The sequence below is a fragment of the Meles meles genome, chromosome 13, assembly GCF_922984935.1.
Source record: "Meles meles chromosome 13, mMelMel3.1 paternal haplotype, whole genome shotgun sequence".
Classification (NCBI taxonomy): domain Eukaryota; kingdom Metazoa; phylum Chordata; class Mammalia; order Carnivora; family Mustelidae; genus Meles; species Meles meles.
Genome location: NC_060078.1, coordinates 73,627,654 through 73,733,776, shown reverse-complemented (window position 1 = coordinate 73,733,776; position 106,123 = coordinate 73,627,654). Strand labels below are relative to the sequence as shown.

The 106,123-nt window shown below is 37.1% G+C and overlaps 1 protein-coding gene and 2 pseudogenes across 1 annotated transcript; 1 reads left to right on the top strand and 2 right to left on the bottom strand.

Annotated features, from left to right (window-relative positions):
* The first annotated feature begins 7,833 nt into the window (after nt 1-7,833).
* On the top strand, nt 7,834-25,536 carry LOC123955082 (annotated as a pseudogene).
* Nucleotides 25,537-49,657: 24,121 nt separating this feature from the next.
* CCDC172 (coiled-coil domain containing 172) lies at nt 49,658-101,032 on the bottom strand. The gene is made up of 8 exons (XM_046026461.1): nt 100,954-101,032; nt 100,707-100,792; nt 77,769-77,885; nt 76,209-76,374; nt 66,863-66,964; nt 66,414-66,516; nt 50,530-50,617; nt 49,658-49,693 (listed from the first exon to the last, which is right to left on the bottom strand). Exons 1-8 carry the CDS (start codon nt 101,030-101,032, stop codon nt 49,658-49,660), a joined length of 777 nt encoding a protein of 258 aa, XP_045882417.1.
* LOC123955810 lies at nt 67,048-67,146 on the bottom strand (annotated as a pseudogene).
* Nucleotides 101,033-106,123: the final 5,091 nt, after the last annotated feature.

Here is a 106,123-nt window from a genome sequence, read left to right as displayed (position 1 = left end):
GACAGATTGGAGAGTGAATCAAGAGCTCCAGCTCTGGATATGTAGCTTTTATGTGAATTAGACACATGGTGGTGATACCACAGAAACAGCTGGATCTGAGACGGGACTTCCCGGGAGAAGTTCAGCTGGAGACAGGAACTTGGAAGGCTTCAACATAAAGTTGGTATTTGACGTCATGAATATGGATAAGATCACCAAGGGAGTGATGACAGGTAAAGAAGAGGGATGATCTCAGGATAGAATCCAAAGACACTTCATCATCAAAACATCAGGAAGATGAGAGGCAACGAGCAAACAAGAGAAGTCATTGAAGAAGTAGAGGAAATCTGGAATGCGTGGCATTCTAGAAGCCAACTTAAAAACTTAAACACACACACACACACACACGCACGCATGCACGCACGCAAAACTAAAGCAACCCTGCCGCCAGGGGAGGGCCCAATCAAATACTGCCAGGTCTAAACAGATAAGGATGCAGAATTCACCATGGGCTTGTCAACCACTGAAGTGACTGGTGACCATGACAAGTATAGTTTCTGGGGTGAGAGCCTGACTGCAGTGAGTACAAGAAATAAGGGGAGGAGAAATAAGAAACCCTATGGACACACCTCCGAAGTGGGAGTTTGTGTCCTGCTGGGAATGTCCCAGAAGAGAGACAGGAGAAATAGAAGATCGTTGAGTAGGATCCTTGAGCACATGAGAAGAGACAGACTCTAAAACATATACAGGGGAAGGACTGGCCTTTGTTGGAGCAAAACAGCTTATCTCTTGTGTGAGAGAGAGAAGACGAGAATGTATGGGCAGGTGCACCCATGTAGCTGGTACTGGGAGCTCCGGGAAGGCCTCTTTGTTTCCATTTCCTTGCTGAAATAGGAATCCAGGCCATCAGCCGAGTGGGGGTGAGCAGGGAAGTGTTGGAGGTTTGAGTGGAGGGGAGAAGAATGAAACAACCCAGGAGCCCAGGCAAATGAATGGACGAGAGAAGAGGAATGAGATGGCCTGGCAGCCTTAGCGTCTGCTTCCGCGGTACCCACGAATTCGCAGCGAGACAAGCAGCGGGCTATGAGCTTTTCTCCGGGCACATTCAGCTGCACAAAGCAGATGAAGTATTGGATTTCACCAGGGTTGTGGTTAAGCCAAGTGAAGCAAGAGTTAATAGAGAGAAGTCCCATGTGCATGATAAGGAGTGATCGTGATGGACCATGGGATTTAAGCAAAGTAAAGAGGGAACCGAGGAGAGAGTTAGCTGCCAAACAAATTTTTAAAAAATAGGTAATTATATGAAATTTAGATTATTTAATATAAACATTGTATGTGTATATATACACATATATATTTATTTATTTCCATGGCACATATACATTCATTACAGAGATGCTATGATTTAAAATTTGACTCCCCATCGCATCTGTATTACTACCTATACTGGCATCTATTAAATTTGTAACAGGGTCCATTTGGGTTCAGCTCTCTGGTAGCTGCCATTTTACAATTTGTGATTAATTCGATGAGCCTTCAAACAGAAATCACTCCCTGCTGAGAAGCAAACATTTCTGACGTAGGGAAGCCTTGTCAATCACCGCTGCGTGCCCAGAGCTGAACCCAGTGCCCGGCACACAGCAGGTGACTGTGGTTTAAATAAAACAGATGAGCATCCTCGTCCCGAGAGGGTTTTGAGGGGTGGGCTGTGTGTAGAGATGGCAAAGAGGCTCTGAACTCTGGAAGGGGGAGACACCACCTGAGAAAAGAAGGTGGCAGATAAGGGAAAAGAGACCAGGGCTGACTTCTCTCACTCAGTTCTGCTTTGGAGCTCATCAGTCTAACGGCTTCTAACATTCAAATCAGGCCTGTTTCCTGCCCCTTCTTGGGACATCCTACAACAAACAATAGCTCCATCCACTTTTATCCCATAGTAAAGAGCTGGAGGGCAGGGACTAAAAACATTGAAATTCTTTGATTCTATTTTGGTTAAAACATATTGGCTAACTTTTGTTGTGCTTCAGGAGGTAAAAACAAACAAACAGGGGCACCTGGATGGCTCAGTGGGTTAAAGCCTCTGTCTTAGGCTCAGGTCAGGGTCCTGGGATGGAGCCCTGAGTCAGGCTCTCTGCTCAGCAGGGAGCCTGTTTCCTCCTCTCTCTGCCTGCCTCTCTGCCTACTTGTGATCTCTGTCTGTCAAATAAACAAATAAAATCTTTAAAAGAAAATTAAAACAAACAAACAAACAAAAATCCAAAACAAAGTAAAAGGAAGGAAAAAAGGAGAAAAACCAGATAGTACACAGGAGATTCGTAAGGACAGAAAAGGCACAAGACTTGAGTGTGGAGGTAGTGTGTAAGAAAATGTTCACAGACCAAAAGCCCTTCCCAAAATCATGACCCAAATACAAAAAAATCAACCTGGAAGTTCTCATCAGCATTAATTATGCACTCATTCATTCATTCATTCATTCAGCATCTACAGTGAATCAGGTACTGAAATTAAAAATATGAATATATTTTTTCATTCACTGCTCTATACCTATCTTAGAAGGGAAGAAATTAAGACTTTAACAGATAAGTTTCTCGACCAAGTCCATAAGGCTGGTAAGTGCAGAGCTGGGGGCCCAGTACGGGACCACCCAGAGACTTTTATCTTATTGGAAACAGATGCTTACATACTCAGCAGACTTAGTATTACTAAGTTGATGCATTTCCCTTATATATCAAAATCAAAATAAAAAGTGAATCAAAATATAAAGAAAGCCAGGATTTCAAAGCCCATGTCAGTCACATTTTGGATGTGACGATACTCCCTATTTTCAAGGAACTTATAAGTTGTGAGTCTTACCTGTTGATGCGCCGGAGAGTAAGAGGGCAGCAATCCAAAATGGGAGCATCTAAGTTGATTTTAAGAATCACATCAACTGTTCTTGAAGGTTTTTACTGATAAAGTCACTTCACTATAAAATATTAAGCAATTTTCTTCAAAGTGATACCTTTCAACATTTAAATTCTAGGTCCAGAAGGGCATGGAGCTCACACGACCTTTAATCCCTGTGTCCGGCAGAGAAACGTACCAGAGCCTACGCTCCTAACTCCACGTTGAGAGATTTAATGAGCAGGGCGTGCCTTCCATGAGGTGATTGCTAATTAAAACTTCTGAGGTTTTGCTGTTTCATCATTAGCAATATTTTGATTACGCACAAACTGAGTCACTCTTGAAAGTTATTTTAAGGCTTTGGGATGGTAGATAATATTTTAAAAAGGCATAATTTTTCCAAGTCAGGATTATGCACTTTGAGTATTCTTTCCCTAACCCATTTCTGAGGGCAAACATTGGTTTACTACAAATAGACCCTCGTAAAATATTATGAATTGAACAATGAACGTAGCTAGTAATGGCTAAGCTGCCCATTATAATGGGGCAATAAATCGTAACATTGTCATCTAGAGCCCAATCATCGGGGTTGCCCAAATTCTGGCTCTGCTACTTATTTGAGGTGACCTCGGGCTAATAAGCCTCAGCTGCACCTTTCCTCACTTGTAAAATGGGGATCATCGTGGTTCCTACCTCATAGGGTCACTGCGTGATCGAATTCCTTATTATATGAATAGCACCTGGTAGATAGTACTATATTAAGAGCTGATTTTATTAGTTATTTTTCCACTACGTTAATGGTTATGAGAAGAAATTTATGTCCACATATAGCTAAATACACCCTGATGTCATGGTACATAGGCTTCATAATGACATTTAATGTCATGAGAACCTGCCTTGTTGGTGACTACATTCACTTCAAGCGATTGAGTTCACAGATACCCTCAGTCAGTTTCTCCATTTTTAAATCCTCACAGATGATGGCTCAAAGTATTTCTTGCTTTTTCTTCATTTTTTTCCTCTCAGCATAACAACATTAAGATGTTCAAGTATTTATGAAGCAGTTAGCCCTTCCATATAAATTTTGTTTTACTATGATATGATATTCGTTGATAGAAAAAAGAAAAGTAGCATTAATTGTCGTTGATCTCACATCCTTTGAGGAAATTCTTACTCTAGAGAGAATATGATTCCAAGAGTGGAAGACTCATTACGCTTTAACAATTATATTTAACGACCATCAGATATTGGTGACCCCATAGCTGCTTGCCGTTCTGCCTGAAAAAAATGTTGCATAGAGCAGTTAACAATTGCTCTTAATAGTCCATCACGAAATCAAAGCCCCACTTATATGTGTCAGCACACCAAAATGAGGAAAAGCAGCAAATCTGTTGAGTTCTTGATTCAAGAATAGAGAATAATTTAATTAATTTTGTCCCTGACATGATAAATTATTTTTAGGATTTAGTATGGCAGAGAGCCTTTAAAGATGTCATGATGGATATTTCAATATTAATGTCAGAACCCCGAAGAATATGGCTGTAATTTAAAAAATCACTTTTTAGGCTCTTTTTTAATGCATGGCATTTTAAATCATCCAAGATTTCAAGGAGGCCAAGGATTTCGTCATGGCCGTTTTGGTGAGGCAAAGCAAGAGTGAAGTACAAAGACCAATACCCAAGTAATCTCAGCAAACCAAATTCTTGAGTGGCTACTACCTGCCCGGCACAATTTGAGTTTCCAGTGATACATCCATGAATAAAAGACAATAAAGACCCTGCCCTCTTGGATAGGACAATGGGGAAGGCAGCCAATAAACACAGTAAACAAGTAAACTATAGAGTATGGGGAAAGGTGGTTTAAGTACAATGGGGGGTGGGGAAAAGAAAGCGGAGTAAAGCAGATTGGGCAATCTGGGATTTGGTTAGAGGAGAGAGCTGCTATTAAGTCTGAATGGTAGTGAAAAGAAGGGCCATCTGTATCCCAGTGTTTATAGCAGCAATGGCCATGGTCGCCAAACTGTGGAAAGAACCAAGATGCCCTTCAACGGATGAATGGATAAGGAAGATGTGGTCCGTATACACGATGGAGTATTATGCCTCCATCAGAAAGGACGAATACCCAACTTTTGTAGCAACATGGACGGGACTGGAAGAGATGATGCTGAGCGAAGTAAGTCAAGCAGAGAGAGTCAAGTATCATATGGTTTCACTTATCTGTGGAGCATAACAAAGAACATGGAGAAGATGGGGAGACGGAGAGGAGAAGGGAATTGAGGGAAATTGGAAGGGGAGATGAACCATGAGAGACTGTGGACTCTGATTAGGGGCTGAGGGTTTTGAAGGGGCGGGGGGTGGGAGGTTGGGGGAACCAGGTGGTGGGTAATAGGGAGGGCACGTGTGTTGCATGGAGCACTGGGTGTGGTGCAAAAACAATAGATACTGTTATGCTGAAAAAATAAATAAATAAAAAGTAAAAAAAAAAAAGTCTGAATGGTCCAGGGAGGTCTCGCTGAGGAGGTGATGTTTGGGCAAAGACTACTGGCGGAGGTGAGGGAGGTAACGACGTGACTCTCCAGAGAGAGGGACAGGTGGTCCCTCCTGTCTTTGAGGAAGAGCAAAAAGGTCAGTGTGGCAGGAGCAGAGGAAGAGGAGTAGGGGATGAGGTCACAGGGACACTTACGGGCCAGAGTGGGTAAGGCTTTATTGGTCATTGTAACAACTTCAGATTTTCCTCTCAGGAAAACGGAAACCACTGAAGGGCCCAGAACAGAGGAGACCTGGTCTGACAACGTTTGGAACAAGGTCTTTCCGACTGCTCTCCTGCCAAGAGGCTGAAGTCGGGCAAAGGTAGAAGCACCTTCCCCTGCCTTTCTGTTCTTGTTCTTTGATTTCTGCAGTAAACTCTCTAGAGGTGCTGGTGGGAGGAGGGTCCTCCTGGGTGGGGGCTGGGGATGGGGTCATCTCACTGAGCTCCCTGTCCCAGAGGGCCCGTGGGGAGCGTGGGTCAGGACTGGTGCTGGCGCAAAGGGAGACACAGCTGCGCACACACACAGGTCACAGCATGGCGGTGTGGGCGGGCTGGAGAGGTGGGGGGCCGTGTTGTTGTGGGAGGGGGGCCAGGCTCCCAGCTAGGAGCCTATTTCAGGAATCCAGGTGACAGAGGGTGATGGTTTGGACCAAGAGGGTGCCAAGAGAGGTGGAGGGAAGTGGATCAACTCAGGCTACAGTCTGAAGGTAGAGCCAGTCGGGTTCCCTTTCTTACCATGTCTATTCTTTGACTTAGTTCTGGAAGGAGGCAATGGTACAGGAAGGTCCTCGGTGTGTTTTGCAGATCTACTCCATTTTCTTCCTGCTTTATTCTTGAATAACAGATTTTTCTCTCCTGAGTATCATCAGAGTAATTCTTATGATATTTGAAAGGACAAAAAATATTTTAATGAATTTGTTTAGCTTGATTGGTTTAACGAATGTAATTTTTCTGAAAAGTTTTAGAAATGTGCTTCTAAAAGAGATAATGCTTCTGGGGTGTATCTCTGTAGTAAGGCTTTATTTGTATGCACATTTTGTAGTAATACACCACTTGTAGGCAGACGTAAAACAAGCACCTCATAGAGCGCCTGGGTGGCTCAGTGAGTTAAAGCCTCTGCCTTCCGCTCAGGTCATGATCCCAGGGTCCTGGGATGGAGCCCCCCATCGGGCTCTCTGCTCAGCAGGGAGCCTGCTTCCCTTCCTCTCTATCTGCCTGCTTCTCTGCCTAGCTGTGATCTCTGTCTCACAAATAAATAAATAAAATCTTAAAAAAAAAAAAACCCTCATGTGAAAGAATAACCTCTACCAAGTAAATATTGTAAACTATTACTTTGTGAACTATAGACTGTAATTAGATAGTCATCACATACTTGTTAAATTATACACAGTAAAAATATACATTGCATCAACACAATTCATTATAATTACAAGTTATTCTAGAAAGCTACTTGAAGTCTCCAAGTACTACACTCTTCATAATAGTAATGTACTATCTTAGGATGTGTATTAAAATTACACCTGAAAAATTAAAATTAAAATTCTCCACATTCAGGAAAGAAACTGGAATATATAGAAAAAAAATATCACTCTCAAAGAGGCACGGGAAGGAGAGGATAGGAGGATTTATATTAGCAGTTCATGTCTGAGACTTCAGCACAGTTTGAAAAGGCCTGGATTCTAGAAGCGGACTCTCACCAAAGGAAGAGAGCAGCACGGTGAATTGGAGCCTAGACTTCAGAGCTGGATCTGGGTTCATGGCCAGCCAGGACCTGTTTAGCTGTGCGACTGCTTAACCTCTCTGAGCCTCAGATTGCCTGTGCAGATTGATTAAATCATTAAGTCCCATGAGCTTACCTGCACTAATTTTATTTTGAATATTAATAAGTTTGCCTTTTCTTTATCCAACTATTCATTTCTTTCTTTCCTGCCCCCCCCATTAATGTATAATTGACAAATAAAACCATATATGCTTAAAGTGTACAGTGTGATGATTTTCTGTACATTCATTGTGGAATGACTACCAACTCAAGGGATGTTGGAGTGTTGTTGGGAAGACGGAGTGAGCCCACGCACATAAAGATCTTGGCCTACACGACACGTCCACACAGAGCCGATGGCAGTTGTAACAACAATTACTATCTTCTTGGGTCCAACCCAGTCTCCTATTTTGGGTACGGTGGTATGTAATAAATGCTACCTGTCCAAACTAGCCCAGGAGAAAGGCAGGACTGGAAGGGAGGGTCATCCACGGGTAAGTCTTCCTTCCGTGGGTGTCTAGTGACAACAGAGAAATCTGTATGCAGACAGCTTGTATAATTGTGAAGGAACTGTGGGCCCAACAGCAATGAACTCAGGGAGAGAGAGAGTCATGGAAAACAGGCTCATTAGGAGGCGTGATGAAATAGCTAGATATGGTGAGGAGAGGGATGATGCTTGAGTGACGATGGCAGGAAGAGGAACAAGTATACCCAAGGACAAGGACGAGGAAGGTGACTTACAGGTTAGAGAGCAGAGGGAGGAGATGTGATTTGCTTTAGCAGGGACTGAATGTGCTCCTGGGACCATCTCGCTCCATGATCAACAGCATTCCTAACTTTGGTCGTTCTGGCATATGCTTCCACCCAGCACAAGGAAAACCAGAGCTTCAGTAGATTAGTGTTAATCCGGCCAAACGCGTTTTAAAACAACTCAAAGGCTCATCTGTGAAGGACTTACCGTGAGTTTCTGGGCTCCTTGCGAGTAGGACAGGTGCTCTCAGGGCCCCGGCAGGGGGAGTCATAGGTGTTTCACCTTGCTAAGTATTTAGACCCCATTGGTCTACCTCTCTTTCTACTCTGGCTCCCCTTCCATCAACCTTCCCCAGGCATGGGTGGTGCCGGAGTGGCTGTGGGCATTTTGGGGCCCAGCTAAGGGAGATTCAGGGAAATACTTTGTAAGGACCTGACTCTGCTGTTTGATGCTTGACTGTTGACAGCTTTCAAGCCTCACCCTAACCTCCTTCCTTTCTGCCCAGCGCCTGTTAATCTGGTAAGAAAGCCCGAGTCCTCCGTTTTTTTTTTTGCATGAGTGGGGAAGTTCAAACAGGGAATCCCCTGCGCATGCGTGTGGCAGCCCTCACCTCAGCCCCGCCTCCTAAGCTCCTCAAAACCCCCAAGCCAGCGTCCTCTCTCTGGTCGTTTTTAAAGCGTCATGGGTGTCTGTCCCACTTTCCCAGAGATGCATGAGGTAAGTAATATGAGCTCATTTTGTTCCCACAAGTACCCTACAAGGTTGATAATTTATTCCAGTTTCTACGCAGGTAAGAAAGTTAGAGGTTAAAAAAGTAAACCCCAAGATAATTGTGAAAATTGAACTGGGATTTGAATGCAGTAAAACCTCTAAACTTTGCACTGTTTCATAGTAGCCTCCCAAATGGTGGGTCCTCCCTGTCTTCTCTGCTATATTTCCTTCTTCCTGGCTCTGGAAACACACATCCCATATTCTAGGTCCCTGAAATAACCTGTTTTCCCACCTACCTTTGTGTATTCTCAGGTTCAATTTCTGGTGGCTTTTTCAATTTTTTTTTTCTTATTCTTCAAAAGCAATCATTCCCCAACATTCTTCTCCTTTCCTAACATCGTAGATTCCTAGATATTTCCACCTGTGGCAAAAGCCTTCCCTCCTATGACTTCACCTTTTGTCTCTAGGTGAGAAACTTCCCTCCATCCTCTTTCTAAAGCTTTTGGCAAGACCAGCTGTCTTCTGGACCTTTCTAGCTGGGCGTTTTAAGGAAATCATAAAGTCATCCCATTCAAATTCTAAGAAACTCTTCTCCCTGTGGAGCTTTTCCTCACGCCTTCCATGCTCCTGTTGTAGGAGCTTCTATTCTTTGAGTCGTGAGCCAGAAACACCCACGGCATCTCTGCAGCTCTCAAAGGCCCTCAAGAATATTGATTCTTTGGTGTCTCCTTTGTTCATTTCCTGTGAGACTCACTGCCATGATCGCCATCATGATCAGGACTTCATCTCTTGCCTGAAATATTGCTCCTCTTTCTCCAGCCATGTATCCTAGACGTTATTGATAGACCAACCATCTTGAACCATATCTCTGGTCATTCTCCCCAAATGTCTCTGTTGAATGAAGCTCAAATATTTAACTTGGATAAGGGACCTCCTCGTCCTCTCCTCAATTTACCTTCATACCCATTGCTCTTGTTGACTTGCTGAGGTTTTTGGTTCCCTCTGGTTCTTTCCCCTCAATGGCCCTTTCCCACCCTTCTCTACATGCTAAACTCTCCTTATAATTCAAGGCCCAGTTCAAGTATGAGGGTCTCATTCCTGAATACTTCTCCCGATTCCCCTCAGTCATTGAGGATTTCCTGTTTTTGAATACCCACTTAACTTGTATTATTTTTATTCTTCTTATAACTTTTAATTTTATTATTCCATTTTTAATTTTTTTTTCTTTTGTCTGTTCACCTTTGATCCCCCTTCACCCAGTTCTCCCATCCCCCACCCTCCACTTCTGGCAACCACCAGTCTGTTCTCGATATCCACAAACTTGATTTTTTTCTTGATTCCCCATATAAAAGAGATCATAAAGTATTTGTCTTTCTCTGACTCACGTCACTAAGCATAATGCCTCCATGGCCTATCCATGTTGTTGCAAATGGCAAGGTTTCATTCTTTTTTATGGCGTAAAAGTATGCCATCGTGTGTGTGCACAGGTGTGTATGACATGATTTCTCTATTCATTTATCCCGTGATGGATATTAGGTTGTTTCCATATCTTGGTTATTGCAAAAAATACAAATATTTTTATCCTTCGTATAATGTTTTTTAAAATTTAATTTAATCTGATTTTTTTCAGTGTTCCAAAATTCATTGTTTATGTACCATACCCAGTGCTCCATGCATTACGTGCCCTCCATAATACCCACCACCAGGCTCACCCAACACCCTACCCTCCTCCAGAACCTCATTTATTTTTTCACCCCCATGATTAAATTGTAATGAGCTACATTGCAATGTATTAAATTCAAGGCCAAAGATACATATTTGTATGCTTGTTATGGTACCTGATGAGCAGTTTTTCCCTAAAACACACATCTGATCACTTTATTCTTCTGCTTTGTCTATGGGATAAAGTCTGAACTCATCAGCATGTGATGCATGGCCTTCCTCACATCACCCCCTTGGGCTTTTCCCACCACTCCTCACTCAGTGCCCATCAGACAGAACCACTTACGGCATTAGAACAAACTCAAGCTCGCTGTGCCTATGCCTCTGTGCCTTCCTCTGAGCTATTTCTGCAACGTTATTCCGTTCCCTCCTCTACAGGGTAAAATCATAATCTTTCATCCAGATCCAACTCAGGTATTACCTACTCGGTGAAGTCATCCTCAACCTTTAAATTGGAAATTATCGTTTATTCTGGGCTCCCCCATACTTTACACACATCTCTAATTCTGATGCTGTTGCCTTATAACTCGTGACATGTTGGACTGTCTCACCTGACGCCTCCTTGAAATTAAGGAACTCAATGCCTCGTGGTTATCTTCGTGTTCCTCAGGACCAGGTAAGGGGTGTGTCACTTGGTGAACACTCAGGACTTCTAACACAGATACTTGAGTGAATAAATGAGTGAAAGAATGAAGGAAGGAAGGAAAGAAGTAATCTAAATGGATATTGAATGGACTCATCTTGATTTTGCTATACATACCAAAAAAATAGAATTCGTGTCATGGTCCAAATTTCTAATATAGCCTTCAACAACTTATTGGAAAGGAAGCAACTCTATGAGTTTATTCATTCCATTCTTCATGTTTTCTAGTACAGGTAGGTTCTTAAAAAAAAGTCAATTGCAGGTCTGGTTTCCATCCTCCAAAATCCAAGGATCACCGTTATGTATTGTTCTCTCTGATACACTAAAACAGGTAGATGTATCCTAATACAACAAATGTATATATTCCCACAACAAATAGTTCCAAGAATTCAACTTTGGTACTGACAATCATTTCTCTTTAATTGGGCTAAATCTTGACTACTTCATTAAATTGCTCAATATTATTTATGCTTCCGTATTTCCATAATGGCTGTTGCCGTCTTTATGTATTTAAATTTTCTGAGGAAAAGGTGACTTGGGGATAACTTGAAGACAATTAATTGAGTTTTCTCTTTTCACAAGAGACAGTATTTGGGCTGTTATAGACAGAATGGCATGGAGCTGTTTGAAGTTTATTGAATACATACCCTTAAGCTTCTTATGTGATAAATCACAGAACACATTTTAACCAAAGCACTTATTCCCCTCTGGAAGACTTTATATTTAAGCTTTACATGACAGTACGTGCTATAGAAAAGACAACTCAATTTGACATCTCAAGAAAGTTATTGAGGAGGCTCTCTGGACACAGAGGGATACGTAGAAATAAAAGGTCTTGGTCTCTACTTCTGTTATGGCCACTAGGTAGCTATGATCTAGGCCAATAGACACTTTCTGAGTTTAATCCCCTTGTCTATAGAATGAGGAATTTGGACTTCGTGATCTAAGGCCCTCTGCAGCTCTAAAGCAGTCTAAGCTTTGAATTTTAAGGAGCACATTCATAGATCCTTGAGTAAGCTCATCTTGTGAGGGGGGGGAAAAAAACCAACTTGACAAATTTGTCTTCCTCTCTCACAGTAATGCTTTGACCATAAAAACCATCCTAAAGTGTGATTATTTCTTGCCGTCTACACTGACTCAGTGTTTATCATCGTCAGGTGGTGTGACTTTTGGCACCACCCAGAAAGAAACTCCTCTCTTGGGGTAGGATATCATTAAGTAATTTTAAAGAATAAACAATGAATGGCTTGAATTTCAATTAAAAAAAAAAAACAAACCCAAAGACTCAGGATGTCTTGATGAATAAAGGGATTGATTTAGGTTCAGTCAAACCTGAGACCTTGCCGGTGGCATAAGGAAAAGTAACACCACTGGTATTTTAAAAGAACAGGAACTGAAATCAGTTTTTTCCCACGTTGTGGAAGAGGATAAGGGAAGCAATCACAAGGAGCCAAGTACTTATAAGCTCCACAGTAGGCGTGAAGCCCCACCCTTGTGCTGGGTCTCCAAAAGAAGAAACCAGCTGACAGAACAGAAAAGCTCAATGTCAGGGGGAATTTTCTAATAAGTAGAATGTCCCCAAGTAGAAACTCCTTAACTGGTCACTTCAATAATATATTCGAGACCCTTATTACAGGAAAAGCACTTGTTATAAACAGGGTATTAGGGATTTAAATATTGACTCTGCCCTCAAGGAGACTATAGTCTAGTAGAAATCATCTGACATGTACATAAAAAACCCTAGAACCAGACAGAAGGTAAAATTTATGAACTGAATAGAAAGGTAATAAATCCAATGTCAGTGGCAATGTTCAAGGAGAGGCTGCATGACTGTTTGGGTGACGTAAGAGAGATTTATACATCCGGTAGGAAGTTAAACTACATGACCTTCAAGATCCTTTCCAACAAATGCTTTGTGGTTTTATTAGACTGTCACTATAGTAAGGATTTTTTTAAAAAAACAGGATTGTCTGATTTTCTGTTCTGCTCACATCTCAGATGTTTTTCTTGTAGAAATGTATCTCTATTGTATAGTATCTTTTACCAACATTAGTATTAAAACAAAAATTGTTAATTAATTTACTTTATGTATATCTGAGAATTCAACTAGTTAGAAAAAGTCAATAGAGCATATTTAAAACAATTTCTATTTTACCTAATAATTAAGACTAATTTCTACTTTATCTAATTATCACATGGTTTCACTTACTTGTGGAGTATAAGGAATAACATGGAGGACATTAGGAGAAGGAAAGGAAAAGTGAATTGGAGGAAATTGGAGGGGGAGACGGACAAACCATGAGAGACTGTGGACTCTGAGAAATGAACTGAGGGTTTTGGAGGGGAGGGGAGTGGAGGGTTAGGTGAGCCTGGTAGTGGGTATTAAGGAGGGCACGTGTTACATGGAGCACTGGGTGTGGTGCATAAACAATGAGTCTTGGAACACTGAAAAAATAAAATATAATTTAGAAAGATAAAAGTGAAAAAAACTTTCTAAAAGGCAAATACATTTTTTTAATATAATCATGATGGATTTTTTAAAAGGAAAACTTATTTATTTTATATAATACAAACCAGGAAAATGGGACTAAAATAATAATCTTACAAACATTTATAATTTCCATTCACCCTTCATACTGCTTTAGCTTTAAGATTAATTGTTCAGAATCTTATTTCACAGTCACTCAACTTTTATTGACTTCGATATTGACAGACTTGGTACAAGTTATAAAGCCTTATGTGGCGTGATATATAATTAGAATACTTTGTCTCATAACTTATATTAATGGTTGCATGTCAGAGAATGCCAATTTGCCTCTGAGAAGAATGTAAACCTACGTTAATTCACTTATTGTGGAAAAGCCTATCAGGGCCATTAACCACTTTGTCTTGGCCTCACAGAGTGAAGCGCAAGCCGCTGCAGGGGTGGGTACGAGCTTTGCAGGCTCAGCCTACTGTTCCTTAACAGTGACTTCTGTTAATAGTAAATTCATATTCAACTCGCCTACTGGCGAATTTTTCAAAATGTAAAGGTGCTGGATCTGGATCAGCTTAAATGTTTTTTTTTAAAAAGCATTAGTAAAAGAGTGATTTGATTTCTAAATGGTTGTGGTAAGGAAGACTCTCACCGGCCTTCCTCAGACCTCATACATAAATTCAGTTGAATGGTACTGGATGCCGTCCAACCATTTTTAGAGCACCGAGTTATAAATAATTAAGCAGCAGGATTTGGTGTGTTGTTTATAGGTCAAGATACACAGACTCTGTTCTTATGCCCGAGGGTGATAAGGCTCTAGCAACTGATTTAGCTACCCAAACTGACAAGAGGCTGCTACGTAAACTGGAAAGCAAATTTATTAATGTGTAGGAGAAAAATTCACTTTTGAAGAGAAAAGATATTCTGGTGCCTTCGCTCTTTCCCGCAGGCCAGGTCAATAATGTGGCTCTTGCTTAGTGAGCACAACATCTGATCAAGGATAGGTAGCCGAATGATATTTATGGCTCCTGTTATCTATCTAGAAAAAGACCGGAGGTCTATCTCCACAGTAACAATATCTTTGAGGCCTCTGGTTGGGTACATGCTTCCCCTAGATAGCGCTGGACACACTCTGACAAATTCTTGCTATTTGGAATCTCTGTTTATAGATACCATAAATGTTATTTTCTTTAATATAGCTTTCCATCAAAGGATGATTGAGCATCATAGAGACGCTTAGGTCAAATGGGGGCGGGGCCGGGGGGGGCTCATTCAAATGACTTCAAGGGCCAGCTAGTCACAGAAACGAGTGAGGTTGATGAGATGTGAGAGAAGTGTTGGAAAATAACTAAATTTACTTTATTTTTCCTGAATATAGTCTGAACAGGTGTGTATGCCATTTTTAGAGATATTTGAAATTTTAAAATAAAAAACACTGAAAATAGAAATATTTCCTTACTTAGGTTCTCTTCCATAATTTGTTACGTCTGGACTTATCATGGAAACATAAGGTATCACCATCAGACCATGTAAACCTAAACCACAAATCCTTCAATTGGGTACAATAATTTGATTTACTCAGTTTCATACACAAAAATAGAGCTGAGAAACCCTGGTGCTCTTTAACACGTATAGACACTCTTTACATGGTGCTTGGGTTGGAGATGTCTTTGTGCAGTTCTGGCATCCCAATACCATTGCCCTTGACTTTCAGTTATTGCTTTGCAGTTCAATGGCCTCAGTTTGTAGCTCTTGTTTTCATATTATCAATCTCAAATTACAAAGGTAAACTTTCTGATGTTTCAATGTTACTTTATTTTCACAAAGTTTAAAATCAGAGAATTTTTTTGGAATCCCATTTTCAACTCCACAGCTTTGGTAATACAGTTCAAGCCATGACTTTCATTTCAGGAAAGTGATTTCAGTGCAGGATAATGGGCCGGATTATTCCTTGCCAAATTAGTTTCTTAAAAACACAATTTCACTTCAAGTGAGCAAATTGAATCATACATTTGTGTAGCTGATGAATGTGGTGAATGTCTTTGCAGAGAACTATTCAAAATCGATGGGTTCTTGCATCAAAAGACCAAAACCTTGATCCACTTTTCATTGTTAGAGATTGAGTGGCAAATGACATTAAAGCATCCGAAAATATTAGCACTTGGCCACGTAAGTCCATGTACTGCAACAGGCCACAATAGATCCATCTAATTTATAAAAAGAAGCCCTCGGATACCTGGATTTTATGCTATGCAACATTATCCAGTCCACAATATTAATTACAGCACATTCATGGTATGTTGCATTTTAAATTCTTTGGCACAAAGCAAGTCCTAGAAAATGATGTAATCAGGAGACCTAAATTCTATGACTTGGGAAATGTTTCCTTCCTAAATTTAAGTTTTCACATGAACACTGTCCATTGTAAGAGTTGAATCACACTGACTGATTTTGACCAACTGCCCTGCGTTTTGCAAATTTTCTTGCAGACAAAGATCAGTCATTTGCCAAGTCCAATCACAGCCTGTCATCTTCTGACCCATGAGCATTTTTGTCAATATCACCAATTCAGTGTAGCTGATGATGTGATATTATTTAAACCTGTGCTCTCATCATCTGCAGAAAAAAAAAAAACTGCTGCAACCAATTTAACCTTTTTTATACAACTTTTCTGCAAGGGCTAAGACATAACTTCAATATTCTGGTCCACAGTACTTCCAGTAAGATTCCCATTTACAAATGCTTGTTTCTGTGCAGAACACATAATTTCTGCTGTACTCTATGATCCTCTTTTATAAACTTGCAATCCTTTATAAAACCTCTTGCTGTCTGGGTAATTCTTTCAATTAATATATAACCCCACTTATAGGAGCATCAGATATTTTATTCATATTCAAAAACAATCATTGACATTTCAATCCTAGTCTCAGGTGAAGTTTTTCATTTCTCATCTTCTCCATATACCAGTCATAAATGTTGTGCTGGGCCCATACCAGTCATAAATGTTATGATTTGTTTCATGATGGTTTCTTTCATATTTCACAACCTCTTAAGTTGTGGTTCTTTCAATAGGGACATCTTTTATTTGCATGTTATATATGGAAGACTATTCTTCACTTCATCAAAGAAAGATGATCTTTTCCATTGAGTCTTAATCAAGCATTTTTTTCCTACATTCAGTGGAGATAGGCATATAGAGAGACACTTCTTTATTCTAGAAGAAACAAACACAAGCGGAAACTGAAATCAGCTTTAACATTAGAGAAACAATAGGGAGTGAGGGTGACTGTGGCTAATTAAAGACCAAATGTTCCACCTAAGGGAATAGTTGCTGCTACTCTATATTAAAAAAGTAATTAATTATCTTCATGCAAGAATGCAGATCTGGTATTGTCAAAATCCATTTTTTTCCAAAAGAAAAGCTGAAAATGATTGGCTCAATTAAAAAAAAAAGAAAGAAAGAAAGGAAATTATGGGTCAGCAGGCTAGACAGAAGAGGTCTGAAAGCCAAATCAGTCCCATAGGCAATCAGTATGCAATTTCTGTAATAAGGTATTAAGATATTTTCAAAAAATTTTACTTTTCTGAGATTATACCCACCACTATGATTGGAATGCTATATATTCCCCAACATCTCAAACACTCTGAAAAACAAAATTATAAATATTAGCTCATAGTGTGAATCTCTTATTTTCGTTATCCCAGCAGGTTCTTTCTGCTGGTAGGGATGTTGATCCCATGGACCTGCATCCCCTTCATCCACCATCGCTGAGAGGATGTCGTGTGGTACAGCCTAGCCACTGTTCTGAGTTTATGAATGGGCATGTGACCCAACCAGTCCAGTCAGAATCCTCTCTGGATTTTTATTTAAATGTTGATCTACTCGCTTTTCTTGGGGCACAGAGCCAGAAAGTATATGATGTCTAGAATTATTTATGGTCACTTTTGCCACAACACAAAAAGAGTCTACCTCAAAATGATGCTAACATGGAGAAAGATATCACAGCCAAAAACAAGAAGAAAAGAGATAAATAAACCCAGAATTTTCCTTGGTCTTTCTAGTTACATAAACCAGTATATTTTCTTTTTGGCACAGGCTGGTTCAAGGTGGGTTCTGTAACAAGCAAATAGTCCTGACTCCATCTGATTAGTATAGATAACTAATATTACCCATTATGTCTGAGTTGTTTGGCAAGCTATATGGTCCATATAATCCTAAATATTCTCCATTATAATATACTATACTTAATTGTAATCTCTTATTTAACATCAATTTTATGTATTAGATTTGGAAAACTTTATCTGTGAAGAGCAAGATAGTAAATATTTTAGACATTTTGGGCCAGATGTACTCTGTCACAAGTAACTTAACTCTGTCTTTTTGTGAAAAATCAGCCATAAATCGTCCATAAACAAATAAACCTAGTTATGTTACAGTAAAACTTTATCAATGGCACTGAAATGTGAATTTCATATAATTTTCACATGTCACGGAACATTACTCTTCTTTTGATTTTTTTTCAATCACTTAAAAATCATTCTTAGCTTGTGAGCCATATTTGGCCTGCAGGCTATGGACTGTTAACCTTGGAGTAGATCATAACGTCCATAAAGGGCAAGGAGGAAGCCTCATCATCATTGTGTCCCCAGCACTAAGGGGCAGTGCTCGCAAGTAGCAACATATCCCTAAATATTGAATATGGGTAAATGAGTACTCAAGGAAGATCAAGATTATGAAAAAATCAGTTTTCACAAAAAAACAGTAACACTAACCTCCTAGAAACTTACTAGAAATTATTAAAGACTGAAGGAACCCAAGGAAGGTCACCGCTTCTTCCAGTTCTCTGGCCCCGTCTTTGGCCTTTCCTCATCTCTTTACACCCTCCCTCCTGAATTGTCCCAGAAACCCCAACACTTGCTCCTTCTATTATGCAGACCAGCGTTTCTCTTTACAGCTACTATCCCCAATTTGATTGAAACCAATCAAAGTATTCAGGTGACTAGAGGAATCTACCTTACAGGTCAGGGAACAAACCTCCCAGTTCTATTCAAGACATCCTCAATACGTCATTGGTCTCAGGCACATGCTTAAAAACTGATCTTTTTCACACATAAAATGGAAACAAGGATCACATATGGAACCAACTGCATACATTTTCTTGAAAGTTCCACATGAATGAGTAACATATGGGATATATAGATTTTTTTTTAATTCCTAAAAAAATTTAACACATTATTGGTAAAAATTTTAGTACTTTTCATGATGATGAATGTTTATGAGGAATGTGATCCTGCCTGCTTAACAAAGCAAATTTGTTTTAAAGGGGCCATAATTATAATGAAATTTCTCATCTTAAAATAAAAATAAACTTTCATACAATCTTTTTTCTTAACTGGGAATCTTGTATTCAACTGATTGCAAATTATTAATACATGAAAAGGAAAAATGACAACATCTGCATCTTAATTATATAAAAAAATAAAAGAACTCAGCCAACCTAATCTCAAGAAAATATGCAAATTACACCTTTAGGATCCTATGCTCTAGAGAAATGTGGATCTTTCTAAACAGCTTTTAAAATGATATTTTTATTCTAGTGGAATCTTTTCTCTTTCATTAACCTGGAGGATAAACTTAGACTTTTGGTTAAAGTAACTATCAAATGAATAAAACAGCAGTGTATTATCAATATATAACACACTGATCTTAAATAATAGTATTCTAAAATTTTTTAGTCTTTCATACAATAATGAACAAATCTCTTTTCTTCAAAATCATCTTTAATGTGTTGTATAGCTACTGTTGCTAAGATTCTTTTCTTTCTCTTGAAAAAGAATATCATGTTACATAGCCTATGGGGTCCTCTTATCTTACCTTAACTTCTGCTATCATAACTACACAAAACTAAAAATCTACAGACATATCTTTGTTTTAAATAAGGAATGACACATGGAAGTGGTTAGATTTTAAATTGTTTTAAATATTCACATTATCTTTCAAACCATCAATTCTCACAAATGAAATTTTTGAGTTTCTAGTCCATATCACCCAGTTAATCTGTCCATGTTTCACTTATATTTGTTTATGAGATATGAGAGTAAATATAAAATACTAATTCCAAACAAATGTGCCTCCATCATTTAAGAACAGGATGAAAACATCTGGTTGCTTTAACACAAATTGTAATTGCTCTCACTGGTTATATCTCTTTGGTTGTACAAAATCAAGTGGACCTAGAATGGAGCATTCTTTCTCCTTCTCTATTACTCTAGCAAATAATATCATTTTCCACACCTGCCATTGAGGGACTTTTTCAAAAGGGATTTTACACTCATTTTCTTCCCTTGTGGGGGCGGTATGGGGAAAAGGACAGTAGAGGGAGGCAGGGAATTAAACCAAGTCCAGCCAATTTTCCAAAAAAAGATAATGTGTTCTCACCACTTATCAGTTGTAAGCTCCTAATCGGTAAAAGCCAAAGTTGTGCACAAGTTTAGCTTCCCCATTACAGTGTGAGTTCTTCAAGGACAGAACCCTATTTTACTCATGTTTTTACCCCCAGCACCTAGCATGCATGATACCAGAGATGTAGGAAGAGTTTAGCAGGAGTGCTGAAAGAATTAATGAATGGGTGAAAGGTCAATGATTAAGATTCTATGTGTAGCCACAGTCATAACTCCCTTTAAAAGACAAATATGTTGGTGGGAATGCAAGTTAGTGCAGCCACTTTGGAGAACAGTGTGGAGATTCCTGAAGAAATTAAGAATAGAGCTTCCCTATGACCCTGCAATTGCACTGCTGGGTATTTACCCCAAAGATACAGATGTAGTGAAAAGAAGGGCCATCTGTACCCCAATGTTTATTGCAGCAATGGCTACGGTCGCCAAACTGTGGAAAGAACCAAGATGCCCTTCAACGGATGAATGGATAAGGAAGATGTGGTCCATATACACGATGGAGTATTATGCCTCCATCAGAAAGGATGAATACCCAACTTTTGTAGCAACATGGACGGGACTGGAAGAGATTATGCTGAGTGAAATAAGTCAAGCAGAGAGAGTCAAGTATCATATGGTCTCACTTATTTGTGGAGCATAACAAATAACATGGAGGACGTGGGGAGATGGAGAGGAGATGGAGTTGAGGGAAACTGGAAGGGGAGATGAACCATGAGAGACTATGGACTCTGAAAAACAACCAGAGGGTTTTGAAGGGGCGGGGGGGGGGGGGGAGGTTGAGGAACAAAGTGGTGGGTAATAGGGAGGGCACGTACTACATGGAGCACTGGGTGTGATGCCAAAACAATGAACACTGTTATGCTGTAAATAAACAAATTTAAAAAAAAAAAGACAAATATAGACAATATCTCATTGGCTAGGACTGTAGGCTAAGCCCCACTAAAGAGTAAGAGTAATCATTGTTATTGTTTTAAATATAGAAAACAATTAGTGGAAGCCACTCAAAAATTCGCATCCATCTATTGAGATCTGAAAGGTTGGGTTGGTTTATGATTGATCACAGGGTAGTAGGAATGAAAGAAATACCATTGGATTAGAAACTATCAAAAATTTTTCATGTCCAAGACCATTTCAATCAATTGTTAGGATTTTTGTTCCTTTTGAATTCCTGTGTTACTTTTGACAATATTTCAGAATGAGGCAGGGTTAGAATTGCTTTTCACCCAGTAAAGAACTACATGGAAAAATTGGCTCATCTTCTATTTTCTAGAGACAAAGGTGAGATTCTATTGAAAAGAAACAGGATAAGAAAAAGCATAATTGGGGCGCCTGGGTGGCTCAGTGGGTTAAAGCCTCTGCCTTCCGCTCAGGTCATGATCTCAGGGTTCTGGGATTGAGCCCCACATCGGGCTCTCTGCTCAGCAGGGAACCTGGTCTTCCCTCTCTCTCTCTGCCTGCCTCTCTGCCTACTTGTGATCTCTTTCTCTATCAAATAAAAATAAAATATTTTAAAAAAACAAAGAAAAAGCATAATTAACTAACTCACTCTCAATATTCCTGGTCTCCTTCCTGTTACTCAAATGGATCTTTTGTTTTAAAATGAAGACTTGGGGACACACTGGTGAGTTTGACTTTGATCAGTATATGCCCCAAGATTTCCTTGATGGTTTTCCTTTGCATAAAAGAAATGGATGTCCCTGGGCAAGTCTGTGGAATCTGCTCCTGTATTCGAATAAGGCCTGCTATCATTACTGCTTCACTTAGAGTAATACTGCTGGTTATTACAGCCACAACATCCGACATTGCTCAGAGATTATCCCTTCAAAAGAAGAATCAAGAACTATGCTTATAGCAAAGACCAGTATGTCTACCTCACCATTAAAAATTTTTTTTAAAGATTTTATTTATTTATTTGACAGACAGAGATCACAAGTAGGCAGAGAGGCAGGCAGAGAGAGAGGGGGAAGCAGGCTCCCTGCCGAGCAGAGAGCCTGATGCGGGGCTCGATCCCAGGACCCTGAGACCATGACCTGAGCCAAAGGCAGAGGCTTAACCCACTGAGCCACCCAGGCGCCCCACCATTAAAATTTTTATTTCTTAGAAAACATAAGACAAAAATCTAATGTAGAATCACCAATAAAATCCTCCCAAGTTGATTTCTGACTGAACGGTACCCAACTAAAATCCCCAGCCAGTGAGACCACAGAACAAACACCACAGTGAGTAAAGAAACATAACCTGATACTAATGTTGTCCATATTACCCAGGCAGAAAGCTGTTGCCCACAGAATCAACAAGGTGCAGGAAATACATGTGTCCACACACATGTGTCAGAAGGCAAGGAGACAAGCCAAATCTGGATCTGACTAGTATCTAAAGCTTTCTCTGACAAATTCAAGGACATAGTGTGTACATCTCAGGAAGTGTGACTTCAAGTTAACCTGACCTTAACAAAGACTTAATAGTGTTATAATAAAGTCTCTATAACTGGATGTGCATATTCATGTGATCTCAACTATTCGAGGTTCCTACTCAGAGAGTCTCACTGGGGCCTAGACTTCGGGGCGGGGAAACATGAGCAGCCTTTAGAAATGGTCATGACTTGGTGATGTCCATTGTAGTTCGTGGGAGTCAATCATCAGTGAATACATCCTCACGTGGTCTGTTGCACTGATGAGGACTTTCTGATGGGCTCAGATACAGTGCAGAAAAGGGCAACAGCACCCCAGATAGGGTGACAGCTTACAAAAATGTCTTGGGAAAGAAGTGATTCACACCGTTAAAAATCCAGGCACAGTAAACCGATAATATGGCCTCAATTGTTGACCAATTTCCTAAAATATAATTTGGGACTTTATAGAAAGAAACTATATAATTCTTTCTGGAATCAGATATTACACCAATTCACTTAAAAACTAAAATATGGGAGTGTCTGGGTGGCTCAGTTGGCTAAGCACGTGCCTTTGGCTCAGGTTATGATCCCAGGGTCGTCCTGGGATCAAATTCTGCATCAGGCTCCCTGCTCAGCAGGGAGTCTTCTTCTCCTTTTCCCTTTGCCCCTCTCCCCTCTGGTGCACGCTCTTTCTCTCTCCCAAATAAATCAATAAAATCTAAAACAAAAACCAAAACCTAAAATGTGTATCGTTTGTTTTAAAAGGGAAAAACAAAATATAATTAAATTAAAGAAAAAAAAGGGGGGTTAGCAGACCAGTGAGACAACCCCAGTAGGCTATTCCAAGTCCCTACAAAAAGGTTTCAAACCTAAAGCTACAGGAACACTTTGAGAGCTCGCCAATGATCCATCGAGTAAGGACCAAAGCACCCATATTTAGTGCTTACAAGGCACTCAGTTTTTACCATATTTTTGTTTAATAAATGTGAATTACTGCAGAATTATTTTATAACCCACTAGAAAAATGTTGTTCCGTGATATTAAATTCACCAGCACATAGATGCTTTCTGGAATATCAAGCAGGCACCGAGTTCTGAATTTGTGCCGGAACATAACAAACACAAACCACAATTTCTTTGGCTTCCCATTAAGAAATCAGATGGTGCTCAGGGAGTACATAGGCATTCTGAAGGGACAATGTCCTCCAAATAAAAGAAGCCCTTGATCCTATCTCAGAGTCAAGAAGTTCTAGATTTATGTCTGCAATTATGTCTGCATAATTTACATTGATTACAAGCTATTTTCCGGGTTACAAGGAAGAAGCCTGGTGGGGGTAGGAAATGGGTGTTTGGATAAACAGGACTTGAACTTTCTGACAGGAATCACAAGGAGAATCTCAGCCTATTCACATGGGGTCAGGTGTCAGTGCCTTGCTGGAGAGGAGGTATCCAGAAGAGAACTCCCAGGCTCTGGGATATGTCCCGAAGTGGCCAGGAGAGTATTCAGTGATTTGGGGTTTTTTTGTTTGTTTTTCCAAATAGAAAGGAGCCCAGGAAGGCCGTATGAGAACAGAGCACTGAAGATTTACAGGGGGTAAAACCCAGCTAACAGAAATATGTTAGTATAACCCACCACAAAACTGAAGAGTTTGCATGAAAGCCTATAGAGAAGTCCGATCCAAAGACAGAAAAAAATAAAATAATTATCTTTGGCTCAGAGCCACCACCAACAAAACAGACCTTGATGCCACAATTATAGTGACTTGCAACTATAGACAGATCACTAGATAGGGTTCATTTCTGACTCAGAGTCTGAATGAATGAATCAGTTTGTCTGGTTGGTATTAGGCAGTCTGTGAACAAAGGGATTATTTGAACTGCCCTCATGGTTGCCTCCAGCAAATGGTCAGGTGGAAAGAATGATGTAGATAACGAAGATTATCACACTGAGGAAGACTGCCATTAAGACTCACTGGGTTTCACATCATGTGTTCCATATAAAAAATCAGAGCCTGTCCAGTGAAGACAAGGGGATGGTACCCCACCTGGCTTCAGCTGTCTCTGAATGATCTCTGAGAACTCACAACACAATCCTAAAGGCTGCTCTACCTGTTGTTCCTACCTTTCATTTTTTAACAAGTCTTTTTTTTAAAAAGTCAGTCTTTGTAAAGAACTGTGGAGTTACCAGGGTTGTTTTTTGCCATGGGTATTGAGGAATCCAATTTGAAATACACAGTACAGTGTGCTTATGGGCCAGCAGCTCTGGAATGGCCAACTGGAAAATGTTTTCCCCAAAGAGGTAAATGATACCAGAACCATTCAAGTGTTTCTCAGCCTTACTTGCTTGTTCAGTTTAGCTGAATTATTCCAAGAGATTTAAAGTCTTGGCATCACTTGGTTTGTTTATTCGTTTTGTTATTCAGCACTTTTTCTCTCTTTTAAAAATATTTTAAATTGAGGCATATTTCATGTGATTGGAAATGGGTGTAATATGGATTCTGTTAGATTTTGCTATCTTATGGCTGACAAGCTAGGCATTCATCCCAGCAGCTGCCATGGATGGATTTTGGGAGAACATGGCAACCCAAGCGTGGCTGTGTAGAGTGGAGGGAATGTGGCAGGCATTTCTCTCCAGGAACTGAATCCAGAAATGGGAAGACAATGACAGTGAAAATTGGAAGGAAGTGCCTAAGGTGGTGGTTGAACGTGCCTACAAAGTCATCAAGCTAAAAGGATACACCAGCTGGGCTACTGGATTAAGTGTGACTGATCTCATTGACTCCTTGTTGAAAAATCTACCCAGGATCCGTCCAGTGTCAATGATGGTGAAGGGACTGCATGGCATCAAGAATGAAATCTCCCCGGGGCGCCTGGGTGGCTCAGTGGATTAAGCCGCTGCCTTCGGCTCAGGTCATGATCTCAGGGTCCTGGGATCGAGCCCCGCATCGGTTCTCTGCTCCGCAGCGAGCCTGCTTCCTCCTCTCTCTCTCTGCCTGCCTCTCTACCTACTTGTGATCTCTCTCTGTCAAATAAATAAATAAAATCTTTAAAAAAAAAAAAAAAAAAAAAAAAAAAGAATGAAATCTCCCCAAGCCTTCTGTATATCCCAAACACTCAGGGATTAACCAGTGTGATCAACCAGAAGCTGAAAGATAATGAGGTTGCTCAGCTCAGGAGTTACCTAGTGGGACATCAGGAGAGACCGAAAACACCTGTGCCTTCTGGCTTCTAGGCTGTAGAAATTTAAAACTACAATGTGATTAACCATGAGCCTTCAGTTTTTCATCCATATACGTGGATCACAGTTTGCTTTTATCTTCCTAACTATGTGAATCTGGTCTCACAAAATCGAAGATACACTTGGTTTAATGTTGGCAATATGAGCCCTTAACAAGTAAAATTAAATATCATAAAAAAATAAATTGAGGATATTTAACATTCTATAAAATATACAGGTCTTAGGTATTCAGTGAGTTTTTCTTATTGTGAAGTGTCAATAACATAAAATTTACCATTTTAATCATTTTCAAGTACAGTGTGGTGGCATTAAATACATTCACACAGTTGTGTATCCATCACCCCCAACCATCCAAAGAACTCAATACCCCCCAAATAAAACCCTGTACCTAAACACTAACTCCTCGAGGGGTGCTTGGGTGCTGCAGTCAGCTGAGCAGCCAATTCTTGGTTTCCACTCAGACTGCCATCTCAGGGCCCTGGGATCAAGCCCCGCATGGAGCCCTGCGTCAGGCTCCGTGCTCAGTGTGGAGTCTGCCGAAGACTTTCTTTCCCTCTGCCCTTCACCACCACTCGCTCTCTCCTCTCTCTCAAATAAATAAATCTTTAAACACTGACTCTTCTAGGTAGTGAAGCATCTTTTTATACGCTTACTTGCCACCCGTATGTGGTCTTTTAGGTCTTCTTCTTTTAAGGTCTTTGGCCCATTTTTTTTATTTGGGTTGTTTTATTACTGTTGAGGTGTAAGAGTTCTTTGTATATTTTATATATTTAATAGATGTTTCTTTTGCAAATATTTCCTCACAGTCTGTGGCTTGTCTTCTCATTCTCTTGACATTGTCTTGCACAGAGCAGTTTGTAATTTTAATGAAGTCTAGCTTATCAATTTTTTTCTTGGTTCATTTCTGATATTAATTTACAGGATTCATTTTATATTCCAGATACAAGTTCTGTCAGAGTTATGAGCTAAAAGTATCTTTCCCAATCTGTAGCTTGCCTTTTTATTTTTTAAATAATACCTTTGATGACAGAAATGTTAATTTTAATTAATTTAAAATTTATATTCATATTTAAATTACATTATATTATATTTAATAATCAAATATTGATTAAACAATAAATTAAATAATTAAATTTTAATGTTGATGAAAACCAAATATTTTTAAATGGTTAGCAGTTTTTGTGGCCTATCCAAAATATTCTGCTTATCTCAAAGTGGCTAAGATATTCACCTATGTTTTCTTTCTACAAAGTTCCAGACTCTGGGTTTTACATTTCAGTCTATAATCCATTTCAAATTAAGTTGTGTGTGTAGAGAGAGAGGAGTTTTAAGTGTATTTTTTTCCATATGGACATCTAGTTTTCCCAGCAATATTTGTTTCAAAAGGCTTTCCTTTGTCCCACTGGATTGCCTTGGTACAGTGGCAAAAAAAAATCAATGATCATTTATACATATGACAACTTCTAGCCTCTCTATTCTGTTCTCTAGATCTGTATGTCTATCATTATACCAATACCACACTGTCTTGATCTAAGCTTCAAGGAGTAAGTCTTGAAATCAAGCAGTATAATTTTACCAATTGTGCTTTTTTTTTAAAGATAGTTTTGGATATTCTGGGTCCTTTGTATTTCTATGTAAATTTTAGAATCAGGTTGTGTATTTCTTCACAAAATCCTCCTGGTATTTTAGTAGGGATTTCATTGAGTGTAAGGACTTATTTGGAGAGAACTGACATCCAGATGTTAATGAGCCTTTCAATCTATGAGTGTATCTCTCCACTTATTTAGGCATTCTGTAATTTCTCTAAGTAACATTTCATACTTTTCAATGTAGAAGTCTTGTACATCTTTTGTAAGATATCCATAAGGTATTTTCCAAAGTACTTGATGTCTTTGATGCATTCATATTTAATGTCTTTTGCAATTTAATTTTAAATTGCTCATTGCTTGTATACAGAATAAAATTTTTGAATATTGCCTGTGTATCTTGTGTTCATGCTAATTTTACTTGTAAGTTCTACTATACTTTTGGATGATTCCGTAAAATTTTTTAAATACACACTGACGTTTTCTATGAATAATGAGGATTTTACTTTTTCCCAGTTCAGGTGTTTTTTGTTTCCTTTTCCTGCCTCAGTGCACCAGCAAGAACCTCTAGTACACCGTTGAATACAAACGGTGAAAGCAAACATCCTTGCCTTGTTTCCAATCTCAGAGGAAAGGATTTAACATCTCACCATTAAGTATGATGTGAGCTATATAGACTGTTTTGCAATGCCCTTTACCAGACTGAGGAGGCTGTCATCCTGGTTTGCTGAGAGATTTCATCATGACGGAGTATCAAACTTTGCCAAATGCTTTTTCTGCATCTATTGTGAGTTTTTTCCTTTATTCTGTTAAGTTGCATATTCCATTGGCTTGGTTTTCAAGTGTTAAATCAATCTTGTATTTGTGGAAAAAAACCAACTTCATCATGATAAATTATCCTTTGTGTATATTACCAGATTGTTACAATTTCTGTGTTATGTTCATAAGTTATTAATCTATAATTTACTTTTCTTGTAATATCATCATTAGGTCTCGGGGTTATTCTAGCCTTGTAAAATGAAAATAAGAGTGGCGCCTGGGTGGCTCAGTCATTAACTGTCTGCCTTCAGCTCAGGTCATGATCCCAGGATCCTGGGATCGAGCCCTGGATGGGAATCCCTGCTCAGCTGGAAACCTGTTTCTCCCTCTCCTGCTTCCCCTGCTTGTGTTCCCCCTCTGATTGTCTCTCTCTCTCTCTCTGCCAAATAAATAAATAAAATCTTACAAAAAAATAAAATGAAATAAGAAGTATTGTATTCTGGGGCACCTGGGTGGCTCAGTGGGTTAAAACCTCTGCCTTCAGCTCAGGTCATGATCCCAGGCTCCTGGGATCGAGCCCTGTGTCGGGCTCTCTGCTCAGCGGGGAGCCTGCTTATTTTCCTCTCTCTGCCTGCCTCTCTGTCTACTTGTGATCTCTGTCAAATAAATAAATAAAAATCTTAAAAAAAAAAAAGAAATATTGTATTCTATTTCACCTTACGAAAGAATTTATGTAGATTGGTTTCATTTCTTCCTCCAGTGTTTGGTAGAATTCACTAAGGAAGATATCTAGGGTGTAGTTTACTTTGTAGGAAGATTTATGATTACAAATTCTATTTATTTAATATATATGGTCTATTTGGATGCTCTATTATTATGTAAGTTTTGGTAATTTATGTATTTTAAGAAATTTGTCTATTTTATGTTGCAAAATTAATTGGCATAAAGAAGTTTGTAGTATTCACATTATACTTATAATGTCTACAGAATCTGTAGTGGGGTCCCCTTTTATATTCCAGATACCAGTAACTTGTGTTTCCTCTCTTTCTGGATTACATTTGTTGGGGTGTATCGATTCTACTTATCTTTCAAAGTATCACATTACAGGTTTTTAAAATGTTATTGTACTGTGTTGTCGAGATTGCTTTCTTTGCTTAACAATATATCATTGACATTTTCCAAAAGTAATAATATAAATATTCCTCAATTTTTAATGGTTGCATAACATGCCTTAATCCCATATTTGTCATTTCCAAATTTTTCAAAATTACAAACGACATTGTATTTTTGTTTACAAACATCACACAACCATGCTGGTACCTAGTAGTACCTGCTAGGTTATAAACCATGAAATTAAAATGTTGAGGGGCACCTGGGTGGTGCAGTGGGTTAAAGCCTCTGCCTTCAGCTCAGGTCATGATCCCAGGATCCTGGGGTCGAGCCCCACATCAGGCTCTCTGCTCAGCGGGGAGCCTGCTTCTCCCTCTCTCTCTGCCTGCTTGTGATCTCTGCCTGTCAAATAAATAAATAAATAAATAAAATCTTAAAATGTTGATAGAGTCTCCAAAAATATTGTAACAAGAGTATGCTTTTTCCACCTAATTTCACCAATACTGGCATCATCTTTTTGTTTAATTTTTGCCAACTTCCTAAAGAAATTTATCTTGTTTTTGTTTGCATTTAATTATAAATGAGTTTTAGCATCTTTTTGTATGAATAGCAGACTCTGTAGCTTTTTCTATTAATTATTGATATCCCTCACCCATTTTTCTCTTTTTATTAATTTTTTGAGGTTCTCGCTGCATTATTCATGTTAACACTCCACTTATCACCTGTTGCAAATTCATTCTCCCAGTTTTGTGTGTTCATGTGTGTTGGGTGTTTTATAAGTATCAGAAATAGATGAATGTTTATAAAGTGTTTGGCACAGGGAATAGCAGACATCCAATGCACAGAACGATTGTTATTAATCCTGTCACGTCAATGGTTGATGCTAGGAGCCTACCTTGTTGTCTGCACTACTAAAGGCCATTAGGAAGCTAAATGCTTCATTTTCTCTACACTTCTGACTTATATCAGACTTCTCCCCCACAGAACAATCATGGAGAACTACTGTTTTCCTATTCCCACATTCTGTAACAAACTAGCTAAATTTAAAACTTCTACAGGAAATTGAGTTTTAATTAATATACTCCAACTCACACTACAACATTGATACCATTTTGCATGACAAGCATCAGAAAATAATTTCAATTCTTATGACTCACCCTTGAGAACAAAATGTCCTCAGACAGAGGAACACAGGTGTGACAGGTGTCGTCAGCCTTGTAGTCTCCGTCTCATGCTCCCTGGATGAGAAATAACATACCCTGGATAAGAAATGAAGAAATGTTGATGTAATTTGCTGTATTCCCTGTGCACCTTCTGCCACAGGAAAAGATTTTAGTGGACTATCTTGCTCAGCTTGATCGGACAGGCTTCAGTGATATCAACAATTTCTGCAGGTGTTATTAGATAAGACGGACACTTTTAAAAAAAGAATCAGAGGCTCTATGTGAACCTAGATGAAAAATGTGGTGGTTTCCATGAGGAAATTGAGAGCGTGAGAACCGACAGTTAACTACATTTGGAAATAAGGCTTTTCAAGTGAGAGACTCTAATTACTGCTGTACGCTACTAAGAAGTCCTTTACTTAACATTGATATCTTCCTTTGGCCCAGATTAATTAAGCCCAAACCAGTTTTCTGTCACTGAGATCGTTCATCCACCAGGAAAAGTAGAAAGCTGGATTGAATATTAGCCTTACAATGATGTGTGTCATTAAATATTTTATCCCATCTTCAAGCAACCTCATCTAAATTTTTAACAAAAACTGTTCATCTGATGACCGATTTATTCAACAAACATCTAATAACCACCTATTAAAAGTGTTTTCCCGGGTGCCTGGGTGGCTCAGTTGATTAAGCGACTGCCTTCAGCTCAGGTCATGATCCCAGAGTTCTGGGATCGAGTCCTGCATCGGGCTGCAGTCCTGCTCCCATGGGGACTCTGCTCCCTCTGACCTTCTCCCCTCTCATGCTCTCTCTCACTGTCTCTCTCTCAAATAAATAAATAAAATCTTTTAAAAAAATAAATAAATACAAGTGTTTTCCCACTCTCCTAAGTTTTAGTACCTAGCACTGAGCCTGACATAATCAATTTTTTAAGACTTTTTGTTTATTCATTAGAGAGAGAGAGTGAGAGAAAGCGAGTGTGGACCCCACACTGAGCAGGGAGCCTGATGTGGGCCTCCATCCCAGGACCCTGGGATTATGACCTGAGCCAAAGGCAGAATCTTAACCAACTGAGCCACCCAGGCGCCCCAATCATTGATGTTTAATAAACATTTATTTGACAAATAAATTAATGAATGAAACCAGGTGTTGTGCTAGGCAGTATGGACATGTTTAAATCCCTACCCTTCTTGATAGCATTCGAAACAGTTGCCCATTCCTTCCTTCCTGGAAGCTCTGTTCCTACACTTCCTCAATGTCACAGTCACCTGTTTCTGCTCCTGCTTCTCTGGAAAGTCCTCACTCTCCTTTGCTGGTTCCTCCTCTACTTGTCCATTAACTTTTGGTAGTTCCTCCAGAGTCTGTCATAGGTCTTCTTCTGAGTCTGCTCACTCTCCCCGGGTCATTTTATTCATCTCCAAGACTTCAGTTATTGTTTGTAAATGGACAACAAATCTTTATTTCCAACTCAGGTCTCTCTCTTGAGTAACAGATGATAGATGTGATTGTCCCTGGGTTCCTCCCCTTAGATATCATACAGATACCTCATATTCATCGGCATCAAAGTGGAACTCATTTCCTCTTAACCTTCCTTCCACGTGCTTCTGCCCCACAACACATTATCTCAATAAGCAGCACTCCCATGTAACCTCGTGTTCAAGCTAGAAACCTAGAAGTCATTTCTGAGTCCTCTTTTTCCATTTTTTTCGACTTTGTTCTATGCAACCAGTCATGAAGTCCTTTAAATTCTAGGGCTTACCCCAAATCTGTCTCCTCCTCTCATTCTGCTCTACAGTGATTTTGGTCCAAGCTGCTATCAATTTTTAACTCTTCCTTCTACAACATTCTCCAGTCTCCCTGCCTTCAGTCTTGTTCCTCTTCAATTTCTTCCCCATACTGTAGTAGGAAAGAATGCCTCAATGTAAATAAGGTCATATTTTTATCCTTCTTGAAACTCTTTATCTATTGTCCTTAAAGTAATATCCAAACAGCTGAAACAGCTTAACAATGCATTCCAAGATCTGGCCTATGCTGTTTCTATACTATATGAGATTCAGTTCCTTGAACACTCACAGTATCTTCTTACCTCCAGGCCTTGTCACAGGTCCTTTCTTATTCCTGAAATAGTCACCTCCCATCTCCACATCACCCTTCATCATGTTAATTCTTTCATTCCCTCCATGTCTATTAACATGGTGCTTTTTACACTTGTATCACAAAATTTGACACGCACTTTGTAATTTTTTCCTTCACCATTAAAATAAGCTTTGTTAGTGCAGGGACAATGTGTATACTGACCTCTGCCATCCTGCTAGTCTTAGTGTCGTATCTGGTATACTCTATAAATATTTGCTGACTAACCAAATGAATAAATGGGATTCAAGCAAAAATAAAATATAGTCTCTGCCCTCAAAGAGCCTGGAGGAAAATGAAAGAAAATGATTAATTATAACTGAGCCAAAATTATGTTTCATAATGTAGGTACATGGAAAAGTTGAAGGAGAGTTAAAGGACTGATCATTGTTGCCTATATTGCGAAGGGCCCAGAAAGGCTTTATAGATAAAATGATGCCTGAACCAAACCTTGAAGAATAAGTGGACATTCAGAGTGCTCGCACGAGGGAAAGTACTCCGACCCGTAATGCCGAGCATTCACTCTTCCTCCTAGCAGTAACAATATTCCCACTTTCTTCTGGAGAAATATGCCTCTCTTTTCCTAGTGGTTCGCATTAGCTGACCTCATTCCTTGCCCCACCCCTCAGCCTGGCCCTGCCAATCAGAAATCAAAGAGAGTGGCTCAGGCACAGGGACCTTGTCCTTTCAGGCCAATGAGAACCAGTACAGAGACCAGACAGAACTAGCAGAGGAGAAGCACTCTTTCCATGGGTGATAGCTACACGATGACAAAAGCCTAAGCTGCTAGGAGCCATGTCTTACACCACGCAGGTAGAGTTTACCAGAAGATGAAGTTGGAAGACTGAAAAATGGACCTAGGGGTGGAGAAAGAGACTGGTCTGATTACTTTGTTAAAGCCCTTGGATCACCTGTACAAAAGGCCAATCGGGACTCCAGGACTTAACCACTTAAGCAAGACTATGCGCTCCTTCTTTGCTTTTTGGGTTGGCTCTCTGATCTTTTACAAGTAGAAGTGTCCCAGCTTATTCAGCACTCAACGAGTAACTACGAAAATGTGTACAAAATAACAGGCAGAAAACACAAGATAAGGTTTCAGGTCAAAGGAATAAATAGCATTAAGTGAAGGAGGAAATGAAGTTTTAGACAGCTTAATTTAACCTTTCTTAAAAATGGGGGAATATATATATGTTCTGTTCTCAGCAGCGTATAGATGCGAGATATTTCATGCTTCTTAAGGCACCTATCTGAAGGCTCCTCTTCACCTCTCAAATTGTCATACATAAGAATCATGGTACATAATAAAGGAGTGATTTGTCCAGTTTTGTTCAAAGAAGGTTATGTTCATGTTCTGAACAAAAAGATTCAAGGCAGTGTTACAGAACTCATTTATTCTATCTGTATTCAGCTATTAGAATCAATCCTTAAACCACTGATTATGATGTCATTCTACCTGACATGCACCAGGAAACAATTCCTATTCTTGATGTATAACCAGAAGATTTGCATAATCTGTAGTATATTCAAGCAACATACATTATGACTAGAGCGCTGCCAACTCATGATGACGTGACTTCACTACCTTTCCTGCATGATCAGATTACACATCTGTCCAAGCAGATCTTCTCAGCTCGTCTTGTGTAATTTGTATACACGAGAAACCTCCTTTTTTGTTTCCTAACATAACTCAAACATAGCTCTGCTTTAGACAGTCTTCTATCTGGCACACTTTTCCTTTTCTTAATTGGAAATCCAAAATTTATATGCTAAACAATTTATATAACAAAAATATTAATAGGGCACCAATAGGCTTTTGTAGCCCTATAACCTAGGTTCTATATTAACTTTAGCATTTGGTGAAGTGCTCTAATTGAAAGGGGTTTGTAGGTTTAATACTAGGGCTCAAAAGTTGTACCTGGAGATCCCACCAAATGTAAACATCATGCTCCCTATAATCTTAAGAAGGTAACTAAATATAATATAAGGGAAAAATATATGCCTCACTTTAACTGTAGCCTTGACTAAATTTCCTACAGTCATAGTACCCACTTCCCTAAAATAGTCCATATTGGGCATGAATGCTCTAACACAGTTAAAAATGAAAGAAAATTAAAGTAAGTTTTTGGCACTTATAAACTGGCTTGATATAGGAGACCTCATGGATTCCCAGTTAAATTAGTTAATTTGCTCCAATGTACATTACAACAGAGCTTTCAAAGACAGAAACTTATTATATAAAACCTAAATGATAAAGGGTTGATCATCTCACTGCTTCTCCACTTAATAGCCCCAAATTTTTGCCGGTTATTAAATTTTTTCTGGAAAAAAAAAAAAAAAAGGATATCCCTTAGTGGATTACTCTAGCCTGGATTCTATAGTCCTTCCATTAAGGCCCAAACCCAATAACCAATATTATTAAAATTACTGATTCCCTTCAGTTAATAACTATAAATGAAATTGTTCTATCCCTTGCATTGGGTAGAGATTTCCCTTTGTCAAAACTTATCAAAATCCACTTAAAATCTGTGCATTTTATTGCTTATGAATGACATCTCAAAAAGTGATTTAAATTTAAAGAAAAAATAACTTCAAAGAAAAACATGTTTTACATATTAACATTATACTTTTATGCAAGCCAGAGAGGACTTTTATCCTTTAAAAACAAAAACATGTACTTTGGTTGAAGTCATTAAAGACTGATTTATACCGCCTTGTATGAGTTGATTATTAAATTTTAGGAACTTTGTGAGCCAGCTGTTAAACTATTGTTATCTTAGAATTCGCCATGGTAGAAGACTTTACAACACATTACCAATCAGGGCTCCTTCCCGCGCTGCCTCAGTGAGCTGGCTTACTAGCACTCCACTGTACTTACGATTTATATCAAAATAAAGATCTACTTTGCATGTCGTGTTTAGAATTATGGTCAATAAACAGAGCAAACTTTCCAAAAATTATTTGTGTTAACATGGACTATCAATATCTCCATGCTTGTTCCCCTTTCCTTCCCATCACGTGTGCTCCCGAGTAATAATTTGAACTCTTTTGGCTGCTTATTTTTTAATGTGCCTTCATGTCACTAACATGCTGCTGTTGCCTATTTTTTCAGTTTTGGCACTATCTACTGACTTCCCACATGAGAGATATGAATTTCATCTTCTTTCTCACAAAATATTTGCCATTATCACAAACACACTTCTTCTCACTCCTATCCTTCCAACATTGTGTTACACTTTGTTAGATCAATAGTGTTTACACTAATACGATTATCAAAATACCCACAGCTGAGCTATCTAGTGTTATAATTAGTATTACTTATCCTTCCTTGAACAATATTCTTGCTTTTGTGGTTAATGATATTCTTGTAGTTTGTTTTATCTGCTTAGTTTTCTATGTACTTATCACTTACTGAAACTCTATCCAAATTGTTTTAAAATTCCTCTCAATATTTCCAACATATCAGGTTTTTGTAGCGATTCCGTTTTGGGAATACCTCTCTGGGGGCTATTTTCATTTGGACTGGTTACTCTCCAGGCCTGGTGCACAGCTATGATCCTGGGATTTGTCTTCCCCGTAAGATTCTCATTACCTCTCTTGGGAGTTGGTAAACCAATTGTCAGATTAGTCCTCTAAGTATTGCTGTTAGGTTCAAAGCACTCTGACTCCTGATCCCTTAGAGGTGACCTATTTTTCACTTTGCAGCTTCATAGGATCTTATCTTTGTCCTTCATATTCTGAAATTCTGTGATGATGTCAGCTGGACGGCGGGTTTAATGATTCCACGATGCCCCTTAATGTGTGCTTTCAACCTAAAAACTCAGGTCCTTTAATTCTTGAAAAATTTCTGTTTTTTCTGCTCTCTTTCCAAACTCCTATTATTCAGATATTGAACAAAATGAACTGATTCTTGACTCTTATCTTTCTTTCCTATTTGTCCTCCTTATGTGTGTGTGTGTGTGTGTGTGTGTGTGTGTGTGTGTGTGTATGCTTTAGTTTCTGGAAGACTTCCTCAACTTTATCTTTTCACTCTTAAAAAAAAAAAAAAACCCAAAACCAAAAAACTCCTGCTAACATTTTAAATTTAATTTATTTTGTGTCTTATAATGGGAAACATCTTCTCATATCTCTCCAAGGATATCAGTGACTTTTTTTAAAGCTTTCATCTCCCTGAATAATCTCTTCCAAGTTGTTTTTCCCCTATATGGATAGGCCCTCTTCTTCTTAAAAGGAATGTCTTATGAATAGTGACTGCTTCTATTTAAGAATGAGGCTGTAAAATGTTTTAAAATTTTTGGGGGGTGTCTGGTTGGCTCAGTCAGTTAAGTGTCTGACTCTTGATTTCAGCTTAGGTCATGATCTCAGAGTTGTGAGATCTAGGCTTGCTTTGAGCCTTGTGCTGGTCATGGAGCTTGCTTAGAATTCTTTCTCTCCTTCTCCCTCTGTTCCTTCCCCACCCCCACTTGCACCCGTACTCCCTCTCTCTTGAAAAAAAATTAAATTAAATTAAATTTCTGGACACATGGGTGGTATTTGTCAACTGTGAGTTTCACTCTAGGTCATCTGGCTGGACTGTTGCATTGACAATTTTTTCCTTAAGTCTTTTCTGTTGAACTTGTGAAATTCCTCAAAGAAGGATATTCTAATCTTTTGTTTGGAGTGGTATGGTTCTCAAACTTGAGTATACATCAGAATCACCTAGATATCTTGTTAAAACACAGATTGCTGGGCCCCACCTATAAAGTTTCTGAGATAGAGCCCTAAAATTTGCATTTCTAACAAGTTCCTAGATGATATTGATGCTGCTGGTCCTGGGACCACACATTGAGAATACTGGCTGGTCTAGAGGATGTACATTTCATTGCCCAAATCAAGTTCTGGTTTAGAGTAAAGTGTTAGGCTTACAACATTTAGAATGTAAGCTTTTCTTAATCCTTCTGTTTTCAGTAATTATATTCTATCCTCAAGAGTGCCTGGTACCTTCTGTCCAGAGACCGGTTTTATAGTTTCCAGAAAATAAGCCTAAAATCTTCTGCCATAGCCGGGAGGGGCTGTTCCTAGCCTGAATGAGGAATAGGACCTGAGGATCACAGTGTTTTCTAAACACACATCCAACGAATCCTTTTAGTTTCAATCCCACCTTCACTTCTGCTTCCAGAGGTACATACTACTGCTAGGTTCCAAGTGTTCTGGGAATTCTTTAGGTTTTCACCTTCCTTTCTGCCAGTTTGGGATCCACTTTCTCAAGTTGGTTAAGTCATCTTCCAATCATCCATCTACTTCCAGCTTCCAAAATCATACTACGATCAACTCTTCTACATCATTTTCTATTTGTCCTTTAGGCTTTCAAAAAAAAAAAAAAATCATTTTACTATCATATTGGTAGTGTTTGGGGGAAGAACCAGAGGTAAAAATCTGTGTCCAATCTGCCGCCCTCACCTGAAAGTTAGAAAAGTTTTCAGTATCTGACAAATGATATTCCCAGACTAACGATATCTCAGAATATAAAACAACAAAAGCAAATGGAACCATCCCCAAAAGTTCTGCTAGACCGGTCAGTGCAGTTATTTCAGACGTGGCAAAAGATGTAAACTGTGTTCGCATAGGACAATCTGTTTCGCAGCTTTAGACTGCACCTCTCCCACAAGTGTGTCATGGGTCTGGGATAGAAGCCACCCATATGAAATTCTGGTGACTCAAAGCAAGAAATCCAAGTATATGAACCAGAAAGTTCATCTTTGCATATAAAGAACAAACATTAAAAAACATTAATACCATGTTAAGGTACATTCTCTGTTCCATACTGTCTTCTGCCCAACAACAATTAAATGACTAGGATTCATATGCACCATGCTAGTTCCTTTTATGCTCTGTCTCATAGGATCTTTACAACAACCCGACACAATGCATAGTATTTTACTCCTTTATTACCGGTTAGGTAACTAAATTCTGAAAGAGTTATGTAACTTGCCCAAGGCCAAATAGGAAGGGCAGAGCCGGAATGGGATTCTAAAGCCACCGCATGACCGTTTTTGAAATTGGGTGAGTTAAAGCAAATAAAAATATTTATTTTGAACACGAAACCCAAGCTGATTTTTATTTCATAAGGCAACACAGTGTACTTGAATTTAAGTTGGGTTTTGTTTTGTTTTGTTTTTTTACAGATTTGGACCACATCTTATTTTGTGTGGGTGTGACACACACAGCACCCACCAGAGCAAAACTTGAAGAAACAGTCATTAAATTGAAGATGGTTATAGTATATTTAATAGCTCTATGAATAATACACAGAACAAGTCCATTCAAGATTACTATAGACATGTCTGGTAAGTCACTAGACAGATTTCTGCCAAGGGAAATCAATAGGACAGAAAACCCTTCAGAGACACACAGACTTTGTTCCTTATCATTACTTGGCAATATTTTCTGTCTTTTTAAATAAAAGCAGATTCTACACATTTGAACCAATAAAGTGGTTTTCCTGAAGGATACTTTGAGGATGGATATTTTAGCCTCAGTTGGGTCACTCTAAAGTTTTATGCTCTTTGGGGAGTCTTCCAAATGAAGATTTTTATCAGTAAAGATAGATTCAGCAAGGGGCCTAATGATCACATTTTAATATAAAAAAGGAGATGGAACTTCTTTTATTATCCATGAGTAAAAGGATCCCAGTAAAGCAGATAAATAAGAGAACAGTGGGCAACAAGAGTAGAAGCGGAAAATAAGAGGAAAAAATATAAAAATGTGTTTGGAAGAAACTCAGAAAGGAAAGGGAAAGATATTAACATTTAGGATGAGAAGGAGATGAAGGAGATAAAGAAAAAACTGCTTAGAACTCCCCTGGAACATCTTTGTTATAGGACTAGGGAACCCACTTTGCTGGGAGGGGGAGAAATCACTCAACTACATTATGTTTTCACTTTATTGCAGGCCAGGAGAAGGGCTACAGATTCGTAAAAAGCAAAATGTCATTAACTAATACTAAATTTTTCCTTCAATTTAGCTAGAAAACCAAACACAAAGTGTGCTGTACAACTGAGACAGCTGAGCCCGTCCTAGAGCGCCCCCCCCCAAAAATATTTCTTTGATGTGCTGGGCAGAGTAATAACCCCTTCCAAAGAGGTCCACATCCTAATCTCCAAAACCTGTGGATATGTAAGTTACGTGGCAAAGAGAAACTAAGGTTGTAGATGGAGTGGTCTGTTAATTAGCTGACCTTGAGATAGGGAGATAAGCATGGATGGTCCAAGTAGACCTCAAAATTACAAGGTCCTTATAAGTTGAAGAGGAGTGTCGAAGAGGGAGACCAGGGAGACTCAACATGAGAACGACCTGGCTCGATGGGCTGGCTGGAGTAAGATGCAGGAAGGGGGCACACGCCAAAGGATATAAGCAGCCCCGGGAAGCTAGAAAAGGCAAGAATCTACAGATTCTACCCTAGAGCCTCGGAAAGGAATGCGGCTCTGACGACATCTTACTTTCAGTCCAGGGAGACCCACATCCCACTTCTGAGCTCCAGAACTGTAAGATAACAAATGTGTGTTGTTTTAAGCCACCCAGTTTGTGGTAATTTGTCATCACAGCAATGGGAGACCAAAACAACTGACATGCCCATGTATGTAAACTCATCGTTAGTCTTATCTTACTAAAGCCAGCCAGTCAACCTTCATTTAACAGTGTGCTTGGCAAAAAGGAAACGGTCACCTTTTTTTGTTAGGACAAAAACTGACTCCGTTTTTCAGTTTCAAGTAAGTGTATTCCCAGTTAAGCTTAATTAATGAGGTTGTATGAAAACAGAAATCGGAACTGAATGGAACATGTGGAAGTGCCTGTTTCGCACATCGTCATCATTGCATCAAGCTGTTGTAGTATGGCCAACTCGACTGCTCTCTCCATGCGCAGGATGGATTAGCCAAATGTCCTTCCCTAAGAACTTCCTCCACTGGTTTGTATGTATACATTAATTCTTTAATTCTGATCGTCTATCACCAGCTATTTTTTTTTCTAGATGCTTCCTCCATTCCTTTTAAAACGTTCCCATGCTAGTGAGTATCCCCAACTTCCCTTTTAACAATATCAAGGTGTGACCATGAATGGCAAACAGTAATTGGTTGTACTGAGAGCAAATTTGAATTTTGAGGGTGGGGGAAAATCACCAGAATAAGAATTTGAGAAAGAAATAATTGTTAAGTATCTGTGCTCAAAAGTTAATACTAGGTTATTTGTTTTACATTTTTATTTAAATCCCAGTTACTTAACATATAGTGTCATATTGTTTCAGGAAAAGTAGGTGGTTTAAATCTTAGCAATTACCTTCTCTCACCAAGATTACTGAAGGTGATTGGGCTCCAGGCCAATCTATAAGGCTTAATCAACCCACTAAGTGTGTGAAGTGGAAGTTAATCATATACATCAAGTTTTCCACATTTACTGGGTACCTGCAACGTGCAAGGCTCTTTGACACGAGTTTGAAATGCAAAGATAAATGAAAATTCTTGCTCTCGTATAGTTCACAACCCAGAGGAGGCTAATAATCGCACCGTTGCTGGATAATACTCTAATGTACTCTAGTAAAGCTTCCATGGGAGCACGCATGGCATCCTCAATTTGCCTGGTGGTCCGAGGGGACCCATGGCAGAGAAAGAAACCGGTGTGCAGTATCTGAAAGGAAGGAGTATTCTTATTCCAATTACCTCCAGACTTGCGGGGAAGGAGGCGGCCGTGGCCACTGCTGGAGAAGAGGCAGTTTAAGCATCCCTGGTACCTAGTTAACTGCTCTCTCCATCTCTGGAAAAAAAAAAAAAAATCTCTGTTGCATCTCTAAACCCACGCAAATTAACACCTATGTATTCTTAACTGGGAAAGATGGCATTTATTAAAGATAACTGAATTTAGGTACTCCTGGGTTCAAATCTGCTTGGAAATGGTCACTGCATTATCTTGGTAGTTTGCTTAAGGCTTGCAGCCTCGGGTTTCTTGGCTATTAAACAGTAACCAACACTCCCATCTTTTAAATCTTTTAAGATCGTGGTGAAGATTAGAGCTGGTTTATGTAAAGCACCGAGCATGAGAGATCAAAAATGGGAATTCTGAGTTCGGACTCTAATGCTAAAACACACACAAGACAAGTGTTCATGTATCAGGAAAAACAGTGAACTCCTCCAGAATCACTGCCAAGTTTAATGGCTGCCCCTCAGAAAAATCAGCAAAATGCAACAAAATGAAACCCATCTCCTAGTTCACTGGAGAACAAATCCAGCAGCTCAGTGTCTGAATTCTTTTGTCATTCACCACACCCCCTTAACAATCCTCAGGACGAAGCGTAAATTCTGTAGGCAAAAGGACCACATCTTAGTCACCTTTGGGCCCGTATCACAATTACGATTTCTTGTTTAGTAGGGCTCATTTTTCACTTTAAAATGTAAGATATATAGTCACTCTGCATGCATGTGAATGACAGAGATTATACTTACTTAGACATTGTAATTTAGAGTTGACAGAAGCACCAAGAATATATCCCTACTAAATAATTTATAAAATATTTTATTTGAGAAAGAGGAAAATCACTCAAGTAAAGCTATTCACTTAAGAAATAAGCTGTCTGAATACCCACCCCGTGTCAGGCACCCTTCTATGCACTAGGGAGACAGCAGTGAAAGAGATGATTTCATGAAGCTTATATTCTAGCCTGAAAGGTGGTGAACGTGACAAAATTTATAAAAAAGAAAAATAATAGGATAAGTGCTAAGAGACAAATCAAGCAGGAAAGAAAGGCAGGAAGTTCCAGGGACCCTACGCCAGGGTGTAGCCATGCCGTGATGACAAGAGCTCAGAAAAACAACAAGATCTGGTGATGGGTTGGACACATGAAATACTGTCAAATATTCACGTATTAGGATATTCTTGGAGTCAACAGAGATTCACCCCAATTTCCCTTCATCAACAGAACTGTGCTGGAAAATATTTCAATCACTTAATTCATGAAACAGCATGAATTCTGTAGATGACACATGATAAAAAGACAGGAATTTTAAAGTAAAACTTCAAAGAAAACACATATTTGGTGATAAGGGTGCTTGGCAGGTCAATTATCAAAGATCTTAAGTAGAATGACTTCACTTCATTTGATGGACAAACAATGAGTGAATCTTTGAAGACTAAAGACAAACACTAAATAATCGAGGTTAACAAACTCAGAAGTTGTATAATCAACAATTTGATTTTACACCAATTTTTCATGTGGTCTCAGAGCAAAAGTCTTATTTATAATTTTTACCTCAAAAATGAAGAAAATGTCTTGAACCAATTAAGTTCTTTCAACATTAGCAAAAGTAGAAACAGTAATTACTAAAACTTCACTTTTACATCCCTTAAATTTTATATTTTCTCTTGGATACATGTGATACTAATTTGAAAACTGGTATCATATTTGAAAACTATATATGGAACGACTGGAAACTATATATAGAAATTTAGGATTTATATCTACATAAATGGGGAAGGAGGGGATAAAGGAAGGAAAGAAAGGAGAAAGGAAGGAAGTCTCACTTGTTTATTTTTTTATTGGGATTTGTTTATTTTTTATTCGGAAACTTCCTCTATTTTTATCTGATCTTGTTCAAGGTGGTACCAAAGAAATCCAGCAGATGGCACTCACACATTTTTCTAAATATGGTGCTGAATAAAAACAGGATTGCTTAAACTTTGTATTTCAGACCAGAAAGACCCAATAAATCATAGTCAGAAGCAAATGCATTTCAAAATTTTCTATTACCATGGAGAAATAATGCTTTTAAGCTACTCTAATGCACATTCATAGCTTGCAAGCAACTTACAATTTTCACTTCCTTTTCTAGTAGCTGATGGAAAGTAAGCATTCAAAGCCATTACCTGCCAATCAACAGCTTAATAATAGAAAGCTGTAAGTAAACACTGAGAGACCCACAAACTTTTTCCATGATGGGATATGGGATCATTATTTTCTTCTAGTTTCCTTTTAATGCTTTTATTGGTTGTTCTACAAAGATAGGTCCTGAAATTAGCAAACATTATTACTGCCAATTTTTAGCTAAGTAAACACAGTCTCAAAAAGAGTAAAAAACGAGGGGATAGAATAATTCAACCAAGAAAGAATCAACAATAAATGAACTCAGTTTCCTTAACTAGAGAATCAATCATTTATACTTAAATTCTCCATTAATAAATATGGGTTAAATGAACAAGTTAATTCAAGCCATATTTCAATATACATTTATTTAACACTCGCTAAATGCCAACACTGTTCCAGGCTTTGAGGAAAAAAAATGGTGCATAAGACAAGCAATACCCCTGCTCTCGTGGAACTTGTGTTTCAGTGGTTAGGAAGAGAAAAGGAAACACACAAGAAAGATACCAGAAATGACAAGCAGTATGAAGAACATTAAACTCGAGTGCGTGATAATGTGACCAAGTGACTACTTTATTTAATTTTTTAAAAAGATTTTATTTATTTGAGAGAGAGAGAGAGCACAAGGAGGGACGAAGGGTAAAGGGAGAGAGAGAAGCCGGCTCCCTGCTGAGCAGGATCCTGGGATCATTACCTGAGCCTAAGGCAGACATTTAACCCACTGAGCCACCCAGGCGACCTCAAGTGACTACTTTAGATCTACGGCTTAAAGGAGGGCTTCTCTGAGGAGGTGATCTTTCAATTGAAGCTTGAATGACAGAGCAGACAGCCATACAGAGATCAGGAGGAGGAGCAGAAGAAACAGTTCCTGAAATGATCCCAAGTCCAGACTGAGTCTGGACTATTTGGAAAGCAGAAAAACCAGTGTGGCTGGAGAGGAATTTTCAAGGAGGAGAGTGCCGTGATATGAATTCTGAGAGGTAGCCAGGAGCCAGGATGAAAGGATAGATGGATGGATGGATGGATGGGTGGATGGGGATGGAATAGAAGGGGGACAGAAAGAAATGAGCAAGAGTACTAATTTCAGGTTAATCAGAGATTCTTTTATATGTTGATCTTTCTGGAAGTTTTCTATTAGTTTACAATCCTGCCCTAGCAAGTACTGAAAAATTAATATAACTCTTATTATTTAATATTTTAAGAGGTTGCCATACCCTAGGTTATCACCTTAAATTATCAATGACCTTCAGGGTAAGACTGAAAAAAAAAATCTATAGAAAGTGTAATAAGGTGCTATGAATAGGTATTAATTTCAAGAGATACCTGGGAGGTGAATTTTCAATAATACTTGAGTCTGTTTCGTATGGATTTGCCCTTTCCTCCTCATGGAGAGTAAAAGATGTTCTTAGTTAATGATTTACATGTACTGATTCTGATTAATCAATGTTTTCTGGTACCAAAAGGGTGATTCAAATGATTCTCAAATTTCTCTTATCTTCTAATATTTACCTGATGTGTAAGATTTTATTATAAGCAAATTTTCAAAAGCAATATATTTTTACAGTTGTTGGAACTGAAGCCCAAGCAATTAAACTGTAAATAAAGAGACCCACTGCCCTCTGTGACCTCATACATTTCAGATCACCAATCAAAATCTCAGTTCTTCCTGCAAACCCTGGGATCTATGCATAGTCTCCAAATGGAATCTCAAAAAAAAAGCTTTGGTTTTATTGGATAAAATTGTTTTTATAAACATAACCTTGATATTTTACAAATTTTAATTGACAACAGATTTTAAAGCTGACATTACACTGACCTTAGGATTACTCCCATGTCACCCATTCCCAACCAGAAGCTTCCTTGCCTGAGGAACCAGGCAAGGTTCAACAACCACCCCCATTTAGGTGATTTGAATTTGCAAATACTTTCAGCAATCACAAAGGCATATCCAGAAATATTCATTAGTAATTGTATTTGCATCTATTAAATGTAGATTAAGAGGTTTTATTTTAACAAGATTTTATTTACCAACTAATTAGGATGACAATTTATTACAAGTACGAAAATAATTAACTTAGAATTAATAGAGTAGTATAGCTTTTCTGGTTGTAAGAAAGAAAGTCATTTCTCTCCCCTCTATGAGCCTTGTTTCGCACAGCTACTTCTATCAGTCATTGTTATTAATTTCACATTTTTACTTACTCTTTATTTTCCCAGACATTTGAATTCTGGTGCTGTCAATTTCATAAAGGTCTTTTAAAGATAAATGTGCTATGTATCAAAAGCAGTTGTTTAAATAAGCTTTCAGTTCTGACAGCTTTGCTCTTGATACTTTTCATAGCAACAGCTAGGAGAGCATTTTACCATCAGTCATGGCTTTCTTTGTAATGCTTCCTTTTTTTCCCTCCAATCAAAGTAAATTTGCTCTTACAACTAGCATCACCCTGCAAATGTTTCCTCATGTTTAGTGAATGCGACCATCAGTATAATGAACAACAAATAAGCAAATGAAATCCCCATATCCCTTACAGAACAGGGAGAATGATTACATTATTTCCTTCATATATTAGTTAGTGCTATCTCAATACTGTCTTTTGGCCAAACGTCAGTAAAATAAATTAAAAAATTAAAGCTTCTTCAGGCATGATGATTAGATCATTAGCAGGCCAAGCAAAAACGTACCTAACTTGAAAATATAATGTTTAGAAAGTATAAATGCAACTAACTGTACATTCCTACCTCTAACATTTTTAAAGATAATTTCACCTTCCCCGTTCTTCCACTAAAAAAAAAAAAAAAAAAAAAAAAATCTGTTGTCTTAAGATAAAAGGGCCACAAAACTCCAAGACTTAATCCCTGCTTCAGGCTAATGACAAAAAATATTTTTCATTTTTTTTAGTTCACATCCTGAAAAAAAAATTTGCTTGACAGAAAACGTTCTGAACTTGACTATGAAAGGCAAATGTATTTGCTTCACTTCAGTTTTTCTGGATGACAAAGGAGAGAAGAGTCAAGAAGAAACATTAGAGTTGACCTAAAAAAGATTTGTTTCAAATATTAAAATATTTTTTAGAACACTGAACAACTTCAAATTTCAAATGTTATGCTATAAATAAATATTTGAATGACAGAACACCTTACCCTTGTACACCCAGGATTAAAAAATCGTATCATATTTATTTCTAATCATGTCACTGAACTGCTCCTGTTTTCTGGACTGCAAATAAACGACTTATTCATAATAATGTGACACAGTTATGTGTGATTGATTGGTAGGAAATAGAAAGGGACTTTGTCCAGAGTGTATGCTGAGAACAGGGCCTGTCCCGTGCGCGCCATCAGTCCATCTGCAGCCAGCCAGCTGAATTACCCTTCTGGTGAGAGACCCCGTAGATTTGTCACAGCATAATTTCCACTCCACGATAAATGACCAATCTCAACTGCCTCTCTTTTAAGACATTTCTAGATTCCAATTCATTATAATTCTATGACTTCGACCTTATCTTACACTTTTAACAATCTCATCATGATTTCTCAGGGTTCAAGGAGAAAAAAGGCAGGCAGAGTACTCCTCGATTTTTGTTTCTTTTACAAGAGAAAACACTACTACTGACAAAACAATGAGTAGTATATACAAATCTTATTGACTGTATTCACCTTAAAGCTTTTCCTTTTCTTTGATTTTTTTCCTTCCATTTCGATAATCAAGCCGGGGAAGGAAGAAAGGAATTTCTAGTCCAGTGGTCACACTCCACATCCTAACATTTTTTTTTTTAATTTTTTTTTAACATTTTATTTATTTATTTGACAGACAGAGATCACAAGTAGGCAGAGACATAGAGAGAGAGAGAGAGGAAGCAGGCTCCCTGCCAAGCAGAGAGCCTGACGCGGGGCTCGATCCCAGGACCCTGAGACCATGACCCGAGCTGAAGGCAGAGGCTTTAACCCACTGAGCCACCCAGGCGCCCCCACATCCTATCATTTTGTTGCTGTTTTTCCCCTAGCCAAATAGTGCCCTTAATCAGCAGGGAAAAATATGCAGCGAACTGTCTATACATCCTCCTACTATCCCCGGCGGAGAGCTGAGAATTAGAAAGTTGCTTCTGGAAGAACTTCTGTCACAGTGAACAACTGTAATGCTGTGCCCACAAGCTTGGAGCACTCTTACTCCCCCTTAGTTTGAGCCTTGGCTATAACTAAGCGTAAGGAAATTTAGTGAATTGTTTGCTGAATGAAGGAGCATTCATTTAAAAACTGCCTTTCTGAATAGCCCAAGTCCTGCTTCCCAAATAATTATAGTCAGCCTGAGACACATTTTTTACCCAGAAATTTTAGTTATTTTTCCTACTTAAGAGGTTTATAAATACTGTCTTAAGAAAACTAAAAATAGACCCAGTCTACTGCTGGTATATTACATTGACAGTGCACTTTAGTTTTGTTCACTGTGATTTCTATTGATTGTTGTACTTCCTTTGTTCAGTGAACCTGTTCCTTTGATTACATTGATTCTGGTGGTCCTAGTTATTCTGACTTGGTATCGCATGGGCAGTGCTTTATATGACTCCACCATAGAGCGCCAAAATAATCATACATTTGATTGTTTAAAAATTAGTTTAAGTCTTAAAATAGGAATTTTAAAAGAATGAAACTTCCATTTTTTTTCTCAAACTCAGTTCATATGAATCCTGATTCCATTACTGAATATTTAATCCTGGTAGCCTACATGATACACATCTGAAAAGACAGTTGTATCAGTAAAGAGTTTATTCTGCATATACGTCATTGCATGTTAGTTACACAAATATGTGGCAGATCTATAGTTCACATTAATATTTAGTTACAAAACCAATAATGAACAAAAATAAGTGAAAAAAGCTTTATCTGTAAACTCGATCAGCATATTAATAATACAATACACATACTGTAAGTAGATATTCATGAGACCAAAAATTTAGATAAATGGAATAAAATAAGACAGAACTAAAGCCATGACTAATTCCAATAACCATTTCCTACTCTATATTTGCATATAAAATAGAATGTAATTCCCTGGCACCATTAACTGTTTTCTTCTTAGGCAAAAGTAATTTACTATCAAATATTTAAGGAATCAAAATAAGAAATCACTTCTGAAAATGCAAATCATTTAAATAGATAGCAACTGCAACACATCTCAGAGGAGAGTTTTAACTTTACCGATTTTTAAAAATTAAGAGTATAAAATAACATATACAGAAAGTTATCCCGAAATAAGCTTTGTTCTGAAACTAGACCACCTTATCAAGGGTAGAGAGAAGACATTTGCAAACATTTCATAGTTGATGTTAAACTCATTCAGCTATAGCCACAAAAGAAAAAATGATTCTCACAAGGCGAACCATAAGAGACTATGGACTCCGAAAAACAACCTGAGGGTTTTGAAGGGTCAGGGGTGGGAGGTTGGGGGAACAGGTGGTGGGTGATGGGGAGGGCACGTTTTGCATGGAGCACTGGGTGTTGTGCAAAAAGAATGAATACTGTTACGCTGAAAAAATAAATAAAAAAATAAATAAATAAATAAAAATAAAAATGATTCTCACATTTTGCACTCAGTACTTTGAGATACATCTCCAAACAGGTTTTGTCTCCCTCCCCCCACCGACCACAATTTAGGGCTTTGTTGGACAGTTTCCATACACTTTTTTAGAAACTGGGGAAAATACACCTTTCTTCCTACACAGGATGGCAAATCACTGAAAGCTACGCGATGTTGCAAATTTGGTGGAAATACCAAGTCTCACACAAACATGAGTTTTAGTTGCCATGTTTCAGCGGAAAATGAATCCTGAGGCCTCTCAGGAGATTATGTACATCCCCAGGTGGATGACTTATTTCATTCTACCAACACCAGCATCAGGAAGGAAACTGCCTCACCAAGCTGGCGAAGGCAGCAGGAGCCCCAAACTTAACTCCACAGACACATCTAGAGATAAAAAAGAGTAGAAAACTGGCTTTTGCACATGAAAGGCCACCGAGGACCTTTGTCAACAAACATTTTAAGATAAGAGAAGGATTAAAATGAAAGTGAACATCTTTGTTGGTGGAAATGGCAGGGACAAAACTGAGTCAATAATCTGATCATGTCTCTCTCCCCAGTGTTTGATTGGACCCAAGGTAAACTGCAACAAAAAATGAACAACATCAGAAAGTACAGATCAGCTTAAGGGTCAGGGGAGATAAGAAGCCAGAAAACACAGTATCCACCTGTCCTTTTTTCTTCCTTTAGAAACAAAATCAAACCTTATAAAGAGCTTTAAAGTTCCAGCAAGTAACAAGACAAAAAATTACATTATTAAAGTGCTAATATACCAATTCTTGGTAGCAACAACTTTGAACATTCTGAACCTCATGTTTTCCACAAAAATCTGTTGTAATGGGTATTGTATCTTGTATCTTTGATTATAAGATGTTTTCAGCAAACTTTGGATAGCTTGGTCAGCTCTCCACAAGTTACTTATTTTCCTGAAGATCTTTCTGTGCCAATGTCTGAAAAGAAAAATACAGAAATTATTTATGAGGAAAATTAAATTCTTAATGATGAAATTCCATAAAGTTCATGTAAATTTAACACAAAAATAACTGGGCATTTTTAAATCTTCTTTTTGAAAGTTTTTATTAAAAAATATAAATCCTGACATAAGCCATTGGAACATTTTTAAACACGAAACGTTTACAGAAAATAAAGAAACAATATATAATGTACTAAATTAAAATTACATTTTAACATATTTTAAAGCTAGCTATATATGTCTTCCATTAAAATGGAGCGTGGCAAATACTGCATTCATTTTATAAACAACCAAAGTAAGAGGTTAAAAGCAGTTTAAAGTGCTCCCACACAATCCGAAAATAAGTTTCCAATAATTGAATCCGAAGTTCTTGAGATCATAAAAAATCGTAATAAGAAAGTTTTAGGATCAAATATAATAAAAGTATAATTCATGCCTATCAAAAACAAAAAGCTTTTAAGCATTATGATAGTTAAAACTCCTTCAGTGCATTAATCCTCTAATAACGGTTTCAGTCAAGAGAATGTTGAGAGGTCAGGTTTGGATTTTTTTTAACTTAGTTTGAAATTGTACATATACTCTTTGAATATAATTTGCTTTATGTAGCACCTAACTCTCCAGGAACTCAAAACACTTCAGAGATTTATATCCTGACCTTAGTTTTGCTTCTTGTTGCTGTTTTATTTTTTTGTATCAAGTGAAAATCCACGCGAAGGGCAAAGCACTAGTTCAGTGATCTGGATCCCAGCAAACTACTCTTGCCAGTAGGGAAAAGCATGTTGAAGAGAAGTTAAGCAATCAGTGGTGGCTTACCAACTCCAAAACTTCTATTTCTGTCTGGAGAGCTTCGTAAGCGCTTTGCATGTCATCTTCCTTATAAAGTTCTAATTCTTTTTTAAGTCTGTTTTAAAGGAAAAATTCACCCTATGAGTTCAGCAATAAACTTTTATAATATTTTTTTTTATCCTATGGATAGAGGCAGATTTATAGCTGTGGTCAGAATTTTATCATCATCATTCTATCACCAGAATTTTAACACTAAAGAATTTGGAAAGAAATTTCAATTCCCTATACCTCTAGAAAGACTGTATAATATTGTGAAGAAGCAAAAAAAGTCCATAAAGAAAATAAGGCAGACTAAATAAATAATAGACAATTTTAGGTTAATTAAAAGAGCAACATATTTTGGTGGGGAAAAATATAGTACTGTCTGAAAAGCTCTGTTTGAGTCCTGGCTACTAACAAGCTGAAAAACCTTGGCTAAATCATTTAGCCTCTCTGAACTTCACCTGTAAAATTTTAATTACAGGAAAAAATGACCTCTGAGATTTCTTCTTGAACTAAAATTAAACATTAACTTTATAGTACACATATGTAATTAAAAATATATTTTAATTTTAGAGTGAGAAAGCAATATCAATATGTCTTTCTTCCAATTAAGTCTTTAATCCTTTGAATATTTGGAAATTTAAACAAATATTTTATGTCTATATTTAATGTAAAAAAATAGTAAAAAAAGCCATGAACTGCGGCTGGAGAGGCAGAAAGCTAGGGCAGGGGGCAGATGAGGCTGCCCTGAGGGAGCAACGCTGATCTCACAAACTTAGGCCGGCTGGGCCAGCCACAAGGTGAAGTGATAGATAGACTTGAACCTCTGCTGAGCTCCAACCCTTAAGGAAAGTCTGAAAGGGTTTTAGGTCAGTAGCATTCCCTGTGTATTTGCAGAAGCAAAAGAAAATCCTCTCTGAAGGAAAGTTTAACATATTTAGACCTACAGGATTCCCAGTGATTAAGAGGAAAACATGAGCTCACAATCAAAGATCACCAAGCACTCAAGGCGAGCCACCATAGGTAAAAGTCACAGAGACAATAGATTGTGTCCATAATACATGAAGAACTCAAGTCAATAAGAAAAAGACAACACAATGGAAAAGGAGCATTCCCCCTTCCCCCGCACAAATCTCTACCAGATTATCATTCACAAAACATATACAACGGTTAACAAAAACATGAAAAGATGCTCAACTTTGTTAGTTATCAAGGAAGCACAAAAGAAAAACACAATGAAATGCTATTACACACCCACTAGAAGAGCTAAAATGAAAAACAAGGAATTCCATGTATTGACAAAGATATGACTATATGCCATAGAGGCTGCTCCTTCACACTTGGTTGCAGAATAAAAATGAGAAGTGTGGCTAATGCCCAATGAACATATGTATGCAGTGTGAGCAGGAAATAAACACTCATTGTAAATCACTAACATTTAAGAGCTGTTTGCTTCTGAAGCATAATTTAGTCTAGGTCACAGAAAAATATATAAAAAATAATCAGATAGTCACCAGGAACCGAGCATTGATGGCCACTAACACCTCTGAATCAAGAGGCACTAGGCCTCCTGATGGAAAAACACCACCACCTATACAGCTTTGCCAAAAAAGAAAAAAAAAATTCAGCCTAAATTTAATCAAGCTTTTAGATCCAATTACCAATTTACAAAAAAATATATAAGTCAAACAGGTTTAATCCTACAATGGGAATATAATCAACTACATCCAAATCAAGGGAAACTCTACAGGATAAAAAATTTAATTTCCTCAACAAATAAATCACAAGTTAAAAAAGAAAAAGGAAGGGGGATCTTCAAGATAAAAGAGATTTAAAAGATTTATCAACTGATTATCATGTGTAGACCTAATTTGAACTAAATTCAGACAAACAAAAAAAATGACACCTATGAATTGTATGATATATATGATTTGCTTCAAGTAATACAGCAGAAAAACAAGCAGAGAGAGATGAAACAAGATTGGCCGTAAACGGAGAACTGTTAAAGTTGAGTGGTGAGCACATACAATTCATTATATTTTTCTCTTTTACCTTTGTATGTGCTTTAAATCTTCTGTAATAATTATTTTAAGAAACAGAGTTTAGCAAAGATAGTGCCCATAAAGTCAACATACAAAAACCTGTGTATATTTTCATGCACCAGCAATAAACAATTAGAACATACCATTTAAAATATACACACCATTTACAACAGCATCTAAAACTACAAGGTATCTAAAATTAAAACTTACCAAAGATGTGAAAGATCAATAAACAGAAAATTATGAAGTTTTATTAAAAGATATTTTAAAAAGACAAATTGAGATATCCTAAGTTCATAGACAGGAAGTCTCAGTTTCATAAAGATATAAAGTCTCTTAAAAGTAACTATAATCATAAGTGCAATTGTAACCAAAATCACAACAGATTTTCATGGATATGATAAATTGATTCAGAGATGTATATAAAAAGCAAAGAGCCAAATATAAACAATAAACTCTTGAGAAGATCAAAAAAAAAAAAAAAAAAGACAAAGGGAGGCATCCTGCCTTGTATCATGACTCATTATAAAGTAAAAGTAATTAAATATTTAAATTTAAAATGGAATAGTATGCATTTAGTAGTAATTAAGGCAGTTCTGAGCAGTAAGGAATGAACTAACCAATGAAACAGAATACAAAATAGAATAAGAATTATATCCATGATCTATTATTATTTTTATTTTTTTAATGACCAGTATCTTTCCTTTTTTAATAATTTTTATTTTTAATACAAGATGTCACATTGTAGATCACTAGAGGAAGAAGAAACCATTCAATAAATGTTGCTGGGACAACTGATTATACATGTGCCAAAAAAATGAAAATGGATCTTGTACATATAAACAAAGTCAATGCCATGTATTTTAAAATGTTTTTTATTGTGTTAGGTTAGTCACCATACAGTACATCATATTTTTATACTCTACAACTTACACATAGTTAGGGAAGAAAAACATAATAATTGTAGGGATGGAAGAGGAAATAATACCCTATACATGTGAACTTCATTGTGTTCTAAACTTTTATGAATTTAACAGTAAATAGGAATTCCAAAGGAATGCTCAAGTAGGAAAGATAGAACAAGTTATTAATTTTGAGCATTAGATGTTTACACAAGCATATAAAGCCTTGTAATGAATATTTTTAAAGAGTAAGTGGAAAGTTAAATGGAGAATTACAATGTACTGTGGAGAGCTATACAATGTACTTTAGGCTTCATTTGCATATATTTATCTCTTCAAATAAAATGGTAGCCATCTTTTTTCCACCGCACCATCCATACTCGCTCCTCCCCCTTTTAAATGAACTGCAGTTTCCGTGAGCAGTTTCATGCCGTCAGAGCTGGGCGGTGGACCACTTTCCCTTTCAGTTAGCTAACCGTGAGAATGAGAGACTACTGAAATTAAGGAGGGCATTTAGAGCGAATTATAGGAAGTATTTCACTCTTCAGCATATAATCAAGCTGTAGAATTTAGATCTACACTTAAAGAAAAAACTGCTGTTGCTAGCTTTAAAAGAGGCTGGATAATAATGGTATGACTATTAATACATTTGCAGCTAGCCAAAGCTATATAATGGTAAGCAGACCTCACGCTTCAGTGCATAGACTGATTGCCTACAGGAGTCAAGAAGGACTTCCTTCACCTGCTGCACAATAACTCAGGGCAGTTTGCACTGGTTATTGTCACCTTCCTCTGAATCATCAAATAATGACGAGGATGGGCCAATACTGCTATAGTTAGTTGTGCAAGACTTATGTTCCGTGTGTTTTTATGATTTTCTGCAAATTCCAATTTTTTTCAGTTACCACTAAGTATTCTAGAAAAGGCTTTACGAAAAGAACACTCTTTTTAGCTATAGAACTATACACAAGTACTATTTAAGTAGAAAGAAGGGAAAATTTCAGCCAAAGTCCTAGTACATAGACTGAAATGATAGTAAAATTTAGGTATATTTTACTAAAAGAACTTACTAAAAGAATACTCATTTTAGCTATAGTACTGTATACAAGTACTCAGTGGAAAGAAGGAAAAATTTCACCCAAAGTCCTAAAACACAAACTCAAATGATACTGAAATTTAGGTATATGTCATCGTGGTCTTCTGTTTCCATATAATGGTGATTATGTAATTTTATTTCTAGTTTTTTTTTCTTTTGCCTAATGTTATCACTTATATTTTTCTCAGTTAATTACACATGCCAATTAATACCATATAAGAGAAATATGTAGTAGTCCAAGTGGCGACACAGAATTAATTGTTCATTTATGGTATAGCAAGTAAGTTGTTCCCATTTTTTCTCTACCATAAATAACATTTCCATGAACACCTTTGTGCTTAAAGTTTCCTCTGTACTTAGAATTATTTTCTTTTGGATAGAACTTGTAAGTGTAATTTTTAGGTTAAATTACATAAACATTTTTAAGACGCTTACAGTGATTTATGTACACCAAATTGCATTTGGAATATATACTGTCTCAGAATGTAAGAATTTCTCTGTACCACACCCTTGCCAACTTCGGTATGGTCACTTAAGAATGTCTCTCAAAATTTGATAGAAAAATGATGTTCAGTGGTTTTAATTTGCAAGTAATTGATAAACAGTATAACTGATTTAGCATCTGACTTATTCGTCTTGGTATCCCTACTAACTTGTACAGCATTAGACACAAAGTATGCATTCAATGCATGTTTGTTGGATAAATACATGAATGAAAACTGTTGATTTTAATGTTTTCTGGGGTTTTTTGCAGTTGATCACTTGGCATGCTGTTATTCTTTGTTCTAACTACTATAAATTTCTCCCAGTTCACCATTCCATGATGCTGAACTTCTTCGACACATGGAATTTTAAATCTTATATATTAAGTGTATTAATTTTACCCTTTTTGGTTTCCTTAATCACACCAGATGTTTACTAAGTAGTTCTTTTTACTTTTTGCTAGTGTTTCCATGGTTTGATTTTCCTAATAGTCTTTCTCTGTATTAATTCATATGAAAATATTTTAGTGAAATTTAAACACAAACACACTATTTTTGAAGACATACAGGTCATCCGCTTTCATATACAATTTATTTCTGAAAGTAGGTTTAAAAGTTGAATGTGTGAAACCGGAATTTCAGTGTTCTAATTATGCCTTCCCCCAGTCCAGGCCACCAGAAGACAGGTCAGAACCTTCATAGGTGTGTCAGGCCAAACCAGAGAGATCTGCTTAGAAGGAGGTAAACGGGGGATGGGTCCCAACAGCATCTCTATTATTTCAAATCCTGGGTGAGCTGAATTAGGCATCTTCTTTAACCACGTATTTCCTCTTATCTTCCTACCCCCATACCAAAAGGGGTAGTTCGTAAAGGTAAACATATGAAAATGGAAAAAATTTGTTTTCTATTAAAGACACGAGTGATTTTTGAAAATAATTACTTTAACATTTATACATGGTTTCTGCAATAAACAAAATTATTTCAAAGTTTAGGAACATTTACACATAGTCACATTTACATCAGAATATAATGTTTAAAATAATCAATTGATTCTGTCATCAAAATTTCCCTTGTATTTACTTAGAAGCTTTAATAACTATAATATGTGCCAAGAATTCACAAAACAGGAGATCTCTATTAGCTTGAAGGCTACATAATCAATGCTGTAGAGACACTTCTGTTAGTGAATAAATGATGAGGTTTTACTAGAAAAGATGCAGAGTCAACAGAAATAGTCAACAAAATACATAGCTAAGAATAATCCTGGAATTAAATGGGGATTTTCATATTTTATAAATGTTAAAAAAAAAAGAGAGAGATGGATTGGCTATAGGTATATAATTATTTGACTGGTATTTTCCAGAAACTTTAATGCTGAGATCTTACAACACTTACCAACTTGGAGTTCATTCTTGTTGATATTACAAAGCACTGCAAGGTACCTGGGCATTATTTCCTCCGTGCAGCCAGGATTACAGTTCTTATTACTCTACTAAATAATGCTTATTCTAGGGCGCCTGGGTGGCTCAGTGGGTTAAGCCGCTGCCTTCGGCTCAGGTCATGATCTCGGGGTCCTGGGATCGAGTCCCACATCGGGCTCTCTGCTCAGTGGAGAGCCTGCTTCCCTTCCTCTCTCTCTGCCTGCCTCTCTTGTGATTTCTCTCTGTCAAATAAATAAATAAAATCTTTAAAAAAAAAAAAATGCTTATTCTAATAATGTTACAGAAACACTCCCACAAGTATTTAAAGGTACATGTGTAAAAAGTCTTCAATTACGAAAATTTAGAAACTCTTACATATGTCAGTAGTAGAAAGGCTACATCAATATGGCATTCCCATATACTGGCATTAAAGAAGAATGAAGCTGATCAGCACAAACTAATATGGGAAATATCTATAATATTTTGTTAAGTAATAGAGCAAATTACAGACCAGTAATTCTGATCCCATTTTATGCTAAATGCATGTATATGGCATGTATGTGCACATACACATACATGGAGATATAAACTGAAAAGATACATGTCAAACTTTTAACAATGGTTACACAGGGAATTTCTGGAATAAAGTGATAAGAGAGGAGACTTTGATGTTTTACATTTTCATAGTGTTTGAATTTTGGATTCAGTCTACATAGCCTAGTCTCATAATTTAAAAACATCTATATACATTTGGTAAAATTAAAAAAAAATAAAAGTGTGTGAATATACATATTTATCTGGGTATCTTTTAGAAAGGTTGGGAGTGTTTGAATACCATCATGTATTTATGGCTTCTTATAAATTGAAGGACCAATCAATGTGACCTCTACAACCAACTTAACTGGATGACTTTTCACTGAAAAGGCAACAGCACTGATTTACTACTTCATATAAATGCATTTAAAGTCTCTTAGTAGGAGGTAAGTATTAACTTTCATGCAGTTTCCATTGCAAATATCTCTTCACAAAACCACACTATCTTCAAAAGTTCAGAAGGAAAATCCCATGCTGTTGACTTTGCAGCTTCATTTCTGAAATAAACTTCCCGTTGTATTAAACAGGCACAAATGCTGGCTATAAAAAAATGTAAAAGCATTCTAGAAAGAAGTTTCATGGGTAAGGAAAATGCCTGAAATGTTTCAAATTGTCTGATATGTCAGTATTCGGAGCAAATGAAAAGTTATGAACAAGAGCTATATTTTGGTGGCCCTGGTGTTGGGCAATAATATAAAAATAATAGGTGTTGGGAGTTTGAAAGGGCCCAATACATAATACTCTTCTTTCCTGCCCAATTGAGAAATAAGGAAAGCAGAAGATAATCACATTTACTACAAATGTAGCAGATACTGGAGAATGTGGCTTATATCTACAAGCGAAAGGCTTACTAAATAGTGAACCCCAGAATTAGACTAACTTAATGCATATCTTTACAGGCACAACTGGATACAACAAGCTCTCTTATGGACTCCTAACACTGTAAAACTTAAGGGACAGAGGAGCAGAGAGGAACATACACTGTCTGAGGCAGGCCAGCTTCCAAAGAAATAGGGAAAGAAAAGGGGCAAGGCTCCAGTTCACCCTTCCAAATTCACCAGTCAGATTAAGTCACTCCTCCCCACCTTCCAAAAAGAAAGGAAGGTGTTGGGGAAAGCCTGGGGGGATTACACCTATATAGCTTTTTCCACATGGAGGAAAAAATCAGGAGTGGAAAAAGAACTCCATCAGGCTATCCCAGTGGTGAGAATATACCACATCTTTGCAAATAACATTGAAAATATGTGAAGGACTTGTATCTTATATGTAGACTCAATCACTGGAGCAAATATTTATTGAACACTATGTGCCCTTGACTGTGCTAGATGTGAGACTGATAGAAAAATGAAAAGGAAGTAAAGGGAATTCCCCATTGAGTGAGATAGATTGATACAAATACCTATTATAGAATATGATTAATGATATAAGAGAATTATAAGCATGCTCTCTATGAACACAGAGAAATGAACAGTAGAGGAAAGCTTTCATAACTTATTACACTCATTTATTCATTTATTTATTTAATGCCTACTATATGCCAAGTTGTGTACCCATATCTGTACCCATGAATACACAATGGTAAACCAAGTAGACAAGATATTTTTTCTTGTGGAGCACATGGCAGAGACAGATACTAACAGAGTAAAGCATGTAAGTACATAATTACAAAATAGAATCTGTGCTATAAAGGAAAAAATATAGGGTGTTATTAAAAAAAGTAAAAACAAATTTAGATCATAGAGTAAGGGAGGGCTTCTCTGAGGAAAATTTCAATTGAGATATAAAGGACAGGGTATGTTCCACATAGGTAGGAGATAGACAGGCAGAGGGGCTAAGAGATAATTTGAAGAGAAGGAAAGGCAGAGAAAGAGGTCCTTAAGTAGAAAAAAGCTTGGAGTGCTTGAGGGAGCAGAGTGAAGAGGGGACCACAGCTGAAAATAACATCAGGAGAGGTGGTCAGAGGCCACATTGTGATAGGACCATACTAAGGATGTTAGGTTTTATTATGTTTGTTATGAAGCCTTTGACTGATTTCAATGACATGATTCAATTTCAATGGATTGGCTGGTGCAAAAGTGGAGGAATAGGGAGAAGAAGAAGATTATTACTGTGATCCAGGTGAGAGAGGGTGGTGTCTAGAACCAGGACGTTAGCAATGGAGAGAGAGAACTGGAAGGATTCAGGAAACATTTTGTAGGTAAAAGCAACAAAACTTGGTAATGGATTAGGGTGGGGTGAGAATGATGAGAATTATAAATACATCAAAAATGCCTGCTACATTTTAGATTTGAGCAAAACTCATAAAAAATGACATGTGAGCTGGGCCTTAAGGACTAAGTTAGATTTTAGCTCATGGAGAAGAAAAAAAGATAGAGGTATGAGTTCCTGTGTCATATTCAGAATTCCATAAACAGTATTCTGATGCACTAGTAGTTTAGGGTATGTGATAAAAATGCAGGAAGATAGTGGAAGGACCCAGATTATGAAGACCTTTGAATTGTCCCATCCAAGTACTAACCAGGCCCAACCCTGCTTAGCTTTTGAGATTAGGCAGATTGGGCATGTTCAGGGTGGTTTGCCCAAGATAAGACCTTTGAACCTCTGATAAGATTTTTGTTTTTGCTTTTTTTTTTTTTCTTTTGCTTATTTAATCAGCGCAACATCACTTCAGATCTATGTTTATATTAAACTGCTGGGAATTCAGGACTGGAGTTTAAGAAAGAGGGATTTAGGAATAACATTTGGAAATTATCTATCTGTGATAACTAAAACCATTAGAGCATATGAGGTAGCCCATAAAGAATATAAAGAAAGAAGATTCAGTGATTAACCTTTTGGGATCTCATGCATTTAAAAGACAGGTGGAAGGAGTCCAAGATGGTGAAGGAGTAAGAGACCTTAGTTTTATCTGGTCCCGGGAATTCAGCTAGATAGCTATCAAAATCATTCTGAATACCTACAAAATCAACCAGAGATCTGAGAAAAGAATTGCTGCAATTCTACAAATAGATACGCAACCACTTTCAGCAAGTATTTTTTTAATTTTCATTTTTACAGGTACAGCCTATCATTTTATTTTATTTTATTTTATCTTTGTACATATGTAAGTTTTTCTTTCTTCACAATTTTGGGATCCAGTTTACTAAAAAAACAGACCTAACTACATACAGGATCCAGTGTATTGCTCTATTCTGTTCACCTGTCTGATTATACTCTTTTTTTTTTAAATTTGTTTTTACGTTTTGAGTCTCTTCTGATTTGTTTAGTGTGTATTTCTCTGGGATCATTAGTATTCTTTCCCCTCATTCATTTATTCTTCTTTAGACAGGAATAACAAGAGAGAAAAACTCACCTCATAAAAGAGAACAAGAGGCAGTACTATTGGACAGGGATCTAATCAGTATGGATATAAGTAAGATGTCAGAACTAGAGTTCATAATAATGAATATAAAGATACTAGCTGGGCTTGAAAAAAGCATGGAAGACACTAGAGAATCCTTTCTGGAGAAATAAAAGAACTAAAATCGTAATGAAGTTGAAATAAAAAAGGGTATTGATGGGATGCAATAAAAAAAAAGGAGGCTCTAAATGCTCAAATAAATGAGGCAGAAGAGAAAATTAGTGATATAGAAGATAAAATGATGGAGAATAAAGAAGCTGAGAAAGAGAGAGATAAACAACTGGATCACAAGGGGAGAATTTGAGAGATAAGTGGTACCATAAACCAAAATAATATTAAAATAATTGGGATCCAAGAAAAAGAGTGAGGAGGAGGCAGAAGGTATACTGGAGTAAATTACAGCAAAGAACTTCCCTAATCTGGGGAAGGAAACAGGCATTCAATTCCAGGAGGCAAAGAGAACTTCACTCAAAATAAATAAAAATAGGTCAACACCTTGACATATAATAGTGAAACTTGTAAATCACAAAGACAAAGAGAAAATCCTAAAAGCAGCTTGGGACAAGAGGTACATAACCTACAAGGGTAGAAACAATAGATTGTCAGAAGACCTGTCCACAGAGGCCTGGCAGGCCAGAAAGGACTCACATGATATATTCAGGGTGTTAAATGAGAAAAATATGCAGCCAAGAATACTTTATCCAGCAAGGCTGTCATTCAAAATAGAAGGAGAGATATAAAGCTTCCAGGACAAACAGAAACAAAGAATTTGTGATCACTAAATCACCTTTGCAATATTAAAGAGAATCCTTTAAGCAAAGAGAGCCCAAAAGTAACATAGACCAGAAAGGAACAGAGACAATATACAGAACCAGAGAATTTATAGGTAATATAATGTCACTCAATTTCTATCTTTCAACAGTTACTCTGAATGTAAATGGGCTAAATGCCCCAATCAAAAGACAGAGGGTATGAGGTTGGATAAAAAAGCAAGACCCAGGGGCACCTGGGTGGCTCAGTGGGTTTAATCCTCTGCCTTCGGCTTGGGTCATGATCCCAGGGTCCTGGGATCGAGCCTCACATTGGGCTCTCTGCTCAGCAGGGAGCCTGCTTCCCCTCCTCTCTCTCTGCCTGCCTCTCTACTTGTGATCTCTGTCTGTCAAATAAATGAATAAAATCTTTAGAAAAAAAAAAAGGCAAGACCCTTTGATATGCTGTCTGCAAGAGACTCATTTTAGATCCAAAGACACTTCCAGACGGAAGTAATAGGGGTAGAAAACAATTTATCATGCTCATGGACATTAAAAGAAAGCTGGAATTAGATTTCAAACCAAAGACTGAAATAAGAGATGAGAAAGGATACTGTATCATAACTAAAGGGATTATATCATAATCCAACAAGAAGATCTAACTACTGCTCCCTAACATGGGAGCAGCCAATTATATAAACCAATTAATAACAAAATTAAACAAACATACTGATAATGATACAATAATATTAGGGGACTTTAACACCCCACTCCCTGCAAACAGATCATCTAAGCGGAAGATCAACAAGGAAACAAGAAAAAAAAAAAAATAAGGAACAAGATCTTTGAATGACACACCAGACTACATGGACTTCACAGATATATTCAGAACATTCTATCCTAAGGCAACAGAATACACACTCTTCTCACGGGTACATTGAACTTTCTCTAGATTAGATCACATACAGATCACAAATCAAGTCTCAACTGGTATCAAAAGTTTGGGATCAAAAAAAACAAAACAAAACAAAAAAAGTTTGGGATCATTCCCTGCACATTTTCAGACAGCAATGCTTTGAAACTTGAACTCAATCACAAGAGGAAATTTGGAAAGAAGTCAAATACATGGGGGTTAAAGAGAATCCTACTAAGAATAAATGGTCAACCAGGAAATTAAAGAAGAATTAAAATAATTCATGGAAACAAAGGAAAATAAAAATACAACTGTTCAAAACCCTTGGGATGTAGCAAAGGTGCTCCTAAGAGGGAAGTATATAGTAATAAAAGACTTTTTCAAGAAATAAGAAAGGTCTCAAATATACAACCTAACTTTATACCTAAAGGAGCTGGAAAAAGAATAGCAAATAAAGCCTAAATCCAGCATGAGAAAAGAATTAATAAAAAGAGCAGAAGTCAATGAAATAGAAACCAAAAGAACAGTAGAAGAGATCAGTGAAACTAAGAGCTCATTCTTTGAAAGAGTAAGATCATTAAATCCCTGAACAGACTTATCAAAAAAAGAGAGAGAGAGAGAGAGAAAGGAGCCAGATAAACAAAACTATGAATGAAAGAGGAGAGATCACAACAAACATTGAAGAAAAACAAACAATTTTAAAAACATGTTATGCATAACTATAGGCCAACAAATGGGTCAATCTGGAAGAAATGGATGCATTCCTAGAGACACAGAAATTATCAAAACTGAAACAGGAAGAAATAGTAAACCTGAACAGACCCATAACCAGCAAGGAAATTGAAGCAGTAATAAAAAATCTCCCACTAACCAAGAGTCCATGGCCAGATGGCTTCCCAGGGGAATTCTATCAAACATTTAAAGAAAGATTAATACATATTCCTCTGAAGTTGTTTCAAAAAAAAGAAGGAAAACTTCCAAACTCTTTCTACGAGGCCAGCATTACCTTGAACCCAAAACCAGACAAAAACCCCACCAAAAAGAAGAATTTCAGATCAATATCCCTGATGAACACAGATGCAAAAATTCTCACCAGGATACTAGCCAATAGGAACCAACAGTACATTAAAAGAATTATTCACCATGTCCAAGTAGGATTTATTCCGGGGCTGCAAGGGTGGTTCAACATCAGCAAATCACTCAATGTGATATGCTACATTAATAAAAGAAAGGAGAAGAACCATGTGATCCTCCTAATAAATGCAAAAAAAGCATCTGACAAAGCACACATCCCAATTCTTGATTAAAACTCTTCACAGTGTAGAGATAAAGGGAACACACCTCAATATCATAAAAGCTATTGACAAAAAGCCCACAGTGAGTATCATTCTCAATCGGGAGAAATTGAGAGAAAAAAATGAGAAAAAAGCTTGAAAGTCATGAAATCCTCATGGATAATATGAAATAAAAATGTAATTATAAGTAACTACATAATTATAATTGTATCTACTTTTAGAGCATTTACTATGTTCTAAGCACTGTTCTAAGGGCTTTAAGTCATTAATTTTTACTATAATCTTGTGAGGTAGGTGCTATAATGAACCTCATTTTATAGATGTGGAGACTGAGGACAGACAAGTTAAATTGCTTGTCCAAGGTAACTAATCTAGTAAATAGCAGAGATTTTAAGGGGGTTGTAATCTTAACCTCTATGCTTACTGCCTCTCAAGAACCCAAGGTTTATCTTTTCTATCCTCTCTGAACTATATGAAAGAAACTAGATCTGTCATAGTTATACAGTCTTCCAGGAGCTTCTTATAAATTTAACCCAACCTTCAACTTAAGTGTTAATCATAGCCATATTCTACAAGTTAGCTGCCTTAACATATTTAATTAATGATCCCACACTCTTCAAAATAGAATCTTTTAAATAAACAAACATCTTGGTATTTCTAAATAGGAAATGATTACCTAAAGGAGAGACCATGAAACCATTGTGAATAAAAGTACTAGCTCTTTACACTAAAGGATGGCATCAAGACAGAGTCCAACAAATAATCAGAACATGGCAGATTAATTAAAAAAATAATCATTATGAAAAAAATAATAATAATCATTATGAAAGAATTTCAATGATATAAACAGTACAAAATATGTGTAAAATTTTCTAATTACTAAAAGTAGAAACAATAAATGCATAGAAATAAGCTAATATTAATTTTATAATTGCTTTCTTAACTGGTTAAAATTTAATAAAAGTAGAAGTACAGTTATAATAACCTTAAAATAAAACTGGTTCTCAACTGGGGACAATTTTTCCCACCCCTCTCTGTCCAGGGGACATTTGGCAATGTCTGGAGACATTTTTGGTTGTCAAAGCTGAGGGTGGGAGATGTGGCTGGCATCTAGTGGGTTGAGCCCAGAGATGCTGCTAAATGTCTTAAATTGCACAGGGCTGTCCTCTCGCAACCAAGAATAACCTGGCCCCAAATGTCAACACTGCCAAGTTTGAGAAACCCTGCTATAAAAATGGCATCTATACCAATAGTAATTAAACCTGAAAATTTAAGAAAAAGGCAACAGAATTCGGTATACATTTAAACACACAGATGGAAAAGAATTTTCCAAAATTTAGGGATAAAACCAAATTAATTTTGGCCTTCATGATATTGAATAAATGTCTTGCCATTATTAGCTTCTTGTTTTTGCACTAATTTATAAAGTTTATGGCCCTATTTCCTAAAATCTTTATATTCAATACTTTGACTTGGTTTTTCATACTTGAAATTACTTTTATGGAACATACCAGTAAGCAAACTAAACTAAACATATTAAATAATTTAAAATGGGAACTGGTAAATATTGCCATTTCATTTGATAAGTGCTAAAATGCAAAAAATGGACAATGCATAAAGACTAATGTTTCTTTTTATTCAAATTTCTTCTGTCACCATCTGTGAAGGAAAAAATACTCTCTAACAGACTGTGTGTGTTTAATTTTAACCCAGGGCAAATTTTTATGATTGATAAACCCACAAAACTGGAGTTCATGTCACAAGCCCTTATAATACTAACCATCATGATACCAGTGGGCATTATCATTTTTGAAAATGTAAAAAAATCAATGAGCAGATTGTCATTACAGAAACTCATTCTGCATCACACATATCACCCAAGAGATTGATATTTCATGCTTATAAAACTTAACATAAAATTAAATTGCAAATATTTTCTCACAATCTATTAAATTATGGCCTAAGGCAATACACAGCTAATATGAAGCATTTGTTCAGCTCTAGTGGACATATTTCTATATGATTTATGTAAAAGAAGGCTTCATTTGCTTCTCATAGGTTCAGTAATGAGGTTTCTTTCCTTATATTTAGCCCAGAGAGTAGATGAACTTTTTTGAAATTAGGCTGGCAAATATAACATTGAATTATTAATAAACAATAATAAAATTAACAAACTGAAGGTTTTCTCCTTGTGTGTATGACTATGCTGTTTCAAACACCAGCCATTCTTTCATTATCCAAATACATAAAAAGTAATTCAATATTCCAAACAGAAAATACATTTCATTCTTTCACCATAAGAAAAATAGTAATAAATTTCAAGTAAAATAGTAGGTTGTGATTTTTTTCCCCCTGAAATTTAAAACGATAAAAACTAATTTCAATCATTAAAAAAATAATTAAGGGGTGCCTGGGTGACTCAGTCAGTTAAGTGTCTGCCTTTGGCTCAGGTCATGATCCCAGAGTCCTGAGATCCAGCCTCACATCAGGCTCACTAGTCTGGAGGCAGTCTGCTTCTCCCTCTCCTCTCCCCTTCCCTCTGTCTGCTCTCTCTTGTGCTTTTTTTTTTTCTTCTTTATTTATTTTTTCAACGTATCTCTTGTGCTCTTTAATCATTCAATCAATCAATCAATCAATCTTCAAAAAAAAAAGTTAGGAATAACAGAAAGGAGAGTTTTGGAACTAATACTTTGTTTTAATCTACTGGGATGTGAATAACACTAAGTCCATGAAGTAAAAGAAAAAAATTGATTTCAGTATTATCAACCCGATACACTGTGAAACTTACATGTACCACTTTTTAGCCAGTGAAGCCTTTTCTCATTAGCATATTTCACAATACACATAAAAGGAACTAATATCTTTATCTGGAACTTTAAAAAAAAAAACCTACACATTTAGCTTTATGCTGAAATCTCTTTGACAACTTGAAAAATTACCAGATTTTGTATCAAAATGTAATAGGGAATTCTTACCTTAAGCACTCAGCATCATTTTGAGGCTTTTCATTGATCTTTACTTTTTCTGCCTCTAGGTATTTGGTAGTACAAATGGCTTCAATCTTTTTATCTTCAAAAACTAAACAGTTAAGAAAACACTTACAATCTTTAAAAAAATAAACAGAAGAGTTCATTCATACGAACAATACTCTAATTTTTGGTGCCTTATATAAAACGTATGCACTCAAGATTCTTAGTTTTCTACTTTAATATAGCAATTACAGGCATAAAAAAAGATCTTGACAAAATTTATGACATTAAAAATATCAGATCTAACACTGTTTTTTAGTGTTTTACCTGTTTCTTCTTTATACCAATAACACTGTATCTCAATAGGTGAGTATATTTTGAAAGAACAGTGTGACCCTGTTATGCATATGTAACTATATTCATCAGCAAAATAAACTAGCTCATAAAGATAATACCTTTAAGTTTTCTCTGCACAGTAAGTAATTCTTGTACTAATTCACTCTTTTGTTTTTGAAGTTCACATAACTGGTCACTATCATGGTCCATCGACTTCATTTCTAGAAACAAATAGACAAATAAAAGCCATATTTTAACCACTTAGGCTTTGCCTTGAATATGTCAACAAGTATTAACTTGTGTGTGTGTGTGTGTACTAAAAATTTAAGTAGTATATGGTTAATTTTTAAACTGATAAGAACAGATACTGTATTTGATCTTAGTCAAAAGGCTGAGAAATGATTCATACGGTCAATTTTAAGCCCCAACAAGCTTTCTTTGGCCATCTAGAAACTGTTTCTAATAAACTGACCAGAATTAATTAAGCAACACAGAGGTACAAAAGAATTAGTTAATTGAGGGTTAGACTACCTAGAGAAAATTCAAAACAATGTAATATCACTAAGTAAAACAGGCTTCCCGATAAGATAATAAGAAAACTCTATCCTTCATAAGTAAAGCATATTGGGGTGCCTGGGTGGCTCAGTGGGTTAAGCCTCTGCCTTCAGCTCGGGTCATGATCCCAGGGTCCTGGGATCGAGCCCCGCATCGGGCTCTCTGCTCAGCGGGAAGCCTGCTTCCTCCTCTCTCTCTCTGCCTGCCTCTCTGCCTGCTTGTGACCTCTCTCTCTGTCAAATAAATAAATAAAATCTTTAAAAAAATAAAATAAAATAAGTAAAGCATATTTAAAATGACATTGCATAGTACTCACTATATGGCTACAAACTTCCACAATACTGCTAATAATGCTTCTTCTACCTAGAATATCTTTCCTCTTTTTCTCCCCACAATAAACTCCAATTCATCCTTTAAGATTCATCTCCTAATTTTTCAAAAGGTAAACAATAAATTAGGACACAAAATTTAAACACACAACACCATACAACTAACTTCCTTAATTTACAAAGAGCTCATATAAATCAGTAAGAACAAAAATGTAGAAAGATGAACAAAGAGTATGAACAGATTGTTCACAGGAAAATAAAAAGAAATTTAAGTGACCAATAAATTCAGAGAAGTAAAATTCAACATCATGCAAAATCAAAGAAATGTGAATTAAAGCAACAATAAAAATAATATTTTTGCTTGTCAGATTGGCAAAGATTAAAGTCAGTGATAATGCCCACATTGGTAATGGTATAGGATAATATTACAAGAAAACAGGCACTCTCCTAAACAGTTGGTGGGAAAATTAATTAATTTGGCGATTTAAGGAGTCCAATTTGGCATTAAGTCTCTTAGTATTTTCCTCTGACCTAGCGGTTTCATTAGTAGATTCTACCACACAAATTTAGTGACAAAAGTATAAGGAGGGATATACTCAGATAATTAGAGGCCCCTATTGATGGTCATGTAGGTTGTTTATTGATTTTGTTTTTATTTTGTTTTCTTCTGAAATCGCCACCAATCCCTCCACGTGTGCATCATTTCCTATCTTTTCTGGGAACTTTACTTCTCTCTTGAATTTTCAACTCTACTTCTCCATGGGCTCTGATCCATCAGCATTTAATATGTCCAAATATCTCCTGTCTTAAAAAACAGAAATGAAAAATGGACAACACATAACCCACTAGAAGTCCTCCCCTGACCTCATAACCCCCTGGGTTCCTGGACTCTCTCATCCAGAGACACTTCACTTCAAGGACTTGTGGGCACTTATGATCATCATCTCCTCTGTTCTCACTGCTCAACCCATTACAACCTGGCCTCTGCCCTTCCTCTCTTCCTACCCCCATCTGTTGCTTTCCCTAAAGATCACAAGGAACCTCCCAAGGCTGCTTCTTATTCTTCATGGTTGACAATCTGGCAACACTTAACATGGGCTGATTGCTCCCTCACATACTCTCTCCCTGAGGTGATCTCCCATTTCTCACAGTAATGTGTCCTGCCTACCTTACACACTCATCACTGGCCTTTTTCTTCTTCTTGCTTTGAAAATCCTGGTGTTCCTCAGTGTTCTATTACTTTCTTTCAATACATTTTCCCTGGATGACTCCCGAATTACTTAGTTAATTAATTAATTTTTATGTTATATTATGGTATCTTAGTCACCATACAGAACATCATTAGTTTTTTGCTCTAGCATCCCATGATTCACTGTTTACATATAACAGTTTCAGCTCCAATCTCCCTCGGAGCTCTTGACTTACATCTCCAACTTCCTGATATTGACACTCAGATCTGCCATTTGACTAATTCCCATCACCCTTCAGACCTCAGTCTGAAGGTTGCTTGCTCCAGGAGATCTTCCTTCACTCCTGGTCCAGGGTAACTTCCCTTACTATACATTCTCACCTCATTTTATACTTCTTTTGAAACAGTCATCAATTCATAATTATCTCTTTCATACTATTGGAGACAGAGCATTAAACAAAACAAAGTCCTGCCATTACAGAGTTTAAAGTTTCATATAAAAATGTTACAATATATGTAGAGATGGATGTGTTTTGTGCAAGTACAAAGACCGACAGTACCAGGTACTATGAAAGCAAATCTATTAAAATAAATCCATATTTCTGGAAGAAAGGACATAAAAGAGAGGGCTCCTACAGTATTTGTGGTATCAAGGACTTTTTTATCAATTTTTGGAGGAATAATTTGCATAAAGTATATCCATCTAACAGCATACAATTCTATGAGTTTTGGCTCTCGCTTACACTCGTGAAAACACCACCACAAACAAGAAACTGTGTTTCTATCAATCCCAAAAGCTTCCTCTGCCCTTTTGCAATTCATTCATTCTGATGCAGGCAACCACTGATCAGTTTGTTGTCCCGCGCAGTTTGCCTTGTATTTAGTATGTGTCCTTCTGTGCCCAGCTTCCTTCCGTCACCACATCCTTTTGAAATGCATCTGTGTTGCCTGTGAGCGGATTTGTTATTTCTTATCTCTGAGTATTCCATGGCATGGGTACAGCAATTTTGTTTATCCATCTACCTCTTAATGGACATTTAAGTTATGTTCAGTTTTTGGCTACAGTGAATAAATTTACTAAAAACTTAGTGTGGACCTAAGTTGCACTTCTCTGGTGTATCTGGTTGTAGAATGGCTGGGTCATATGGCAAGTGTTTGTTTAATGGTTTAAGAAACTGAAAAACAATTTCCAAAGTGGTTGTACCATTTATTTTACATTCTCATCAGTACCATATGAATTTCAGATGCTCCACATACTTACCAACACTTGATATGACCAACCTTTTGAATTTTAACTAAATGTAGGTACAATGATATTACACTGTGATTTTAATTTGTATTTTCCTGATGACTAAAGATATTGAGTATCTTTTAATGTGTTCATTGATCATCAGTATATGCTCTTTTGTGAAGTTCAATCCTTTTTCGAATCAATTTTGTTTCTTATTATTAAGTTGTAAGAGTTCATTATGTTTTAGATAACAGTACACAAGCAGATATATGTATTACAAATATTTTCTCCATGTCTTTGGTTTGTCTTTTTCTTAATAGTATTTTTTTAAATTTATTTGAAATCCAGTGTATTTTTTTTCATGTTTCTGTGTCCCATCTAAGAATTCATCTAGGCGTTTCATGATGTTAGCTTTTATGTTTGGGTGTATGTCCATTCTGAATTAATGTTTAATATGGTATGAAGTAAAATTTAAGAATCATTGTTTTGCAATGGATGTCCAATTATTCCAGCACCATTTACTGAAAAGACTTTCCTTTCCCCACTGAACTGCCTTGTTACTTTTGTTGACAATCAATTGACCCTATCTACATAAGGCTATTTCTTTTTCCTTCCAGTGGTACCGATATGACTATTTTTAAGGCAGTGACACATTATCTTGATTAATATAGCTTTTTAGCAAAATTTCAAATCAGGGAGTATAAATCCCCAAATTTTGTTCTTTTAAAAAATTTTGGCTGCTCTAAGTGATTTACATTTCTATATAAATATTAGAATTAGCTTGTCAAGGCTTACTAAAACTTAATGGGATTTTTACTGAGATTCTGTTGAACCTATGACCAATTGGAAGAGAATGGACTTATTAACCAAATTGAATTTTCTAATCCATGAACATGATAAATCTATCTACTTAGGTCTTCCTTAACTTCTCTCAGCAATGCTCTGTAGTTTAGTGTAGAAGTCCCTCATGTCTCTTATTAAATTTGTTTCTATTTTGTTTTTTGATGCTGTTTAAATGGTATTTTTATTCCATTTTCTATTGTTTGCTGTTAGTATATAAGAATTCAACTGATTTTTTTTTTCTTTAGAGAGAGAGTGGTGGAGGGAGGGAAATAGGGAGAGGGAAAGAGAGAATCTTAAGCAAGCTCCATGATGGGCAGACCTGAGATCATGACCTGATCCCAAATCAAGAGTCAGACACTTAACAACTAGGCCACCCAGGTGCCCCTCAACTGATTTTTAAATATATACCTTATATCCTATAATCTTACCATATTGACTTATTAATTTTAGTAATTGTTTTATAAATTCCTTATAAATCATGTAATCTATAAATAGAGACAACTTTGTCTCATTGAAATGGTTAAACCGGCTAGGACATCCACAGCCATATTGAATGGAAGTGATAAGAATGGACATTCTTGCCTTATTGTCCATCTTTGTGGGGAAATTATTTAATACATCATCATTTCAAATGATATTGGTATTTGCTATTTCACATTAAGTGTAATATTAGCTGTAGGCTTTTCAAAGAGGTTCTTTAACTGGTTGAGGAAGTTCCCTTCTATTCCTGGTTTTCTGGCAGTTATGTAGGGCTGTACAGATCCCTTTACCAGTTCTCTTTTCCAGTCCTTTATGAGATAGCTATCATAGATGCACATGGTGCATGTATACAAACTGCCTCTGCATACATTATGAATTCCATAAGACAATATATTATTTGCTTTAAACAATCATATGTATCTTTTCAAGTTAAGAGAAAAAACTGGTATTTATAATTATCTATATATTTGCCATTTCTGTTTATTTTAATTCATTAAACATGATCCAAGTTTCTCTCTGGTATTATTTTTGCTTCTACTTGGAAGACTTCCTTTAGCATTTCTTGTCTTTTGGGCATGATGGCAACGAATTCCCCTAATTTTTAATTTATCTGAAAATATATTTTCTTAACTTCATTTTTGAAGGATATTTTCATTGGATTTGGAGGGAAATTTTCCTTTCAACACTTCCAAGATGTTATTCCACTGTCTTCTTGACTATCATTTCCAGTTACAGGAACATAGTCATTAGAGTTATTGTTCACTGTTTTCAAGATTTTTTTCTTTCTCTTTGACTTGTTAACAGTTTGACTATTATTAAATGGCTAGGCATGGATTTCTTTGAATTTATCCTATTTGGATTTGCTGAATTTCTTGAATCTGCAAATTAATGACTTTTAGAAAATTTAGGAAATTTTCTGCCGTGATTTCTTCAAATATATTTTCTGCCAATTCTCTTTCCTTTCCTTCAGATACTTCAATTACTTGAATGTTAGACCTTTTAAAATTGTCCTACATATCCCTAAATTTCTAATTTTTTGTTTCATTTTATTTTTATTTTTCCCCTCTTTTTCAGATTAGACAATTTCTATCGATCTATCTTCATGTTCACTGGCTCTTCTATGAGTTCCATTCTGCTATTAAACTTATTCAGTGACATTCTTATTTCAGATAATGTATTTTTCAGTTCTAATATTTTTTTTTACATTTTCTAGTTCTCCACTGAGATTACCTATCATGTATTACAAGTGCATCTTCCTTAACTCACTGAGCATAGCTCAATAATAGATGCTATAAAGTATTTCATAATTCCAGTATCTAGATCACTGTGGGTTTGGCATCTCAGGGTTTTCTTTTGATACCAAGTCACATTTCACTGATTCTTCAGAGGTCAAGTAATTTTGGATTGCATCCTGAACATTGTAAATATCATGCTGTGGAAACTTTGGATTTTTTTCATAACAGCCACTCTAATGGGTATGAAGTGGTGTCTCGTTGTGGTTTTGATTTCCATTTCTCTAAAGACTAGTGATGTACAGCATATTTTTGTTTGCTTATTGGCCATATCTTTGGAGAAATGTTTATTCAAATCCTTTGCCCATTTTTTAAATTGAGTTGCTTATTTGTTTGATGTTGAATTATAGTTCTTCCATATTCTGGCCATTAGAAGCACTTGGCTGGCTGAGTCAGTAGAGCATATGACTCTTGATCTTGGGGTTGTGAGTTCAAGCCCTAAACTGGGTGCAGAAACTACTTCAAAAATATCCTGGATATTAATCCCTTATCAAAGATACGATTTGCAAATATTTTCTTCCATAAAAAAACACAACTCATTCTTTCTGAGAGTTCCGTTTTTACTCTCTTGATAGTGTCCTCTGACATACAAAATATCTTAATTTTAATAAAATACAATTTATCTATTTTTTCTTTTGTTGCCTGTTTTTGATATCCAAGAAATCATCTCTAAATCCAATATGATGAAGTGTGAAGTGTTTCCTATATGATTTCTTCTAAGAGCTTTCTTGTTTTACTTCTTAAGTTTAAGACTTTCATCCATTTTTAGCTAATTTTTGTATATTGTGTAAGGTAAGGGTGGTATCCAGTTTTCCCAGATCCATTTGTTCAAAAGACCATCCTTTCCCATTGAATAGTCTTGGCACTGTTATAAAAAATCATTTGACCACATACATGAGAACTTATATTTGAGCTCTCTATTCTATCCTGATTTTCTATATGTCTATCCTTATTCTAGTACCACACAGTTTTGAGTACTGTGGCATTTTAGTAAGTTTTGGAATCAGAAGTATGAGTCTTTCAACTTTGTTCTTTTTTCCAGGATAGTTTTGGCTCTTTGGGATCCTTTGGGATTCTATATGAATTTCAGGATGGTTTTTCAATTCACGAAAAACACACTGTTGGGATTTTGATAGATATTACTTTGAATCTATACATCATTTTGGGTAATAATGTCATCTTAACAACACTAAGTTTTCCAATCCATGAACATGGGATGTCTTTCCACTTATTTGGGTCTTCTTTAATTTCTTTAAGCAATGTTTTATATAGTTTTCAATGTACAAGTCTTTTACCACCTTGGTTAAATTTATTTTTAAGTATTTTATTCTTTTTTCACTATTATAAATGGAATTTAAATTTTTGTTCCTTTTTAGATCACTTATTGCTCATACATAGAAATGCAACTTATTTTTGTGTGTTGATTTTATATACTGCAACTTTGCTGTATTTATTTATTAGTTCCAGCAGGTTTTTTTGTGGTATCCTTGCTTACGTGTTTTATATGTAAGAGCATTATCATTTGGGCACAGAGACTACTTTTTCCTTTCCAATGTAGATGCCTTTTATTTCTTTTTCTTGCCTGATTGATTTGGCTAAAATTTCTAATATATGTTCGAAAGAAATGGTGATACCCATGACTTTTTGCAGAAAGTTAGTTTTAAAGTATGCATCTATTTACTTTTGTATTCTGACTTGTTACTAAAAATACACATCAATATCACCTCACGGATTTAAAAAAAGTGATGTTCCCTATCCTTTCCCACAGATTCTGATTCAATAGGTCTTGAATGAGACTCAAGCATTTAATATTTTTTAAAGCTTTCCAGATGTGTGTCTCTGTCCTACACTCTCTACCCAAAGTAATTTATCTCTCAGAACTTTAGTTCCTTCATCTATAAAATCAGACTAAAAAGTATAATCCTCACATTTTTTGAGGGTTTAATTATGTGGCAGCATCCTATGTGTTTCAGTATTATTTCACTGAATTTTCACAACAACCTTTGTTAAGGTCATGACTACTAACCCCCATCTTTACAAATGGGGAAACCGAGCCAAAGAAAAGTTTGGCATCTTGCCCCAAATCACACAGCTATCAAATGGTAAAATTAAGATTTAAATGAAATCAACATGATATTAGCATTTATAGTCTTTAGGATGGTGGCTGCTTCATAGTATAAGCTTGATGAATATTACTTAAAATAGTAGTTGTCATATGTAAAGCAAATCAATAAGTTATTCATACTGAGAGCTCCAAGTCAGTAGAAGAGTTAAATGTGTTTATTATTCTCCATTTACTAAAGGCATCAAAGTAACAATATATTTTAGAAAGGCTTCCATTAAAAACTAATTTTACACTTAATATCATTTATATTTTCATTCTCTACTTCCTCAACTCCCATTGACTCCAATCTATTACCACCAGTCTTTTTCTACTGCTCTACTCTATGCCTCTGCACTTGACATCTTCTGATTATCAAATTAATATCCTACTTTGTTTTCCACTAATTTGAGGAATACATATCTTGCTTTTGGCTTTTAAAATACTACTCTCTGCTGGGTCTCCTCTTGTCTTCTTTGACTACTCTGTCCCATTCTTTTTCTTTCTTTCCATAAATGTAATGCTTTCGCATTTTCTGGCTTCAGTCTTCACTCCTCGTCTATGTTCCCTCTATATGTTTTCTCTGAATGATGTCACTAACTCCTCTGGATTCAGTCCCAAACCTAATGGTCTAGCTCTAATCTTTCCTACCAGCTTCACAACCAAATTTTCCCCTGCCACCTGGGAATCTTCCCTGGTATACTCCATAGACATCTCCAACTAAAAATACCTGAAACAAAACTCAGTCATTTTGTCCAGAATAGGCTATAGTTCCAACATGCTTCTCTACCTCTGCTCTTCCTCCTGGTACCCTATTCTACCCAATCTCTGACATATGAAAACTATAATTCATCCCTGTCTATTTTTGTTCACCTCAATCAGTGATAAAGTCTTATCATTATGCCTATATATCTCTTTAATTTACCCTCTCTTCCCTTTGGCAATGTCTTTAGTTCAGGATCTTATCACAGATTGCAATAACCTACATGCTAGGGTTTCTGAAATGAAATTCTCCCCATGCCATTGTGTAACCTTGTTTCCTAATTTAAATTGTATTGATGGTAAAATGAAGATCATCATATCAGTCCTACCCCTATTATAGCTTCTATAACATTGTACTATAAATATCTGCTTCATATTTGATTCTTCCACATTTTAGTTTTACATCACTATACCCACAACAACGCCCATCACATAACAGAGAGTAATAGATAATTGCTTATTGAGTGAATGACTAAAAGCTCATGTCACATCTACTTCTAAAGAACTTGAGACCGCTCACAATGTAAGATACATTTCCGTTAGGATAATTAAGATAAAGATAAAAGAATAGCTATGCAATAACCAATTTACTTATGAAAAAGTTAATTTCTGGAAAATTCACTGGCTCAAAGTAAGTTTTTTCATTAATGACAGATAAAAGAGGTGGCACTGTATACTCATACCCCTCTTCAAAATGTTTGCCTGGTTTTCTAAGGCAGATATTTCAATCTTGACATTTTCTTTCATCAAAAGCTTTCTTTTCTTTGTTACTTCATATTCATTATTGAAGTCTGCAATTTCCTTAATAAATTTTTCTTCCTCCTCGGTCACTTTTTTCTTTGTAGCCCCCTGAAAAACAGAAACAAAATATCAACTATAGATGTTAACTGTAATACTATTTTTCTATAGTGATTTAAAATGCAATCATTTGGAATTACTAACAAAAAAAATATAAGATTATACTTCCTGGTGTTATCACAAAAATGCTTTATTCCTCCAGCAATATTAATAAAAAAGTGAAGTTACTGCATACTAATAACCAACAATTTCCACATGAAAGTTTTATCCTTAATGTTTTGGGAGTTGTACTGAGATAGAAATCCTACAACTTGTCATTATATCTGTGTTTGTTTATGTATTAAACTTAGCAGCACAGGTGCCATTTTGTCACTGCAATATAAAATTAGGTAAAATAATTAAATGTCCAAACAGGAAAATGAAAATCTACACTCAAAGGAATTACTGCTATAGAAAAAAAGCAAATAAGGAAATCCAAGGAAATCTTTTAAAATACAGACAAAGGAAGCAAAATTATATATTTATTTCCAATTCAGTTCTACAAAGGAGTTTACGTTTTATGAAACATCAACATGAAGAGGAAATAAGAATTTCCAAAAACTCTGCACCATGATAGAATCTAAATATTACTGTATTTTTCTATTTTTTCTAAGAAATGCCAACCAACTGTGAACTACATTGAGGAATTAGCCATGTCATGCATAAGCTCAAACTCTGTTGGTTCTGACTTCAGATAAATATTCTTAGTATTTTTAAATGTATTTTCTTTGAACTGCCAATTAATAGTAAGTCACATTCTTAAACTGGCCCTGTCATTTAAAACTGAGTCTGCTGGTTCTGAGTTAAGATAAAAAAAAATAAAGAAAATCTATCTCTTCACCAAGATCCATAAATATGCCTAAAGTGTGAACCTCTCTGCCTTTCTTTTTTTTTTTTTTTTTAAAGATTTTATTTATTTATTTGACAGAGAGAGATCACAAGTAGATAGAGAGGCAGGCAGAGAGAGAGAGAGAGGGAAGCAGGCTCCCTGCTGAGCAGAGAGCCGGATGCGGGACCTGATCCCAGGACCCTGAGATCATGACCTGAGCCGAAGGCAGCGGCTTAACCCACTGAGCCACCCAGGCGCCCCACCTCTCTGCCTTTCAAAAGCATTAAAACCAAGGTCAGGTCTGAAAGCCTGAGCAATTCAAGTCAGTTTCACTGGGTTTTTCTATGCTTATTACAATTGCAAATAATTTCCATATTGCATATCTGCTAATAGAATTCTTTCAAACTATTATTACTCTACCAACTGGTTTTAAGTAGCATTTAATACTTTTCCGTATCTAACAGGACTATCTGCCAATATGCATACAGATAATTTTCTAAAAGTACACCTAAGTATATTTAAGTACTTTTCAATACAGTTAGTGGAAATAGATATTTCTAAGGAGCTGGAGACTTACAAAGGTTTGGAGAAGCATATTCCTCTGGTTTGTAATTTCACTACACTGTCTTTCTAAGGCATTTTCATGAACTTTCCAAAGCTGTAAGAGGAAGGCTTTTTCAGAAAACTGCTGAACCTTTAAAGTGAAAAAACAGAAATCAGAATGAAATAATTAGTTAAACATTTTAGGGTACCTTAGCTAACAGAACAGATCTGCATAGTATCAGGTATTTTCTGTATTAATCTTAAATGCAAAATAAAATTCACATTAAACATCTTATTTTAGGGGCGCCTGGGTGGCTCGGTGGGTTAAAGCCTCTGCCTTCAGCTCCGGTCACAATCCCAGGGTCCTGGGATTGAGCCCCACATCGGGCTCTCTGCTCAGCCAGGAGCCTGCTTCCTCCTCTCTCTCTCTCTGCCTACTTGTGATCTCTGTCTGTCAAATAAATAAATAATCTTTAAAAAAAACAAAACAAAACCTTATTTTATATACACCATCATATATTATTTTATAACTGTTCTATCATTGCAAGTTTTATAATATTTCCCCCCAGTAAGAATATAGGCCTCAATGGCAGAAAATGTGTTTTCTTTTTTCTTTACAATATCTCCCACAATTCTTAGCCTAGATATCAAAAGCTTTTTGACTACACATATTAAACTCTGCTTCAAGACAGCCCATGTTAAAGAACAAGTTTCTATTCTCATCACTTATGAGGAAGATATGGATGAATTAAACATGTATACAGTAAGACTAATAAAATGAGATAAAATCTATAAACCATAGGCAAAAACCCAGTCCCACGACTATAGTTATACCAAGAAAAACACAAATCTGCTAAAGTCCTCCAATGTTTTTGAGAACTCATTTTTTATTTTAGTACCTCATTTGGGTTCTAGTTAGCAAAAGGCATAATAAACATTAATATTGGATATGTAACTATTATTTCATTCGGGCTATAAAGAATAGCATCTCCTGAGACCATGAATATTGAAATGAAAGTCAGGAAGCTTTAATATATAAAAGCTAAAATTGATGCCAGACTGGGAATAATCTTTCCTCTATATTCAGCACTGGCCCTCATAAGAAAGCATCACTTTTAGTTTGGGGCTGTTCCCATCTCCACAGTGAAAAGAAAAAGGAAATAAATTCAATTTAAATTGCAGAAAGCAAGATTTATGTTAGCCACCAGAACTTCCTGAAGGTGAGAGACAGGGTGTGAAATCTCTGTCCCAGAAGATACTGAATAGTAAAGAGCTTAAGAATAGTCTTGTCCAGAGGCAAAGGGTTGGCCTGAAAGATATTTTGAAACGATATGGCTAAAAAGTCCAGGAAATACTGGCATTAAAAAAGTAACAGAAAAAAAAGTAATGGAAATAAAACAGAAAATATGGTCTTGCATATATATAATATCCTGGCACATCTGCTCACACCTTCAATACTTGTTGCTGTTCTCACCAACTCTATCTTAAGAAAGACATCAATAGAGAACGATGAAAGAGATGCAATTTTCATGACCAAAGAAACTCAGAAAATACTTTTAAAGTTGGCGGAAGGAAATACGCGGCAGTTAGTTATTTTATTATCTAAGAAGACAGAAATTATAAAACATATGGCCAGATCTATGAAATGGTTGGTCCCCCAATAATGAGTCTGTGATTAAAGGAGCGAGACTGATACAAAGAGAAGGTCACGCAAAGCTTTATTTAGCACCAAGCATTAAGAATCAAACCCAACGATTGGGGCTGCACCTCTTACAGAGAGGGCGACCCCTTTCTGTTTCATAGACTAGCTTTTATAGAGCAAAGGCCATGTGATTGGGCCTGGACATGCACAGAGAAAGCTGCACAGTCATGCTAGGTGACCAACTGAATTACAATTTACCCTAGTAGGCATTTGAACCAGCCTATTACCTTGGTCAGAATTGGTACCCAAAAGGTGCCCAAAGGGCAGGGCCCATACTCCTTGATAACTAGGGAGACAGTATGCGCCCCCCCACTGATCCGATGTCTCCACCTGGCCTGACCCACCCTTGTATTTGGGCTTTGTTACCTGGGTCTGGTTTCCCGGACTTGTTTTTTAAGTAAGTTCTCCTGGGGGAGGGGGGGGCAATTTAAGTTTTATAACAAAATGGCAGTTCAACTGGGGTGGGGCTGCTCTGGCTAAATAGGCCCTTACAAAATCATATAGAAGATGGAAGCAGCAAACAAGAGGAGGATCATGAATTCTATCACATTCTTTTAGAATAAGAAAATGCTTCAGAGCTATTTACTATTTACTTATTATATGAGAATAAAATGAGTTCCAAAAACGTGAAATTTCTTAACATAGGTAATATAATTAATTATGGGCAAACCTGGGACTAAAATCCAGCTCTTCTGATTTCCTTTCTCCTAAACTAGGACTAGAATTATTTCAAAGTAATAGAGACACTTCTGCAAAAAGAGGGACTTTAGTCTCTAATAAAAGCAGAAGATGAAAGTATGTAGGTTTGAGAAACAGTAAAACCACCAGAACTTAATGAGAGAAGGTTGCTTGTAGTATATACCTAACTCTCAGAGCTGCTATTTTGGACAGTAACCATGAATGCCTGCAAAATTGCTTTGAGACCAGATATTGGGCTGGAAAAATTTTGGTTTAATCCAATAAGGTATGTCATGTATGAATCAAAATTCCTGAATTCTAATTGTTTCTGTCACTGATCTGTTGTGAGAGACCTTTGTTGAAACCCAAAAATGAAGAAAATAGTACTCATCAGGCTAAGAAAATTTTAAGTAAGTCATAACCAAATTTATTTTTCAGGTTCATAAAAGCCTTATGGTAAGAAATAAAAAATTAAGGTGTCCCATTCCAGCTATCACCAACTAAGACCTAAAATTACCACTGTCCTCTTTCCTAAAAAAGAAAATAAATATTAAAGAGAGCTATTAGACAAGTTGTCATTTAATTGGAATATTTTACCATAATCTGAAAAATGAAAGCTATATACCCCAAATGAAAAGTAGAGAGCAGAACCTTCATTTCCTACACCCTTTGGATCTCCTGGATGTAATAAGCACCACTGATTTTCAAAGCCAGATATTTTGAGGGTTCGTTTCTCCCATCTAAGTCCCAAGCGCTGGTGTGCCTGATGCTGGTGTGCTTCTCAGGCAGAAGCTCCGTATTTGTGATCTCCCTCCTGATTACAGGTTGGTGTGCCAAGGTAGAAGGGGGTTCCGGTGAGACTACGTGTCTGCCTTTCCCACCCATCTCAGTGTGGCCCTGTCTGTTATCCTTTGTTGCGGAGGAATTTTTCAGCTAGTTTTCAGGTCTTTTTCAGAGGGAATTTTTCCATACGTAGCTGTAGATTTGGTGTGTACGTAGGAGATAAGTTCAGATATACCTATTCTACCATCTTGAACCACTTCCCAAAATATTTTTGTACATCTTTCCCAATCAGGGAAAGGTCTGAGTTGAGGCACTATCTTCTATCCATGGTAGCTTGGACAGCTTTCATAAATCAGCACTTTAGAGACTACTAACACTATATTCTAAGTTACCCAGGAATGTCAAGGGGTAATAACAAGAAGAAGAAAAGGGGGCGCGCCTGGGTGGCTCAGTGGATTGAGCCGCTGCCTTCGGCTCAGGTCATGATCTCGGGGTCCTGGGATCGAGCCCCACGTCGGGCGCTCTGCTCCGCGGAGAGCCTGCTTCCTCCTCTCTCTCTCTCTGCCTGCCTCTCTGCTTACTTGTGATCTCTCTCTCTGTCAAATAAATAAATAAATAATCTTTAAAAAAAAAAAAAAAAAAAAGAAGAAAAGGGTAGAAGGTTCCTAGTAGCAGTAATACAAATTTCTCTTTCTCGTCTTTCTTCTTCCTCTGACTACAAATGAATATATCTAGATACTAGATATATTTGCATGCAGCCTTAAAGTTATATTCTAGAATCAAATAGCCAAGCTTTGTCAGAAAATATTGCTGTTTTGGAAAATTTTAATTTATAGCAGTGCCAACACTCAGGTTAATTCTGCTTCCCTCAGCAATAAAGGCTTTTTTCTTTCCCCGTTTTATTCCTCTTGGGATATTTGATTTTTCAACAGAGCTTATAGTTTTCCCAGTGAGCTGACTTATCTGGTCAACTAGGTCAGTTTTCAGCATAGCCATGATTTGTGACTCTTCACTACCCTTGCTGCCTGGGTGCCTTCAGGTATTTTTCTACCAGAAGAACTCGAAAACTGAAAATGACTGAGAATTCTAAATTAATGTTTAGGTCCAAGTAAGCAAAGTACAAAGCTACTCTTTGTGTGGCTGCTGTTGTTTAAAATATTCTCAGACTTTAGGAACTGACATTTTGCTGATTAAATGATCTACCCCACGGTGTAAGGCAACTTTGCATAAGAGAGTTATGTAGATTTCACATTTGTAAGCTCATAGTAATTGGGGGGAAGAATGTGTTATGACTATAATAAAAGACATTTTAAATGCTAGAGGTACATCAGTGAATACGGTATCAATAACAGATATAAAGGTTTTGTAAAAGAAAAATATCTGTTTTTTATAAATGCATTTCTTTTTTTTAAATTTAAATTCAATTAGCCAACATATATCATTTGTCTCAAATGTAGTGTTCAACAATTTATCAGTTGTGTATAACACCCAGATGCAGTACTTAAAGGAAAACTCACTATGACACAGGAATCCTAATGTAGGAAGTTTCAGTATCAAGAAATATTAATCCTTACCTGGCTCATAAGACTTTTCATGATCCGCACTCCTTTATTCACTGTCCAACCTTACCGTCTACTACTCTCCTCTTCATTTACTTTCTCCAGCCACACTGGCCTCCTTGTCATTCCTCAGACTTACCAGGTGCACTCCTTATGACCTTTGTACTGACTGTTCTCTGCCTGAAAATCTTCTTTCCCAGATTCCTTCTGGTTCATTTCTTTACCTCAGTCAAGTCTTTGCTCATCTTTCATTTTTTCATTGGCAGTTATTAGGATGCCAGATAAGACTACTGCTATTTAAGTTTGTTCTGGAAGTTCTCATTAATGCAATATGGCAAGAAAAAGGAATAAGAGATACAATTATCAAAAAGCTGGTACACAACTCTCTTTCATTTGTTTAGGCAAATGTTATTGTTACATACCTAACAAATCTAAATAAATCTATTGAAAACTGCTAGAAATAAAAAAGAATCCAGTAAAAAAGTTAGTAACAAATAAATATAAAAAACAAAGTATCTTTTCTAGTTACCAACAATAGAAGAAAAGCACGGAAAAGATTTCATTCATAACAGTAACCACATAAAGAAAACACAAATAAGTTTAAAAAATATGAGACCTATATGGAAAAAAAAAACCTCTACTGAAGAACATAAAAGATCCAAATAAATAAAATGATAGGCTTTGTCCTTGAATGCAAAGATTCAAAGATGGAACTACACCAACTCTTCCTGAATTATCACATAAATGTAGTAGAGTCTTAAATTTTGTTAACATAATTAACATAATTTTGTTAGAATTTGACAAAACGATTTTAATTTTATCTAGAATAACAAAAAATTTGAAAAGAATCAGGAAACTTCTAAAAAAGAAACTATCCTTCCAGAGAATCAAAGATACTAAGAAGCAAATGTAATTAAAGTAAATATGTTACTGGTGCTGAAACGAACACATTAACAGAAAGGTATAGGCTATCTAAAAACAAATATATACGCATTACTGTATCATAAAGATGGTGCTTTTGGTCAGTGGAGATCATGATATTTCCCAGGGGGAAATGGAGGAAGAGTCATTTTTATTTAAGATATTAAAGAAAAAAAAAACTGGAAAAACACACTGTTTAAAAATCTTGGAGTGAGGTAGGCTTTCCCAAGCCTGAGATGGAGTTCAGATTTAATCTTTTAATTTAATCTTTTAAGGGATTAAAAATTCTAGCAACACAAACATTCTAAACTTTGACTAGATAAAATATGTCATAAAAAGCCAAGCTACAAATAATAAAATTTGCAACGGATGACAAAGAAAGGGTAATATCTGTAACCTATAAAAAGCTAGATGTCAATAAGAAAAAGACAAGGAAAGGATTTGAATAGGTAAAAAAGCATAGTAAACATTAGTAATCAATGAAAAAAATAAAAATATAAGTAAACAAAAAGTTCAAATTAAAACTATAAAAAGATGCCACTTTTTCTTATATTTGCCAAAACAACTGATAATTTCAATTACACAAGTAGTGAAATTGTGGGAAAATAAACTGGAACTACTTTTCTGGATGACAATTTGGAAATTCTCAAAAGCCTTAACAGTATATAACTATTGATAGAGCAATTTGATTTCTAGGACTTTATCCTAAAAAAACTAAGTGCACCAAGATGCATGTGCAAGATTGTCATCACAGTGATAGTAATAATAGTAATTTATTAATAATAATAGTATTTATCAGTAGGAAAGTAGTTACCTAAAATATGATATAGCCATTGAGTGGAATACTATGCAATCACTAAAAACTGCTTATTTAGAGACATGTGGGATACAGTAAACGGAAAAAAAGCAAATCATTTCAGAAAAAAAATACATGCACTTAAATAATTCTAAAAGAAGATCTATGAAATTATTAACTATACAGTGGAACTATGAATAGTTTTCACCTATTTAGTTTGACTTATTTATATTTTTGGAATAATTTACATATAATTTATAATAAACAAATAGTACTTTTATGAAAAATTAAAACAATTAAACTAGTCCAATTCAGAAAACAAAAATGTCTGCTGCATGTTCATCAAAAATGATAGGAGGGGGGCGCCTGGGTGGCTCAGTGGTTTAAGCCGCTGCCTTCGGCTCAGGTCATGATCTCAGGGTCCTGGGATCGAGTCCCACATCAGGCTCTCTGCTCGAGCCTGCTTCCCTCTCACTCTCTCTGCCTGCCTCTCTGCCTACTTGTGATCTCTCTCTGTCAAATAAATACATAAAAAAAAAAAAAAAAAAAAAAAAAAAAAAATGATAGGAGGTCCTCAAATTTCCTGAGAATATAAGCCACTCTTCCAGTAGCAACATAAGCAAGTGCTCCTAATAAAGATGGAGACAAAGAGGAGCTCATAAAGACCATTTTAGAGACCATTTAATCCATTTTTTCTACAGTGGCAATCACATATCTCCATTCCTTCCTCTTTTCTGTCTTCTCTTGGGAGGAATTAATTAGAATTTTAACCAGGAAAAACTGGACTATATTTAAACTCATGAAATTAGACTGAATCAAAGAAGCTGAGGTAGGCAACCTTTCAACTTATCTTGAGCTATTAATTCAGGCAATAACAATTCACAAAACCACATAAGTACCAAAGGCTATATGAGATATTCTTCTCAGCAACATCAAGATCACAGGCACAGCTGCAAGTAGCCAGTTTGCTTTTGACCTCTTTCATTCACCTTTTTTGAACCCGTCTAGTGTTACAAAATCCATAGCCAACCTAAATCTAACCTTCTCAAAATAACCCCCATACTCCAAAATTACTCTTTCCCTTCTCCTCAAATAAAACTCCCATTTCCAAAGAACTGCTGATACAGCTAGATACTAATATGATTAGGGAAAGAGCAGTAATGCACAAATACTGATAGGCCAAGAACATTTTTAACGATACTTCTTGATCTGAAAGACTCACTGGGGAGATCCTTTGAAATAAGGTGACTTCTGTGTTATTTGACAATGCAGAAGGCAGTACCTTATCTTTCCTATCACTACATCTTCCTAACCTGTCAGGATATAAAACAATGGAATGCTGCACGGAGTGCTTTTTCATGTACTCTTTTAATGGAAGAACTATAAAATGTCACAGATTCTTTAAAACACACATTTTCCTCCTCATAATAAGAAAACTTGGCACATGAGTGTGAAAAGATCCTACCTCAGTCAAGTACACTACAAGAAACGGTGGGGGGATGGGGGGAAGGGGAGACACATATTCACATCAACTTGTCAGCCAGCAGCTTTAGCTTTAGGAAGACAGTTCATTCTTTAAGAACTGGAGCAAACAAGAATGGGACAAAGAACAATGTATATACTGTATCTGTCGGCAAGCTGTAAGTCTAGACAGTTCTCACATAAAAACAGCAGGAACTCCACCCACCCCCCAAAATACTGTAATGAAAGATTAAAAAAAAAATTACCCAAAAGCTTACAAAAAAAGAGTACTATAAATCTCTGTAAGATATTACTGTTACACGGTGCAAAAAGATAAATTTTGTTAATCAATTATGTGATGCCCTCAAGACAATGCAAAGGTATGGCCCCCCAAAAACAAGAGTAAAAGAGCAAATAAGGACATAAGAGAGTAAGATTAAAAAAAAAAAAAAAAGCTGAGATAATAAGGAAGGCAGGAAATGAAAGAAATATAAAAAAGAAAAGAGCCCAACAGAACTTCTAAATTTAGAGTATTAAATAACAGAACCAACACTGCAAAAGATGGAATCAGTAATGTAAAGTATAAAGAGTTCTCTAAGGCTGCTGAGAAGATCACAGGTTCAGAGAACAGAGAACAAAGATCTAATCTTGTAAGGAATAGGGGAACACAAAAAAGAAATCACAAGTAATAGTTGAGGTTAAAATGGGAGTTGAGGTTAAAATGGAAAGTTACAATTAGGTTAAAAGAGTTGAGGTTAAAAAGTAATAGTTGAGGTTAAAATGGGGGACACCAGTGGTCTAGAAAAAACTAACAGGTATATCTGTGAATAGATTTGGAATTATAAGAATAAAAAATCTGGGGGCGCCTGGGTGGCTCAGTGGTTTAAGCCGCTGCCTTCGGCTCAGGTCATGATCTCAGGGTCCTGGGATCGAGCCCCGCATCGGGCTCTCTGCTTGGCAGGGAGCCTGCTTCCCTCTCACTCTCTCTGCCTGCCTCTCTGCCTACTTGTGATCCCTCTCTGTCAAATAAATAAATAAAATCTTTAAAAAAAAAAAAAAAAAAAAATCTGCACAATCAACCAGCGAAGAAAAAATGAAAACAGTTTACCTAAAAAGGATTTTAATAAAGCAGTCTGAGGAGCACTGGGTGGCTCAGTCGGCTAAGCATCTGCCTTTGGCTCAGGTTATGATCCCAGGATCCTGGGATCAAGTACCAAATCTGGCTCCCTGCTCAGCGGGGAGTTGGCTTCTCCCTCTCCATCTGCCTCTCCCACCCTCCCGCCCAACCCCTGCTCATGCCAGCACGTGTACATGCACACTATTATCTCAAATAAATAAAACCTTAAAAAAAAAAAAAAAAGGCTGATTTCAGTATTTCTCTTCTGCATTAATAAATTTCAAAAATCAGTAATGCCACTTCTTGTGACAATCCCTGGGGTTGTATGTAAGTACCAAATCACTAAACCGTCCTCCTGAAACTAGTATTACACTGTATGTTAACTAACTGGAATTTAAATAAAAACTTTTAGAAAATCAGGGGAGCGCCTGGGTGGCTCAGTGGGTTAAGCCGCTGCCTTCGGCTCAGGTCATGATCTCAGGGTCCTGGGATCAGGTCCCGCATCGGGCTCTCTGCTCAGCAGGGAGCCTGCTTCCCTCTCTCTCTCTCTGCCTGCCTCTATATCTACTTGTGATCTCTGTCTGTCAAATAAATAAATAAAATCTAACTTTTAGAAAATCAGTAGTGTTAGATCTACGTAATTTTCTATAAACAGGCATGAGCCAAGAATTCTGTATACAGACAAATTTTCATTCAAGTGTGAAAACAATAGACAGAAATTTAAGATCTTAATGGCTTAGAAAATCCATCATGCACAATAGTCCCTGAAAAATTACTTGAACAATTATACAGACTGACCAAAAGATGAAAAAGAAATAAAAACCCAAGAATGAGGAAGTTGAAGCATTAAAAAATTTTAAACTTAAAGAATTAAAGTTAAGAATTCTGGTTAATATGGCAGTCTAAGCAAATGTGGGAAGGACCCACTTTCTGCTCAAATATAGAGGAATGCTATATAAAATAGAACTACATTTAAAATAAGATATCATTTACATAGTCAAATTGAAAGCAAGAATGGGAAATTATCATGCCAAACACAAAGAGGTGACTCGGGTTAAAAATGTTGTGCTAGAATTTAAGTCCAAGGGGGTATCCTTGAGATTGGGTACAGGTGTTACGGGCTAGGGTTTTAAATGCTCACATAAGACCAAAAGTCAAGACCAGAGGGCGCTGGAACTGGGCTCACTGGACAGAGTCAGGAATTGAGCAGTGTCTATGCCAGCTGTGCAAGTGGAATAACAAAACTCCATTCATTGGTTTAGAGAAGCAGCATATAAATGAGCTGCCACCATTGAGCCATGTGTGGAAGGTGTCATCCCCAAGAAGCTCCAACCCCAAGCTTGAATGGTTCATGGATATGAGATTTATGTATCTCTCACTCATGTACTGCAGAAATTCTAAGCTCAGAAATTAACATAAAAACTGGTTCGGAACAAGTGAAATTTGTACACCCCTGGCAGCCGGGTTAAAGTTCCATAGGGATGTCTTTTTTATCAAGGGAATATGTGGTACACTAGGAAACATAAGCCCTACTAAAGATAAGTTCGCAACAGAAAAATCTGAAGCTCTTAAGAATATACAACCATTACATAAGAAAGCCACCAGCTTAAACAAGCAGAATTCACAGAACAGAACAGAAAACAGAATCCTATGAGAAAAGTTTTAATTTATTCACTAATATTTATTTAACACCCTCTACAATTCAAGCACTGTTCTAGATACTGGGAATAACAGTAGTGAACAAACTGGATAAATTTGTATTCCGTGTGGAGCTTACATTCCTTTGGGGGGAGACAAGTAATAAACAGATCGATATAAAGTATGTCAAGAGGCAGTAAGTGTTACAAAATAAAGGGTTGTGAACAAGGAGAGATGGGACTGGGTGATACCATTTTATATACTGGAGGTCAGGGAGGATCCTCTCCAGTAGCCATTAGCAAACTTTTTGGTCTCATGACTTTTCTGTGTTTAGGACTTTATAGTCTTAAAAAATTACTGAAGACATTTTTGTTAGATTGTTTTCATAAGCTAGACCTATCAATATTTTCTGTATCAAATATTAAAACAAATTTTAAGAAATATTTAATTCATTAAGAATAACAACAGTAAATTTATTGCATGTTTAAAAATATATACTTAAGAAAAAATAGTATTCCCCCCCAAAAAAATAGTAAGAAGAGCTGGATTTACATTTTTTTGTGCATCTTTTTAATGTCTGCCTTAATAGAAGACAACAGGATTCTCACATCTACTTCTTTATTCAATCTTTTGCAATACGTTTTTTGGTTGAAGTACATGCAGGAAATCTGGCCTCACACAAATGTATTTTAATACCCTTTTCAAATGATTGTGGGTATGCTTGATACTGTACCCGAACTAAACCAGTGATAGTTCCTTAAAGGTTAGTTGCAGTGTGGAATCATTTCAGAACTTTTCACCTTCCGTTACAATAAAACCTATTGGTCTATCCTGTGCTTTCAGAGGATATTTTATCCATGTATGGTTTTGTGACATTATGGGCTGGTCATTTGGGAAATACTGCTTCACTGAACTATTATTCCGATCCTCCAAATGTTTAATACATTTGATTATATGATACTAAAAAATAACATTCATTAATATCATTAACAAACTCATCAGAAAAATCTTTAAGTATTGGGAAAAATACTGTCAAGTTTATAGTGACAGATAAGAGTCTTCGAAAATTCAGACTTGTGTTTGAAAGGTTGAATATTATCATTGGCAAGATACTACTACTACTATCAGTTGTTTGCCTCCAAATGTCAGGGTCACTTCATTTTTGAGAAAATTTTGCCAAGTACTCGAGTTTAAATAACGATAGCCTGTGAGTTATTCAAGTAAAAAGGGTGTTCCAGGGGAGGAGGAAAGAAAAATAAGGTTAGTTCATTTTGTAACTCAAACACGTAAGTACTCTCCCTTGAGACAGTCATTGTACTTCGGAATATAGATACTTAATGTGAACTTCCATTTCATCACACACGGTATTAAAAACTCATAGACCCAATGGTCAACTTCAAAACAATCAAGGCATGGGGACGCCTGGCTGGTTCAGTGGGTTAAGCCTCTGCCTTCCGCTCAGGTCATGATCTCGGGGTCCTGGGATTGAGCCCCACATCGGGCTCTCTGCTCAGCAGGGAGCCTGCTTCCTCCTCTCTCTCCGCCTGCCTCTCTGCCTACTTGTGATTTCTCTCTGTCCAATAAATAAATAAAATCTTAAAAAACACAACAAAACAATCAAGGCATGTAGTGAAACTGGTGGGTTCTGTTTTTTACTGTGAGCTTACAGCAGTGAAGAATACAATGACTACTAGAGCAGCTCAGTGCTACTGCCTTGAGTTGAGCTAAGGTACCAACGGGTTTACTCATCATCGCCCTTACTTACCATCAATGTGCACGCAAGCACAGTGAAAATGGCAAATAATGCCTTCACATCATTAAGAAAATAGTTTGACCTCACAGACCTCCTGAGGGAGTCTTGGGGATGCCCAGGTTGCAGGTCACACTTTAAAAACCATAGCTCTCAAGTGGCAACCGTAACCTCAGGTAAAGAGCCTGACGTAAAGTCTCACATTCCAGTGGAATGGTTGGCCACCCTGCTGAAAGGGACCCAAAAGAAGTGAGTAAAGTGAGTCTACACAAGACACCCCTAGCTGCGGGAAGAAGCATTTCAGGCAGAGGAGACAGCAGGGCAAAACCCCTGAAGTCAAAGAATGGTTTACAGATCCCAGAACAAAAGAACCCATTGCAAAGGCAAACACCCTTAGGAAAACAGACTTCCGCCAGGAAGGAAAATGCCCAGTGCTGTTCTCCAAGGACATCTTGTGCCCTCATCTATTTTTATGCTTCAATTACTTGTGACAAATATGAAGAGGTTTTCTTTACAGAACTGCACAGAAAGCATCAAAAGTTATTACAAACTTTTTTTTTTTTTTTTTAGAAAGGAGAACATCAAGAATTTTGAGTTTACAGTTAAGTTTATACATGGAAGCTGTTTGATGCCAACTCTCAAATTCAGGTAGAGAATCATTATGTAATTTATTTCCAGTTATTCATGGTGTGATGCTGAAGTTGCTTAATGAATGTTTGTTGAATGAATAATTACCCAATGTGTGATTGGAGATATTTGGAAATAAGGAACACAGTTAATTGATTTTCTGAGAAATCACAAAACGCAAAAAGGCCAACTTTTGAAAGGACAATCTTTTGTGCTGTGTAGTCTTAGGAGGTTAGCAAACTAAAGGTACTCTCATGCCTTCTGCACACTGAGCCACAAACTTACTGTTCTTTAATTAGAGAACCCTTCTCTCAGTTCCTGGAAAGGAAGTTGTTTTTTGTTTTTTGTGGTTTTTTTTCCTTGTTGAGAACACTTCTAAAATTTCAGGCTAAACAATTTACTTAGAGTAGCTCTTTGAAGGGAAAAGGAAAGGAAGGAGAAAAGAAGAGAGAAACAAGGAGAAAGAAAAGACAAGAGAAGACAAGAAAGAAATAGGCACACTGGTGTAGATTTTATACAATTAGAAACAGTGCAGTAGATATTCCACTTTGTGGACCCAAGCCAGGAAGTGGGCAACTTCTGTGATTTATTTAATAAGAACTTCCAAATAGAAAGGCTATCTGGCATACTGTTACAGAGTTTGCTCTAAACTGCTATTACCATGAAACATTCTTTGGATTTTCTTAAGATCATGAAAACAAAGTTGAGAAAAAGGAGTTCAATAAATGCTACATGTAATATTTTTCACTTCAATTAGAAATGTAATCATTTCAGTTCTATCAGTATGAAGAGCGATTACTACTCAGAGACCAGTGCCCCCCACTAAAAGAATTGGAACCATGGACACGACCCTTAATCAAACAGCTCATCCTAAGACTAGATGTGCCAAATGGCCAATAAAGCACCTAAAAAGATGTCAAGCATTAATGTCATTAAGGAACTGGAAATATAAACCAAAACCAAAGTATAAACCAGATACTGTCTCACACCTGCTAAGATGGCTATAAAACAAAAACAAAACAAATAAAAACCCAGAAAATCCCAAGTGTTCGTGAGGCTATAAAGAAACTGGAGCCCCAGGGCGCCTGGGTGGCTCAGTGGGTTAAGCCGCTGCCTTCGGCTCAGGTCATGATCTCAGGGTCCTGGGATCGAGTCCCACATCGGGCTCTCTGCTTGGCGGGGAGCCTGCTTCCCTCTCTCTCTCAGTCTGCCTGCCTCTCTGCCTACTTGTGATCTCTCTGTCTCGCTGTCAAATAAATAAATAAAATCTTTAAAAAAAAAAAAAAAGAAAGAAACTGGAGCCCTGGGTACTGCTGGTGGCAAGTAAGACGGTGTGGCTGCTATGCAGTCTGGCATTTCCGCAAAAAAGTTAAACCTATCCTAACCATGACTCAGAAATTCCACTCCTGGATGGAATATCCAGGAGAACTGAAAATGCATGTTCATACAAAAACTTGCAGACAAATATTCATAGTGCCATTATTCATAATAGCTAAAAAGTGCAAACAACCCAATGTCTATTAACTGAAGAATGGATAAACAAACTGGTATATCCATACAATGGAATATTACTCGGCCATAGAAAGCAATGAAGTAGCGATACACGCTACGGTAGGGATGAACCTTGAAGACACGCTCAGTGAAAGAAGCCAGTCAGAAGAGGCCAGCTATCCTAGAATCCCACTTACAGGCAATGTCTGGAGACAGAAGTAGACTAGTGGTGACTTAGGGCTAGTGGGGTTTGACGGGGATGGAAGGGAACTGCTAAGGGCATAGAGCTCCTTTTGGGCTGATGAAAATGTTCTGTAATTAGTGATGACTGCATAACTTTTTGAATAGACTAAAAAATACTGCTTTGTAACTTATAAAATGTATCTTTATTTTTTAAAGTCACGCAACAGCTATGTCCCCACTCCCAGCTTAAGAAATTAAACATTATGTGTACAGCTAAAGTGACCTGTATACCCTTCCCTGATTACATTTATCTTCCAACCCCCATCAGAGATAATCACTACTTGATGTTGCTACTTATCATCCCATGCATGTCATTAAACTTCACTATAAATTTATAATCCCTCATAGATGTTTTGTGTTTTTAAATGGTATCATACTTATGTACCTTCCATAGGTTGCTTTTTTAATCATAATATTATGTTTTCGAGATTTGTGGATTTTTTGGGGGGGGAGGGTCATTATTAAGTGGCTTTTTCACAATGACATTTAGCACTTAGAATTCTAAGGTCATACTCCCAGGAATAATAACTAAATCTGTTAAATGTCTTTGTCTACTTTTTAAAAATCAGTTCAATCAGGTGATTCCTTCAAACATCTCAAACTCTCACTGAGCTCTTGTTCAAAATAAAGGAATTTTAAGTGCATGTAATAACAACTGCTTTTTTAGGACCTTTTTTTTAGGACTCCAACATAAAACAACTCTTGCTTGACTGAGGGGTAACTTACAAGGGAAAATCTTGCATTGTATCCTTGCATACATGACAAATCATACTAAGATTAAACAATAAACATAATTAACCTTACATATTCCAACCAACGACAGGGCTTCTCTACATGGTCATTCTGGCTTTGAACACTAAAATATTTGTTGTAGACACTGTGGTTGCCTCTCAAACATGCATTCCTCCTTTCCTTGGTTAACTATTGGTTTTTGGAAACCTGTACCATCTCTAAACAGCCCACTGAATTTGGGAGAATTTACTACCTTTGATCACAGCTATTGTTATAATTTGTGTATATAAGGCGAAAGAAGGTATCCGATGAGGATAATTCCTTTGCAATTTAGAGAAAGCTTCAAACAAACTTCCTTCTCTCTCTCCCTGATTTAGAAGGAAAAAGTATGTGGCTCTGGGAGTTGTTAGTTACTTTTAGGGGAACATAAGGACAACAAGCATTCTGCCATTCTTCTTTATTAATAAAACTCCAATTTTAAGTTTTAATTTTTTGACAGAGATCACAAGTAGGCAGAGAGGCAGGCAGAGAGAGAGGAAGGGGAAGCAGGCTCCCGCTGAGCAGAGAGCCCAACGCAGGGCTCGATCCCAGGACCCTGGGATCATGACCTGAGCCCAAGGCAGAGGCTTTAACCCACTGAGCCACTCAGGTGCCCCAAAACTCCAATTTTATTCAGTGCAGTAACGCATCCAGTTAAAAGTATTTACATTCCCAGGCTCCATTTTCCAAGGTTGGCCATGTGACAAAATTCTAATCCTTAGGAGGCAGGACTAAGTCCTTAGAGAGGACTTTCCTTCCACCAAAACAATGATAAAGCCACATGAGAAGTCTTTTGATTTTCATGCTCTCCTCTTCTTCCACCTGGAATTCAAATACGATGCCTGCAGATGGAGCAGTGCTGCGACCATAGGATGAAAGCCACATGCTCAGCACAGTGGAAGGGAGAGAATATACCGTGGTCTTTCACGATTTTAATAAATGGCCATGGATCTCCGACCTCCAGACTTTCTGTTACACAGAAAAAAATAACCCCTTATTTGGTAAAGCCACCATGGTTACATTTTTTGTAAATGGCCATGGATCTCCGACCTCCAGACTTCCTGTTACACAGAAAAAAATAACCCCTTATTTGGTAAAGCCACCATGGTTACATTTTTTGTTACAAGCAACCTGATGCAATTCCCAAGGATATAACTGCAGAATCAAAGGTTGGGTTTTCAAATATTTAAGCCAATCGTTTCTCAATATGTTTAAGCCAATCGTTTCTCAATATGTTTAAGCCATTTTGAACTGAATTTCTATTATTTGCAACAAAAACTGATAGGGCCTTCTAAGGAAGGGATGGTGCTTCTGACTGGCCTCTTAACCCTCAGGGGCTAACTGCTGCCTGACTAAAGTACATCTTTACTAATGAGGATCCCCTGTGATGACAGGGAAACTTCTGCTAACTCGTGGTGCTACCTTGCCTGCATAAGGCCACCCAACAGTAAAAGCAGACGAACAAAGAAATAAAACATTCTTATTAATGATTTCATTAAACACATAGGACACATACTCATCCCAATTGTTGAGCTAGTAAAGCTAGGTGGCTTTTAGAGAACCATGCCTTTAGTTTCCTGTCACTGTCTCCAACCTTTCCTATAACCTCACCCTTTCCTTATCCTGTTCTGTACGCTATACTACAGCAGTTGAGAGTGAGGGTTCTCGGGGGCGTCTTATTGGCTGAGTCGGTTAAGCGTCTGCCATCAGCTCAGGTCATGATCCCAGGGTTCTGGGATCCAGCCTGGCAACAGGCTCCCTGCCCAGCAGGGAGTCTGCTTCTCCCTCTGCCCCTCCCCCTGCTCCTGTTCTCTCTCAGATAAATAAATAAAATCTTAAAAAAAAAAAGGAGACTCATCTAGTTAACTCCATATACGTTCAAATCTATTATTATTATTATTATGATGATGTGATCTCGTGCAAGGTACTAAATTTCTCTGGATCTCAATTTTCTCAAATGAATAATGGAATAATTCTATCTCACAGGGTTCTTGAGAGAGTTAATTGAGCTAAGGTTTGTAAATGCTTAGCATAAGGTCTGATTTATAGTAATGATGTGCTCAATACCTACTACTTTAAGGGTTATTTTTATTTTTTGTTTCAGGTTATTTATTTATTTGAGAGCCTGAGCAAGGAGCAGGGGAAGGGGCAGAAGAAGTGGGAGAAGCAGACTCCCCGCAGAGCAGGGAGCTCAATGCCGAGCTGGATCCCATGATCCTGGGATCTTGACCTGTGCCAAAGGCAGCATCTTAACTGACTCAGCCACCCGAGTGCCCCTTATTTTGTTTTTACAACAGAAATATCACTCCTCTTGTCTAAGGCTAATTCTTACCTTACATTCTAGATCCCACCCATCCTCCTTCCATCTCCTCAGGGGCTTTTAACTACTGATTGTATGTTCTCTCTAGGCTATTTTCAACCTCTTTCTATAGGTCCCTTCCCACTAATATGCATAACAATGTCCATGATAATGATAATGAAGATGATGGGATTTGAAGCATAGATAGAATTGTCCTTTGTTGAGGAAGCACACCTCCTTGATAAAAGGAAGAAAGGGGAGAAGACGGGTTTTCACTTAGGCAGGGTTGGAGATCAGCAGGTGGGAAAATAAAATATTGCCTGGTGGATGGTTTCTATTTTCTCTAGAACAAAAGGCAAAGTTATCTCCCAGGAGTTAAGTAGTTCAGAAGACAGGATCAAATATAGAAGAGTGAAGGCTGAAATAGTCATTAGAGAGAGTGAGAAAGGAATGCAGTAGTATTTCCAGACCCTGTGGAAGTCTCAGTGGAAGCCGAGGCTCCCATTCATGAATACTAGATCCAGTCTCTGCTGGAACTGCCTGAGTGCCGACACAGCAGCAGGTAATTGGATCACTTGGAGTTGGACTCTTGCCAGGGGAATGAAAAAAAGGACAGAGGTCAGGAGGAAGAGCGGAATGACCAGTTCTAAAGGCAAAGGAAAGTACCCAGCGAGGTCGCCCTCCCCTCCAGACACAAAACTGGAGGAGGCTGAGGTAGAAGGAAATGTAAATATAGTTAAATCTCTTCTGAACCTAAATCTCACTAGCAAAGATGCTTGATAGCAGGATTGTGACATCCCACCAGGAATCTCCCAACTATCTTAAGGTTAATAGCTTGCCAAAAGACAACACTGATCAAGCCAGGAAGACCTCCGGGATACTCTCGGCACCTTGTAGGCCCTCTTTAGCATATGAAAACTCCTTTGAAACCTCCCTTCCCCTCACCTTCCCCCAACCGCAGAGTACATAATCTGCCATCTCTCACAAGCTGGGGCAGCAGCTCTTTCTGCCTACGGGTCCTGTCCCCATGCTTTAATAAAACACCATTTTGCACCACAGATGTCTCAAGAATTCTTTCTTGGTCATCAGCTCCAGACCTCAGGCCACCTCGCCTAGGTTCTAGAACTTCATCAAATGTAAGAGACAATAAACCAAAATTCTATACACCATTTTTCAGAAATCAGCTGTACATGTTTAGGACAGAAGGGATTTTCCTTAAAAGACTTTAATGTGAAAAGGTCAGAGAAAGTGCAAGCAACTAAGTGAAGTGTCCTGGTCACAATTAATGAATCTATATACAGGAATGTGTTAAATTGTGATAAGCAGAATTTCCATATTATTCTCTAAAATTGGGATTATATAAATCACATGTACTGCTATTTAAGCAACGTTACAGGGAAAAAATAATGTCCTTTTATTTATGTTTTTAAGTAACTTTTAATTAAATTTAAGAAGGATATATATTTTTCTTGATGCAACTTTTACAAAAAGAAAAATCTCCATAACAAAACTATTTCAGTATTATACATGATAACAACTTGGATTTTGTTCTTTCCCTAATTAGGTAATAGAGTACTAACAGATATAACTTTGCCTGCTGGTCTGGGAGGGTTCCTAACTAGGAGGGTCCCTAACTGGCAGGGGTTTTATCAACTTAAAAAAAAAAAAAGGGGCACAGTTTGAAGTAAAAGAAGTCACCTTAAGTTACTTGTTTATTTCAATATAATGAATTTTTTTAAAAAATTCATGCCATATTACTTTATTATTGTTAAAAATTTTTTAAAGATTTTATTTATTTGACAGAGAGATCACAAGCAGGCAGAGAGGCAGGCAGAGAGAGAGGGGGAAGGAGGAGAGCCAGATGTGGGGCTCGATCCCAGGACCCTGAGATCATGACCTGAGCTGAAGGCAGAGGCTTAACTCACTGAGCCACCTGGGTAGCCACCTGGGTAGCCACCCCTATTACTGTTATAATGTTTATATAAGTTAAACGTGAGAGAAGAAAAATTAAACAAAATTGCTTTCCTCCATTTACTCTCTTTTGAGACAGTACTGCATTACATTAGGTTTTATATAACATGTTTATACACATTAAATAGTTAAATTTTAACTATATACTATTTTTAAAACAGGAAAAAAAAAACTTTTAGATGCTTAGAAGAAACTACAGATGTTCTGGGAGTCCTTAATTTTGATTTGCTCTGTCATCAATACTACAAATCCTTTCTTATCAGAGGCTTTAGGTATATTGGTAAGCATTAATGCAAATCCAGGGCATATTCTTGTCTTTCTGTTTTCATATTACCAAACCTAACCAGCCATACTGCAGCTCTCCAATTCACAAAGTATGCATACTACATAATCTGAGACTTTTGCAACCATATATTTTAAAGAACTCATCGAGCCCTGAAAGGCAAATGCTATCATTCAAGTTCTAATTACATGCTACCTGGGTTTTACGGAACAGAAAAAAAATGAGTATTGCACTTCCTAAATACATTTTTTGACCACAAGCAACTTCCAAAATAAATGTCCCAAATATTTTCTGAATGTATCACCGTACAAACAGCACAAAGCACTGGCCTATTCAAATTGTGTTCGAGTTTCTCCGGATGCTGCTTCCACTTGATAAATTGGTCAATAAATGCCAAGTCAAATATTCAAGTAAATATATTTTCATTGTTATTGGCAGACATATAATTAACTCTGAGAATAAAAGATACAAGAAATCAATTTATGATTACTTCTTCAGTTCCTCCCATTAGTCATCTACATTATAATTGTGGTTCCACTTTTAAAATCTTTATCCATACATACTCACACACACACCATTTTGACTATATTATAAATCAAATTATTTCAATGACAAATTAGTATTGTAAAACGGTGAACCTTATATGTTAATTTTATTAGTAAGATACAATCATACTATTACCCACGTATATGAGCTGATTAAAAAACAATCCACATTTAAGAGCTTATATTAATTAGAGATTTCAGCAGATGTTTCTAAACAATGTTAAGGACTTGCTCTGTCTTTTCTCAAGTATAAATATTTGAGTCAACATTTTTTATGTATGTGTATTTTAGCAACAAATTACATTTCCATTTTCAACAAAACAGCCTGCTAAAAAAGAAAAATAGTACAAAGAGTAAACCTATTTTTTTTTTCAAAGAAGACATATAAAGAGCAAATTTTTTTTTAACATTTGTTATCTGTCAGGTCAGTATCTTCACCAATCCGGGAAAAGTACATGTTGTAGAAAAACTTATTACATAAGTGACCTTTTAAAAACTGCCCTCAACTAACTGCAAAAGCTTCAGATACATTATTACATGTGGATTTTATGAAGAAAAAAAGTCTAAGAAGAGCTCAAGAAACCCGTTTTAATACAATATTCTGTCATTACTCAGTTGTTACTTTCATTATGATAGCTTAATTGTTTTTAATTATATATCATGGGCAAGTCATTTAACCTCTGTGTTTCCTTACCCATAAAGGGAGATTAATAACGGTGCCTCATCACAGGATTCCTGGCAGGGTTAAAGGAGTTAACGTGGGTGAAGCATTTAGAATAGTGCCCGGCATACAGTAAGTGCTCAGTAAGTGTCAGCTAAGCATTACCTAATTGTATGTTTTGCCTATTACTTCTTTTAGCTTCCAGTTACCAATGCTTAAGTATCTTCATTCTTTTTAAAGAAAAAGAAAGCTACATCATGACATTCTTAAAGCTCTGCCCTTCCCATCGGCTTAACAGTGTTCGCAGCTACTTTATCTGCTACTCACAAGCAAAACACGACCTAGGGTCTCACTTGAGTAACAGTCCAAACTTCTATTTTAAAGGACAGCACTCTCCCTATTATCTTACTATTAGTACTCATTAATTCATTCAAACACCAAAGTAAACTAGGTGCTAGGCCCTGGACATAAGCTATGGAAACATAAGATGGTTAAGAAAAAAATTCCAGATATGTTGCTTCCAAATCAGTGAGGGGTACAAACACAAATTCAAGTAAGTACTCTTGCTTAATTTTAACATCGTACTCTGAACTATAATTTTAAAAATTTCCAAGCTGTCCAAGGGCAGGCTTCACAGGTGACATTTGAGTAGACCTGGCAGGAGAGCAGAAACTCCCCAGGTAGAGAAGGGATCTGTGAATACTTTGTTCAAAGAAAACTAGAAATTCCTCATACTGGTAAGTTAAAAGAGACATTTTTTAAGCAAACAGACTTCCCACCGCACACGGCTTGCTTAGTTTATCTCTAGGTGTTGAATAAATATTTTTGAATGACTGTCGTCCTGTCTTCCCCCATAGGCAAGGTTATCATTAGGGCATACTTGGATGATGTTCTTAGCTCCCCTCCTCCCAGGGCTCAGAGAAATCTTCCTAAAACCACTTTCATCACACTGCTCCCTGATCAAAAGCCTGGAATGCTTTCCTCCTATTCCCAGATAGCAGCTCTCTGCTTTGACTAGATTTCTCTCCCAATATGCCTTGGGCATGTCTCCCTTTCATTCATATCCTCTCTCTGCCCCCAATACTTTTCTCCTATTCCTTATTTCTCCCTTTCCAGAATTCTACCCACCCTTCAAAAATCTTCCTTCAAGAAGCCACTGGATTGCCTTGCTTCTATTTAAATAACATAACTTTTCAAATGAGGCAGAAAAGAGAGATGCTAGTGAAAAAATTACACTTTAGGAGGAAAGAAATGTCCCAAATGTGGTAAGAGAATTGAACAATACAAAAGGCAGACTGGCTGGAAAGTCACATTCCAACGGTTACATCGACAGGGCACACTTCTTCAATTATTTACTATTTAAAACATATATGCCGCTCCAACTACTTATTGAGCAATTATTTTTTCCAGGGACATCGGGCTCTTTTAAAAAGTCAACCATCCCACAGCATGGACCATCAAGTCTTCATTCCTTAAACTGGTTTCCTTGGGACAAGTGCCTTGTTGGATTGAGTGTCCCTGCACCTGGAGTCTGAAATACTGTCCAGCAAGATGGCACTACACTAACCAGCCAAGGGTAAGCTTCCTACTTGAAGGACAACTAGTTAAATAATAAAATCTCTTCAAAAAGGCAATTTCGAATAGATATTTTTTTCAAGCTCTCCATGTCAGGCTACCTGAGATTCCAACTTGGCTTTCTCCTCATTCAGCAGCTCGGCTGCTTTCTTCATTTCTTCACGACATCTGTTTATCTCCGACCTTACTGGAATACAAATGAAATCCTTAAACACCTCTTCTAGCTTTCTGGAGTCCCCAGGCCTGTGCACGTGGACAGCAGAGCCCCCTCCCTGGGGGCTGCCTTTCGCTCTAAGCCCCCACCTGGAGGAGACAAGGGACCCCCCAGCGGGCGACCGAAGCACCCACCTTCTCGGATCACGCGGCGACCCTCCTCGGCCTGATGCTCCGAGAAGATGATGTGCCGAAACAGGGACTCTAAACTCATCTCGGGCCGGGCTCCCGCGGATCCGTTGACGCCTTTCGGTACCTGCGGGCGAGGAGGGCGAGGGGCCTGCAAAGCGCAGTGAGGAAGGAGGACGGTTCAGGGCTCTCCCCGGACTGGCCTTGGCTCTGGATGGGCGACGCGGGGCCCCAGCTTGGCTGCCGGCCTGTTTCCCCGCTTCTCTGACAAAGGACAGCCGTTCACCCCCACCCCCTACCCCCCCGTACCCTGCACCCTTGCCCTGCCTGAGACAGAAGCCGGGCTTTCGTTCCCCAGCTGAACTCGGCTCCCCCCAGTCGAGGCCCCGGGCCCTCGCGGGTTTCCCTTCTGTGCTGGTGGCAAATAAAAATGGAGGCGCCCAGGCGTGGCGTCTGAGCCGGCCTGGGCAGCACCGCTCTGTGTGACTGGCCTTTTCCTCTCCACCCCCTCTCTTTTTAGGGCGAACGTCCTCACAGTGTTCTGTCTCTCGGTAATCCGTGTACTTGCTAACAACACCGTGGGCTGGAGCCCTTCCTGCAGGCCGCAGCAGGGTCCTCCGCTTGGCCTCGTGGAGTGGGGACTGAACTACGGCGTCTCGTTGGGCCCAGTCTGCGCCAGGGCCTTTGCTTTGGCCAGGTGGCCCCAAAAGTCTTAAGGCCGCACTGGGACTTGTGGTGATCTTTCTCTGAGGCACAAACACCCGGCATTATGAAGAACTAAGCACCCGTGATTCTAAATATAAATTGCAACGTCTTATCCTTTGACTGTGGCAAAGACTGCTATAAATGTGCAACGTCTGACATTCCGCCTTAATCATTCCTTTGTAATCAGGGCATATCTTTTTAGTCTGCTTTAAAATTAATCATTGCCTTTTGTAATCAAGCTTCAGTAATATTAACACTTCAATATCTGCACAATATGTGTCAGAGACCAAAGTGGTTGCTAATTAAAGCTTAAACATGAAAGGCACCTTTGGGATTTTTGCATGGGATTTTCAAATTAAAAAATAAAGCATTTTTAGTTTTAGTAGGCCAAAATTGTAAGATCATAATAAACATTTGACTTTTTTTCCTGAATGTAGAACTGACATTGGCTAAACTTTAAAAAAATAATGTTCAAAAAAAATAAATAAATAAAAATAAAATAATGTTCAGTTAGATTGTGTTAGAATTGAAAGAAGATAAATGTGAATTCTATCACATCATCTGTATAACAGTCTTATTTAATATTTCATTAATGCTGTAGCATAGTGGGCTATAAGTTTTAACGTATTCCAAATTTCCACCTCAATTTCCATCAAACCATGTAGACGTAAAACTCAATTTTTAAACTGTATTACAAAAGAATACATACAGGAAAGTGTAATGCTGTAGAAAAGAATTACCCATAAACATACCATTTGGAAGCAAGTATTAATAACATTTTGGCTACTGCCTTCCAGCTAATCCTCCTCACCTTGCATTTTTCTTTTATAAGCTTGGCAATATTGTGAATAAGCAATAATAATAATTACAGTTAATACTGCTTATGGAGTATATGCTGGGCACTATTCTGAACACAATGATTTTTACTATTACCTTCATCATATTAGATGCGAAAACTGAGAGCGGGAAAGTTAAGTATCTTGCCAAGGTGGCATACCTTGTATACGGCAGAGCTAGAACGGAAACCAAGAAAGCTGAAATCAAAGGCCATGAATTTAATTTTGGATACTGCTCTATTTTCCTTTGATTACGTCATAAGCATTTTACCATTTCATTGAAAACTCTTCATAAATACACTTTTATATTTTCATAATCCTCCGTCATGTGATACATGTATAAAACCCAGATATACTGAAATAAATTTGACTCTTTTGTCTGTTCAAGGATGGAAAACAAAACAGAAATTGTGGTTAACCATTTTCTTTGAACACTCATTTGGAAGCTTATGAACTGTGCCACAGCGCTATCAAAGGAAAGGGCTTCCAGAAGATAAATTATATTACTAATTAATATCACTCCCTTCAGAATTATTTCCCGTGGACTTGCACAGGGAGCATCCTCACAAGGAGGCTGCTTTTCAAAAGCATGCTGCTCTTTAACATTCCAATTTTATTAGTTACACTCAAACTCACATTTATTATTTAACATGTTCTTTCTGTACTGAAAACTTGGCAGAGTGGAATTTGGGCGGCCTTTGGGGAGCCTAGTCGCCTCACTTGCACAGGCGTCTGCAAGAGAGAAACTGCTGGAAATTCTGGGATGGGGTTATGGGGGAGAAATGGCTTCTTCATCTTATGCAGTCTTCATATCACAGGATATTTTGGTGTTTTTAAATCCCAAGTTCAATTCTTCTTAGAGGCGCTACTGCCATAGACATTAGCAGGGGTTTTCCTTTTCTTTTATTTGTTGAAACAAACATGATTATGCAAGCCCACAATTCAAATTTTAAGTGTTTTTCTGTTTGTTTGTTTGTTTTAGATTTTATTTATTTATTTGAGAGACAGCAGGAGCGGGACAGTGTGGGGCGTGCAGAGGAATAGGGAGAGGCAGGCTCCCCTCTGAGCAGGGAACCCCCTGTGGGGCTCCATTCTAGGACCCCAGGATCATGACCTTGGCTGAAGGCAGATGCTTAACCAACAGAGCCACCCAGGCGCCCCAAATTTTAAGTGTTTTATAATAATGAGTGAAAGAAACATGTCAGGATATTAAAATATTATTATCATATACTAGCTTTATTCATGTATCATATACTTTATTCATATATATTCTTTATTATTGCTTTATATATTGCTTTATTCATATATATTCTTCAGTAAGATATTTATTCTTAAAGATATACATGCTGATTACTTTCTTCATTGCATTCTACGATATTCAGAGCAAGACTAGCATTACTTCAATTTATGCCAAATAAAAATGGTATATGACATGGTAAAACTAGGGCATACCATTTTCTGAAAATGGTATCTTATAAGCCTGAAAAAATGATTCATTCAACAACTGTTTAATGAGTCTCTGCTATTCATTCAACATTCACTCAACAAATATTATTGAGCATCTCCTATGTGCCGTATTAAAGAAACAACAGGATTTAATAAAAACAGAACTACATAAAAACCATTTTTCTTCCCCCGGATATTTCTAACCTCATTGGAGAATTATTATATTTTTCAGCATTTTGGCATCAGTATAATCAACTGCTTTCAGATGTTTCAACAGATGTTCTTCAGAAAGAAAGCCAATTATTTGCATTATGATACCCACATATGATTCTCAGATCTCAACTTTCCATCTGTACATGTTTCATTGAATTGCATACCTATGGAATATAAAAGTTAAGATCACTCATTGTCTCTCAACCTCAGACTTTTGTTCATAATAACTCTAGCACCTGGGTTATTGAGTCATTGATAATTGCTTTGCTAGAAGGCCTTACATAAAGCTATATTGCTCTTGTGATTTAAAATGTATTTCCTCCCCATTTTTAGATTGATGACTTCCCCAGGTTCTAAGCCAGGCTTGCAAATACCCACTAGCCCAGGGCATATATATTGCAATGAAAAGAAGAAAAGTAATTCATTTTTTAAATGTTTTTCTTAGGGCATCTGCCAAAAAGAAAAACAAAATGTAGGTTCAATCAAGTTTAACAACCATTTATTGAGTATCTACTAAGTATTAAAAAAATCTCTGCTAGGTACTACAGATGATACAAAATTGAAAGGTGCAAGCCCTGTTCTCCTGAAGGTCGTTGTCTATCAAATGGGACATAGCATGCACAAATAACTCCTAAACACAGTGTATACAAGAGCTTCCCCCTTGTGCTAGGGGAATATGGCAGAGGGAGAAAGAAAAAATCTGATGTAGGTGATGGGGGAGACTTACCACTGGGGGATAGAATACGAGCTACCTTTTCAAGGAGGGTGTGACTTCAGTAGATAGCTAGTAAGGGGGGGGAAAAAGACAGTTAGATGAAGCCAACATTCAGATGGTCTTTAACACTTTTCTTATTTTCCACAGGTGAAGGGTCTGTCAAATTTGCTCCATGTGGTCGATCTGTGGCAGTGGGTTTGAAGCACTAGAAAGGAAGAAAATAACAGCTAACATGTATTAATGACTTATTACATGCCAACTCTTGTCTGAGACCTTGACACGTCCTAATTCTCTTAAGCAACCCAATAAACTTACAAGTTCAAGGCTTTTATCTTTTTCCATATTACAGTTGGAGAATTGAGGCAGAGAGAATTGAGTAACTTGTCCATGTCACATATGGTAGCAGAATCAGGATTTAAACTAAAGATGATAAAATCTTAAGGCAGATCCTTAACTACTTCATTTCCTGCCTCCAAAAACTAGAGGGTGGAGAAAATAAGATTGTTTCAGTAGCTGTGTTCCATTTCAAAGCAGATATATTTCCTTAAAAAACTGCTTATCACCAACAAGTTAATATCTTTTCGGAAGACATTTTTTGACAACGGAATTCAGGTTAGTAATGCAATCCATGTATAACCAATTAAAATCAAATGTGATTGAAAGAAAAATAACTGAGAATGGATCATGCTTTGTAAATGCTTATTTAAGCACTGTATATCTAACATGTAAAACTAAAAATGAAATTTGTATACAAAGTATCATATTCAATTCCTAATATTTATATATGTTTCCTAGAGCTGCTATAACAAAAATATCACAACTCAGTGATTTAGAAAAACAGAAATTTATTCTCTCACAGTTCTGGAGGCCAAAAGTCTGAAATCAAGATGTTGGCAGGGTTCATTCCTTTTGGGCTCTCTAAAGACAGTCAGGCCTTTGCCTCTTCATAGCTGCTGGTCCCTGCTGGTCATTTTGGTATTCTTCGGTTTTTAGATGCAACACTCCAATCTCTACCTCCATTATCCGTTGACATTCTCCTAATCTGTCTCTGTCTCTTTGTCTCTTTCCTCTTATAAGGACACCAGTCATATTGGATAAAAGACCTACCATACACCAGTATGACCTCATCTTAAATAATTACACCTGTAATAACCCTGTTTCCAAATAAACTCACATTCTGAGCTACCTGAGATTTATGTATTTTGTATTTTGAGGGAGAGAGGGTCGGGACCCAATTCAATGCATATAGCAGACCTTAAAA

Excerpts from the sequence above, each read along its gene's own strand:
- CCDC172 (XM_046026461.1), bottom strand. The coding sequence starts at position 101,032 with ATGAGTTTAGAGTCCCTGTTTCGGCACATCATCTTCTCGGAGCATCAG. Across the intron at positions 76,375-77,768 it reads ATATGCTTCTCCAAACCTTT|GGGGCTACAAAGAAAAAAGT; the intron begins GTAAGTCTCCAG and ends TCTGTTTTTCAG. Across the intron at positions 50,618-66,413 it reads AATGATGCTGAGTGCTTAAG|ACTTAAAAAAGAATTAGAAC; the intron begins GTAAGAATTCCC and ends CCTTTAAAACAG.